This window comes from Thermobia domestica, chromosome 5, assembly GCF_964235325.1.
Source record: "Thermobia domestica chromosome 5, izTheDome1.hap1.1, whole genome shotgun sequence".
Classification (NCBI taxonomy): Eukaryota; Metazoa; Arthropoda; class Insecta; order Zygentoma; family Lepismatidae; genus Thermobia; species Thermobia domestica.
Genome location: NC_137458.1, coordinates 69,448,913 through 69,570,808, shown reverse-complemented (window position 1 = coordinate 69,570,808; position 121,896 = coordinate 69,448,913). Strand labels below are relative to the sequence as shown.

At 35.7% G+C, this 121,896-nt stretch overlaps 1 protein-coding gene across 1 annotated transcript; it reads right to left on the bottom strand.

Annotated features, from left to right (window-relative positions):
* Window positions 1–1,315: 1,315 nt before the first annotated feature.
* Window positions 1,316–95,178, bottom strand: LOC145685958 (uncharacterized). The gene is made up of 11 exons (XM_081758744.1): window positions 94,887–95,178; window positions 78,851–78,967; window positions 65,347–65,516; window positions 55,158–55,902; window positions 48,744–48,866; window positions 46,184–46,319; window positions 41,264–41,517; window positions 39,114–39,318; window positions 31,648–31,783; window positions 8,710–8,867; window positions 1,316–3,626 (listed from the first exon to the last, which is right to left on the bottom strand). The coding sequence occupies exons 1-11, from the start codon at window positions 94,986–94,988 to the stop codon at window positions 3,589–3,591; spliced, it is 2,184 nt and encodes a 727-aa protein (XP_081614870.1). The 5' UTR covers window positions 94,989–95,178; the 3' UTR covers window positions 1,316–3,588.
* Window positions 95,179–121,896: the final 26,718 nt, after the last annotated feature.

The window sequence follows — 121,896 nt, the reverse complement described above, 5'->3', positions numbered from 1 at the left end:
GGAATGAAGAAAGTGGGAGAAACGGGAGTACCCCGAGAAAAACCCACGAGCACGGTGTTTGTCCACCACAAAGTCCACACGGCGCGAGTTGGGATCGAACCAAGGACCCCAAGCACCGGAGGTGAACGCTCTACCACTGAGCCACCGCGCCCCCTCCAGCAGCGCTATTTGAGTTGCCTGTGGTTGACCGCGGTACTTGTATTCCTACTCCATATGGCACTTTTCTCTAGGGTTGTTAATGGTAACAGAACCGAAAATGTTTTGGACTCCGGGCCGAAATTTAAATAAACGTCTTAATTAGGTGTGTTTCGGGAAGAGAACCGAAATACATTTTGAATCATTTCCAAACAATGTTTGCTAAAGATCGTTACAATCTGCAAACCAAATTGAAAACTGTAAAATGATAATTCGAGGGAATTATCTCCGGTAGTTTTGTTCTCTCTTCAGTTTCGCTTCCACTTCAAGATCGGTAGCAAAACCAAAACCTGAGTTTTAAAGTAAATCAATTTTGGTTTCGTAAACGCAGGTTTCGGTACCAAATCCGAAAAAAATTTTATCAGAAAATTTCTTTCGGTCCCAGTTAGGTTTTTCGATAAAATTGGTTCCGAAATCAAAATCCAGCATACCTATTTACATCTATGGGTTTCGTTACGTTGACAATTTTGTTCTCTCAATTCACTGTGCAGAAAATGTCAAACATTCAACCAACAGAGTACGCAACTGGTTTCAGTTGATATTTCGTTACCTGATGGTCCTTGCATTTAGTGATTTATGCTTATGCTACGTCTACATAAGTGCGGCGGTAGTTCATTGGTACAGTACCCACCTTAGGCACATGGGATCCCGCGTTCCATCTCAGAACGCGTTAAGTAAACTTTGGGGTGGACAAACACCATGTCCTGTTCCTCGGGGGTTCTCCCGTTTTCTCCTACCTTCTTCATTCCACCATTACATTCATCATCATCACTGTCTACCTTAGCCTTGGCAATAATCGTGAGAAGTCAAACTACAATTCATTTCTACCGTTACGTTATGATGTGCTTGTAGCTCATTGGTTAGTGCGCATGATCTCGAAGTTCGATTCCCGATAAGGGCATAGAATGTTGACCCAGTCGAGGGTCGACTGGGGAGCTACTTGAATTAAACAGAACCAAACTCCGGTGAAAATAACTTGTAATAATGGTATAGAAGCCAAGATGTTGACCACATATGCAGTCCTTTGTAAACTGCCACGCCATAAAATTAAGTTTGAACAAAATACATAAAATTAAGTATTACACATCAGAAGTTATACAAAATAATCAACACACATTACTTCATTCATTAACACATTTATTCAGGAGTTTCACTTTTGGCCTCTCTGCATTTTTGAATTACTGGCCAACATTGGGAAATTAAATGGATCTTACACAAGTATTAGTAATTATCAGAGAATAAAATTTCGTTGGACGGGAAAATTTAAACAGTACATGTGAGCACTGAATTCCAAAAGTTCTTGACAAGATTTACTAGATTTAGTATTACATAATAACAATTTCCATAATTCGAATAGTAAACTCAAAGAGTGAGGTGGATGCGTAGCAAGACGAATATTAAGCGTACCGATTTGGGAAACCACTGTTGGTTGCTTTAATTTATCACAAAATGTGCATATGGGGTTAGAATTATAATGCATAGTTTACCTGACATCAAATCAAGTTATCCAGACCCAAAGACAGAAAAATCTTCCATTTGCAAACAATATACGTAAATAGTAATGGCCGTGCAACACCACAATGGCTCATTATAATACAAATGTAAAGCCTTTCTACATTTTAATTGATTTCATGAATGTTGTCTTTATTTCAATATATACATATTTGTTTAGTTTATTACATGCCAGTTACAAAAAATATTTTCCTCTTTTAGTCGAACATTAAGATACATATAAGAGAAACCGGAGATCTGGTCTGCTATTTTCAGTGGAGTTCGACTAGTTAGAGAATTGCTGCCTGTAGGTAAAAACACGTTTCTCTCCCCCAAACGGAAAAATGTTCTTGTACGGCGAAATTAAGACTATTCTTCTGTGAGTTATAAACAGCCAGCAAGAAAAAGATTCACTAAGATCTGCAGCATTCTTTAAAAAAATATCTAATATATAAATAAATAGTCAGGCATGATACTACAAGGAAGATATCAAAATAAATGTGTGTTCCATTTTATCAAAGACCACGCAAGTTCTTTGATCTACAACGTTAAATATACGTACACCAAACACTATAGATTGTCAGAAGCCGATTTCGACCTATTCGTATTAATAGTTTATGCATATATCTCAAAGTTGATGATAAATCGGAACAATTTAAGTTCGAGACGGACTTGTTATGATATGATTGAACAAAATCCGAGTTATTTAAAAGTTCTTCCCTTTCTTAAAAATAAGCCGACTTTTCATTTGCGCAAATGAGTGAACAATTATAAAGTACGGATAAAAAGGATCAAAACCACCACATGCGCCCTGTTATTACGCACGTAATGTTGGCAACTTTTGAATTAGCCTTTCAACAGTGTAGCAGATTTATTGTAACACACTAATTCGTACGCCCCTAGCTAATTCAACATCACGTGTTTGGTAATGTTTAATCCAGACATGTTAAGAGGGAGATTAAACTCCAAATTGTAGAATTCACTCAAAATTCTCACGATAAAGGTACAGAGTGTATATTACATTATATTACATTTGTAATGTAATATACAAATTTAATGCATTAAAATGTTATGCATCAATGACTGAATGCTTACGAAAAGACAAGACTGCACGTTACTTTAAAATGAATGTCCTGTGTCTTGCTGTAAGAAAAGTGTATTTATGAGTATTAGCTCAAATACTGCACAGAGCTAGGTAGATTCTAGGCAAAGTTGGGCATTTGTGGGTTGCATAAGGTAAATGGTTACATTTCACGATTTCATGTTTTCTTGTCTTTATCTGTAGTAAAGCTAAATAAATAAATAAAAATAATAACAAAATGAAAAAGTAAAGAATATAGTCTCCCCTAGAGTTTTAGATTCCTCTCCGAAATCGAGAAGATTGGGAAAACACTGCCTTTGGACAGTTTCCTGAAAGCAGGGTATAACGAATGAGTCATGTTACAATGACGGAAGAGTTGAAGCCAAGAATTACAGACACTATTAAAAAAAATGTTTGGGGGAAAACTGACTATACCTTGACATTCTGATTAACTGAAATAGTCGAGTAAAGTGTCAAGAAACTTTTGGAGAAGACGATTGCAATGAAAGAAACGGCAGTCTCTATTTTTATTAACCCCTACGTAATTATAGAACCCGTGGGGAATTTGACATACTTACGAATAAACAAATGAAACTAACTTCAACCAAAAGATTGTATATTAAAGTACAGGTATCAGTTGGGAATTGCGCAGGGCTGCAACTGCAGGGCTAAAAATAAGCATTTGCTGAGATATTTTGCAAATAACCCTTCCACTGAGACTGGCATTGTCTTGTAGTGATACTGGTCCCTTGACATTGTGGTATGATTCCCTGGAACACTTGAGTTTTCTTATCCTACTTCTAAGAATGCACGGAAGATGCTCAATTGGGACAGCCGTTTGCCCAATGCCCTCTTCTGCCTGAAAAATACAAGACGCAATTAGAAATTATTAGTAACTAGAAGAAATATAGTGTATTCAACACAATACAACATTTAAAGTATAACACCAAAATAAATTCAAAATTTGTTGACTTATTCAAATTTATTACGATTAACTCCAAATTTTCGAAATCAAATCACGACAATAATTAAGTAGGAGTACAACAAAATCATTCGGGAACATTCTGCGTATCAAAATTAATTTGACGAACATTCAAGTTATGAACTGCTATTTGCAAGTTTCAGAAATTTGAATGCAGCAAAGAGTAACAACACACACACAAATGCTTTTAATAAAGTTCAAAAAGGCCCCCAGTAAATAAGTAACCGGAAATTGTTTTTGCAGAATATTTATTACAAGTAGCAAAATAAGTATATTCGTATTTCGCAACAGTGTTCTCCTAGTTGACAAAGGCATTGATTCGACAGAAAAATTTCTTTCGGACGCGCGCATGATTATTCATGCAACGTTGACTGCGTGTACTTGTTATTCAAGAAATTCGATCCATTTACTGTATCTTTTAAATGGGTCAAAAGTGTGGAAATTTGAAATTGTGAGCTCAGGCGAATATTAGTAAGAAGAAATAATAGTGTAGCCAACGCAATGAATCATTTATGTGTAACACCCAAAACAAATTAAAAATTTGTTGACTTAATTGAAATATATCACATTTGGTAGGTTCTCGATGGTAGATATGTGGCACTGGCAGTGTGTGAGATTTTGCATTGTCATGGAGCAAAAGCACGCCACTGGATACTACGACCATATCTGTGCAGAACGGCTAGTTTCATTTTTCCGCTAGTGGGTCGTCGTATTTTAAAGTATAATCTCTGGGCATATAACATTCAAGAATTAGTCCCTTGGGCTCCCGAAACACAGGTAACACGATTTTACCAGCATTCTGTTGAATGCGCACCTTCTTCGGTCTAGAAGACAAAGGATGTCGACATTCCATTGTTATCCTGACTTTTCAGCCTACTGGTAAACTTGTGTTCGACTACTATGAATTTCAATCGGACCTACCGCTTCCTCTCGACTCAACAGAAATCTAACGACGCTTCGCTACTCCAGCTTGGAGCAATCCTCTAAGGATGCTGCCATCTTGTGTAACTGTTTCCAAGCATCCCGTGCACGAGGCACGTATGCCCTCTCCAGCTATGAATAGCTCTATAATGCCACCATAAAATAACAAACATATACCAACCACAATCGCATTTTAGATTTTTTCACAACTTTTGCGGTTATTTATTGAAAGATCCTTGTGCATTTATTATATCACTTTATATTAAGTACGTAACCGATTTTAATAAAAGCGTATAGCAACAGTATCTTTGACCATTAACTTCATTGTCTTCTCAAGACAAACGGAACATAACAAATTCATATCCACAATATCAAAAAGTAATTAGAAATCACGATACCTAAACATCATATCATCGAAATTTCAACAGCAGAAATGTATCACTTTTGATAGCCCTCTTATTGTGCTTTTGTGAACTAATCTATTATTAAAATGAAATTTTTAGGTTTCAAAATCTTGAAAACTGTATCAAAAACTATTTTGTGAGTCGGAAGCATTTTTCAGAATAGTGATAGATGTCAATTACTTAAGGTAGATTTATATGATCTCTAATTTTCGAAAATTAATCTCCGAAGGGAAGTGGAAAAATATTTACTATTATCGAATGTTTCTTTCCAACAGTTTGACCTCAACAGGAGAAGGAAAGGGATTTTTCAGTACCTTCTCTCGCCCCACATTCACGCAAAGATAACTTTATGGATTGGGATGATTTTGTGTATCATCACACATAACTGAGAATCATTTACATCATATTGGGCAAAAAATTGATACACGATTGAGGTAATTGTGGGGTAAAGACTTACAGTATTATTGTTTAAAATTAAAATAATTTTATACATTGAATAATAGAGAAAATGTCTCTAGTATATTATTGTTAATTTAAGGGGCAATCCAAATGAAATCGACCAATTTCCAGGTCAAAGGTTGCTGACAAAATTTATTTATTTTTTAAATTTTACCTAAGATCGTACCACATTCAGGGAGTTGAAAACGGGTATTCATTTATTTCTTAGCTGCGCAGGTTTGTTTGTAGTGGTCATTTTTTGTATAGGCACTTGAGCGTATTTTGAACTTTTCAGAAGGTTACGTTAAACCCTGTAACTTTTTAAGTTTTAAAGATAATGAGTTCAAACTAAAATCATATGAAAGTTAATAAAATTGACAACATTCTGTGTTCTGTGCACATTGGGACGTACTTCAGAACATCGAAAGAAAAAGCTCTGAGCATTGAGGTTGGAAACCTAGAAATGACAATTTTGGAATGTACATTTCGAAACGAAATAAATGAGACTCACCTTCAAGTTTTTTTTTTCTACATAGAGACTAGATAATAGACAACGTCCCAAACAAGTTTCAGATCTGAGAACCATATACTTGATTTCTCGGAAATTTTTAAACATTGCGGATTTTCGAAAATCGTGTATTTTCACCATCAAATATCTCAGGAAGGACAGAAGTAAAAATCTCAAATTTGCTTAAAATAAACGACAGTTGTTTAGTAACAAACGAGTAAAATTGCATCACTGAGACTTGAGTAGTTTCTGAGTTATAAGTTGTTGCAATGATGTGAAATTCACGATTTTAACAGCTGAACAGATGTACAGGTCTTGTGTTGATAGTATCTCAGGCATACAATTTATCTATGTTTCATTAGAAGAAGTGCAGTCAAACAGCAAGAAATTCGAGATTTGCTACTTGTAAAAGAATTATCAATGCCAGATCATATCATAGATTTATACCTCTGACGCAAACACAAATCAGATGTTGTGAATACTCACAATCAGATGAATTTACTAATTGCAGGGCTAAAGTACTTCCAGAACATAGCATGTTGTCATTTGCAGCTAATGATATAATAGCCTGTATTTACGACAAGAAATGGTGGATTGGGAGAATTAAAGACATCAGTCAAAAATAACGATCTCCATGGCCCAAGATCCTCTTTTAAACTATCTACGACTCACGAAGTGTGAGTGCCAATCACTAAGGTTCTCCGAAAACTCACACCCACAGAGTTCATTAACTCCTACAGGTCGTACTTTCAATATCAGTGCCAAACTCTGTACACAAATTAGTCAACTGTTTACCTCGCCGATGTCTTAACAGCAGCGATATATGCAGAAAACAAATAACAGAGGCGTTTCGTTTTTTGTATAAGATATGATTCACAAATTATGCATACTTTACCAATTAAATATTACTGTCGTGTTATTGTGACATTTGCTATGAAGTTTATATCCACGCCTCATGGCGCTTCATGATATTAAGTCCCAGTGAAGAAAAAAACTTAACTGAGAAACCACTCAAGTATCAGTGATGCACTTTTACTCACTTGTTACTGAACAACTATCGTCTACTTTGTGCAAATTTGAGATTTTTCACTTCTGTCCTTCCTGAGATATTTGATGGTGAAAATACACGATTTTCGAAAATTCGCAATGTTTAAATATTCCCCAAAAATCAAGTATATGTTCTCAGATCTGAAACTTGTTTGGGACGTATATTATCTAGTCTCTATGTAGACAAAAAAAATGAAGGTGAGTCTCATTTATTTTGTTTTGAAATGTACATTCCAAAATGGCCATTTCTAGGTTTCCAACCTCAATGTTCAGAGATTTTTCTCTCGACGTTCTGAAGTACGTCTCAATGTACACAGAACACAAAATGTTGCCTATTTCATTAACTTTCTTATGGTTTTGGTTTGAACTCATTATCTTTAAAACCTAAAAAGTTACAGCGCTTAACGGAATCCTCTATAAAGTTCAAAATACGTTCAAGTTCCTATACAAAATGGTCGCTAAAAACAAGCCTGCGCGGCTAAGAAATAAATTAATTCCTGTTTTCAACTCCCTGAATGTGGCACAAACTTAGGTAAAAAAAAAAAATAATAATAAAAAAAACTAAATTTTGTCAGCAAACATCATTGGTCGATTTCATTTGGATTGCCCCTTAATAATAAAACTGGTATTATTATTATTATATTGAGGAGCAGAAACGAAAACTTCATAACGAGGAACTACATAATTTATACCGTTTACTAAACATTGTTAGGGTCATCAAATCTAGGAGGTTTAGGTGTGCAGGTTATGTAGCCAGAATGGGAGAAAGTAGCAACGATTTCAAAGTTTTAACTGGAAGTCCAATCGGAAAATGACCATTAGGAAGACCTAGGCGCAGATCGGGGATCTCGCAGAAATAGAAATACAAAATAGAAACAGGAAGCAACTGGCTAAGGATAGAAGTCAATGGAGAGCTTTTGTGAAAGCGGCATTGAACCTCCTCCGGGTTCCATAGGCCATAGAGTTAGTTAGTTAGTTATAATGTATCGCTGGTATCATTATGCTTGTGTATTTACCCAGTGATCTACTGTTTATTTCACCTGTATACACTAAAAAAACCGCCAATTATCTAAAAAGTCAATGTTAAATGCACATCAACAGAAGAAAACGAAGTATAAACACTATCTAGGAGGAACCTGTAACTAATTTGTCCAAAACAGAAACACAAAACATATTTATACGTTTAAAGAACAACAATTAGTATTCGGTGACCAGCACACACTTACTTAAAAATTTATAATAATTTTGGGGGCTATATTTCATTAGCTATACTATTGTCTTGGTATTGTCTCAGTGAAAAGCTTTATGGAGATATACTTCACTATCAGTTTATCTTAATAGGCAGTGTGGTTATCACACAGCACCAATTTTTGGGTTTACAAAAAGTTATCTTTTATCAAAAAGTACGCACAGGGATTCCTACTCACCCATATCATTTTGTTCAGTTCAGCGAGATCTATCGTTTTGTATATGTTCCATCTTTGTCATGTTATGCGCTAGTAGTTTTGTAGTATTTCTTAACTTTTTAGCCTATTTTAATGATTATCATCAAACTTTGCTACAAAAGAAACATTTTTAGTCAAGTAAAATATTGATTGAGTTCAAAGTCAGAATATGAAATTCAGGAATCAATAATACATACCACAACGAAAACATCGTCCGTATCCTCCGTAATATTCTCCTGGTATACCTTCAACAGAGGAACCTGATTCATCACTTGATACTTCAATAGGAGAGTCGAACGTGTCTTCATCCTCCGAACTATCGCTCACGTCTGTGTCTGAATTCCACGTTGAGTTACTGAAAATAAATTATAAACACATACCTGAGCACTAAAACTAACGCTTACAAGTAAAAGAAATTACAACCGACCGCTGTGTTCAAGAACAGGACTGGTTGTTAGTAAATTCCCAAACCACTCCTTAGGTTTAGTAGTGTTTATTATCCTCATATCAGGGTTCACAAAACCAAAATCCAATAGAAATGAACCACAGTGTGATAAAATGATAACACTTTAGGGATACAGGGGATTTTAATCCCCTTTCCATTCATTTTCTCAGCACACTGATTGAATACATTCTGTAAAATATTACTGCGAGGAACATTTTAAACATAACTATTTTTTTCACTGTATCAATTAGCCTATATTTCCGTCAGAGTACACTAACTATTATTATTATTATTATTATTATTATTATTATTATTATTATTATTATTATTATTATTATTATTATTATTATTATTATTATTTACGTCAATTTATTAACGTGGAATGGCGCTGAATAGTTTTTCACGGAGCTTTTAGTTTTGGAAACACGCCAATCTCACAATAGCTCCTGTATGGTGAATAGGAAGGTACTTTCCATTCATACCCAAGTTACTCACACGGTTTCACTGTAGAATTAATGGTTAGTACGCGAAGTTCGAACTGATTTACTTGTTGCTTTCGTTATAAAGCGCGAACTTTAAATAAATAAAAAAAAAAGACAAGTTAACCAGTAAATGTACATGCGGCACGACTAGATTGAACAAACTGTTATGACATTGGACTAATCACATTCTTCTGCGGACAGTACCTTCGCAAAACCTTTGAAATAGTCGATAATCAACATAGATATCCATTAACACGAAAATCTGTTCAACGAAAAATAATCATTCTACAAAATTCCAGAACAAGACAAAAATTTTAATTCGTACATCTTAATTATTAAAGAAACTACAGTTCAGAAATATAAAACAAGAAAAATTGCTGGTGAGTGTATGAACAAAATAAACAGAAATACGATACCTTAATATTTAATTTGGTTTTCTGATTTGCCTTTATCGAAAAAACATCTATTTTCAACTATAATTCTCTCTCGCAGTATTTACAATTGTCAAGATACTTATTCCTTTCAGAGAATTTATGTTAAGTAGATAACTATTTTTAAACTGACCGCCTTGATTTTTAAAAACAATACAGTAAATACGTATGTAGAAGTGAAACATCGAAATTGGTGGAAAAAAGTAAATAAAAATAAGACAGAACAGATGAATAGACATTTCTTTTGTTTATATATATTACTTAAATGAGTTTCTTTTGTTTACTTAAATGGGTTACCTAGTGGCTACATGGTTGGCGTCTGCGCTGAAGAAATGGGTTCGATTCCCATTGAACCTCATGTAATTTTGTCTGTTCATGTCTCATATAGTCTCGGTACTAAAAGAGAAAAACTAGAACCTAACAACATATAATTAATCCGTAATCCGTTTTTGAGTTTCCAAGCTATGAGACATAAACCTACAATTTATTATGCGATCCGAATCACATGTACACTCATGTCCAAAATGATTGTCGCATATCTATAACTGTCTCCTTCTAAAAATATAATTTGATAACGATGTTGCAGGGCACTTTTAATACTGATACTAAGTGTATAATCGGGAAATGTATATTTGTGGTAAATTTCATAGGAAAAGAATTATAAATACGAAAATTAGAGTGAGTAAAACAAAATGTTGCTAAAAGGACAAGAAAGTTTTATTTTCGTTTTATTGTTCTTGTTTACTGCTCTTTTGACATGAAATTTGCCACATACATGTCTTTGCCGATTATACACACACTAACATTATAAGAAATACCAGGCGAATTCGTTATCAAATTATATGCCTAGAACAACATATTTATAGACATGCGACAATAATTTTGGATATGAATGTACATTTACCGGGAATCGAACACACATCTTTTGCAAACAATAAAGAAAAAAAAGCTAATTCCTATATTTAGTAACGAAAGAGCTTTAGAAACAGGATTTTATGGACATAATAATGTAAATCACTTGCAGGATTGCATATCTCTGATAATTTATTTCAATAGTAACGTCACAATAAAGCGCATTCCCAAAATAATCTTATAAGTGAAGGACCGTGCTCGGCTCTGCTTCTTGTGAATCGTTTTAAGTGTCGCGTACTCTACGTAACTATGGTCAGTTGCTAATCTTAAGACAGTAGTACACACAATTTTTCCAGTTTTAGTCTTCGGTACAACTATACATAATAATACGCTCTCTGCTATTTACAGAAACCTGAACTCACCCAAAAGTTCTTTTACGTTCCAAGATGTTGCGGACAAAACAACCATCAAATGAGTAATCGATCAGTGATTACATTTCCCTCTTCTTAACCCTCCCTTCTATTAGTACAACAGTCTCGGCACCAATGACTACGTCATGGAGTACTGACATGCTATAAATAATAATTAATAATAATCTATACTTATATATAAAATAATGTATATATCTGTGTGTCATCAGCTATTCGCTCAGGAAGAAGTCACCTTATTACAACCTCACCCACAGTTCATTTTGCTAAATTCTTAAATATTATACTTTTTAACTTAGTTAAAAGATTATACACTACACTGCCACATGGAAAAAGTTATATTTCTAATAATATTTACAGAAAACGTTCCAAATAAGCATTAAATACATTTATATTAATGAAAAGGCGTCTTCTGTTTCAAGACTTCAATAATTATATATCCTAGTAACTAAACACGTTACCTTAACAACCGTATTACTGATTTTTTCAACCAATCAGAAAATGTTTTACAACTCACAGCTGTAGAATAAACATTTATAAACTAAAATTATTTCTGACATATATCATTTTCTTCTTTTCCTATGCTGCGATTGTCAGATAAAATAACGTTCCTGTTCTAAATGTTAAAATGAAACCCATGGTAAAAATACAAATGATATCGTTATAACCTAGGACCTCCGATATTATACATCGATAAATAGATCTTCACCAGATCCAATGGCATACGAAGCTGGCCGTCTTTTCGATCTTCGTCTTGGGGGCCAGAATGTATGGATTAAAGGAAAGAATAAATATTCTGGACGTCGGACATTAGTGCTGGTGAATATTACGTTGCACTGGGGTATATATGTGAGAGTTTATGTAAGAAAAATAAAGGAAAAAAAAGAAAAACAAACGGTGCTTTCCACACAAACCAGACTAAAAACAAAGCATAACTCCAGGCAATCTTGCCTATTAATATCTATGACGATGTTTTATTTCCAATATTACAGCATTAGTGTTCCTAAATTGTAAAAATCTGCATTCAAAACTTTTTGAAATAATTCTGAACATACTAGTCCTAAAAATTAGCTAAAGAATATATTCTATACGAAGTCAAATGTTTTATTGGTCAATTCACTTTATCTTAACCTGGAGAAAAAACATTATTAAAAAAATACTTAATATGAGAAATGAAATGATTTTTAAAAATATTTCCAACCCCACACACAAATACATAACTTACAAAAATTAACTAAGTATTGCACATATTTTGCACACATCTGTACTACGTAGTGCTTCATCCAGTCTACTCGATTTGGAGGCTGGGGAATATAAAGTTCTAGGAGAAATTATATTCATCACCTACATGCTACGTATCTTCAAAAAATTGGAAGCGAAATTCTAGAACATTGGAAGCGAGATTCTAGAACAACTTTGGGGGGCGAGACCTTCCTCTCCCAACATGTGTGCTTACAACACTGGTGCCAAGTATATGAAGACCCACACTATAAACACTAATTATTATTTCTTCTTTTAGATTCACAAGTCCGATCTTTTAAGATTTTTTTTTTTTCTGTACAGAACAGTCCAAAGAACAGAAGCTGTGTATGTTAAATTGGTACATAGAATGACTTGAAGAAGCAGGCACTATTTTGTATTTCATCTTAAAAGTAAATCAAAACGTTTCTAATGTGAAAGAATGCTTGGGATACACACAATAAAACGAAATACTTCCGAACATACATTTAAGTTGTTATTTTCATCGGTTTTCACTCAATTCAGCCGGTACGGACTTAAAAGATGTCACTTTTGCTTATCTCTGCATATTTAACTGTCCAAACTCCAACAAATTAACGCTTTATACATTTTAATCGTCTTTTCTTCCTTAATTTGGGCTCGGAGTTCATTAAAAATCTTCGGAGCACTGTAGTATAGTATATTTTATATTGATTTGTACATTTTCTGGTTCCAATTACTTCCAATTCTTTGTGTTACATTGTTGGTTGTCTATAAATAGTTAATTTCACTCACTTATCTCTGTTCTTTTTAACATGTATTAATACATTTTGTATATACAACTTTGAAAGTGGTAACACTGAAAATTCCTCATAGAGTGTATCTAGTATACTACCATATCATTTTTTAAAACATATTCTTACAATATTATTTTGCTGTATCATCACCGATTTTATGTGAATAGGGTAAACTGCTCCCCAGATTAATATACTATATGTAAGTATACCATGTATAAGTGCATTGTATACTATACATAATATTTTTGTGTTAACAATATTTCTTAGCTGGGCAAATTTGTACGATAATTTTCTTAAAACTGTAGTGATATGGTTGATATGAGAAGTCTATTTTAAAGCTTATTAATAATTACACCTAAATATTTTACTTTATAAACAAGATAATTACATTTTTAATGTTTTGATAATAATGCAATTTTAAAGTCATGATTTCTGGTTGATCTGTTAAAGTTCGTGAAAATTATATACACATGGTTTTTCAACATTTACTGGTAATACTAATTGATGGTTATATTAAGCCATTATTTTTCTAATTCTGTTGCAGTTTTCATGAATACGTTTGTCCATGTTTTACCAATACAGATAGGTGAGGTCGGCAAATAATTGTATATGTCCGCGCTATTTTTAAACTGATTAAACTATTTATATAAATTAATAATATTGGACCCAATACAGTCTTTGTTTTACATATGTTACATTACTTTGTAAATTATCTACTCATACAGCTTGTTTTCTGTCTTTCACATAACTCTCAAACCGAAATAGCTATATACCCCATATTCCACAGCTTTCAAGCTTGTTTAAGATGATATCGTGTGATATCGTACCGAATGCTTTAGCTACATCTAGAAAAACTGCAATAACCTTTATCAACATTTTTCACAAACAATTTCTGCTAAATTGTATATTGTATTTGATTTACTTTTACCAGTTTGAATACTATATTGATTACGGCAAAAGAATTGGTCTTGTTCGAGGAAACTAACTAGTCTTCTCTTGATACATTTTTCCAGTAGTTTAGAGCAATTACTGAGAACTGATATTGGTCTATAGTTGTTAGGATCAGTTTTTGAATCCATTTTGTATATTGCTTTTATTACGGCAATCTTGAACTCCAGTCTTGAATCTTGAACGGCAATCAGGAAATACACCTATTTCTAACCACTATCTGATTCATACTAGCTTTGCTATATTCAATAACTTACGCTAAAATACAAATGCTGAGCAAACCAACGTTTTATTAAAATAATAAAAGTGACAGTTTCGGATATCTAACATATCCTTCTTCAGACGCTATCGAAAATAAATCTGTCTGTTAGAATTATATTGTTCAAACGTTAACAAACTCTTTTCATATAATAATTTGGTCAAGTCAACGTATACCATAATCTGGTCTATCTCTTTGATTATCTACACTCAAGAAAACTTTTTCTTCTGTAATATTTGAACGATTTCTTCTGTAGGAATTCATTTGATTTTTTTCTTTCAAAGTTTGAAGGTGTAACACCTTTAATGCTCCTCAAGCTTCTATATTCGAAAGATAATTTTCTTTCTTAAACTTTTTATTTATCATCATCTTTTTGAATGCTGTCTTGATTCTTTAAGATGTTCTTTCTATCATGTAGGGATATATATATATATATATATATATATATATATATATATATATATATATATATATAAAGTTCCCTGACTCTTCTGTGAAATACAACAGATTCAAGTTCCCCTTTTCGGTGTATTACAAAGCATTTCTCTGACTTATTTTACTGTCCTTGACCTTTAAGGTTAGTGTGAAACCTGTCCTACAAATTGGTAAAAAAAGTCTGTAGATCATTTCAAGTATATTATCACTCTTGTATTCCATCCGTTCAAAGTAATAGTACTGAACAGTGTTACTGCGGTTACATAAGTGAAGTAATAAACTGATTTCAATCTATACTGCTGTAGTTGCTCAATCATCTAACAGGAAACTCTCTCCAAATGATCATACACAAAGTACATCAGCTGAATGTATTGAGCCTTTTTCGTGCGAGATGGAAAAGTGTTCCAAATCTCAGGGTATATGAGATGCAGCGAGTCTGCCCTAACGTCATTTGACAGTTGACAGTTGAAGTTAGTAGATGTGCAAAACGTTTTGGAATTCTTAGAATGACGGAAGTTACTGAACTGTGAAGATGAGTGACTTTTCCGTAAAACCGAGCTACATTTTACAACTTTATATCATTAAAGACGCAAATACTGCACAGGCACGAAAAAGAATTTGTGCTGTTTATGAGCAAAGATATATTATCGAAAGAACAGTCAATATACAGTTCAGCTGCTTTTGTTCTGGAAATTTCAATGTCCAAGATACTCTTCGCAGTGGGCAACCAATCACAGCCAAAGCGGAGAGTATTCTGGCAAAAGCTGAGCGAGACATCACGTAAGCAATCATGACATGGCCAATGACCTTTATCACCAAATAGCAGGCCCATATTTAGGTAAGTGCTATTTTGTACTCGAGCACAGGGTGGCAGAATTTAGGGGGCGGCAAAATTTTGGATGTTTTAAAAGATTCGCAATAAAGTAATATTTAAAACTAGCAACCCGCAGAGTTCCGGTCAAGTGCGAGAAAATATGTTAATGTGTTTAATTCACTCTAATTACAGTAGTTACTAATTAGCTAGCTTATCTGATTATTTTTAAAAAGTCATCCTCTCCCACCTCAAGGGTGAGGATGAACTTGAACATCATGAAAACTGATACCGTCAAACTCAGCGACCTCGAAAACTATGAATTCAACACTAATATCTTCGATTTCTTTTAAAATCTCGCCACCTCCCTGGGGAGTGGAGTATGTCTTTGAAGTTGAATTGGATTACAAGTGTCACTATTCATCTCAGCAACCTCAAAAACTATGAATTCAACTCTAATATTGGTCCTTTTCGGGAGGGCGGCAATTTTTTTAGAGCACAGGGGTGCACAATATATAAATACGGACCTGCCAAACAGTGTTAAGCCACTTGGAGAAAGCTGACTATAGAAATAAGCTAGACTTTAGGTGCCACTGACCTGACTCAAAAACATTCATTTGATCGAATTCTCATCTACTGAAACATAAGGAACTCGAGCCATTTCTCAAGTTTTGATTACGAGTGATCAAAAGTAGATACCCTACGACAATAATGTGCGAGACAGATAATTGAAGATATGAGAAGCTTCACAGTTTGTGCCAAAGCCACACTGACGCCCAAGAAGGTTATAATGTGCGTTTCGTAAGACTGGGAGGCAGGGGCGTCATTTCAGACTTCGCTTGAGGGAAGCAAGAGCGCCATCGACATAAGATTTCACGTTTTGTACTAGTAAATTAGTAGACAATCGAATAAAGTGTATGTACTACTCAAACTCTTGCGGGAAGGGGGGGAATTGCTTGCCCCCCCTAAATGACGCCCCTGCTGGAAGGGCATCGTGCATCACGTGCCGTTACCGCCGGGCAGAACGATAGACTTGAACCCGTACTGTCGACAATTAGCGCGAATGCATCTAGCAATTCAAAAGAAACGACGAGAACTGTCAACAGAAAGGATATTGTATATTACGCGGACACCACCAGATTTCATACATCTTTAATGACCCGTCAGAAATTGAGAAAACTTAGCTGGAAAGTTTTAATGCATCTACCGTACAGCAGAACATCACCACGTAAGATTTGTTTTGGTCTCTACAGAATTCCTTGAATGGTGTTAATTTTAAATAAGGCCTGTGAGAACGTTTCAAAATTTTTTGACCACAAATCAGAGAAGTTCTATGGCAACGGGACTATGGCGTTGCCGAACAAATGGCAAAAGACCATCGAACAAAATTGTGCGTATGTGGCTTCGTAAATGTTATTTTCAAATTAACAATAAATGTACTGCCAATTCTGATCTCCAGGCTCAACACTTTTAAGACAAACTGGTACGTTCAAAACAATAATTCTTTAATTATTATTGATAAACAGCTAAAGCGAATAGCTGTGCATCTGGTTTGCAGTTTTGTATGCAAATGAACGCAACTACGGTATTTAGCAAACTTTCTCAAAATTGAATTTCTCAAGCGTGATAATGCAATAAATCAGATAATATATTTAAGAAGTAGAAGTCCAAAAGCCTATCGGAATTTCTGCAATAGGTCAGTAATAAACGGATCAACAAATTAATACTTAAATGGATTAATGATTAAATCAAACTCATAGTTTCCACTGTAAACAAGAATTTATTTAAAGTTTTTCATGAATACATGCATTTTGATTGGTATTACTGGGACAATGTAATGAAAGACTGTGACATCATCTAACAAAATTAAGAGTGCAATGGAGACACAATGTATAGTCACTTTCATATTTGCTGATTCTCTGGCAACAGGAGTGATAGAACATACAGTACACTGTTCAGCAAATATATCATTACGCAGAAGTTTAGTATTACTTCTGAATTTTCATTCTTTAAAAACACAATTTTCTTTTTTAAAAAGAAAAAACTAGAATTAATATGCTACTATTTTCACATTATTACATCAGTTTCAAAAAAATCTATAACTTACTGTGAAAAAATAAAGACGAATTAAAGTCACTGCAAGAAAATTTCGATTTATTATTACTACTAAGGTAAAAAGCAATGTTTTCTAGAGCATTCTTTATACAATAAATTAAGGACATGAAGTAAACACGAAACAGCATCATTTGATTCCTTAATCTTAAGTTTGTGATTGATGAAATGTCTAAATTGCTTGTAATAACCGACAAACATTTCAAGGTAGTCACAAAATCTCATGTTTCGTTTCTCATTTCCCTAACTCCTTAAACAAAATCTACTTAACACAGTACATGAACCAAATCAGTAAATACAAAAGTCATGCACAGATTTTGCTACAAATGAGCTGACTTAATTCAAGCGAACAAAATATCTATTTAAGGCTACGGTACTTTTAGAAACCACACTTGTTAATCAAAATATTTACAGTAATTTCTCCAAAAATTTACAGAACAGCCATTGAGAATTACAGTAACAAAGGTAACGATATTGTAACTGGAAGGAAAATTAGAGGTGTTACATTTCGTTAACTTTAGGTAATATATGGGTCGTTTCACGATTAGGGGCAAGTTTCATGTCCCGTGTTAAAATGTCCTTTTCTAAACAGAAATACGAGTTTGTGTTTGTGGACATAAGTAGCTAGTGTCACACTAATGTACTGTCAATACGTAACTTTGAATTATTTATTTATTTTTAAATTAATTATTTTCTTCGTAAATGTCACTACCATAACGTGTCCCCAGCAACAGGTACGTGAACATTCATGGTATTTTCTGGTATATACAAGTGCGAAAATGTATTTGTTTATTTGGCTGCCTAGAAAACTTGAGCCCATTTATATAAATACATAAAAGTACTTTTCTTTTCTTTTGTTTTACGGTTACATTTTGGTGATGAAAGGTGTGTATCTAGCTTTTAGTGTCAGTACCGTCAATACTTACGTTTTTGTTCTTAAATGCTTTCGATTTCGCAATATTGCATCCGAAACAAATGCGCAGCGTAATTCGTATCCCTTGCATGTGCGGAAAGCACATGAAATCCAACGCACGGCGGTCTGAAGATTTTTATCGTTGCTTTTGTCTGCAGGTGAGTTGAGTTATGTTTTTTCATTGTCATAACCGTAACACAATTTTATGCTATAAATATAATATATAATTGAATGATGTAACGTCTGTTTTGTAATCCTTGTCGATCAGGTTCTTGGTGAATTCATTTCCACTTTCCACCTATGCAGGGTTTTCTATAAATTTCTGTAATACGAAGAAACGTCATTTTCATAACGATCCTTACCGTTACGTCAAATTTCGTTACGGAAATGACTTGTTTTGGTAGTGACAATCAGAAGGCTATGCTATATTTAAAATATGCAAAAATATATATATATAAAACGTGCTGTACTGTTATTTTGCAAGTAAATTTAACGAATAGAAATATTTCAGTTATCAGCTTGAATCATCAGTATTCATATTCGATTTTGATGATGGTGACAAAAAAACTTTTTACAATCTTGATTTTGTATTCAATTTTGAACCAAGAAAATGATATGTCATGCATGCAATATTTTGAAAATCAAAATTCAACATCAATGACTAATGGCATACTTTTTCAAAATAAATTGCGAAAACACATAAACTGTTACGGTATGTGCTGTAGAATTTTCTTTTTAATTTTCAGTTAAAAGTGTTAAAGATTTTTGGTATGTATTTATCTTAAAAGATATTTATTTTTATTTGTATCATTCTATTTGTATTTTTATTTATCCTACAGGTTTCATGGCCCCTTTGTCTGCAAAACAGAGACAGGCTAGTTACCGTCAGAAAATTCAAGCCAATGCAGAAAAGTATAAAGAATATTTAGAAAAGGAGAAGCAAAGATACAAGGAAAGAAAAGCAAGCAGAAAAATAAAACTAGCTGGCGATTTAACTCCAAGAGAACAAAGACAAAAAAGAAGACAGTGGCGTGAGAACCAAAGAAGAAAGAGGCAAAGAGATAAACATGTATTGAACATTTGTAACAAGGAGACACCACCTGCTTCTCCTTTAACAGATCAAGCAAGGTAAGCTTTCCCTGAAAAAATCAAAGGAAAGTTAGAAACTGGATCTAGCTGGCTAAGGATAAAGTCAGTGGAGAGTTTTTGTGAACGCAGCATTGAACCTCCGGGTTCCATAAGCCATAGAGTTAGTATATAATGAAAAACAAACTGAATCGTACATCAGAAAGAAATTGAAGTGTAGTTAGTAATAAATAACAGACGCAATGACAATTTTTTTTTTTTATCAGACTTATTACCTTTAACAAGAAGGATGGAACTCAAGAACTAAAATGTGCTTGATTTGTTCACAGTACAAAAGTCTCTAGATTTGTTGTTGTTATTCTGGAAATCCAATCCTCTTAGCTTTAGTGACTTTTACCAGAAATTGGCAACACTCATTAAGGTCAGCCAACCGAAGCGTTAAGGCAATCTAGTGAAAATGTCCCAGGAAGCTACTGGCAGCTTGCGATCACTGTTCTAATATATATGTACAGGGTGTCTCAAAAGTCCCCTGACATAGGGTAACTGTTATTATTAGAGTAACAACAAAACGTGGAGGAAAAGCCATCTCTAAATATGATGTTTTCAATCTAAAGTGAAGGATTTTTTTTTTTTTTTAAATTGGACGAGCCGTTTGGGTTGTACACTCTTTATCCGATCAATGTTAAATGAAAATGCCACGTTGCCATTTACCTGGGCCTACAACATAAGTGAATGAAATTACTGTCTTTTACGCTAACGTGTCGATGGCCAGCCCTCATGCCAAACAGTAACTTCATTCAATTATGTTGTAGATCCAGGTAAAATGACAAGGTTGCATTTTAACATTGATCGGATAAAGCACGTACAACCCAAACGGCTCGTCCAATTTACAAAATTCCTTCACTTTAGACTGAAAACATCATATTTGGAGACGGTTTCTCCTCTTACGTTTTGTTGTAATTCTGATAATAACAGTTACCCTATGTCAGGGGACTTCTAAGACACCCTATACATATAAAGTGCAACATGGAAGAAAATGAGTGAATGAAACAAAAATTAACGAAAAATTGGAAAATATAGGAAACATTAGGGATAATTAAAAGAGGATAAGAAACTGGTTATTAGTGGATGACAGAAATGCACATAAACTAACTGCAGCACGCAACTTGTCAGTAATGGTTCTTTATTATTAATAGAGATAGTACTTTCTGTCCACTTTTTAACATTTTCAGTTTAATTCAACTCAACCATTTGAATAGTAACATTTCTTCACTATTCATCCATGGATCTTCACTATTCATCATGGATCCAAAGTATTTCCATTCTGACAATATCGAATTTGAAAACCATTAAAATACAACATTCTTTCCGCCGTTTTCGTTAATTATATAAACATGAATACAAGAAAAAGGATGTTACTTCTGAGCCAAGATTACTTGATTTATTAATTATACAACTGTTTCCAATTATAATTAACTGTTTACAATTATATTCAGAATGTTTCTGAGATATTCTTAAATTTTTTAGACACAATTTTAACTTCACTTGATTTCTCACTGGTTGGATTTTAACGTACCTTTAAGAGTATAAACGAACTTTTGTGAACTTCTTATACGATACATAGACACGGATTTAAAAGCTGTCAAGTTTGATTTTACAATTCCTCTCGACTGAGTAAGAAAGAAATTAAGATACTAAAGACAGCAAACAAAACAGAATTATCAGACTATATACGTATTATAAAATTTTATACAACTCTTGCGAGCTGTTCTGTTCTGCAGCTACCAAATAAATGGAGGCGTATAAAATATAATAAACAAAAGAAGAAGTATTATACACCAAAATTTCGAGTAAACAAGAACAGAAACATCTGTAGCTCAATTCATATAACATATTTCGAAAGGATACAGGGATTGGATAACAAAACCGAAATATTAGCGAATAGACTACATCACATTCTGCGACAATGCAAAGGTCACTTGAAGCAGTAGAGCTACAAAGAACTTGAGAGCGATGGAGTTATAAAGATGCAATAGAAGCACAGATATAGGGGGAAGGGGGGGGGGGATTCACAGCTGCAAGAAATTAGCGCATATTTAACTGTGTATAACGACAGCAAGTCTCTCTGGTACTGCAAACAATTACATCCAATAAGAGTAGGTGTTGATGAATAAACCGATCGGAAAAACGTTGCTTACAATGTATCGGAAAGGATGTTCATATACTAAGAGGGGCTGTGTTTAAAAGAAACAGTAGCCTATCTCAAGCAGAATCAAATATGCGCCTCGAATTTTCTATTTCTATCACTTATGAAGTAGAGCTTCACAGAAGCAAAAAAATGAAATCTTTGAATTTTACGTCCCGCGGTTATGCCGGTTAGGCTAAAGGAGACGGTGATGATGTGTAATGAATGAAATGGTGGAATGAAGAAAGTGGGAGGAAACGGGAGAACCCCCGAGAAAACCCACGCACACGGTGTTTGTCCACCACAAAGTTCACTTGGCGGGGGCTCGGATCGAACCCGGGACCCCAAGCACCAGAGGTGAACGCTCTACCACTGAGCCACCGCGGCCCCAGCTTCACAGAAGGATATTCACGATCGTATTGTTATAATTAAACCCATCCTGACGAACATCGATGCCAGATACAGGTTTCAATACTGCAAACAATACAGGTGCCCTCGAAACTGTGAATGTGTGCTGCTCTCGAAATCTTGCTTTCCTGTGTTTCCCTTGGGATGTAGGCTACTTAAACCAAAATTTTAGCAAAATTATTAAAGAATTTAGTCCTTACTTTCTAGATCAAGATGTTCAATAGTACTTTCTGAAAAGAACTCTGGAAGTCAACATGGAAAAACATGATATGAAGCGAAAGGTCTAAAATCGTAGCAACAGACGTATTTACAGGGTTCATAATGATCTGGTCTCATAAATAGTTGAAAAGTGACCAAAAGCACACGAAAAAGTGACCAAAATCTCATCATGCTCCTTTTTCCCATTGTCAATTTCTCCATTATCTCTCTCTTTGTTTGTTGTTTTGTTTCATCTTTTCTTCTTTTTGAGCTTCCTTTTTTCTTAGGTTTTCTAAGTATGCTATGTAGTTATGGTAAGCAGACTTAACAGATGTAAGAAGCTTCTGAGTAAGTGGAACCAGTTCTGGCCTATTTCTTTATCTCAGACACTATATTTAACTTAGCATTGAGTTCTCGAAGCCATGAAATATTCAAATTCTTCACCTACTCTTAAGAACATACAAGAAGCATAACACAAGACGAACATGATGAACCACCCAAACACACACACACAACGTTGTGCGGAGCGTTAACTATTACGAGAGAAAACTAAAAGACTATTATGACAGAAGAAAGAATAGACACAGAAGGGTTCTCAACCCCACCTTGAAAGCTTAAGTATCCACCAACCATCCACTGTACTAGAAAGAATAAAAGCTGAAGTGAGAATAAAGCTGACTGTTTCACATGTGGCAGCAAGTACTGAAGCTTTCAAAAGAGTAATGAGTAACAAGTTTCTGCCTTTTTCCATTTATTTTTATATTTTTCTTAGAAAATTGCCAATGCAAAACATAAATCACACGAAAAAGTCACTTTACCTCCCAAAAAAGTAACTTTTAGTTAAAAAAATGACTTGCTATGAGCCCTGTATTTATGTAATATCATAAAGTGCAACTAAAAATGGAAAAATAAAATAGGATTTTTTTTTTTTTTTTTTTTTTTTTTTTACAGCAAACAGAAATGTATTTACATAAAATGAAATATACATTTTGAAATATATACGAGGTGCACACCAAAAGTACGTGTCGTTATGTTCTAAAATCCAATTTTTGTCATTTCAGGAAAGCATCTGCGGCATGGGAGATCTTCATCTTTCTCTTTAAGTAGTACAGGTTTTGTTTGGTAGGTGGCAACAGTTGAGTCACAATGCCTAACGAGTAAGGCGTGTTTCTAATATTGCCGGGGACATGAAATTTTCGGTTGAAGAGCAAAGTAATTGTGAAATTCCTCACTGCAGCTGGACATTGTGCAGCCGATATTCATCGCCAATTGGAGGCTTTGCCAGGAAGATAGGCGTGTCACCATGCAGGAGATTTGTGATACACTGGGGCTAACAATGGTAACAACAGAACGAATAATTACAAACGAACGGGCCTAGGGAACGTTTCATCTCGCTGGGTTCCACGAATGCTTACTGACGATCCAAAAGAGGCAAGGATTCGATCAAGTGCTATAAATTTGACACGCTTCAGAAGAGAGGGACTCAATTTCTTGTAATGTGTTGTGACAATGGATGAATGACAGATTCCATTGTTCAACCCAGAAACAAGAAAACAGTCGATGCAGTGGAAACAGACAGATTCACTATCCCTCCAAAATTTCGTCCGTTGGAATCGAGTAAGAAGGTGCTGTACGCTACCTTCTGGGATTCACAGAGAGTGATATTGTCCAACCTGTTCCGAGAGGTCATACAATTACGGGCGAGTATTTTCGTACACTTTTGCATACAATTTGTTTGCTAAAATTGACTGAGAAATAACCACAAATGGCAAATGGCAATTTCATCCCCCACATGGGCAATGCACTGCCACATCGTGCTAATATTGTAACCTCGTTCTTGGCCGACCACGGTACTGAACTTCTGCCACTCCACCCTAGTTACCAGGCTTAGCCCCACGTGACATCTGGTGGTTCCCAAACCGCATGGATTCTCTTCGTGGACGCTACAGCCCAAAAGATGACTATGCTACATGCTACACAAAATGACGGGGTGATGGCAATTGTGTTAAGAGAGACAGTCTGCTGAGCAATAGCTCCCTGTATTTCCTTGTTCTTGGAAATTGCAACGATACGGTAGATACTTTTGATGTGCACCTTGTATGTGTTTCTTCGTCTCTCCACAAGATGGCACGTATGTGCACTTCGCTCACGCTGAAAAGCCGAAGTTTCAAAATGAATAATTTCAATAGTTTTGAAATGTTCAAACTGGTGGAGTTGCTGAGTGTGATCAGGTTTCTATCGTCAAACGGACACAAACCCCCTAAAATTTATTCAGAGATGTGTGCAACGTATAGTGGTAAGCGGATGATATTCACAGTGTGTGTGATATGGCAGTACATACAGCATCATCCATGAAGTGTTAGGGTATCACGATATGTCAGCAAGATGGGACTCCCACTACTGCTTATAGAGAAGCAGGTGGCATATGCTGTGTTCAGCATATACATCGATACGAAAGGGATGGAAACGCATTCCTCGACCACCATTGATGCCACCATTAATGAATTGTGGTGTTTCATTAAGACCCCGTAATGAAAGCAGCAGCGTAATGGAACACATAAAAGCGATCCTACCAAAAAAATTTACAACTGTATCTATTGAAAAGGTTTGTTCATCATTTTCTGGGACAGCCAGGGCATGATTCTTGCTGAGTTTGCAGTAAAAGAAAGGAAAAACTAATAAATAAATAAATAACGTCAATGTTGCTGCTTATTGTTCTACACTGGATGCTCTATGAACTGCTCTGCGTTGAAAACGTCCTACAAACTCTTTGGAGAAGGTAATCACTACATGACAATGTCCGTCCCATGCTGCTGCAAAACTAGTCTTGAAACTGAAAAATTCAGGTCCATACAATCCAGACTTGGTGCTGTTATATTTTCAGCTTTTCGGAACTGTAAAACAAAACCTTCCCAGCCAACGTTTCCAAACAGTGAGATTATCACAGCCATGAGTCGATGGATTAGCACCCAGCCAAATGCATTTTACCATATGGGTGTCGAAAAGTTGGTGTCACCTTGGGACATATGTCTCAACGTCAATGAATGCTATGCAGAAAAGCAAAGGGATGTTCACACCTCAAAAATGTATATTTCAGTTTCGTGAACGTACTTTCATTTTGCCCTCAAAAAAATTATTTATTAATTATTAACTTTTAACACTACACTGCTCGCGCGGATTACTATTGTAGTCCAGTGGGTTTCAGTTTTCTGGTATCTGAGGGTTGGCAACACTTGTGACCTTGAGCGTTCGTCTACCTTCCTCTCCCATTTCTAGAACACCATTAGTCGAGTGATAGCACCCAAAGTCAACGCACTGATGTTATACGGATTGTTATTTTCGCATGGACTACTATTGTAATCCGTGCGAGTACTGACGTGATAGTTTGTTTTCTGGCTAACGTTTTAACTGTTCTCGTTTTGAATGTATTATTTCACATTATTCGCTCAAATATATGTGATATATATGTTAGTTTAAAATGTCAGAGCAAGAACAGATACGACAGTGGCTAACAGAAACTGAAAGTGACGACGAAAGTGTTTTGACTATAGAACACTAAGATGAAATAGAGGACGATGTTGTCGAGTAGTGACTCTGAAGAAAGTGGTAGTGACGATTTGGAAGAAATAGAAGATGAAGAAAGGAACGGTGTTATCCAGGAAGACAGGTTTCACGAAGAATTTTACATTGGAAAGGGCAGAATTACCAGATGGTATATTGATCCAGTGCACCCAAGAAATACGCGAACACAGCGTCATAACATCATTCCTACACTGCATAGTTATTACTCCATAGAACAACACTAAATTTGGAGTTGACATATTGGACAAGTTGTGTCGCCAGTATGATACAGCCAGGAATTCGTAAAGATGGCCACTCACTCTCTTCTTCCACGAGTTAAACGTTGCTCTAGTAAACGCTCTTGTTTTCAAAGCAAATAACAATTATGCTATGATCAACCGTAGAGACTTCCTGCAATCTGTGGCTATGGAACTTATCGAACCTCTTTGTGGAAGATGAAGAAACAAGAGTACCCAAAAAGATGTTTCAGGTGCAGTAAGTGGATCTGCTCTGACCACAAGCACACTCTTTGCACTGACTCTTATGACTGAAACACCCAAAATTTTGCCTACTTCTGACCTTGTTTTCAAGTGTAAAAGTTAAACTTGCAAACAATTTAACAACTTCTTTTTATTTTTTATGACAGGTTTTAACACTTTAAATTGCAAAGATCCTTTAATTTTCAATTTTTAATCAAATAGTAAGAAAATAAACGAACATTTACAAAAATATAGTAAATCGCATACGCATTCTAAAGTTTTGGCTTCTAATTCTTTCTGTGCATTAAAAAACAAAAAGTTTGCACTGAAATGTGTTCTTTATTGCTTGTGAAAACCCACAAAAATAATGTAAAAAATACTAATTGAATAACCACTAAGATATATATATTTATCAAATGGACTAGAATCGTAATCCGCGCGAGCACTCATGTTTCAACAATTTCATGCGAGTACTGTAGTGTTAATCTGTCCTTGTATCAATACCCTACACTGGAAAACTAAGAATATCGATAATAGTTTCAGAGTCAACTACTATAACTGAAGAAAGAAGAAGAAATGATGCCATCATTAAAGATAAAACGCTACCTAGGAAACAGAGTGGACCACGATCCAACAACAAGCCTATACTCTCTGTGTTCACTTAGACATTTATGAAGATAGAATTATTTCTCAGTTGATGAATGTCATAAGCTTTGTGGTCTCACATCTCACCAACCAGACTTTCGTCGCATTTCGTTGGCTCTTTCTACTACTCACAGTGAAGCAGGAAGTACAGTCAACGACAGTTTGAGAGACAATGTCGTAGAATGTTTTCAAAGGTTATGCCACTTCCTAAAGACTACGTTACAATTTTCGAGAACTTCACCCCCCCCCCCCCTAACACACACACTATAGTTCTAACATTCTACAATCATCGACAAAAGAAAATAGCACTTCTCATACACAAACTGTACATAGCACACCATAAGTTGTCTAACAATGTGCTGTCACAAAACTTGTGACCTTTTGCCAGCAATTTTCGAACCCGAATACAGTTTTTGAGTTGGAAGAAAATAATACTTGATATTGAACTAGTCCATTTTCAAGGAACGTTGGTCAGAATTTGTTACTGGCTGCATAATTTATTCATAGCTTGCGAAATTCCGCTGGAAAATAAACGTATGCATAACCAAAATTAGTTTCAGATAAGCAAGTAAAGTAACAAAATTGACTTTCCCAGCAAAATGTTTCCCAAGACATCGCATGTGTTTCGTTCAATTATGCCCGAGAGCAGCACATAAGGAGATATTACTGGATACACTAAAGCCACGTGACCTGGTCCAACAAGTATGACTGTCAACTCCTGGACAGTTCAGAAGCATCTGCGCACTAAGATTTTTCTAAACCGTTCTCGAAATTCGCTGTCTATTCATTCCAAAATTGTGGACCTGGGTGCGTGCAATAGTGGTTTGACCCGGTGGTTCTTAACGTAGACATTAACATCCTCAGGGAATGTTCTCGTTTCCGAAGGGAGAACGGGGCGCTGGAACAAGAGGCAGCAATAGCCTATGTATAGGACATTTGACATATCATGACCTGTTAGACTTTTCTCTTATTAGACAAAAGCGATTATACATTTTACATTTTTTTTTAAATACAAATAATAATGTAGCTTCTTCAAAGCTGATTTTAAGAATAGAAGTCTTTTTCTGGTTCTTGCCTTGTCCAAGTCTTACGTTCAGGCTTATGCATGGGTGGATTAGATTAAGATGATGGGCGGTGCTCAGGACAATCGTATTCACTCAAGGGAGCGCTAGGCTCGAAAAGGTTGACAACCACGATCTAACCAACATCTTCACTTCTAGGTCCAACAACATATATAGAAAACAACTGCAAAATAATTTTCAACTTTTATTGTCTGCGCAACAAGAGCTTGCCTCTGGCAGATAGCAGCACGTGTCATAAACAAAACGAAATGGAGGATTATTAGCCGATCACTATAGTATTCCTTAACGCTGTTTCTAGGCAGCGACCTCGCTGTCGCCGGTAGTTGAGGGTTGAGTCTTCTGTTAAAAAGTGGTTTCAGTGCGCGGTAGTGTGTGCTGTGTTAAACGTTCTATCCAAATTAATAATAGTTGTTGGTTATGAACAGTTTCAGTGTGTGCTGTATCTATATTTACAAAATAAATATGACGACTGAAAATTCTAGAACAACAATGTAAAACAAAAGTCATTCAATATACAGAAATCAGTCATGGGAAATGATAAGCTCGATTCTATTTCGAAGACGAGAAAAAGAATAACCCTTTTATCCCCCTAAATATTCTCCTTGATTCGTTACGGAAAGATAATTTATTCACTGGTGGGAAGTCAACTCTACGGAAAGGGATGGGGTTTCGATACAAGAAATTTTCAGGAAGGAAGATTTTATTAGAAAAGGATATAGTTGTTATATTTTTCTAGAAGGAAATGGCAAATATCGAACCCGAGAAAATAGTATGGCTTGACGAAACATGGGTCAATGCTAACCACTCAAATAGTAAATGTTGGATTGACTCGACACTTAACCCTTTAATGGGCAAGCATTGATAGCATTACCATTAAAATATTTAGTTTGCTTTTATGGTTGAACCATGTCTTCCTGATTATAATTTCGTAATTTTTAAACTATTTTTGTACTTTGGTTACAAAATACAGGATGTTTATTTCAAAGCAGTATTGCTATAAAATAGGTCTTATGTGTAGCTACTTACCAGCATTGCCCTATTATGGTAAAATATCACAAGAATACTCTCAGTAATTAGCAACAGTTTCGTTGAAATATTTTCCTACAGAGCAAAAAACCACAAATAATAATTAAAAAAAAAAAAAAAAACCCTTCGCGGAACGTAGGAGATAAAGCTTCAACAATATTAAATTCAACGTCCTCTGTTGACGAAGATTAGAAGTCTCTAAAGAAGCGACCCGCAAATTATATAGATGAATATTGTATGAAAGCAATAATGACAATTAAATGATCACTGAAGTTATAATTCGTGCGGATAACGCAATAGAATGCGATGTTGCTTGAGACCAACACTGTCCAAAAGTACAATGCTTGTCCCAACTGGTAAATGAGGGCGATTGATTTTGTTGAATGAGGCACATATGAGGGCTTCATACCAAACTTTCTTCTTCTGTTTAGATCACGTGAGACAACAGATATTTACGGGATGAGACGAGAAGACTTTCTCTCGTCTCGTCGGCAACACTATTCGCCTTCAAACTTTAAGATTCTGATTAGCTATGGGTCTGTGCACGAAAGATAAACTATAACGAAAAGATTAGATAAAACAGTTAATTAAGTTTTTGCAAGTACAACAAGAAACCAAGCCCAGTAGATTATTTGTTGTTGATAATTTTCTGTTTTGATGTTTGTCTTCCAGTAATTCTAAAGAAAAAGGAGATCTTTTAGTTGCTTCTTAGCACAAGAATTTGTATTCTAAGTATATAGAAGCAGTAACTTGTTATATTTTGGGAAAACTATTGAGTAATTAGTGTAACTTAGTAAACGTTTAATGAAAATTTAATTAAAATATTTTTTGGTGTTCGATTCAGCATTAGAGGATTGCGAAGTCTCTACGTTAGGTGAATAAAAATACTGAAGCTGAATAAGTTTCGAAGTTGATGTGAACTCAAGGCGAAAACAGTTTATTAATATATTCTTTACATTTCTTGTAGAATATCAATATTCCAAGTATTATTATTGTTGTTACTTGGAAATCATACGTTCCTGTTATATTTTTACGATTATAAAATTATGACTTGTTAAATGTCCTAATTTGTCACCAGAGCTGGTGTCTATTGCAGAGTGATTGGCAACAGCGCCTCCACTACTCCACACGCTCTATCCAACTGTCAGAAGCCAGCTTTTGTTCTGCCGATAACTGTACAAATCTACTGTAAACCATACAAGTTAAGAGTTTCGTTGCACTAGCTGCCAAAAATAAAGTCTGTAAAATAATTTTCAGAAGGCAATGGATAACTTTAAACCTGTGTTTTTTCACTTTAAATTATTGTTGCTAAGACCACTATTGCATCCAGGTCCATAATTCTTGACAAATAAACGAATGGGTATAAATATTCACTTCTAGTTGGTTGGTTTTGCATATAATATTCGTTTCCAACAATGAGACTAAAGGAGACGTGGGCGACGTACAGGATAAGCTTTAACAGAAAATCAAACGTCTCGCGCCAACGATGAAACAATATACACTTTTGCTGGTGATTTTATCCTGAAGATGGTATCAAAGAGAAAACGCACCAGTATACACAAAATGATTTGTTTGATGAACATGAATGTGGAATTGAACAATCTGTTAGCTCCATGCACATGCAATTATCAGATTTGAACACTGTTGAGCACTCTTGAGAGTACCGAAGCAGCAATCGATGTTGTTTATCAGAATAACACACTGTGAACCACAATTCTCAAAACGGCTGACTCAGATCCCTATATCCACTATGAAGAACCAGTATAATCCCTTTCCCCGGTAATCACTAGTGTTTCAGTTTTATTGTCCTAGCCCTGTATAATAAAAGTTCTCAGTATACAGAAAATTTTATATATGAATAAACAATAACAATAAAAATAAAAAAAAGTTTAGAGAACGATGAAAAATAATACATTAAACAGCTTAGTGAAAATACAGACTTACTTCTGTGAACACTTTATTTTAAATTATTAAAAATATATGCTATAATAAATTATTAAACAGTTAAATAAATATTACAATCCACTTTATTGTGAATTATAATAAACTATAACACAAACAAATAAATGTAACAAACTTAAATACTTAACACAAATGAAAAACAAAAACAAAAACAAAAAAACAAACAAAAAAAAAAGTCACATAGACGGCATGAGAAGTAACTATGCCAAATGTTTATACGAATATAATATACGGGATGAACGACGTTAACTCTTAAATTACAAAAAAGTATTACAAAACGTGCGCATAATACGTATTTGAATTATTTTTTCTCCTCAACAATGAGGAGCTTTACTACTACTACGTAGAACAGAACAACTGACTGGAGCTTACCTACTCTCCCGCGACGTGCTTGGTTCCCCTATCCGCCTTCGAGTAGTACTACGCCGTCTTCTATTTGAAGTCGCTGTATTTGTACTTGTCGAAGTACTTGCTTCCGATTTCGTTTCGGATCTGAGTAGTTCTGCAACTGAGAATAAATCATTGATAAGATTTTCAATATTCTTTTCACTCTCAGACCATTCTGAATTCTTGGTCAGTCTGCGTCGATCCAATGTTTTGCTAACTAAAGATTTCTTTTATATCCTATTTTATATTTTTGTTTACTATGCCATCAACAGAGAAAATGAAATTTTTCAGATCAACATCCTACGGTTATGCCCTTTTTGATAAAGGAGGCGAATGATTAATGAAAGTGACTGCAAAATTATTATTTTTTTGTGTGGTCTCCCACCGGGAACCGAACCCAGGATCACATGCACCAAAGGTTCACGCGCTACTCAATAGACCAGCGATTAAGGCATCAACAGAAAATTGTCTTATAACCGCTACCAGGTTACAGAAGGATTTTTTGTGGACACTCTGTATATTTCGTAAAGACGGTGATCATTATTTTCGATTTATACTTTATTCTGCAACGCACATAAGTTCTTTCTTTGGTGGGAATTGTTTCTTTCCCACACAATTGGACAAAGAAGTCTTTCATCGTTTTTTCATATATATATTTAAAACATTGCTTCTGGTGAGAACATTTCAGTTAGTGACGAACCATTTCAGTGTTTCTCCCTGACTTATTATATGCACAGTATATATTCTATAGTTATTGGGAACTGAATTAAGTGCTTTCTTTAATCGCTTATGGAAACATTACAATAGATTAGAGAAATACGGGCTGACCAGATGTCCCAGTGGCCAAAGTGGCACCAGCCTTACAGTTTTTGCAGTTTGTTATCTGTACTTTCTCACGCCAGTGTTATCGCCGTGTCTAGTGCATTATAGGCAGTTGACTAAAATTAACATAAATTGTTTTCCGTATTCTGTTTGTATGTGCGTACAGGTGAGTTAACTGAGTGATTTTTGAAATGAACTGCCAACACTTTTAGTTGATCATTGCAACCCGTAGCTTGAGCTTGGATGCTCAGAGAGTTTGACTCCAGGTCTAGAAGCCGTAACCACGCATATCGCGTCGAGCTTCAAATGTAACTTTTTGTTAAGGGGCACAAGCTATTAGCCGGTGAAGGGCGTTTTATTACGGCTAGCCCCAACTAGTGAAGTCCCAGGTCCGCAGACCTTGTGCGTTTAAAATGTTATACACGCGCCCACCCACATCAGCATTCTACTTTGGAGAATTTTTTGTTTAATTTGCTGAAGAATCACCTCTACGTTTTAGGACGGTTCAGCGTAACAACTGGATTCATCGTGGGACGATCCAGACAACTTTTCCCCAGTGCTAATCTCCCAAGTGTGTCAATGGTGTGAGAGAAGCATTTGTAGTGATATCTGAATTATAATCATATATATATAAAGGGCTATATTGCCCGAAAAGGGCAAAGTGTGATTTCAGCGACGAAAATTATTATATTTATCTAGTGTTCAGTGTTGTGTCCATTCCTCTTCGCTATTTTTTTTTATACAATGGTGTTCTAATAAATAAGTATAGTGTTATTTAATCCAGTGTGTTTTCGTTGTTTGTATGAGTGATGTTTGAGTGCGTTATGGTCTGGATGACCGTCTGATCGTCCGTGAGATTTTCGAGACGAGACACCCGAACCTCTCGGCGCCTAATGCTCATCTCATTATTGAGACCGACGAGCGATTTGGAAACAGTTTGTAACCTTTCTTGGAGAGGTCCTTCATCGTCCTGTCCAGGTAAGTTAAAGTATCAGGAGTATACTTATTGGTAGTACCACGAGCCACGGACAGCGAACAAAATACGGAGTGGTTACAAATAAATGTTCGCCCGAACAGTGACCCGAACTCAATTGGTTACAAATAAATGGAAGCCCGAACAGCGACCGAACTCCGAACGGTTACACATAAATGGCCGCCCGAACAGCAACTTGACACCCAGGCGGTTACAAATAAATGTCTGCCCGAACAGTGACTCGAACTGAGATTGGTTACAGTCTCGCCCAAGTGGATATTTGTCTATATAAAAAAAGTCAAGAGGTAATCACACTCAGAACCAAAACTTCAGAAACGGATGGTCCAATATTATTTTACTTGAAATAAACCTTAAATATTGAATACCTAGTATTTAACTGTGTTCTATCTTTCTATTTAAAACCGGAAGGTCCGCTATATAACCATAGTGCCATGTTTATGTTTCACAATTTCCTTTCATAATGTAGTTTGCATTTCGTAAATAAAATCAAAAATCCAAATACTTTGTATAAAAATGTAGTGTATTTTGAGAAGTGTTCTGCATCGAAAATATTTTGAGGAGTAGCTTATCTACCATTACAATACGGTTAACAGTGACAAACGACCTAGTTTCTGTCTTGTATATTTTTGTCCTTCCTTTTCTTTCTACTCAACTACACATATACGAAATTTACCACCGGGAACAATCACACTATCCCTTTCTTGCCCATTTTCGCCTATGATTACTTCTGTGGTACCAAACAACACGTTAGATTTTTATTGTTGATTATTGAGAACAGTAGTCACGATAAGATATTTTGAAAATTTAATTTGCAAGTGGTCTTCATGTGAAGTTATCAACGGCACGTATGTCCTTTATTATTGTCGATGATTTATAAAAATGTATAAAGCTAACCAAGAAAGTTCTGTCGCTTTTTCACAAACCAACTTCGAACATCGATATATCACCTCAGACGTACCTGAAAGATCGAAAATAGTCTCCAGAAGCATCGACGACCTTCTGCCAACGTTCTGGAAGGCCATGGATTCCATCGCGGTAGAACTTGGTGGGCTGTGAAGAGAAGAAGGTACCAAGTGCATTTTGCACCTCTACTAGGGATTTGAACGGTGTCCTCCAAGGTGACTGTCCAAGGAATGTCCGGGGAATAAGGCAGATGCAATAGTGTTTCCCATCCAAGGCGTAGAATGGTGTCCCGAGTCATCCTAGCCACGTAGGACTTAAGAGTTGTCCTGTAATAGGAGGACCCCTTTGCGACTTAGAAATGCTGGCTCCAGAGTTTTGTATTTTTCTTGAACACGCCTCAACTGCTGACAGTCCAGCAAACACACAGGAAGAACTTCTGGTGCAGTGTTGGTTTCCGCTGTTTTGGAACCGGTTAATGGGACACTAACCAGTGATGATGGCGCCGTGGAGCTTCGTACAGCATCCACTTTTCATCACATGTCAACACCTTGTCCAGAAATGGCTCCTTCCTCAGACGAGACAGCAAAGAAACACAGGTGTCTGCTCGTGTTGCCTTCTGGCCCGGAGTTAAATCATGTGGGACCCATTGACCCAACTTGCAGTGTTTCCCAAGTTGATGGTGGTGTTGCCGAATGGTTTCTCCACTCACACTAAATTGTAGTCCCAGTTCCTCACATGTCTGGCCACTCTTCGCCTCAATTGCTGCCCGAATATCTTCATTTTGTACATGTGATGGTCTTCCGGTACCTGGTGCGTCTTCGATTGTTTCGTCACCATCCTTAAACTTATTGAACTACCGCTGCACTGTTCGCGTAGTCACGACACCCCTCCCCTCGCCATAAATCCAAATGGTAAATCAAAACATTATAGTAACTACCCGTTCTTCCCTTTAGAAACAGAATTTTCGAAACAGCTTGGGTACATTCAACTTATATTTGAGAAATTTATGTACCAAATTTCACCTGTCTCGCATGAAGGACTCGTGAAATACTCTATATTTGGCATCAAATTTCAACAACCCCATACCCCTAACGATTCCCATTTTGATTATGGTGACACGATAAATACAAGACCCACAAGAGTGATAACTATGTTCAAAAATTCATTTCAACCAGACATTGTATATTTGTACAAAGAACAAACATTCAGCCATATATATATATCCTGATTGAGATTTTCTTGATTTTCCTCTCTCACACAGACAAATGCTGGAATGGTACCTACCATACTGGTCTCAAACTGTTTCCTCTCTTCCTCATTCCCTGGACAGTGTGTTCGCCGAAGGATGTCATCCCTAATACATGATGGGTTTAACACAATAGATGCCGGTAATGCACAGAAATATGTATAAATAAATTTAAAATTATGGTCAAATGTTATTGTAATACAACTGTCTAAATATAGCTAAACTAGCTGGAATGTCCCTTTTATGCACGGGAAGAATAAGTTTATTGAAAATATTTGAACCCTCCTCCTCTTAGGAGATACATTTCAATGAAAATGTAATGACAAAAATCAGTAACGTCACCCCCTTCTTAGCCCTCTCCATGCCGATTGGGATCGAACTTGCACTTAAATGGCATTGGGAGTGCCATTATTATCTCAGCGATCTCCAAAACTATAGACTGGACACTAATATCGATCTTTTTTTTTTTTCACATCAACCCCATCCCCATCCCAACCCCCTCATGCCAATAGAGGATGAATTTGGACTTAAACAGCATCGATAGTGACATCTCATGCGAGTGAGGGTATTCACCTAGCGAAAACTATGGGCTGGACACTTAAGGAGGGATGTCCGTGTTTGGGGTCAAAATTTTCGATTTTTGAAAAGTATCTGCTGGAAGTTTCATGTTCCTACGACATCAAGTTCCGTTCAAGAACTGCAAATTATTGTGTACTTCCGTTGTATTTTCAGGCTTAAATATATATATATCTATTTTCAGTTTTCAGTTTGTTTGATCATCCTATTCTTCTGTAATTATGTAGTAAATATATTTCTGCTTTGTCGTTCCGAACAGAATACACACTTCTTTCTGCTTGCTGTTATTTCTGCGTTCACAGTACTTTGTTCTCCTTATTAGTCTGTGTTAGTAAACTTAGCCAATAGGAGGTAAATGTAGAATGAATTCTAACAAATTGATAACTTACAGGTATATTATGGGAAAGCAATCAGGGAAAACGTTGGCATTCTTCTGAAGATGAAGAATGCAATGTGGGCAACTTACTTTCATAAATATTCAACTGACGAGAAACCAACGCATATGCTTTGTCCCAAAGGAGAGTTTTCCTGGAGTAGGTATAACAGATCTCAAGCAACTGGAGAACATTACGAACATGAGCACTCGTTGCCTGCTGCAGTAATGGGTGCTATCAAACCTTACGGAGGTCTTGCGGATCCCCTTTTCCGGAAAAATGTTTGCGTAGGAAAACATCAGAACCCAATGAAAGTTGCAATGTACTGATATGGCAACGATGTGTAAAAAAAAAAAAAAAAAAAAAAAAAAAAAAAAAAACTAGTTCTAAAATCGTACAAATTGCAGTGTATGATGCTGTTTTGTGTTTTAGTAGCGTACGTGAATCAAGAAACGGTGTTCTGGAAAAGATGGAAATTTCAAGCGGTGAATACAGTTCGAAACTACTGCGAGACATGGGCAGAAAACATATAACAAAATCTGAGTTGGGAGTCCTGAAGCTTATCAAGGAATAAAGAATGAAGAAAAGAACGCATAGGAAGGGTGAAGAAAACATAGCCGAAGACGAAGAATATGGTTATGATCCTTTCTGAATGTTGTGATGCGTCTTATTGCTGAAAATCCATTGTAAGTTTTAAACTTTTAATTTTTCAAAATTGCATTTTTGGACATACATGTACCATTTTCTCACAAACTATGAACGATAAAGTAATCAAATTTTGCACAAATCTTACTTATATGTACCTCTATTTACTAAACTAGAATTATAACATAATTTCTTTATTTGTCACAATTAATGTTTAGTGAAGATAAAAAAAATCACATCATTAAAATTCTTCGAATTAAAAAAAAAAAAACTAATTATTGGCTTTGTATGTGACCTAGAAAAATAATCCCAGTTTGGTAGCATTGCCGGCTACTGTAGAGTGGCAAAAATTAAACTAATCTCTTCACTAGTTTCCAAGAAAAAGGTACAAACACTTTTAGAGCTGCGCTAAAAATCTGAGCCTATGCCATATGCGTAAAAGGCAAGATAGAGGGACATAGAGATGCTGAACTTCTGTACACATCTACCGACCACAAATTAAACTTCTGCAAGCAATAGCAAAGCGTGGGTTGGCAAATTTCTCGTAAGCAGTCAAAACACGGACATCCCTCCTTAACATCGGTCGTTTGCGATTATTTATACGTGTCACCTTTTACCCCACTCAATTGTCAATGTAATGTCGTAAGATCCTTGACAAGCTTAAGGTAAATCATGCAAGGCATCACTTTATTTGCTTCAATAGTTATCCCGTGATTCGATTACACAGGAACTTTCATTCATTTTTAAATTTCAAACCCTCCTTCCTATCCGTTGTTGGTATAGCTTTATTTCTATTGTCTGGTTTACTAATTATTACAATTCCGCTAATAATGAACTTGTCTTTAGATAAAATTCTATTATTAGAACTTAAATAAAGATTGAAGATAATGGACTGGCAACAAAACGAGGAAGGAAGATGTACAGTGGAAAGTCTCTTAAAGCCCTTCAACTTCAGTGGATAGGAATGCAGATGCACAGAAAGTAAATTGTTTTCGACCACGGCCGAACTAGTTTAACAAACTTTTCGTTTTACTGAACAAGTTTGTAAGAAAGAAAGGAAGAAAAATGTAGCAGTTTCAATAAAGACACTGTTCTATTTATCTATAAGGTTTATCCAATGTAGTAATTACCTTAACAGCATAGGTAGAAACTAAATCAGCAGACATTATTTCAAGATATTACCAAAGATGAATACTTCCTCTCAAGATACAGTAGTTTAACAACTCAACTCAAACTATTCAATAATTTCTAAGTCAATACTCTCTGGAATAACTTTATTTACTTCTTAATTAGGATATCTGTTTACCACTAATGAACAATCTGAGCTCTCTGGATAGTCCCATAAACTGTTTATAAACCTCAAATATAACAGTGCAGCATTTCCCTAACTGTCGTGCTTACATTATACGAAAACAAAGCACAAACGTACACTCATGTCCAAAATTGTCGCATGTCTATAAACATGTTGTTGTAGGAATATAATTTGATAACGAATTCGCCCGGTATTTTTTATAATGTTAGTATGTGTATAATCGGCAAAGACATGTATGTGGCAAATTTCATTTCAAAAGAGTATTAAATAAGAACAATAAAACGAAAATAAAACTTTCTTGTCCATTTAGCAACATTTTGTTTTACTCATTCTAATTTTCGTATTTATAATTCTTTTCCTATGAAACTTACCACAAATATACATTTCCCGATTATACACATAGTATCAGTATTAAAAGTACCCTGCAAAATTCATTATCAAATTATATTATTACAAGAAGACAATTACAGATATGCGACAATCATTTTGGACATGAGTGTATATATTGGCTGACCTAACACTAAAGAAGCTTTCTACCAATAACAAAACAGAAGAGAGAAAAAAAAAAACACTCCTTACCTTGTCTTTCTTCAACAATTTCTTGACGTCGTTGTTTTAAGTCATCCGATAGATTTTGCACCATTTTATCTATAAAATTGTCGAGTACAATTGACCTAGTTTCAGAAGTGATTATTGCTCTACATACTGGACACGTCTGTTTTTTACTCTTCCACGTAGTAATACAATGTTTACAAAACGTATGTGTACAATTAAGCGTAGTGGCCTGTGAAGACATAAATACATAAGTTACATAACAAGTATGTATATTTTATTGTAATCTACAGTGTTACCAACTACCTAATTACTTCTATTATTAGTGCTGGATTAACCAGAGAATTAGAAAAGGAAAATCAATTAAAATTTGGAAATGAACACGTAATACTTAAACACTTCGGGACGACTATCAGTCACTTTAAAAGACAGAAAAAGTAAAAATAAAATTGATACACTAAAAAATCATCCAAGTCAGTCCACATGTTGGGTTTATATGCCAAATCCGTACTCAATGGAAAGATCTTTGCGTGCTTATATGAATCGCCTACCTAGAAAGGGTTAATACAGTGTTGCAAGATTGACTTTTTATCGTTATTATTTCAAAGTTTGAAAAGAAATACTACACATAACCAATTTACAAAAGAACCTTTCAAAACACTATAATCAATAAATTAATGCATTAAATTTACAATAAAGAGGATGCTGAATTATTCCATGTCAATTCGACCGTTTATTATTATTATTATTATTATTATTATTATTATTATTATTATTATTGACACCCGCCATCTTAGATATTCTTCAAATTTGGTGCACAGGTTTTTTTACTCAAACTGTAAACATCACACAAATATTTCATGTATGTGTTGCACTGTTTTCTGTGTAGTACAGCGCAACACATACATGATACGGCAGTTATTTCATCCGTAATCTGGTTATGCTTCCGTCGATAAATGCTTCGCATTTTAGACGAATTCCTTACATCCCTGCTAACTTGCATCCTATTTTATTTTCATTTATTTATTTATTTACTTTAATTTTTTTATGATGAAACACCAGACATTTTAAGAATTTGCTATATGATTAAATGGAAGATTGGAGAACATAAAAAGTATGTTTCTATCATGTTTCTTTTAATTTTAGGCATCTTGAAAATAAGCCTGATTTCTAAAGTTGAGGCTTAGAAAAATTTGAAATTACAAATACAATCTGAGCGAAAGGAAGTTTATCTTATTTCAATACAGTGTGACAATTTGATCAATGAACCTTAATGTTGGAAACAGCAATCATTTTATACAGCCAGCGACACAAGTTCTTTCCATTTGATGAAATTCCTTTCGTAAATAATTTCAGAAGAAAGAACAAAATTTAAGTACAGTTTTCAGTAAATTAAAAACAATGTAATTTTACACCGATAATATACATTTCTTATGTACTTTTAAGTATCATTTTTATTTACGGGCAAAAGGAGCTATTTAAAAGGCACAAGTTATCAAGAAGAAGAAGAAGAAGAAGAAGAAATTACATAAAGAAATAATTTAAATATTTTGTATCATATTGAGATTTTTCTTGTTGTTGTTGCTATGACAACTTATTTATTTGGTGGCTATGGTAATGTAAAAAAATATAGAACGAAGAACCATATTGTTATAATTGGATGTATGTTATTTTAAGGTGACAAATAAGGTATATGTGAAAGAATATATATAATCTAAAAGTGCATAACTATGGTGCAATTCATTTATAATATCGTGGACTTTGTAAGTACTCCAAGTATATTTGAATCAGGGAAGGTAACGAAAAGTAAACTAACGTTACAATTTTCTGTACGTTCCAGCCTTATCACCGTTACTCCCAAAATAATTTTTACCAAACAGAAAGAACTTTTGTCGCTGAGTGTACAAGATACTAAATTAACACAATATAAACAACTAATTTTATTTAAGTATTTGTGGCAGTTTGTATACAGAAAGCAAGTGTCTTCTCTAAGAGACATGACGATAGCAAGGAAGGTCAAAAATAATACTAAGTCAAGAAATGACATATTTTTCTGAGGAAGCAGTGATAATGTGTCTACGTATGCATAGGACCTGTAAATGTATTAAGCGAGAAAAATAGCCAATTTTTCAATTTACTACACAAATGTTAAAATGCCGCAGGAAAAAACAACTTACACAAAAAAATAATTCACTACAGATACTGCACTGCAATTCCGTTTCCATAATTTCACCAAAATTAGCCAGGACATCTTGTTTCGCTTTCATACAAGACGCTGAAGCTTCCTCTTTTTCTTTACTTAACTGTTCTAATTCAGTTTCCAGAATGTGTTTCTTGCTTTCTACGCTGGACAAATCTCTTTTTACCTTATCCAGCTCATTTTCTAAATCCTTCACAGAGTGAGATTCTCCAGCATGACGCTCCAGCTCTTCTGCAAGAGATTTCAGTTTCCTTATCAGATCACAAAATATAATGATATAATAAGCTTCGCATTGTGTACATACTTGTATGAATGAAAATTACAAATTACTTACTTCAATATGTTTAAATTATTTATCAAAATATATTTCACCTTGCCCTGCTATAGCCTTCCGATGGTACACGTAGAGAAGTTTATTGATACCAAAAGTTTCTTTATATCCTGTTATTTTTTTTTTTTTTTTTAAATATATATAGCAGCAGTGTGGTCTATATTCTACTTCTGGATTCCATTTAAAGATGTAAGTTCGTATTTGCATCTTTGATAGTGTTGAGTTAAATCTGATTAGAATAACAAAAAGGGTAGGAAATGTTTGAGATTTTGGCATATACTACAAATACAGGTCGGTCAACTATTATTTCGCTAATCGTATGTTCTAAGTGGTGTAATAAGTTTGATGGTATAATAAGTTATTTAACAATTTTTGAAGCTGTGTCCAGTTAGCCTTATGACTCGATTGATGATTATACATGAGGGAGACATAGCATATGAAGTTTGATTGCATAAAGTGTATATCTTGGTTGAGAGGTACGTGATCATTTACATGAAATTGTATATATATATATATATATATATATATATATATATATATATATATTGTGTATGTTCAATCTTAGTATTATTGGTGGGAGCAGGTAAAAAATCCAGTGCCTAAAACCTGTCCTACATTTAAGTTAATACAACTTACTTGAATATCTAAGGATTTTAAGTTACGATTAAGTACAGATTTACAAGTGTATCATACAGCTATATGATCCTAATCCTCCGAAGTTAATCACAACAAATAGTCATAAGTATCTTAGAAAATTTTTGCATATAACGAAAATAACTAATAGTAAGTAACAACACTTATTGGAAATTACACAACCATAGTATGGGAACACTGGTGATTGCTTCAAAAAAGATGGCAGTTCAAATATTAGGAATAAGTTCATGTGCATTGTGCACTTTAGAATTTTTGTGCAGTTCAAGTTTGAGTGCTCCAATTTATTCTCCAGCCATCCGGGAACAAACTTTAGGGTGATTAGTTCTAACTATTCTGTTTAAAGGAAAAAATAATTACAGAATGTAGAAGAGGGTTTAGTATCAATCAACATCTGTACATTGACTAGCGTCAAGCTACAAGCTGAAATATATAAAGGTAACCAAGAAAGTTCTGTCAATTTTTGTGGAGGTCTATATTCCATTGGCCCTCACACCATGAGTTGAATGCGAGTGGAAGTAAGGCGGAAGTCAGTTGTTGGTGTGGGTATATCTAACATACTACCTGGTTGTGGTAGTTCAGTTACACCATGAACTTGCGTAAGGATAAAGAGAACAGGGAACCTCTATAGAGAGCCATAAGGGCGTGTATGCTGTGTGAATTGAAACTGGGATCAGACGCCGCTGCAGTGGGGCGAAAGATATACCAGACCTTTATGATGCTGTCGTGACTACGCGGATAGTGCATCGATGGTTTCACGATTTTAAGGACGGTGACGAAACACTCGAAGACGCACCACGTGACGGAAGAAGAACACATGTAGAAAATGAAGTTCTTCAAGCAGAATTGAGCCGTACAGTGGCCACGCTTATGAGGAAGTGGGACTACAATTCAGTGTGAGTGGAGAAACCATTCGGCAGCACCTCCGTCAACTTGGGAAGTACTACAAGTTGGATTGATGGGTTCCACCATGATTTGACTCCGGGCCAGAAGGCAACGCGAAAACACACCTGTGTTTCCTTGCTGTCTCGTCTGAGGAAGGGGCCATTTCTGGACAGAGTGTTGACATGAGATGAGAAGTGGGTCCTGTATGAAGCTCCACAATGCCGTTGTCATTGGTTAGCATCCCATGAACCGGTTCCAAAACAGCTGAAACCAGCACTGCACCAGAAGGAGGTCCTCCTGCGTGTTCGGTAAACTGATCGAGGCATCGTGCACCGTGAACTGCTACCAGCTGGTCACAGCATCCGCAACTGTGTACTGTCAGCACTTGAGCCGTGTTCAAAAAATACTCACTTTGGATCCAGCACCTCTGAATCGCAAAGGGATCCTCCTGCCACAGGACAATGCTAAGCTCCGCGTTGTTAGGATGACCCGGGACACCATTCTACGCCTTGGATGAGAGACACTATTGCATCCATCATACTTCCTGCACATTGCACCGTCCGATTATAATCTGTTCCAGTCCTTGGACAATCACCTTAGAGGACGCCAGTTCAAATCCCCCAGTAGAGATACAAAATGCACTTTATACCTCCTTCGCTTCACGGCCAAGTTCTAGCGCGATGGAATCCATGGCCTTCCAGAACGTTGGCAGAAGGTCGTCGATGCTGATAGGGAATATATTTTTTTTTTGTTTCACGTACGTCTTAGGAGACATATCGATGTTTGAAGGTGGTAAATGAAAAAGCGACAGAACTTTTCTGGTTACCTTTACAGTTTGGAAAACAATTTAGGTGCATCATGTATGTAAGTAGAATGCGTATTGAATAAAAGTTGCTGAATAAAGAAAAGTATGAATACGGTAAAGTATGTTATCAATATGGCAAAAACGTTTACGAGCCCGTTATTTTGTAACGCTGAATACAGGATTAAATATGTTTGAAAGAAAGTTTACAACATATTGTAATAATGATATTAAATATAGTTTACCCTCAAACAAAGCCAACATTTTCTCTGAAGATCAAGATCTACGTTAACATTATTCAAGGGACAATGGGAAGCGGCTAACTTGTAGTAGTAATTTTTCTTCTTAGTGTGACAGATGGCTCTCGATGATAAAGTGAATTTTTTTTATTGTCTTCTTTAAATTAGTACGATTTTTCAATAGCCTGTCCCTCCTTACAGGCTTTTCACGTCCGTCCCCAGAAAAAGTTTGTAAAGTACTGACATACAGGTATATATTGTGGCTCAAAGTTAGTTTCCTTACAAAATTTCGTTTGTTGGACTTACTCGTACATACCTTTTCTTTCTTTCTCTACGCTTCACATGCTTAGGTGATTTTGCGCCTATTTTAACATACACCAATATATCATTAAAACAGTTGTTTTTCTGGAAACATGAAGAGGGAAGTCTTTTGTCACTGCAATAGACTGTATGTAGGCGAGATAAAAATAATGTAAATACTTACAATTTAGAGCAATATTTTCAGCGAATTAAATAATTTTATGTTAAAGGACGCATAATATTAAACACTGCTCTTGTATTCATTATTTACTGTGGGGAAAAAGATTCACACCTTGGTAAAGCTTTCAGAACATGTGTGAAGACATAAATCCTACACACCCATCAATACCAGGTATATAATATCTGCTTCACAGTTGTGATTCACAAAACACGAATACCAGAGACAATATACGTACATTACCAGAAACGAATTTTAACACACGCTTCACACCTGGTCCAAAGTTGGTGCACAAGAGAATGTAAAAGTGGTCCTAGAATGATGCCCACTGGGATATGGTATTTTTCTCTCGCTGTAGATCTTCACGTTGATGGGTTGTGGCTGCAACAGTCCAGCTGGCGATCAAGAGCAATTCCATATGTCTTATCGCAGTGGCGTTCATTCAACTCAAGCAAGTAAAGCAGTGCTTCAGTAAGCAAGCTTACACGTAGTTTAGTTGAGTGTTTTAATTTTTTTCTCTCAAAACTTTAAGATGAAGCACGATTCCGTTTTTTTCCCCTCCCGGTATGCATGAAATCCATATTATGTGAACAGACCGTAAGGGGTGGGGTGATAGGATTGCAGCAGAATAGGTTGTGTATGGATTCGAGCTTACTTCAGTATTTTTGCCTTTCTCTAAGAGAGAGACATTGCTTCAGACTATATAATGTAGGATAAACAGCCACTGGGGCGTGCTGTATAAAATGCGTGCTTATAAGAAGCAAGTGAATCGCAAAATTTTCAATCGGCTCTTTGCAGCAATTATTACAATTTAGTAATTCGTACAGTTAATAGTATATTATCCAACATAAAATTCGACTACTTTTAGTAAGTTTGAGAACCACTGCACGCCATTGCCTATATGTACTCAAAAGTTTGGGTTCGGAGTCCTAGCAGGTCAAGACAGAAGGCATACTCCAAATAGAGTATGGTAAGTTGACCTGGCGTTATGAGTTTTCTCGATATAGGGCCTCACACAATGTCCAGATAGAATCGGAGAACAGGATTGAGTGCATAACAAATGCACAAACCGTAATCATATTCTCTTGAATATACACATCCATATCCAAGCGAATGTCTAGCTTATTGCTCCCTCCCCTCCAATGTAAGACAGCAGGTATGGATCCTGTATCGCGTGTGAAAAATAAACACTAGATTTGCTCATTCATTTGCACATTTACAGACATGCATATAGCCGTTAGTGTCCAAGATTCTGAAACGTGAGTCTGTAGGTAGAGAAAGTTATAAGTTATAATGGACACATATTTTGGCAATATTCAGATTGAAAGTCCATTATTCCACGATTTCGGAAGTCTGTAACTCCTAAACTACTCATTACCGGACATGGGTTAATAGAGAATTTTTGTCTTGGTTTCACCTGAAGAATCACTTCCTACAGTTTGTCTCCATAAGTCAGGGATACCCTGTATTGCGTATAACCTTTGCAAAAATAACACTGAAGTGTCACAAACCTTTTATGCTCTGTTCAAGATATGACTTTTCCTTTTGTAGATCACGAATGGAAGCTTCCAGCTGCTGCCTCACAAGTAATTCTCTCTGAAGAACTTCCTGCTGTAACCTTGCTTCTTGCTCTTCCTGTAGTTTTTTCTATAAAGATAATTGGACATTATATAAAATCCCACGTTGATATATCTAACAGTACGCACGATTTTATGGCGTTTGATTAGCTCTAGTGTTCTTCCTTTTTGTCTATACCCTACCCCGTCTTTCGTAGTTCTGCGGTTAAGTGTATTTGTTTAGCGTCTTTAGTGTATTTGTATTTTAAACAATCACCTCAATACCCTCGATCTTTGACTGTTTAGAATACAAGCTCATTTACGACACTAAACAGATACTTAGTTTCCACAATACTTCGATGACAGAGCGCAGAAACGAAAGAAAATAATATGAACATTCAGTCATGTGTCACTGTCAACGATTTGGAGGCTATGCACAGCGTCACGCATCTCTACTACGAACTTAACTTAGGTTGTATTAAAAATAAATAAAATAAATAAATAAATAAATAAATAACTTAAAAACTTATCTTTAGCACCACTTACTTCTACTGAGGAATTAATTTTTTACACGCTTTAAAACATAGTGAATTTTAAATTCCTATACTCTCTCTTTATTTCAAGGCATGTACTCTTGAGAAAAGAATAAATAAGACTACCCTTTAAGTACACAGTGGAATTCTTGATTCTCAATCTAACCTTTAATGTGCAGGAAATTTATATCTAATCAAGCCGTGAACCGAGCTCAAAAGCTCCAGGCGTACAAAACTGTAGAACATAGGCTTTGTTGTTGAGCAAAACCTGTTCCTGACCGAGTTCGGTCACCAAATGTAACGAGCTTAATTTCTTAGCCTTTGGGCTATTTGTACACCAAATTTTGTTCAGATCCGTCCAATAATCACCGAGAAATAAAGTAGCACATAAAAAGCGAGCCGAGCTTGTTCCTGGCCAAGCCCGTGACCAAATATAGCAATTTTTGAAGAAGTCGACAAATATAGAATATACCAAGAAATGAAGTACCACGTTATATATATATATATATATATATATATATATATAAACACCTGGAATGAAACTATAAGCTTCAGTATGTTTACGCCGAGAGCTAAAAATTACAACTCAGATACACTGTTACATAATGAGAGAATGGGCAGGAGTATTTGTAGTGATTTATTTTTACTGTTGTAATAAAACTCAATTCTCTTTCTCATGCTAACACAAACTGCGAGTAGACATTCCCGCTGATCTAGTGTGGTCCCGTCTATAATTGTAGATCGATGTCCCATATAGCCTCGCTGCTGAAGTGAAACGCTGACCTTCAACAATCAACAAAAAATTCTGAACACTTAAGAAAAAGCAATGGATTTTTACCAGAAACATGCTCATTTGTATTTGACACATTCCTTGAAATATAGTATCAGCTGAATTCTGTAATGACACATTTATATTCTCAATATCCCGTAAATTAAGAATTATCCATAATGAATCAAGAATGCGCTACCCATTTATTTGGCGAGCATGAATTTTCTGACTTTTTTAGGTTTTCCAGATCACGATTTGCAAATTTCAAGGTGTATATATAAAGAAAAAAAAATATATATATTTTTTTCCGACCAGGGGTTCCTCATCTACTATGTACTATCTACCATAGTTAAGGTGCTACTAAATTTTCAAAATGAAATTTCGTGACCCTTTCTTTACCAAACCATAAAATTTCGTAACTTCTCAAGAGTGAATTTGGGTGCGAATTAGGCCGAATTTCCGTGCATGCGATAAAAGCGTGATTTGCTTCCGATTTGGTAGCGTCTAAAGCCGACCACAGGTGGTGAATTTTGAAGTTTTATGGAACAAAATTTTTCAGTCTGTACTTATATTTGTTCAGATAGAAAAAATCGTGACCCAAAAGCTAAATTTCTTGATTTTCATGACAGTTTTCTGATTTCGTAACTTTTTGTGACTTTCGTGACCGATAGACAACCTGATAATGTATCTATGTAGGCAAAGAAATATTGCAGAACAAACTTATTTATTTTATAAGATATTTCCTACCAAATAGCCGGGTAAGGCAAAATGGGTTCAGAGAAGTAAAAATCCATACTTAAAATTTAATCACTTTTTACGAGTAAGCTGAATTCCCTGATTTTTCCATGTTTTCCAAGACAGTGGAAACCCTGCAACTCCATATTTATACTACTTATAGATACAAACATTAACCATACAGAACTATAACATTTATTCTAATTGAATACTGCTCTTCTTAGTTTTGGAACTACGCATAACTTAAATGTGTGTCAAGAGAATGTATCTGATGAAGGCAATGATAAGGCTAAACTGTAAAACAAGTTATTAAGATATAAGTGTCTCCTTTGGTCAGACTTTATTATATTTAAGCTATTCCAACTGTATTTTAACCTAACAAGAGCCATGTTATTCGGAGACACTCACTGGGCTTTCTCGAATTAATAAATAAACAACACAGAAGTAGAAAATCAATAAGAAAATAAACAATACTTACTAAATCCCTCTGTCTCTCTTCTTCCTTTTGTTGTAATTTCAAATTAATATTTTGATACTCCTTGCGTCCTTCTATTAACATATGATGCATATTTGCTATCTGTTCTTCAAGGGCACGTTTTTCCTGTAAAGTAAATACATATATGATCGCTAGCAGAGCATTAAACGCTGTATGTCACATCTTGTTCAGTACAGCTGTTGTAAACAACTTCTTTAAATACTGATGTCTACTGTTCTCTCCCCCATTTTCACTATATATATATATATATATATATAAAAGCAAATATTGTTACGTATGCGGTGCGTCGTGCAGTTACACTTTGCTGCGATATTTCACAAACCTCACTGCTTTTTCCAGCAAGCTCTTTCTCGGGTTTACTTCGTGAACTGCTACGTGTTTCCCATTCATCTTGTATAGGAGAAAAAGGATAAGGCATGTTGGGAAACGCAAAAGTGAAGCTTGTGGAATAACGCGGGAAAACATAACTCCAAGAGGCACTACACAGCTAAAAGTATTTGCTCTATTACATAAATTAGTGCATAAAATACATACGTTAATGCATCTTCACTGATTATTCATTCCATGCAGCTCATTTTCTTCATCCTGATTCATATCCATATTTCTATTTCGTAAAATACCACACTCTGTATAACATCTTTTGTGCGTTATTTCTGTAACTTTTTATTTAGTGAACTCCTCGATAGATACTACCTTTACGTACACACTTGTATCAGGTAGAAATGATTGTGTTTCAGAGGAATTCAGAGCTTTGTTGGTGGAAATTGCTACCAGCAGGGTCCAAAATGCCGAAATGGTCTAAATGAAGTAATCAGACAAAGGGTGTCCGTTAAGAGGTGAACTTCCATTAATCAAGTCTATGGTCTTTCATAGACATAAGTCCAACTACAAGAGAAATATTATTGGACAAGGCAGTTACAATGTAGGGGGAAGATAGGTAGGTTGAGTTGATTTTGAATTTAACGTCCCTTTCAGCAGCGAGGCTATATGAGATGGGACCTACTGATTAACGTGAAATCCGAACCACATGAGCTCCCGCCGGGAATCGAACCCGGGTCGGAAGGTAGGCAGAGAAAATGGTACGCAACAGTAGGAATATCGATTGGTTGGTTGAGCTTAGCATTCCTTTCGGGCACCGAGGTTGTATGAGAAGTAATTCTGCAGTTTAAGGTGGAATCCGAGTCACCGTAATACGTTCAAATTTCGAACCGACATTAGTGATAGCGATCGTCCCAGTTGCCCAAGAAACTTTCACGATGACGCTACCCAGAGGATAGTTGGAGATATGATCCGGGTCAATCTATGAGTACTGATGAAATGACTTTCCAGTTGGCGAGCTTCAGTTGCTCACTGGAACAGCGTACAGTATTGTGCGTGACAAACTGAAATTTCGCAAAATGTGTGCACGATGGATTCCCTGCATACTTACTGGCCAACACAAAGAAATCAGAATGGCTTTGTCATTGTACCATCTTATGAGGTATGCAAGAGAGAGAAAGGGTGGTATATGTCTGAACAGCATCGTCACTGGTAACGAAATCATCATTTACCAGTTTGAACCGGGAACAAATGGAATGGAAACATCTCAGCACGGAAGATGATGATTACCGTCTTTTTGGACAGTCAAGACATCATGCTCATGGAATTTCTGGCCCCGGATCATATTGGGTGATATCAATAAAACGGAGAAGTTACTCATTACGCCCAATTTTGAAGTAGTTACTCGCATTGGTATCAATAAAAAGAGAACTGAGCACTAGTCGTCTCGGCTGACCTCGGAGAAGCCCCGCCCTTTTGAAGTAACCACACCACCAGCCGAGTAACTACTACGCGTTTGATATCAATAAAAATCAAAGACTCCTCTGTGATGCTAGTAACTTCTCCAAATTTGTGGAGCAAGCTAAATAGGTGACTCCGTGCGAAATATGGCAGAGTATATGATTGTTTTACTACGTAGAAAAATTTATAAACTGCATAGAAATGTTGGAAATGGAGATTACAAAAAGCATTATAAGTTTATGAAAGAAAATGTGGTGATTAGCACAACATTTTTTAAGGAGAATCAACCGAAATTCGGGGTGGTGGACTACGTAATGATGAAAAGAGTTTTCTTCAAGGGCGCCGATCCTGTGAGGGCCCGGGCCCCCCAAAGCTCATGTGGGCCCCTATTGTATTTATGAATATACAATATTTGGCATAATTAGAGTGCAATTTGTCTTAAAATCCCGATATATATACCTTCTGCATCTGAATGCCCTCTCCCCCCAAATTTACAGAGAAATCGGTGCCCTTGGTTTTCTTGCGTTACGTGAGCGATCCGGGATTCCAGGTCGGAATGTCAGGGGATTCTGGTGTGGCTCAAAGTACTATCTATGACTACCTGAAAATGGATTGTTTTCGGAAGTGTGCGTAATATACAAACAGCAAAGGCAGAGTGGCAAGAACAATATACATTTCCGGGTGCTATCGGAGCACTTGACTATATACAAGTGGGATTAAAGAAACCTAGTATTTTGGAGAGTAATACGTTAATAGGAAGAGCTATTTCGTGGCTAAGCGGTTAGCGTACATGCCTTTGGCATACGAGACCCGCGTTCGATTCCCGGCAGGAGCTCATGTGGTTTGGATTCCACGTTAATCAGTGGGTTCTGTCTCATATAGGCACGCTACTGAAAAGGACGTTAAACTAATAATCAACTCAACTCAACGTTGATAGAAAGGGTGTATACATAAGAATGTATTTTGTTTATGTCAAGGCGAAAGGGGACACGTATGGTGTGGAAAATGCAATCAGATGGACGTGATTTATGACGTGGGTGGCTGGACTTTTTTAAAAAAGAAAACAAAGGAGCCAAGTGTCTGATTTCGTTCTTAAAGCCAAACAATCTACAAAGACCTTGGACAACACGTGATATGTGCTTGTCGTGTTAATCTTGATATTGCTGGATTCCAATCAACATCCATCAGCTCAAATAGGTTCATTCCCATGGTTTCAGTATTACTTTCTTCTTTCCTTTTTTTTATTTTTTATTTTTTCTTCTTTTTTATTTTTGTTTTATTCTCGCTCGAATATTAAGGATTCTCTTTTGAATTTGTGTCTCAGTCGTAGATGTATTTGATATTTCGTTGCATTTCACTGTAATTACCTTCAAAGTTTCGGCTTTCCTTCGTTTACTTTCTGGTAGCTGTGACTTTGAATGTACCATTGGAAACTCTTTTAAAATATCCGCAAATGCACTTTGGTTGAAGCTATCGTTGCTACTTGCCCGTTTCATGGCTTTTAAGATACTACGCCATAGGTTAAAAACAACGAAATGACTGCGCGATGAATGGGAGAAATGAATAATCACTTCTTTTATTGATACGACTCAGTGCTACGTGCAGAGGAAGCGCGAGTAAACGTTCATAAATCTGGAGGAGACTAGACCTGAGTAGTGGCTTGTTTTATTGATACGAAATTGAGGGAGGAGATTACTCCAGGCGTAGTTACTCCGATTCTCGAGCAGGACTTCTCAGGAGTAGTTACTTATTTTTATTGATATCACCCATTGTCACTGTACCCACGTACTGTATTGCAGCCATTCGCAGGAAACTTCCAGGTGCTTTGACAGCTGGAGTTGTTCTGTTGGATGACAATGCTCGTCCACACAGTGGTTCACATGCGGTCCTTAAGTTGGGAGCAACTACAACATCCACCATACAGCCTTGATTTTGGTCCACCCGACTTCCATCTCTTCGGACCACTGAAGAATTACCTGATTGGTCACCGATTACAGGATATGGCAGAGATCCATAGGAAGGTTTTACCAGCTGCCTACTACACCCATAGCGAACATTCTTCATTGCTGGCTTTAAGGAACTTGTAAAACGCTGAGACAAGTCCCTAAAAGTACGTGGCTCTTGCATGTTGAGATGCCGTTTCAATGCAGTTGGAGATCAAAGGAAGAATTTTTTATCCAGACGTAATAAAATGTCAAGTGCACATGGTATTTTTTATAGCATGATATTCTGTATAATTTACAGTGGACAGATCTGAATTGTTGAGGAACTAGAAGGCTCCTAAAGATATTGTGTCAGATTTTTCGAGAGGACACTTAACTGGGTGTAGAACTGTTTCTCATGGCTTCGAATCCGTTCAAGACTTGGGCTATATTGTCTTTTCACTCTTCATCTATTAAAAAAGGGAAAAAAAGTGATCTTGTTTGTGATCGCATTACAAGAAAACGGTTGAACCATCTGAAATGAATTTTTGAGTGAAGTTAAGACCTACCTCAAGCTTAGTTTTTGTTATATCACTTTGTTTAAAATACGTATCCTCAAAGGAAAGGGGGGGAGTCAAAATTTCTACCAAAATAAGACTTCCACGAACTCATCTCTATAGGAAGATAAAACTCGATATATAAAATTGTCACTAAAAATAACGGACATGGGTCCCAGCGTTTATGAAAATTACGCTTTTACGGGAGAAGAGGAACATTGTTTTTTTTTTTTTTTTTTTTTTTTTTTCACATTGCTTGTACTTGCATTCACGGGAATACAGCTGAACCGTTTGAAATTAGTATTGGAGCATACTTAGCGCCTACTCGAACTTGATTTCAATTAAGTGTAGATCCTACAGGGGAAAGACAAGAAAGAGATTCGAAATTTTTGCCAAAATAGTCTCTCATGAGTCATCCACGTTAGGAAGATGACAATCGGCATGCAAACTCTCCATTAATAATAAGCGGACATGTTTCCTAGTGATTTTGAAAATTTCACTTTTCAGTGATACGGAGGAAAGGGCGGAATGGAAATTGAAAATTTTCTATAATACTTTAATATTTTACTTTGTATTCATAAAATGGCGAAAGTGAAGAAACGATTGAACAATTTCAAAGGAATTGTTGAACACAACACTTGGCTTGATCTGGGTTTTTATCATTATATTTTGATTAAACTGCGTACCCTAAGGGGGGGAAGGGGTTAAAATATTTTCCATAAACCTAGTCTTCCCATGCGAAAAACGTACATTGCAGCAAGTCTCACTTTAATAATTAATTCCCATCGCCTTCTTTAATCTAATAAACAGAGCTTTTGGACGAAAAACTCAAAAAATTAGTAAGATTTAACTATATATATAAGTTCAAAAGACAACTCTGTCGTAATGGAAAGAAAATGCTACACAATCCTTTATCGCAAAAACAGTTCATTTCGGTAACAAACTACGATTAAAGATTCATCATATTTTGCTACTAATTTTTCGTGTGTTTTATTTGCGACATATTTCTATGATTTTCTATAGCAAACTGCGATGTGATACCAGTCAAAATGTTTACAGATATGCATATTGAATCTTCAGTTTTCTGTTGCTCGATTACGTTTTGTACTCTAAGAGAATGAATGACAGGTGCAAACAGACAATGCTCAGGCAATGTGTGAAATGAATATGACGGGAGAAAACTAAAAAAAGACATTACCACATTGTGTTGTTCATAAGCTCACATGAAGTGGGACTGAACTATTGAAGGTAAAAGCGTTTGAGATATAACATGTTAAGTGGTCCATAATTATGTTGGGAAACTAACAGAACTTGTAACCTAAAAGTAAGAATTTGATTATCGTTAGAAGGTGTTTCATATGGATAACAGAATTTAAGAACTGAGGTGTAATTACGGTACCTGGAATAACTGACGGTCTAAATGTTTCTATGTGAATATAGAGATTTTGATACAATAGTTGTATAGTAGAAATGTATTCGTGATTTGGTGGAGTAATAAAATAAAGATGGAATCAAAAGTGCGGGTTTTCTTGACAATATATATGAGGCCAGTAAGTTTTGTGTGTCTTTCTCAAGTCCTGAGTGATCATTTGGTATGTTACTAGTTTATCAGGCTTAGTGCTGGGTTAGAGGACATTGGGTGGATTATTCTGCATAGTAATTTATCCTACTTTAACCAACTGAGTGGAATATCCTACATAGAAAATAAAATGAAATCTATAAGTTTTACGTTCCACTGTTATGCCGGCTAGACTAAAGGACACGGTGATGATGAGAAACGAATGAATTGGTGGAATGAAGAAAGTAGGTGAAAACGGAAGAACCCCGAAAAACCCACGCACATGGTGTTTATCCACCACAAAGTTCACTTGGCGCGAGCTGGGATCGACCAAGGACCCCATGCACCAGAGGTGAACGCTCCACCACTGCGTCACCGCGGCCCACTGTTACATAATAATTTTATTCTATTTTAATTATTATTTAGGATATGTATTAACCCTTACCAGGGACCTTATGTGTGAATGATAAGAACTCTAGCATTGAACCACCGTGCTTCTAGAACTACATAACCGTGCTTCTAGAACCACCGTGTTTGAAATCATTACGTAACATAAAACTGATAAAACGACTCTTCTTACCATGAGTAGTTTCCGTTCTATGCTTTCCTTATCTTCTTTAAACTTTCTTTCTAGTTCGTATCTTTCTTGAACTATCTTTTGTTGCTCCATATTACCTTGTTGTAACCTCTCTATTAAACGCATTTTCTCCTCTTCATGCTTCTTCTCTAAACTTTCAACCATGTCTTTCAGTCTCTCTTCGGCAGCAACTTTTTCCTCGCGAAACTTCTCTTGTAACTGTTCACTCGAGCGCAACTTTTCTTCCAGTTCTTTTCTGCCTTCACTAAGCGCACGTTCAAACTTTTCCCGCTCCGCTTCTAATTTCGACATTAACTGCTTATTTTCTAGAATTAACTGTTCCTCTACTTTTTTCCGTTCAGCTATTTTTTCACGCAACTCACTAATTTCACTGTTCATCTTCTGTTTCAGTTCTTCTTTTTCCGCACAGTGACGAAGTTCAAGTTCAATTTTATCACTTTCCATCTGTTTTCGTTCCAGTTCACTTGTTACCACTCTTTCTTGCAACAACTGTCGTTCACTTTCGAACCTTTTCTCTAAATCTTTAAACTGTTCACTGTACATCTTTTTAAGGCTGAGTTCTTCTTCTCTCATATTTGACTGCTCTCGCTGCGTAGCTAGGATTTTCTTCCGCAGAACACATTTTTCTTCCTTCATTTTATTTTCCATCACCTCTTTCTTCATATTAAATGAGTGTTCTAGTTTCTGTAACTCTTCTGAAGCACACATGTTTTTATTAATATAATATCTAGAAAGAAAAATAAATAAAATAAATAAAAAGAACATGCATACATATTAAACAGTATATATATACGTTGAAAAAAAAATCACAATGCATCAAATTCAAAGTGAAAATATGCAACCAGGCCGGAAATCAAAGCTGGATCTGCAGCTTACTGCGCCAGTAGCATAGCAGTTAGCGCAATTAGTTCTTCACTAGACTAATCAGACATTTTCACTCTTACACATTATGTTTACTGGTGGAAAAACTTTCGCGGACGGAATCTAGTGACAAATATGACAATTAGTGTGCTAATTTCCTACTACATATCTCAATTTTTTCTTAGCATCATTTTTAAAAACGAATCTCACTGCTAACATGTGATGTTTTAGTGCGTAGTAATACTTGGCAATTGGAATAAGTTCTCTTACACATAATGCGAGAATGTACTCCGTACAATACACGAAACTGTATATACACAGGGTGTTCTAATTATATGTAGTTCCATTTTCATGCAGTTTACGTATTATAGCTGAAAAAAAAAAAATACATGCCATTGTCACTGACCCCAAGGTCATTAAAAGAGATTGGAAAAGACATTGTTAATTTTGAACTTTATTAACCGAGCCTCGTATATGGAGGAATAATCTCAAAGCTTCTTTCATCAGTTTAGTATGTTTTTTGTATATGTGTTAGTAAGCCTAGCTTCGACTCTACGGCCGTATATGGTTAAACGGCAGAGGAACTGATCACGTGATCGAAGCATTTCTGGTGACTGATTTTCGGGACTCTCACCCATCACCCACGCACTGTTATAGTTGAGAGTTGATTGGTCAATGATCTTCTCTATATTTGATTTTCGGGATTCTCACCTTCCACCCACATTGGACTGTGTCTAAAAAATCCATAGTTAGTTAAGGGAATCTCCAGTGGTGTTTCTGCTCGTGTCGACGCATGATCCGTGTTGATAGTTGCTCTGTAGGCCGCCCTTGATCATAAGCCGGGCGTGCCATCCTAAGGTGATTCGCGCGCCTGCCTCACTGAGAGCTGGACTGCTTGTGTCCGTGCTTTATTAAGAGAGCTCCCCTTTGTTCGGGTAGAGTACAAACATTAATTTGAGTTAATCAAAGATTAAAATATAATCTTTAAATGTGAAAAGAAACTCAAGAGTCAATTTCGTCTGTTGACAATATACGTTATGTGAAGTTACTCGCATATCCCAGAACACCAGTTTATGTTTTCATGTGCTGAGTTGTTACGCATCATTTGAGCTTCCCACGAGTGAAATCCTAAAGTGATTATCAGGCAGTTGGCATTGGATTAGTGCAAACCAGTTTAAATTTTCGTCTGTAGAACCTGTTACGGACCCTTGTATCCAGTTGAGATTCGACACCTTCAACTTAATTCATCGCGCTTTTCTTGTTTTTATAGATTGCACAATGACTGACCGAGGAAGAGTTGTAGCAAGCACGGTGGAAGCGCAAGGTTCACAGACTGTAGTCCGTCGAATAGGTCGGCAGCGATTTGCACACAACTCGCCAAGCCGTTTAACAGTTCGCTGCATTCATCAAGTGTCTGTGGTAACTGGATCGGTAGCGATCTATTATCGAGGAACTGTAAGGCTAGAACGCCCAAGATCTTAGGACGTGAGTTGAACGTTGCTGTTATGCAACAAAGCCTATTACAGAGTACTTCGAGGTACCACACGCTGCAATCTAGAATCCCAAAAAACAATATCTTGAAACACACGGCCTTTGAATGCGACCGTACCACATCCCAGCTTTAACAATGGCGAAAAATCGTGTTAGAGAGAAATGATGTCATATTTTACGTAAAATGCAAAATATTCAGGAAGACATTTTGACTCTAATGGCATTCAGTGATGAAGTAACTTTTCACCAAGGTTGTTGGAATTTCCCCAGATCAAAAATTCCCATTAGGTTTTTTGGGGTAAAACCCACAATAGAAACCCATGAAAAAACACTCACCTCCAAAAAATATATTTGAAAACATGGATTGAAATAATAACCTTGATGTGACTATAATTACTTTCTTCAACTGTGTTTCCTAGCACATGTCTAGTTTCCAACTTGCCAAGAGATCTTCACCAGAACAAAATGCCCTTACAAAAAAAGTTTGGGAATCATTCATACCGAATTTTATTTGTGCTCGATTAAATCAGCTGCAACAGTGTTCAACTATAATCTGTTATATAATAAAAATGAAAAGGATTTTGTAATCGTAACACGCAAATACAGCTAAACCGTCTGAAATGAATTTTTGGATGTAATTATCACGTACCTCGAACTCGGTTTTATCTTGTTACTTTGATTAGAGCTGGTATTCTTCAGGAGCGGAGCGAGGGACACGGGTCAAAAATCTATACGAAAAATTTAGTATCTCACGATCCTCTCACTTTAGGAAGATGAAACTTGGTATATAGACTCCTCATAAAAAATAAGTGCTCTTGTTCCAGCGTTTTAGAAAATTCCCGTTTTAAAGGGGGTAGAGCATTTTCTATAATTTCGTATTTTACATTCAAAGCGATACTGTCTGTTGTTTGTGATCGCATCACGGAGATAACAGTTTGAAATGAATTTTTGAACATAATTAGTATCTATCATAGTTGAGCTGGAATTTTATCATATTATTTTTATTCCAAGGTGCATTCCAGGGACGGGGTGGAGGGGGTTCAAAATTTATGTGAAAAGTACAGTAAGTCGCGAAATCGCCAAGTTAGGAAGATGAAACTCGGTATTTAAACTCATCATACTGGGCATTTTTGAAAATTTTCGTTTCAAGTGGAGGGAGGATTTCAATAATACATTTCTTCACTTTGAAACCAATGTTCCCTGTGTTTGTTTTCACATCGCGGGAAACGGCTCAACGTGTTCGAATGAATTTTGCAATACGGTATGCACCTACCTTGAGTTTATTATTATTATTATTATTCAAGATGGCGCCAACTGACGACACGTGTGGTCTGTGTCGTAAGCCATTTTTTGGAAAACAACTAATTTTAGCATGTCTATGCAACAATAGATATCATGTAAAGAACTGTCTGAAGTTTGGACGTGTTGAATACGAAATGTATTCGGAAAAAGGCATTTCAACATATAAATGTTAAAACTGCATAAGGCAACGAGACAACAACACAGCAGTTACTTCTACATTAAGGAAGCACGTAAGTTCCATAGGCACTGATCAAATAGACAATTATGGTGGTGATTCTAGTGATAGTGAAGTTTTGGAACATAAAGAAAACAAATCCTCAGATACTAATTGTTCAAATAACAACTCAAAAGGTGTTTCATGCTGTAGTGTAGTGAATGAAAAGTTAGACCATGTAATATCTATATTACAGGAAATAAGTGACAAGTATGAGGCATTGAAAGCAGAATTAATATCTGTAAAGGAAAAAACATCAAATTAAACGAATTAGTGACAGCAAGTAGTAAGAACAGAGTAAAGACATTTGCAGAAGTTGTAAATAATCACCCAGACCTGACCATGTTATAGTGCAAGGATGCTCGAATGAAAACAATGTCAAGGTTAATGAAGTGAACCACATATCATCGGAGCGAGTTACAAAAAATGTAAACAATAGTGAATGGAAGGTTGTAAGCCAACGCTCCAAGCGTATTAATCCAGCAAAACAGCCAGGAATCGTAACAAACCATGAATCACGCGAACCTATACGAAGCTCAAATCTAATGCAGCGAAGAAGTGCTAGTGATAAATTAAAGGTAAACAAAAAACCACCTCGTGTATCCGCAGTGATTGTGACTCGACTTCACCCTAGTGTTTCGTGTGATGAACTTAGTGTATTTATTAAAGATAGTGCAAACATTGAGGTTGTAAAGTGTGCCAAATTAAAAACAAAAACACAACAGTTATTCATCCTTTTATGTTAGTGTATATGAAAAACATTTTGTTACTTTGTGCAACTCAGACATGTGGCTCGAAGGAGTACTGTTTACAAGGTTCATGGGACGTTTGAAGGATGAAACAGTGGTAACCCACGTCGGCAAGCGATCGGAATGGAAGAGAGCAACAATAGGTAACTAATGCATAATCAATGGATACGAGATATTTACAACTATACTATCAAAATTCTAATGGTTTGAACACAAAAGAGAAAGAATTTACACACAAAATAAACTGTGAGAACTACGATTTTTATTGTATAACAGAAACGTGGTATAAAAAGGAAAACCGTTATCTTTCTCAAATCTCCAGAAACTACAGTGTGATACGAAAAGATAGAAATCTAACCCTCACAAACAATTCTAAAGGTGGGGGGTGTTTACTTTTAATAAAAAAAATGAATATTCTTATGAAATCCTTAATCCCCCTGACGAATCCTTAGACATTATTATAGCAAAAATTTTAATTCCTGACAGTACCCCATTGATTTTATGTTTAGCTTATTTCCCTCCCGACATGTTACTTCAAGATTTTAGTAACTACTGTGATTGGCTATGTTCTTTTATATTGACGAAATATTTTAATGTAATTATATTAGGAGATTTCAACGCAGGAGGTATAGATTGGATTTCAGGTAACTTAACAACTAAAAATTATTATTCGAAGAAAAAAGTAGAAAAAAATATTTGATTTAAGCAATATTTTAAATTTAAGTCAGAAGAACAAGTCATATGATCATAGTAATCCGGAAAGAGTACTAGATTTGTTGCTGACAAATATAGATACCGGTAACAGTTTTATGCATTTTGACATCCCGCTACTGACTAAAGTCTATTGCTTCCATCCCCCATTTATGTTGAGTGGAAAATTATAAACAGTGGTAAATATAGTCCAGTTCCTCAGTACGATACATATAATTTCAAACAAGCAAATTTCCTAGGCATTTACAAAGGCATTAGAGAAATTAACTTAATAAATAATTGCAGTAACAGTGTCAATGAAGCCACTGACCTTTTATATAATTTAATTTATTCTGTATTTAACGAGCATGTACCTAAGAAGTCAATTGGTTGTAAACAAAAATATAAGGATCCATGGATGACGCGAGAATTGAAAGCACTAATAAATAAATAAAAAAAAAAAAAAAAAAAAAAAACTAAATATTTTGTGAAAGCCAAAAGAACAAACGATGACATATCAGAGATATTTAGACCTAAGGAAACTTGTAAAAAAGAGATACATTGAAGCAAGAAAATCTTATTATTCAGGCTCAGAAAATAGTATTTATAAGAACAGCTCAAGTTTTTGGAACATTTTTTAAAAAGTCTGACTGTAAACAAGTACCAAAGCACATAAACTGTAATGGTATACTAATTCAAGACACTGTCGAAATTGCTGAAGCATTTAAGAGTGTGTATGAAGCTTTTAACTTAGAAGTTGGTCAAGAGGTATTGCCTGAGAATATCGTTAGTAATAGTGCCCTAATCGAAATTCCTACCGTTACTGAATTAGATGTAATGGAAGCAATTAAACTAATTAAACCGACCACTACTCCAGATCCAGATAATATTCCTTATTATGTAATAAAAGCTTGTGCAACGGAACTTTCAACTAATTTAGCAAATATATTTAACGTTTCATTACGTACAGGTGTATATCCTTCAACGTGGAAGCAAGTACTTGTTGTTCCGACATATAAATCAGGTGATACAATACTACTAAAGTGAGTTTGCTACCCTTGTGAGTATGTGACTGTAAATGTGCTCCAGTTTAAATAATGTGATTCAGTAGTTTTTCTGTAAGTGAGAGGCAGCTGATGTATCTGCATTGACAAGTAAGTACCAGTGCCATCGACAAATATGGTATACATTCATTTTATTTCACTGGTCATTATAAAATCCACTTATCGGTTTGCGTGATACTCTAGCATCGAATGTAAACAAACTGTTCAGCATTGCTAACTCACTCTTGGTAATTTTCACAAGTGCGTAGTACCAGGTGCGTGCAAGCAAACACTTTGAATTCAAGTAGTGACATCAAAAACTGGTGAAAAATACGTGTTACATAATTGGCATATTTACAAATATTAAAAAGTTAGTTTCTTACCTGTCAGAAAACCAATCATTTAAATAAAAGAAGAATTTGGGAGCATATTATTAGGGTGCACATAGTTTTTGTTTTTCTTCTTTTTCTTCTTTTTTCTCTTGAGTGGTACATCATGGGACTCTGCGTTAAATGTTCGAAATCAGTGTCTAGACTAGATGTAAATTCAAAAATTCAGTGTAAGGAGTGCAGCAATATTTATCACAGTGCTTGTGTTGACTTGAAGGAAGAAGATGTGAAATTTCTTAAATCCTCAGATAATGTATGGCGATGTAAAGACTGTGAGAAGGCCCGACCGAAATCAATGTCTGGTGACAGTTCTGTGGATAAGGCTGCAAAACTCCCCACTTTGTCTGAAGTACACAATTTGTTACTATCAATCGAAAAGGAAGTCGACGAAATTAAAGGCTCTAATAAAAGACTGGAGGATGAGTTAGGTGCTTCCTTAAACACCATCCATGAAAAACTTCATGAGAATTGTAACCTCATCAAATATCAAACTGAGGAACTGAATAAATGCATGAATACAATTGACGAATTAAAGAATCAAAATCTATCGTTAAAAAAACAAATTGACAAATTAAAAGTTCAAGTAGATGAATTGGACCAGTATAGTAGAAGGAACACAATTGAGATACAAGGTATTCCTGTCTTACCAAATGAAGATGTTAATAATATAATTAAGAGAGTAGGTACAGCATTGGACATAAGTGTTACTAATGATATGATAGATGTATGTCATAGGTTGAAGAAATCTCCCAGCCAACCAGGATCAGGTATTATTGTTAGATTTGTTAGGAGATCAGATAAGGATAAATTCATTGCAAAAAGAAAAGTGAAAAGAAATCTCAGTTGTAAAGATCTGGGTCTGTCAGTAGGTGGGACTATTTATGTCAACCAGAGTTTGACATTACACCGTAGAATAATCTTTAGTGAGGCCAGGAAGGTTAAGAGAGAGAAAAACTTTGCTTTCCTCTGGGTTGACTATGCGGGTAATATCAAATTAAGGAAAAAGGCTGATGACTCCTTTATATATACTCTCACTACTATTGATGAGGTCAGAAGTTTAACGTAAAATATGAACAGCAATGATCAGACGTTATTATTAAATTATCAAAATGTTAGGGGTATTAGAACCAAATTACATAAACTGTACACAGGTATTGCAGCCACTAATATAGACATAATACTTTTGACCGAAACTTGGCTGTGTGACGGTATATATAATAATGAATTTATTGATGAAAGGTATAATGTATTTAGATATGATAGAATTCACAAGGATGGAGGAGATGCACTTATAGCAATTTTAAAGAACTATAGTGTTACTGAAATTCCGATTGCTATAAATTATGTTGAAGCATTATGTATAAAAGTTATATATTTATGTCATTGTTGTATACTTTCCACCGAATACTAAAGTGGAAAAATATCTTGAATTCTTTGAAAAAATTCAACAAATAGATTATATACAATTTCATAATATTGTTATAGTTGGTGATTTTAATATTCCTTCAATTATAGACTGCTCTTTTGATTTGTTAGATGGTGACGTTATCTGTTAAGTCCTTGGCAAACTTTATCTCATTTCATAATTTAAGATCAACGAACTCAGTAAAGAATGCGCATGGTAAAACTCTTGACTTAGTTCTCTCTAGTGTTGAGTTGGAAGTTAACATATCTAGAAATATGTATCCCTTATTAGAAGAAGATAAACATCATCCCTCATTACATTTTCAACTGTACCTTAATAACACTATTTCGCGTATCAAACATACTACTAGTATTGTATATAATTTTAGTAAAGCTAATTTCCTTAATTTATATAGTTCTTTAAGGCAACAAAACTGGTCAGAGTTACTTACTATAAAAGATGTTAATCTAGCAGTGAATTACTTTTATAATATTGTAAATGTTATTATCGATAGTAATGTGCCCAAGAAGAAAATATTCAAAAGGCACCGTCACCCCTGCTGGTTTACGCAGGAAATTGTTAGTATACTTAAAGAAAAAAAAATACTATAGAAAACATATGCATGTTTCGGTTTATAATTTGAATAAATTTAAGGAGTTACGAAAACAAGCTAAAACTCTTATTAATAGAGCTTATGAACTTTATATAAGGAAATCAGAAAATTACTTAAGGAGAAACCCTAAATGCTTTTGGAATTACCTTAAGAGCAAAAAGAGTAATAATTTAGAAGTCAGTCATATGGTATATAACAATCAAATACTTACTTCTGATTCTGCCATTGCCAATAATTTTGCTCAATATTTCAAAAGCGTTTACTCTTCATGTCATCCAAATTATAATGGGTATTATTCTCCCATCCTAAATGTTAATAACTGTCTTGTGATCAATTCCATTACTGAACAAGATTATGTGAATGCCATTAAAAAGCTAAAATCGTCTAAATCCTCTGGTCCTGACTTAATTCCTTCGTACATTGTTAAGGGATGTGGGGAAGTTCTGAAGATACCTCTATGTCACATCTATAATCTCATATTAAAAACTTCTCTCTATCCTGATGTTTGGAAAATTAGCAAAGTCCGTCCTATATTAAAGAAGGGCAATCCTACAGCAATAGAAAATTTTCGAAAAAATAGAAAATCTTTGATTCATTCCGGGACATGAACGTAACTCCTTTAAGGTTTAGTATGCTGTGACCGCCACTGAAGTAATTGGCCCCGCTTTCTTGATTATCCCATAGTGATGTCAGACATGTACTTAAAGATGTTGCAGCAGCACCCTACTGATGAACTATTATTACAAATCCGACTTGCAGGCACAAGATGGTGCCACTTCATTATGCTCCTACTGCTCATATCTATCTCGACCATGCATTTCCCGGTCGATTGATTGGTCGTAGTGGAACACTGCCACAATCCCCAGATGATTCCTGATTATGGAAAATAGTAAAGGAGTGTGTTCATAGTAGGAAAGTTCGCGACATCAATGACCTAAAGGACGGATACGGGTGAGATGAGGTGATTCTGAATTTAACGTCCCGTTCAGCAGCGAGGCTATATGAGACGTTGACCTAGTGATTATCGTGGAATCCAAATCACATGAGCTCCCGTCGGGAATCGAACCCGGGTCTCCACGCCAAAGGCGCGTACGCTAACCACTTAGCCACGATGAACTCAGGACTTGATACGAAATGAATATCATCCATTCCCCATGAAGTGTGTACAGGATCTAAATGGTGCTGCTGCTAATCGCTTTTTTTTTTTTTTTTTTTTTTTTTTTTTTTTTTTTTTTTTTTTTTTTTTTTTTTATGTGTTCAACATGATAACGAACAGATTAAGGCTAACATGTAAATTCTTTATTACATTTGATGAATGGTAAGCTGCTACCATCTGAGTAGTAATATAATTTTGACTCACCCGTTTTTCACTCTAAATTCTTAATATATATTTTTTAAGTCTAACAAAACTTACCCACTGTCGTCCTTTCTCATCTTTTTACTCTGAGGTTCACACGTAGTTGGATAGTGGAATATAAAAGCAAAATCCTTCAAAGGTCCAAACTGCACAACATCACCATCATTTAATTTCAAAGAAACATCCTTTTGTACTCTCTCCCAGTTTAAGAATGTTCCGGATGAACTCTGAAATGAAAGAGGTTGAATGTAGAAAGTATTGTCTTATTCAAGGTCTAATTATAATGAAATCTGTCTGTGTTGACCATTGTTGATTCCAATGGAAGTCGCCAACTTGCGGAAAATAAATATATTTTGAGTCCAATACTCACACACATAATTACATACTTAACACAAAAACGTAGTAACTGAAATTATCTATTATTTTATATTTTATAGATATCTATTATTTTATTTTTTATAGATAAAAAATTAATGTATAAGGAAGAAAAAAACTTATAACGGTGTTCTCAAGCAATCTGCTGACAAGTAATCAGGTTTAAAACTTTTTTTTTTTTACAAATATTTTAGTAACACTAGGGTATGCGTTTTATAACAGATAGCCTAAAAAGTATTGAGGTTTTTGTGCACGAGATGGAAAAGTGTTTCAAATCTCAGGATATACGAGATGCAGCGAGTCTGGGCTAAAGTCATTTGACAGCTGACAGTTGAAGTTAGTAGATGTGCAAAACGTGTTGGAATTCTTAGAATAACGGAAGTTATTGCACTGTGAAGATGAATGACCTTTCCGTAAAACTAAGCTGCATTTTACAATTTTGTCATTTACGGTGCAAATACTGCGTACGCACGTAAAAAGAATTTGTGCTGTTTGTGAGCAAAATACGTTATCGAAAGCAAAATTCAAAAACACGGTTCAGTCGCTTTCGTTTTGGAAATTTAGATGTTCGAGATGCTCCTTGTAGTGGACGACTGATCGTAGGGAAAGCGGAGGATATTCTGGCAAAAATCGAGGAAGACCGGCATGTAAGCAGCCATGATATCGCCAACGACCTAAACATCCATCATCTAACAATGCTGAACCATTTGGCGAAAAATGGCTGTAAAAAACAAACTCGACTTTTGGGTGCCACATGGTCTGACTTACGGAGCAGGACGTTTGGGCACAGACGTTTAGGCACGGCCGTCTGGGCGCAAAGCCGTATATTTGAAAGGTTAATATACTTAAATGGATTATAATGTATTTCATAACTAGAACCCCGATGTCTACGCAATAAAGGCCTTGAAAATAGGCACTAATATCAAAAAGCTGTCATAAAGAAAAACTGAACAACTTAAAATTAAAAAAAAAAAAAGAAAAAGAAAAAAAAGAAAGAAAGGAAAGGTGAAGTCTGGTCCCAATTTTATTAAGAAAGCTATCTTCAAAAACTAAATTTTCGTTGTTATAGCATGACCTATGGTAAAGAGTCACTGAAAGTCTCAGTTGCATGAAATGCTGGGTTTAGTTGTAGTAATTTTTTGTATAACGCGGAAAGAAAAAAAAAATATATGGGTCTAATTATTTTGTTTCTAGAATGATATATCCTAATTTCAAGAAAATCGGAGAGCCATGACCTGTGGATTTTTTTCAGCATGAATCTGTATTGGGCTAAAATAAAATAAAAATAAATCCTATGACACTCCAAAATAAACTTCTGTGAAGTTACCTTTATATCATCTTTAGCGTAAAGGAATAGGCACTTTGGGTATTTATAACTTCATAGCTATTCATAGCAATGTATTACTGCTTATTACAATGTATATGCAACAGAGATAACTGCAGTAGTGAAATCTAATATAGATATTGAATAATTTATTTTTGTCTTATGTTACATTTATCAATACATTAACATTCCATGGCGGAATTATGGGGAAAACCCCGCAAGTATTCTACAATGTCCACAGTTTCAAAATTATATACAATACGGCGAATTCTTTCATTGCCTGAATATATAATTTCTTTTCTTGGGCGGCTCTTCTTCTCGAAGCATTGCCTCGTACACTAAATCCTACTTTTTTGTGTCCTCCAAAGTGCATCAATAAAGCGCCAAATCGACGGATGGTCCATTTGAAGCTCCGGCTGCATTCCACGATGAGCTGCTTCGGCGTGGTTGTTCGTTCTTGACTGTGGTTATTGAGAGCTCTGTCATACAGATTTCACACCCTTATTGGAAATAATGTTGTTCTTCTTGTACCATACGTTTTAATAATTTATTATAGAAAAAGTGAAAAAATTTGTATTGCAAGTATTTTAAGTGCAAGTATTGTACACATTTTAAGATACATTTTATAATGTCTGACTCAAAAAATCAAGTACACAGTGCAGTATGAATATACAGTCACATCTTTAAAGTAACTAAACATTAACGAAAAATGTGCTTTTTTTTTTTAAAACACAAATTACATATCTTTATTACGTATGTCTTGTTTTATTAAACAGAAATATACTTTTAAAACTAAGCAGCATAGTACGGAGACCGGATACACACACCCGAATAGTAGACAGTCTGCTGCAATTCCTTCTCATTTCTTTTCAACTGCTAGAAACAAGTAGTGTACGATGTGCAGAAACTTTGCTGAAGTTATTCTTAGTTTCTGCTAATATATTTGCGAAAGTTTTTATTTTATTTCCAGTGCCTATTTTCATATTTTAGTGCTTAAACATCTGGGCTCTAGTTATGACATACACTGTAACATAATGTAGGTAGGTAAACCTATTTGGATACAAGGTTTTGCGCTCAAACGTCTTGCGCCTAAACGCCATGGACCCTTAACTCAAAAGTATTTTCAGTGGTAGAGCATTCACCTCTGGTGCTTGGGGTCCTGGGTTCAATCCAAGCCCCCGCCAAGTAAACTTTGTGGTGAACGAACACCATGCTCGTGGGTTTTCTCGGGGTTCTCCCGTTTCCTCCCACTTTCTTCATTCCACCATTTCACTCATCTCTCATCATCACCGTCTCCTTTAGCCTAACCGGCATAAGCGTGGGACGTAAAACTCAAACATTTCATTTTTTTTTTTTTCAAAAGTATTTCCTCTATCTGCGAATCTCCACTGAAAATTAACGAATTCGAGCCATTTCTGCAGCGGTTGATCACGAGTAATGGAAAGGGGATAACCAACAACAACCACTTGCGAAGAGATCGGGGCCAAATCTCCACAGTATGTGTCAAAACCAACACTGATATCCACTTAGGTTACGCTGTGCATTTAGTGGAATTGGAAGGACATCGTGCATCAGGAGCTGTTGCCGAAGGACAGAATGATAGACTAGGATCTGTACTGTCGACAGTTGGTGTGAGTGCACCAAGCACGTTAAAAGAAACAGTCGGAACTGGTTAACAGAAAGGGTGTATATACAACGCTTACTACGCCTGACCTCATACAATTTTAACGACCCGTCAGAAGTCGAAAGAATTTGACAAAAAGGTTTCAATACATCCATCGTATAGCTAGGACCTGGTACCCTCAGGCTATCATTTACTTTGGTCTCTGCAGAATTCCCTAAATGATGTTAAGTTAGTTTTAAAAGAGGCCTGTAAAAGAAAAACAAGTTGCACAATTTTCTGACCAGAAACCAAAGTTCTATAGCGACAGCATTATGGTGTTGCCGGAAAAATAGTAGGTCATCGACCAAAATCGTGTATATGTGATTTCACTAAGTGCATTTTCAAATCACAATAAATACAGTCACAATTTTAACCTCCAAAGCCTCTATACTTTTTAGACAATGTGATATTATGAGTGCTAATGTTATATCTAACTGTTCAGTTCATTTAGAAGTTGTCAATGAAATATTTTATAAGAGGTAGTTTTCACTTTTGAGAGACATTACAGTTACTAGCCAAGGACTAATATACAACTCGTGCATAGTTCATTCTTGGCTATATGGTTAGTGTTCGCTCCTTTGACGCGGGAGATCCGGATTCGATTCTCAGTGGAAGATCATGTAATTCGGATCCCACGTTAAGCTGTAGTGCCACGTCTCATATAGCCTCGCTGCTGAAAGGGACGCTAAATTCCAATTTAACCAACAAACACTTAGTGCATACTCTTTCGTTAGCAACTTAAAAACAAACATATAAAATTGTACATGTACGGTTTAGGACACACACAAAAAAAAAAGCACCTATACCTCAGATATGTCTCACGTTCCTAGACAAACCCAACGTACTAACATTTATAATACCTACCTCCATGTCACTTGAGGATTGATATTAATAATCATCTACAATATTTCGAAGCCTAATCAGATTTTATCTTCTGGCATCATCAACAGATTTCGAACTTTGCATACTTTTAACTTACCATCTTTGAAGATCCTAACGAAAAAGATATCAACTTGAGAAAAAAACAAAGTAAAATCTGTATAGAATAGATTTTCAGGTTTGATATTCCATTAATTCATATACAACTTACAAAAGTCACTAAATAAGAAAAACTTTACTTACGAATTACAAATCATGATATATAAATGACTAACCAGAGAAAATAACACTGATGGGATATAAGTATGCAGCATAACAGAGTTGGCAAAAAACCATAGTTTTTACTAAAAACAGAAAAAAAAAGTTTTTTTTTTTTTTTTTTTTTTGTTTAAATAATTTCCTCTATATATTTATGCCACATATGATAGAAATAAGTTTGTTTCGCCTTGGTGTTACTATGCAACAACCGGGTTATGCTGGAAGGGGTCAAGTAAGCTTAAAGCGGAATCCAAACTGCTTCTCGGCTTACATTCGAGAGAAACTGTCCTCCATTTGAACTCGAAACCGGGACTAATTGTTCACAAATGTGATACGTCTGCCGACTCACTCACGAACGACTCCTGATAAAAATACGTTGTACTGATCTTTACGTACTTGTTATTAAAATTGTCACGAGTCATTTCAGGACAAAAAGATGAATAGTTGCAGAAGTGAAGCCACTATACAGAATTACATATGAATAATTTCACAATACCACAGAGTACAGAAGAATCCCATAGCAGAACATGCCGCGATCTGCGATGTGATCGCAGATAATTTGCCGCGCCTGTGCAGAAAAATTGCCAGAGGAAAAAGAAAATAGCCAACAGAAAAGTATAAAAACATGCCTGCTATGTGTAGATGTCTTAAATGCACGGACGAGGCATAAATGTAATTTGAACCGTTTTTTATGTCACGTAAAGCATATTTTTACAATCAGAAGTATTTCTTCTGCAGAAAATTTTTGACTTACAAAAGTTCATCGCAGAAAGACAAAGAAAGTTCTGCCATCGGGCAGAAGAACTAATTTAGTCCAAGTTGAAGAAATACAACGACTTAATTTGCATATCAGTAAGAAAAGTGAACAAAGATACGAATTATTTGAGTCCACTTTGGCTCTGACCCATTTATACATAAATAGATACCAAAGATACTTCTGATTTCGATAAATGTCTCTCATGGGATTTGTATGAGTCCCCCACCCCTACAAAAGTACGGAATTTCGATGTATTTTATCAATAGTAAACATTATTAAAAAATCACATAAGAAACATTCATAAACTTCTATAAAAAAAAAAAAAAAAAAAAAAACTTGCTTTCGTAGTATAATCTCTTTGAGTAATGAATGGAGAATTTAGGTCTGAATATAATACGAAAATTATACGCGAGTGAAACGTGATAACCGACAAATGTGTGCTCATGAAGATTTTACAAACACTTACACTTTTACGAACATTTTTCTTTTTTTGGTTTAAACCAGTTGGTTTTATTGAAAAAAACAGCTGGTTTAAACCAGCCAACCCTGCTGCACAACTTCGGTCTTTGTAATTTAAATTGTGTGGACTTATATCAACGAAACTATACACTAGTTTAAATTATGGGTTTGGTACGTAATAAGTTGTTCGGGTTGTGCTTACTTAGATGAATCTTTAAATAAAAAAAGTGTTTATGCTAGTTAACTGGGAGCACCGAAACAATAAGTTTATTCTATAGGAATTCTCTTAAGGATTCTGAGCACGAAATCTAAGAGTTTTCAAGGAATATAAAATGTAAGAAAAAATAAAAGTATGTAAAATAAGTAATAATACGTTGCTATGAGAAGATTAAATTCGACTAGACTCTGATATATTGCAGAAAATCATTCATAATATCTATTCTCAGGTAAAATGGAAATAAGCGATACAAATATAGGGTGACGTGGGGCAAATATGGCAAGAATATATCATTTCCATGTATTTCAGTTTTATAGCTCGATACAGTGTAATATGTATTATTTAGCACAACACCTCACATGATAAGCATGCATATATATATATATATAAAGTTGGTTTTAGTAGCTGTTGCAAGCAGTTAAAAAAACTGCTTCTATTCGTCACACTGAAATTTCATAACATATTCACTGCCTAGCGTTAATTTTATATTAAAACAATTAACAAATATAGGTTTATAATTCATATTTTATGAAGTAAATGTTTCAAAATGTCTTAAATGAAATTAAATATCTTCCAGCGTAAAATAAATAATTTTATTGTTGAAGTATTCACTTTCGATGCTTCGTGGGTTCAGTTGCGGGAATTTCCCGAACACATCTTTCACGACGGGTTTTCCCTGAAAATGCAGATTGTTTTACTGTACATCGAAACTTCCATTAATATTGAAGTTTGAATGCAGCGCTTGAAATAGTAAGCGTACGTAGTCTTCGGCGCTCCGAGCATTAAGCTTCTTAATTTTGACAAGAATTTTTACGCTATTGCTGGTGTTGATTCTACAAAATGCCTATTTGGAGAGTAGCAACAAATGACTGAACTAAACTGTAGTTGGAAAACCAAATTTTACTTAATACTTTTGTTACCATCAAAGTTAAGAACCAAGACTAATAGTTTTACTAATGTATTTACATATTTACTGTTAGTACCGGCACCTATTACCTTAAACCCGTCAACGTATGAGGAAGAACGTCCCTCGGCAGCGCCGAGTCAGGGAGCACACTATTTACGGACAGTATTTTCTAAAATATAAAATTGCCTATATTACTTCAAATAGGCTATAACCATAATCCACACGTTAATTTGTTCCATAATTATCTCAAGCTAAGGTGAGTTTTTTTTTTTTTTTAATTCATTCATTCAGTGCATTCAGAACTTTATAAAGATCTTATGTTGAATGTTGTTGTCTACCTTAATGTGAAAGCATCTAATTCGCCCAAAAGAAGTTCAAAATCTGATAAAAATAACTTTTAATGTGAGCACCTTAGTTGTACCAATAATACACTAACAAAAAGGTCAAAAACACAGGTGGGTTTTAAGATGTTTTTTTTTTTTTTTTTTCAGGTGGGTCCAACCTTGATTTGGATGACTTCATAAACATCTGTGACATAGATACGTACATTACAGGTAAAGAACTTTTTCGATGTTGATGAAGTAAAGTGCATTTTTTCTTCAATGGACGTAGCCCATTTATAGTAGAAGACAGCGAAATAGCAGAAAAAATTTAAAATGAATTTCTAGTATAAAAATGACTATTTCCCAATAGCTTTGGACTCAAATTTTGATTGAGAAGTCGGTAGTTACGTTGTGCCAATACCCAGTCTCTTTAGGTAGCTGACAATATAGGCTACTTACATTTTCCAAAATAAGCAGAGGCTGTAAATGTTTTAAGTAAACTGAGATCTAATACCTTTAAAGTCTATTTGTGAGTTTTTCATAGTTGTGTTGCTTTTATTTTTGTTTCTGTACGGTACGAAAGAAAGAAAAAAAAAAAAAAAAAAAAAAAAGATGACAGTCGTTTCTACTGTCCGGCGTTTTTATTCACAACTTCCTTATAAATGAGATAGAAAGCATTTAAAAACATAGTACATTGTAAGTACAATAGAAACTAGAAGATTTTGCCATATTTCCCTCAGGTTAAGACAGTTGTGGCAGTTGGGAGTTTAGGAAAAAGATCTCAACTATTTCTTACATAGGTTTAAGATTTCTCTTTATAATTCATGCAAATAATACAGCCATAACACAGAATTAGTGTGGTACTTGTCAAAATTAAAACAGAAGATATTATTTTGGAACATAAGCAGTTCAAGTTAAGTAATATTCAGAGTGAAAAAGTACATGACTGAACCGGGACTTGTGCCTGGGATCTTCGGCGTACCGGGCTGATGCGTTAACCACTACGTCCTCCAGTCCGCTCCCAGAACATCAATGCACTCTCTCACTCTTCGGTGTTCTTTCACTCATGGCTATTCTGGGAACGTACTAGGTAACGTAGAGGTTACCACATCGGGACGGTACGCCAAAGATCACACGTTCGAGTCCCGGTTCAGTCATGCACTTTTTCAATCTTTGTGTATTATTGAAATCGCACCTATAGGAGCGTAAAAATGAGTTTACATCGGTTGTTTCCTCTCTGGTTTATGTTTACCTGCTATAATTGCCCCACGTCAAGTACATAAGTGTTCGGTAATAGTATACATGAGAACCCCCTGATCTGCGTTTCTTCTGTGTTCTATTACCAATTCTACATGAAATAGCATAAATTTTCTACGTAGTGCAATAGTAAGAAGTATCCACGTGCACAAGACATGCGATATGCGTTAAATTCCCCCCCTCCCTCACACACACACACAGTCATAGATAAAGTACAAGGGCACTACACATGCAGATATAAAGTACAGGTACGTTCATTTTTATTTTCGTATCAGTCGATAACTAAATAAAAGTCGCTTTGTTACCCCCTTTGTAAACGACGATCGGGTGGAAAATGACACAGTAAAGGGAAAGTGTTTTAGTTGCGTTCGGACAGAACATGAGGTTTCGTCTTTGAAAGAAATAGTACATATTTTGCTTAGTGATGTGAATACATTAAAAAGTACGATTCATGATATCAAGGAACAACAGGAAGGAAGTGTGATTAAAAGTGATGAAGTGCAAGTGCAAGGAGAAAACATGAGTTCAAGTACGGTAAAAGCGAACCATTGTGATAGCAATGTAGATGTTGATAGCTTGGTACAAATAATAAACGTATTACAGGATGACATAAAGTCCCTAAAATCAGAAAACGAGGCATTGCAGCAAAAAGTAAAGTCAGTAGAATCAGATGTTGAAACTCAAAGGAACCCCAACCAGTGGCAGAAAGTAAACTACAGTAGACCTAGAAAATATTCAGATGTGGTTTCAAATAGTTCAGTTGTATGTGTAAACAGATATAGTGTGCTAGAAAACGTCGAAAGTGAAGTGGATATGAGGTCAAATGTAAATCAGGCAGGAAACTCACAAAAGAAGACAAGTGTAAGAATGCCCACAAACAAAGGACAAACGATAAAGCAATCCCAAGTGCGCAAAGCTTCAATCAATAAGATTGGTACAAGAAGAAAGCTCCAGACAGAGTCGCAAGTGTACATATACGGTGATAGTCATGGTCGAGGACTGTCTATGAAAGTGAGCGACAATTCTAAACACAAGTTGGCAGTACAAGGGAACATCAGGCCTGGAGCGAAAAGTGTTGATGTGTTATCTGGCATCAATACGAACAATGTAAATAAAGAAGGTAATTGTGTAGTAATATTAAGTGGAACAAATGATGTGGCTAGGAATGAAGGTTGTGAGGCTGTGAGTAGGATTAGAAATAAACTAGCTGTTTTGAATAAATGTAAGTTAATAGTAGTAAACATTCCTTACCGGTACGACCTTATTAAAGAATCGTGTGTTAATGAAGCTGTACAAGCCACTAACTTAAAACTAAAAGCAGTATGTAATCAATTCACGAATGTTGATATGGTTGATATCAGTAAGTTAGGTAGGGAAATGTATACTCAACACGGTATGCATCTGAATCAAGCAGGGAAGGATCTATTAAGTATAAAGATCTGTGAAATAATTGATAAGAGCATAGCCACTACATTAGAAAGTAAAAAGGCAATAGCGATGCCTTGGTCTGTACAGGAAAACCCAAATCACCCGACTCCATGAATGAATTGAAAATTTCGTGGGGCCGGGTGGAAACTTCAAACCTAACAAAGTCGCTAAAAATTAATGATATAAGTAGAAATGTAACTGTTAATAAACGATCAAATGTACAAGGTAATATGAGTCAGGGAGTAGAACCGATTTCAGTCAATGCTGTCCAATTAGCCCAACTATCTAATAAAGCTGATGATACACACTCAGTGACCAGCAATGCTCTTAAACTATGCTTTCTTAATGTACAAGGGTTGAAGGACAAATCATTCCTTATTTCAGATTTTGCCTACGAAAATGATTTACATATTTTCTGTGTGAGTGAACATTGGAGTGCGGACAGTGAACTCCAATACAACAATATAGATGGTTTTTCTATGGCAAATAGTTACAGTAGGAGTATATACATACATGGTGGGGTCGCTATCTATGTTAATAATCAAATAGAATATCGTCAATTAGATATAACTTTTCTTAATACTGAACGTGAATTTGAATCAACTGCAATTTTTCTGGATCAGTACAAGTTAATAATTGTATCTGTTTATAGAACTCCTGATAGTAATCCAAATATTTTTTTAGAAAAATTGGAGAAGTTATTGGCATTTCTCAGCAACTGGCATAATTATGAGATAGTAATAGGGGGCGATGTAAATGCACATTTTGATGTGACTACTGACAAACGAACTGTCCATGAGTTACTTAATCTACTCAGACAACATAATCTTCAAGTGATTAATCGTAAACCGACTAGAGGCACAGCGTGCTTAGATAATGCATTTACCAATGTAAAAACGGAATATTTAACCAGTAATGTATGTCAATTTCCTTTCTCAGATCATGATGCCCTGCTAGTCAATCTAAGTACAACAAAAGTAGAATCCTGCAACTTTAGTTTTCCCACCACCGAACTTATAGCAACTAGGCCCATCACAGAAACTAATTTGCAAAATTTCATTCAACAATTATCGTGTATAAACTGGGAAGTTAACATTAGGTATGATAATTTAAATGCCAGCGATACATTTGATCTTTTTTTAACAAAGTTTCTAAATATTTTTGATATGTGTGTGCCTAAAAGGGTGGTTCGATATAATTCATCAAAGAAAACAAAGTTAGGTAAAAGAACGTGGTATACCCCAGAACTCTCTGCCATGAAAGATAAAGTAATGCAGTATTATAATATATATAAGAATAAAATGACTAGTGAATCCAGTGATATTTATAAGTCTCAAAGGAGTAAATATAAATCTGCAATAAAGGTAGCGAAAGCAACATACAATGAAAATTGCATTGAATTATCATCAAATAAATGCAAAACTGCATGGAAGATAATCAACAAGGTAAGCAATAGAAATAATAATAACAATAATAATGTTACGCTGTCGCCTGATACTCTTAACACGTATTTTGTTACTTCCGTAGAGGAAATCAAGAAAAACAATGCAGATACTAATGTAAATATGTATCAGTATTTAAGTCAACATACTCCATTTAATAGTTCTTTTGTTATTAACCATGTTAGCCCTGATGATGTCATAAAAGTAGTTAAAAAAATGAAAACTTCGGACAGTAAGGATATATTTGACATATCGAGCAACCTTATAAAAGCTATAATTAATCAAATTGCGCAACCCCTTGCAATATGCTTCAACAAATGTTTCTCTCAAGGTATTTTTCCCAAAGCACTTAAAATAGCAAAAGTTATTCCTATACACAAAACGGGAGATCGATCGTGTTCATCTAATTACCGTCCAATATCCCTTATTCCAGTTTTTTCTAAAATTATGGAAACTATTGTTAAAGATCAGCTATATAAATATATGACTGAGCAAAACATAATTCTAGAAGCTCAATTTGGATTCAGATCTGGGAAATCCACAATTGATGCAGTAGAATCACTAACGAAAAAAATATATGAAGTTTTTGAAAATAAGGGTTTTGCTCTAGCTACATTCTGCGATTTAAGTAAAGCATTTGACTGTGTTGATCATAAAATTCTATGTGATAAGTTAGCGTATTACGGATTCCACAGTAGCAGTTTAAACTTTGTAAAATCCTATTTAAAGGAACGTAAACAGATAGTCAGTGTTAACAACATGTATTCAAACATCTTAGAAGTGAAATATGGGGTACCGCAGGGTTCTGTTCTGGGTCCGGTACTATTTTTAATAATGATAAATGATTTGCCTCTAAATACTAATACCACATCAATTCTATACGCGGATGACACTACGCTACTTAACATAAATACAAGCTTTGAAGAAGTGTATATAGAAGCTCAAGGCGCATTAAGAGAGGCAGCGACCTGGTTTAAAAGAAATGGTTTTGTGCTAAATCAAGATAAAACAAAAAAAGTAACCTTTAGTCTCAATCACTGCAATGATAGAGGAAACTATGATGTATCTGAGGTTAAATTTCTTGGTATACATATAGACAGCCAACTAACCTGGGAACAACATGTCAAATATGTATGTACAAAGCTCTCCCGAGTGCTCTTTCTGTTAAGAAAATTGAAAGATACAGTTCCTTATGAGTATCTGAGGAATTCATATTTTGCATTTTTTCACAGCATAATTGGATATGGGATTTTGCTTTGGGGTAACAGTAGCCAAGCACATGATGTTCTAGTTTTGCAAAAGAAAGCCATCAGGATTATTGTTGGAACACATGATAAAGAACACTGCAAACCACTATTTATCAGGCTTAAGATAATGACAGTAGTTAATGTATATATTTATCAAGTGCTACTTTACACTAAGAAAAACCTGGCAAATATGACACTCAGAGATGAAGTACATACATATAATACTAGATTGTGTAAGAAAATTGATATACCCTTCACTAGATTATCGAAGATCAAAAATAGTTATTTAGTTATAGGACCAAAGCTATTTAATAAACTAACATCCTCCATACAACAGCTGCCATTTAAGGTTTTTAAGAAAAAGTTATATGACTGGTTAATAACGAATCCATTTTACTCAATTCAAGAGTTTAGTGAATGTCAAGACATTGTGTCCTAGTTTGCAGTATCACTTTATTTCAAATATTATTAGGTTGTTCATAATAATATTAACCAATAACTGATTGTCTGTATGTAATGATTATTTTATATATATATTTAATATTAACCAATACTGATTGTCTGTATGTAATGATTATTTTATATATATATGTAATATTAACGAATAACTGATTGTATGTAATGATTATTTTATATATATCTGTATCTGTATTTTATATATCTGTATCTATATGTATATTTCATTCGGACGTTGTCTATTGCTTGTAAAGCTCAATGACAATAAAATATTCTATTCTATTCTATTCTATTCTATTCGTACATACTCAATGAATAATCCCTAAAGGTATGAGCACCCTGCTCCTGCGGGAACTGATGCAGCTTCATGTATACTATATCCAAGTGTTCCTTACGTTCTTTAGTTTAATACTTATTCCATTTATTATTCAATGCCAAAAATTTTATCCAACCCTATTATTTCAATTACAACTCTTTGATTTTATTATCTACTCCTGCTGGTAACTATCAGTCATTTTTCTATGAAATCCACACTAAACAGGTAACATAAGCAGTTGAAAAGTACCTACCTTATCAGTGAGGCTCCATGTTTTACCTTCTTGTCGCAAGATACAATGCGTTCGTGAAATATACGGGTTAGAAATTGTGAAGACAGACAACGAGCTTTTCTGTCGCCCAATCACAAACTGCAACAAAGAGATGAAAAGATGGTAGAAATAAACATTATATGCCCAAATGTAAGTTTCAATAATAATAATAATAATAATAATAATAATAATAATAATAATAATAATAATAATAATAATAATAATAATAATAATAATAATACACAATTAAGAACTTTTAGATATTAAGTTTGTTCCCAATACCGCTTTTATAAATATGTTACCTATTTCAAAATGACGTTTGGTGTTTGTGAGCTCCTTCGTTGTTAAGCGGTTAGCGTACGCGCCTTTGGCGTGGGAGGCCCGACTTCGACCCAGCGGGAGCTCATGTGGTTCCTATTCTACGTTGAAAGGGACGTTAAACTCAAAATCAACTCAACTCAACCCAGCTGGTGTTCGTTTTTCACACACCTATCTATTTTTAAAATAGTTTTGTATCACATGCTATCAACTTTTAATATTTATAAGAGATACAACAGTTAAAAGTATGCTTTTAGGGACTAAGTGCTGCGGATTGCAGTAGTGCTTGTGTGCGTAGAAGAACGAATAGTCGACTTAGAATAAAGGTGTAAACTGAATTTCAATATATACTTTCAATAATATGTAAAATCTATAAGTTACTAAACAGTCAACAGTTTTCCACACATCAATTCGATTTTTCACAGATGCCAACGTTTCATAAGCAGTGAGAACAGTAACATATATGCTATTCAGGACTAAAGTGTATTGAAAGATTTGTATTCATTTCAAAGGTTTTTGTACACAGACTCATCATATGACAATGATTATTCAATTAACGTCCAGAGACAGGTGATGGGAAGATAAGACAAATTATAGAGCAAAGAAACTTACGAACTTGCTTTTATAACCCGAACAATGTAATGAAAGTTTTCAACAAAATATGCACTGATGATGATGACAGTATCTCACTGAAACGTCTGTGATTAAACTGTTACTCGGATGCTTTGGTGATTATTGAAATTCAGTTTTTACTATAAACATAGGCTATATCGTTTGCGTGGGAAATATGTGTGTGCTGCAATAAGTTCTTATTGGTAAGCGGTAAGGAAGATGTATTTTGGTAGAGTACGAGGTATGATTACAAATGTAAAGAATCTTACTTGTTAGGGATAACAAAATTCCAAATGGATCAGTTTCTGATAGAACAGGATACGAAATTTCATATATATATCGCGCACCCATGGTTTGAATCTAGGAACTTGGCTCCAGAAGCAGCCCAGAAAGAACTAAGCCACAGAATTTATGTTCAAGTTAATATCAACATGCACGATATTTCTAACCCGCAATCTGAAATATGATCCGACTGCTTGGATTAGTTTCCTTCAATCAATGTAACACATGATACTGAACTTTCAACAAGAAGGAAACTGTTCACTTCTCTACTTCAAAAACCCAAGAATCTTGGTGTTCCGGCGACAATCCCTTGATAAATATATATTTTAAGCAATCTCTGAAACGAGACGTATACTAAAAAATATGATTGAAGAAAGTAATTATAATAACATTAAAGTTCTTTTTTAAATCCAAGTTTTGAATTATATTTTAGGATTTGGAAAAAAAAAAAAAAAAAAAAAAAAAAAAAGCTGGGCAAAATTCCAACAACCCTGCTTCTAATACAAATGATTGACATACAGACTGTTGAAACTGAATTTCTTTGCAGAAATAGTATTCTTATGCCTTCTACACTCTTCTCGGTGCATGCCGATACGCCACTTTAAACAGGCGAAGTTGACGACTAGTACAAGAAATAATTGTTAAGAAATCATAAATCTTTCACTAATTATCTCTAATGTCTTTTAAACTCTTATTTTCTTGGTGTTCCTCAACAATGGTGTACAGATTTGTAATATGACTACAAAAGCTATATGAAGCGAAGGATTTATTTTACATGACACGCTCCAGTTCGTAAGTATGCGCATCGAAAAGGGTGGGCGTTGCAAAGTTCACCCGCCATAAATAATATACCTGCAAGCTTACGTGCCGTTAAAACACAAGAGTGTTATAAAATAGAGGATGTGCCCGTACTACACGATCATGAAGCTATACGTCACAGCTTCACCACGCCTACTCCTCCATCTTTGTTGGCTCAACTTATAATTAATATTCCATAAGTTAAAAACTGCGACATTTTATGAGCTATTTCTTGAATATTAAGCAAACAATCGGGAGTGAGTCTGATCGCGAACCCAACTGAGGTTAGTAACCCCAAGCTCGAGTAAGCATGAGTTTCACTGGAAGTATTAAGTTTGAGCTCAAGTGAAAAGTAAGTCTATCTCAGGCGGTACGTGACGTTTGGGCCCCGCTCTTTCGGCACTGGACGTTTTTGGCGGGAAGCCATTTGGGCGCCAGACGTTCGGGCGCGAGTTAAATTAAAAAGTTATTATGATGGGCGCTAAATACTAAGTTCGAAGCAAAATATCGCAACGTGTCCACACTAGTGGAAGTCCTTGAATTACACTGGATTTTGTTTTACACACTAGAATTTCAAAATTCTAAAAACTTAATTAACAATTAAATTTTGTAAATTTAAGTTTCAATTAAAGTTTAGTGTGTTTTTTATTTGATAACTTTTCAAGCAAAAGTTAAGTAGACCTGACTAGATATGACAAACTACATTACTACATAGTGAGCCTATTCCATTAAAGAGCTTAAAGCAGGCCTACTACTGTAGCTATGCAATCAGTGTGAATGTCAAACACATTTTTGGTGGCTAAATGATCAATATATGCACACTTAACTATTATTATTCACTTTGAAATAATTCTTTTTTTCCTTTCGCCACTTTCTTTAATGCAGATTAAATGCTTATCATGCGACGAAATAAAAAGTGTGTTAAGTTCTGATTTTTATATTGGAATGTTAAAAAAAAAGAAGAAAAAAAAAAGAAAAGTGATACCAGATATACGGCACACTGCAGTTCTTAAACTCAATGTCTTAGACATCCTGTATTAACATCTTTCCCTCAACTTGAGTGCGCGGAAATCTTTTATTGGCAGTTCTTTATTGGACTTAAGGAAGAGAAAAATTTGGCAAACATAATACGAAAGAAAACAAATTTTAATATTCGTAAGTATGTAACTATTAACTTAAAAAAAAAAATACAAAAATTAAATCAATAAGTTCTAATTAAAATTATTAACAGTTCGTCTGATTCCTTCATTTCCTAACTTTCTTAATACAAAAGTTAAATCAACATGTTGAAGTACAAGAATCGTGAACAAGTGAAAAATCAATCCATAACGAGGTTAGGCAACAAATGCCACAAACGCATTAAAGTATGTAATTTAGATGAATAAATAAGATAGAGATAGATAAATGAGGTGAGATAAAGATAGAAGTGTAGGAAATGTATATATATATATATATATATATCTTGATTCGTGCTTAGTTTTCAGTGCCTAGCTTACTTTATACGTCGTAAATTGTGATTTTTACTATGTACCTCGCGCCCAAACGTCCTGTCCCGATCTCAGGGTATTAGTGAGCCTAAGCCCAGATGAGGGAAGTGAGACAAACCGCAAACCCATTTAAGGATAGGGAGGCCGAGCTTGAGTAAGAGCGAGAACAAATGAAATTGATGCGCTAAATCCAGAGGTCCACTGAAACTAATAAACCAGAGCTCTATTGAAGGCAAATGACCTCAAGTCCAAGCAAAATAGAGAGTGAACCTGAGTGGGTCAGTCCATTTCAAATCATCCAGCTAAAACATCAAATGAAACCCATAGTCTCAGAATGGCATGAAGATTTTTCTGTTTACTCTACTTGCCATCCTTATTTATCACACCAAATTTTAATTTGATATCTTATATACTTTTTTAGTTTGGTAAAATATACGTTTTTGTTGTTGCCGAGGGTTAAAGAGATTACGACATTGATATACTAAAGAGATCATAACTTTGTTAATTCTCATCATATCACAATGATTTTTTCACTAAAATGATCATAATAAGATACAGAATAAGGTAAAAATACATTCAGTTACTTGTACCTGAATTGTTGTAGTAAATATTACCTCAAACCTGGATATTACGATTTTTTTAAAGAAAAAACATAAAATTTTAAAATACAGTAAAAAATTAAAGGCACTACATAAACCAAAGTATTTTATATGTATTTATAAGCCTAAAGGCATGCGCTAATGTGTTCTGAAAGAAAAACTGTGGGTTTTTAACTGCAAATATTTTTAAACCATTTATCTTTAGAGTACAGCTAGGTATTTCAAGAAAATCGTAGACCTTCAACGTTGGCAGCCCTGGCGTTGTCCCTAATTGTCACAGGGACATGAACCATATTTCGTTACAAAGCTTATGGAACACATATTCCAACAAGGTAACTTTTGTGCCCCCTTGTTTCCAACCCACAGAAGAAGAAGAAGAAAAATAGCTTTTTTCAAAAAAAAAAAAATTTTGTCGGACTCTGGCAACACTGTTCATTGTCATACGCAGGAAAAAAAAATCTCGCATACACACCAGACATTGAGTGGAATTACATAAAAAAATAAAGGGCCTAGGTGCAATAGCTTGCGAGATAAAAATTCGAAATCTCGTATATACTATGGTCAACCTGTATATATTTTACGAAGGAACTGTGGTCTACCCTCAGGTTGGCAACCTTGGCGACTTCCCTAATTGTCACAGAGACGCGAATGATACCTCGTTGCAAAGCTTATGGAACATTGGTTCCAATGAGGTAACTTTTGTGCCCCCCCGGTTCCCAACTAGTGATGGGTAAATTCCCGGGAAGATATTTTTCGGGAATATTCCCGGGAAGATTCCCAAAATGGGAATTTATGTCCAATCAGAAAGAAAATTGCATTCTATTACTATATTATGATTTCAAAGTTGAATTAATTTTTATATCACAGCGTATTATTACTGTTGTCCACAGGGGATTCTTTATAATGTATATTCTGAACGGTACTATGTTACTTTATTAACACTTTATTATATTTAGAAAGTACGCATAAATGTATGTATATTTACAATATGTTCTATCAATTAAATATGTGTGAAAAAATTATATAGTAACAGTTTAAATTTATATGTAAGTGGATTTGCTCAACTTGACTCTATTACTGATATTATAAACACATTGGTTTATAACATTTATAAATTTAATTACATCGGGTAAATGCTAGAAGATACATGTCTCACTAATTTATCAACATTTGTGCATACATATTTATGTTCACAAAATTTGCAAGATACTTACTTATCCTTATATTTTAGCACGTACCATTGCCATACACGACCTTTCATTCTACCTATATCTCGAAATTTCATACGTTAATTCACATGTAAAAGAAGCCCGAGTACTTCTTAAGAAATTCGAGTAAAGGCCAATCTACACCATAAAAGATCTTGTACAAGATCTTGTAGCTGTCATAAAAAAAATCTTGAAACCCTACCATATTTCCCCGTGTAAACATAGTCTTGATAGGGTCATAAAACATTTCTTCCATCTTGCAAGAAGTTCAACAGTGTCCAACTTTTTGGGCCGTCTTGCTTGCTACCTGCTATCGTCCTCCCGCTGACATAAAAGAAAATCCAGTTGCGCCGCTTCCGAAACAACGGTTTCTTTTGGACTGGAGGGGGAAGAGCCAAAATACACATTTTTACGACTGCCAGGGAAAACAAGTGTCTCTTCTTTTGTTAACAGCTCGGTTCCATGAATGTAGGCATCGAAATAATTTAGCTTCCTCACAGATATGAAAATAGCATTCTGAATTCAGGATGGTACTGCAAGCTAAATTCTGTAATCATAGCAGCTTTAATCGAAGTTATTATCTTTCAGAATTACTAATTTTAATAATAATAATAATAATAATAATAATAATAATAATAATAATAATAATAATAATAATAATAATAATAATAATAATAATAATAATAATAATAATGTTTTTTCCGATAAACTAATTGTCACCAAATATTATATATATATATATATATATATATATATATATATATATATATATATATATAATATGATAGATTAAATGGAAATTTGAACCGATGTACATAGTTTTCAGGGTTGTACTTGAGCAGAAATCCTTAGGTTTTGCAGTTATTCTAATTATGCCTATATTTTGATTGTAGATAGAAGCTGCGGTGGCTCAGTGGTAGAGCGTTCACCTCCGTTGCTTGGGGTATCTGGTTCGACCCCAGCTCGCGCCGTGTGGACTTTGTGGTGGACAAACACGTGGGGTGGGTTTTCTCGAGGTTCTCCCGTTTCCTCCCACTTTTTCATTCCACCATTTCATTCATATCTCATCACCGTCTCCTTTAGCCTAACCGGCATAAACGTGGGACGTAAAACTTTCATTTCAATTTTTCGCAATAATTCTGTAAGAAGAATAACTCTTTCTTTTAGTTTTATCATAAATTTTAGAAGTTATTCTACTTGTACTTCTTGGAAAAATAACTAGATACTATTCTCTTATTAGCAGCGTTATTCACATCTATATCAGTAAAAATGAATGTGATTAAAGAAAAAGAAAAAAAAGAAAGAAAGCTAACTGCATAGAAATTGAAAATTGACTGACTCAGTTGCAAGTAAACCGTTTGACATTATAGCTGAAACAAAGATAAAACAAACTTACTTCGGTCTAGTATAAAGTCATTTCAATTGTATTGTTTTCCAGTAGTTCACCTCCAACATGCTAAAGCTCGCAGTCATGGGCGGCTTTAGGATTTTAATTTTGGGTAGGTCCGCTCCTCGCGTATTCGATTGATTAATGACAATAGGAAATTACTTTTACAGTAGTTGTTGATGCTGTTTATTAAATAATTATTTACCATTAATAGAAAAAGTGAAAATATATTTACTTTTTATTATATCTTTTAGTATTTATATATTTTCAGTTTTATATATTTTGGGGTAGCCCCGTGTCTACCCGCTAAAACCGCCACTGCTCGCAGTACGTAAAAGGTTCCACAGTTCACAGCCTCAAGACATGTTTGGCCATATATTAAGCAAACAACGCAAAAGAATGCGTAAGACGGCCCTGATCCCCCATTATCTGACCCTATGATTTGATTGAAACTACAAAAAGACATACAAGTATTTTAATATTCATATTGATATTTTGTATTGCTGCTATTTACATTGACAATATAAATATGAAAATCAAAGTATATATGATACTATTGCATATAGTATAGAATTATGTGTACACTGAGAAAAATCCGTTATTCGGACAGAGGTATGTTGTACAAATATATGGAATCCTTACGATTAGTACGGAAATCTGTACGGAGCATACGTTATCCATATACTACATAGTTACTGCCTTTTTCTCATTTAGACATTATATCATGTCGCTGCAGGGTGTCAGACATCTAACAAACTTCCGTATACTACACATGTATACGTATATTATATACGTCAGCTATATATTTCATACATACATCTGTATGTGAGATTCTGACCGCCTATGGACAGTTGTTTCTTTCATCATGAGTGACGTCATTGAACAAAGAACAACTGTCGTTTTCTTGCGAGTCGGTTTATGCATATCGTATCATGGTATGTCTTGACATGCACTTCCAAAAACCTTTCAAAACCCAGAGAGGCAACATCCCCTTTGCCCCTTCCCCGCTGCGGGCAGCCATGCTTCCTAGTGTTCTGTGTCTATATTTATATGCTGCTTCAAAGATTCAGGAGAGAGAAAATGCATCTTGGTAATCTATCAGAAGTCCATGCCATTTCATTTTCAATCTCCCGCTCTTCGGTTTGTTTCTTAATTTGTTAGCTCGAGGTTTTCTATAAACTTTTTAGTCTGTTAGTTGGCAACATTTACACACTGTCATCTGCGTTGTTTACAAGAGCTGCAAAGCTTCGTGAAAAAACGAATAGTTATGTTACTGCATGTAAAGTATTGCTTAAATTGGAGCTTTTGTACAGGGCAACTGTAGTTGCTTCCTCTAAAACTGTAGTTGCTTCCTCTATTATTAAATAATGAGTTACATAGCCCTATTTTAGATATCGTATTTGAGACAAGAGATTAAATTTCCAGTAATTCTTTCACAGAAATATTATCATATAGGAAATTTTGTCACGGTTATTTTTCACCTTTGTTGAACTAAATAGAGGCAAAGCATAAGCGTCTTTAAATATAGCCATATGGAGCTATTGAGAAGTGAAACATGGATGGTGGACGGCATTTTTTCAATGGTTCCTTAAAAAAAAAAATCACGTATATGTTATTTGAGGTAAGACTTCCTTCACTAGGTGTAGGCCTACGCCTTAATGCACTGCAACACACAAAATTCATATGAAGAACTGTTTCGTGTGGTGGTGCATCAGTGCAATGAATTTAGTAAATATCCAGACCTGTAACTGTGGTTATGGATTTCAAGATAGAGGAAATGCGGCTGTAAAAGCAACTTTTGGAAATTCAAGTCGTATACACCGTTGGGTTTTTCATCTGACTCAGTCAACATGAAGGAAGGTCCAAGAGCTTGGACTCACAGAACGGTACAAGAGCAATGAAAATATTCGTCTATTTTGCGATAAAACGAATGGATTGGCATTTCTTCTCATAGCAGATGTGCATCAATTAATACAAGATAATTCAGAGGAAGAGCTGGAACTTCTGGACTATTTTGATAGTACTACGTGTCCGGCGCGTATTGCCGTGTTAAAGCTTGGTCTGGGAATATTCGCTTACGTAATGTGCCCCTTCTATATTCCCCAGACACTTGGAATGTTCACCAAGCCACCCTGAACAGCAATATGTGTGTCAAAAGAATATAATTTCTGCTGTCATCGAAATAGCATATTGAATTCATCACGGTACTTCAAGCTAAATTCTGTAATCGCAATAAATTTTAATCGAAGTTATCATTTCTCATAAGTCATTGTTCAACATTCATCAAAATAGGAAATAAGTAGCAAATAGGAAGTTCAGCTGTTAGTATTTCAAAACTAATAATAATAATAATAATAATAATAATAATAATAATAATAATAATAATAATGGACTTCTAAGAATGGAGTCAACAGATTTTGGTGAATTGGCCTCCGAACCTATGTGGTCAATAATAATAGTAATAATATAATAGTTGTAGTAGTAGTAGTTCATATTTCTAAAGCTTATATTTCATCTACAAGTGTTTTTCTTTTAGGTATAGTGTACGTATAACGAATAACCTATCTCCTTTTGCTTTCCTGGTGGAAATTGACCCCTTTTCATTTTCTGTTGCGAATTATCCGTGACCCGGTTATATATATATATTGCCCACTAGCCCGGTCAATGAAGGGAAAATGTCAGAACAAATTTGTAGCAAGATGAATTATCTACCAATCGTTAGCACACATGTAAAGGTATAATTTCTCAAAATTCTCCTAAATTCTCCCCGATGCTTATCCCGCTATTCCCCTAAACCCCCCTGTGAAGCGTTTATGGCATCACTCATATCTTCGTTACTATATACCCTAGCGCGTTCACTCTTCCCCCCCCCCCCTAAGATTACGTAGTACAAATACGATTCAGTACAATTTATAGCTGGAAGTAACTGGTTAGGGGATATTTGTAAAAATCGAGACCCCCTCCCTCTGGAAGCGTTTACGGTATCACTCATATCTTCGTTATCGTACAGTCTGGCTTGTTTGTTCGTTTTTCATTTTATTTCTAAGACTACTTCTACAAAGAAGGTTCACTAAGATTTTTAACAGGGAGTAACGGTTTGGGAGATATTCGTAAGATGAATCGTGAAAACACCTGCTCGCATCGTGAAACACGGGCCAACAGAGCTGGCATGGCGTAACAACTGACTCGTTATTCCATCCCCCTTCTCTGATATTACACTTGTCTCACTTTTCGATGTGATTTAATTAATGGATAGAATAGAAACGTTCGTAATATAATATCATCTTTTGATGTTAAAATATACTTTCAAAAATAATCAAACACAAGCAGGTTTCTAATCCTGAGAGAAATCCATATTCCATGAGGAGTAAAATATATAAATTAGTCCCTAACGGAGCGCTTGTTTAAAGGCTGTAGGAAAAAATATATATAAAACTTCTTTCAAAAGGAAGATTCTGGGTGCGTTCGCCACTCCTCAGTGCCGCCTCTAGAAGGGTGGAGATAAATACGAATTATGAAGCACTGCAGTCCATACTTTTAGTTAGCGAACCAAATATCGAAAAATGTTTCAAGTTTATTTTTCAAACCTGCCCGCCCCCTCAATAATTCTTGGATCCGCCTCCGGTATCGGCTGTTGCCAATTAATTGCTAATAGTCATAGCGTACCTTTTGAAATGATTTCAAACGTTCTTTGCATAAAGTCCGTTCGCACATGCACCCTTTTACTGTGCGCCCTGGAGCAACTGTTCCACTCGCTCCATTGTAGTTACACCACTGGCCCAGGTCATACTAATATACTAAAAAATGTGATATTTGGAAGAAAAATCATTTTAATATGATAGCAAGGAATCAGAAAGGATTTTAAATTAAAATACGAACTCAAATGGGGAAGCGGTAATGGGTGTTCAAATGTTTTACCGAGAGTATTTTAGAAATCCCTTAAGTAAGGGACGTGAAACTCGGCATATCAACTCCTTGTTATAAATAACTGAACACATGCTGCAGCGTTGTCAAAATTTCGATGTTGAAGAGGGAATGAAGGCCAATTTCTTTAATATTTCAAATTTTGCGATTCTTTGTTTAGACAAAGGTCAAATGTAAGGATTTTTTTTAATTGGAGGTGTGTAATTCTGTATTTGAACTCTTAATTAAAAATAGTGAATATCTGAAAGCCACATAAATGTGAAGAAAAATACAATATATAGATAGACTTCATTCAGGTGATTCAGGTAAACCCATTTGTCATCCAGGCAGAACCCTGTAATGAGAAGGTTCACTATTTGTCCACTAGAGCGCAGTGCTGCATGGGTGGAAATGTCTTTCTTGCTTTCAAGAAGTTGATATGTGTAGACAGTAAATAGAAAGATTGGGTTTCAAGGTTTTTTTATGACAGCTACAAGATCTTGTACAAGATCTTTTATGGTGTAGATTGGCCTTAAGAGAGAGGAGACAGACCGACGTCTATCAGTAACGGTGATTCAGGGTTTATTAATACTACTTCGTCTCTATTTCTACATAATTCTAAATTACTTAACAAAATGGCTCTTTTTCATCATTTGTAAATTAGTACTTTGCTAATTTTGGCTGTTCTTTAGCATTCGGGGGCAGCTTTTGCACCTACTTTTTTGCGGTATTCTATTCCGATGCGTTTGTTTTATGGTTTCATGTGTTAAATTACGTTACCACCATTAAATTCAGACAGCGTTGCAGAGCGAGCGTTAGCGAATGAAGGCGGGTTAGAGCCCCGCATGGCACGTTGCTTTCTATCTTCGCTACCAACAATTCACTTTCTTTTCTCACATAAATCACTTCCACTTACCTTTCCGTTTTGTATAAATCCCCTACTGCCCTAAAAAAAATGTGTTCTATACTTTCTTGACTACTTGAACATCACTATCAACTCATTTCTTCCATAAATCATCCTACTTTTTGCTAGTTTTGGCCCCCCCAATTCTAAACAATTATCTTACTTTTTAGTGGGAATGGAAATGGAACTTTAAAAAATCATATATTAGTTATATAAAGTACCGTCGAATAATTTTAAATTTTTTAACCTCCAAATTCTTTAAAACCTGGAAGTAAATCATAATATATTAAAATAAAGTAATTAGTCACATGGTTCTTATAATTTGGAAGATAAAGTAAATAAATTCCTTTCCGGGAATTTATAGGCCAGGGAAAAAACCCGGGAATATTCCCATTTTTAAATTCCTTCCCACCGGGAATATTCCCACTGCCCATCACTATTCCCAACCCAAAAGAAGATGAAAATCATCTTTGACTTTTGTGGGACTTTGGCAACACTGTTCTTTGTCATAAAAGAAAAATCACTTTCTCCTACGGATTCGGTATGGGGAGGCACAGCCTAGGTTCATTAGGAGCCGAGCAACAGAGGTTTGAAGTACTGGCACTAAGAGAAAGGAATGAGTCAGGCATTTTCTAAGCGTTAAACTAGTGTACATTTTACTTTCTGAAAAACTCATTGAATGATTTACATGTAAGGCGTAATGAAATTATGACATTTTAATCAAGCTGAAGATGTTAAATTATTTAAGCTGCAGTAAATTTATCAATGTTCTAGAACTAATACAACTGCGCATAAGCTTTTACTGTAAACTTTAAAATCAAATAACCAAAATATAATTTTATTATTTTTACTCATAAGCGCTTTCGATAACTGTCTTAGTTTTTAATAAATTAAAAATATATTTAATGTATTTAGAAAGTAAGATTGTTTCACAAAGTATTTCACAAATCAAAACAGTTCGTTGGAATCTTATATCAGTTTAGGTAGCAATTTCGTTCGGTATCTTGAGGAGTGCGAATCCTACAGCCCTCAGGTTCATGAAAAAGAGTTGAGTTGAGTTGATTTCAGTTTAGCGTCCCTTTCAGCAGCGAGGCTATATGAGACGTGGACCTACTGATTAACGTGGAATCCGAACCACATGAGTTCATGAAAAAGACTTTGGATTAAAAGCTACATGGTGTTTTTTTGCCACCAGCCATGGGAAGTCTCCTTGTGACGGTATAGGTGGCACTGTCAAGAGCATCGTGACAAAAGCAAGTCTCCAACGTAGTCCTGGTAATGCCATTGATAATTCCGATTTTTTTTTTTTTTTTTTTTTTTTTTTTTTTTTTTTTTCAACGAAAATATAAAGTTCACAATGATTAGAAAAGAAACCTTGATAGAGGCACGAAAAAACTTAGAAGGGCGTTTCACTCAAGCCAGGACAGTACCTGGAACACGTAGTCTTCATCACTTTGAGCCCAAATCTGAAGACTCCACTGGAACAAAACGAGTAAGTTTAGATGACAACTTTTGCACAATATTCAACTTTTCTGGAGAAAATCATTCGGTGAAAATGCCTGTTGTGGGTGTGCACAATTACATTGCATGCCTTTATGATGACCGGTGGTATTTTGGATTAGTTTTGTCAAAACATGAAGATGAAGGAGACGTTAAAATTAAATTTATGCATCCCCATGAGCCTGCTCCATCTTTTCATTGGCCCCCAAAAGAAGATGTTTGCTGGATTCCTATGAGCAACAATTTCATGTGTAACCTAACCCCTCCCCCTCCCAGTCACAGAAGCATCCGGAAGAATGTATTATTTTTTCGAAAAGGAAATAGTTTCAATCAATCTTCAGTGCAACAAGATGTTCAAACAAATGCAAGCCCAGAAATAAAATGTTGTTAGTGTTTTATTTAAACATTTTCTGTAATTCCCCTTCAGGACCTCTATGGTGTAAATAGTAAATGAACCACTTCAGGACTTTAAGATGATTTGGTAATTTCTTTTTTGTTCACTGATTATATTCAATCTGTTGTATGTGATGAATATGTATAATTCATTAAACTCATAGTGAATAGCTATTTTCTTCTTCTTTTGTGGGTTGGGAACCAGGGGGGGGGGGGGGCACAAAAGTTACCTCATTGGAAGCAATGTTCCGTAAGCTTTGCAACGAGGTATCATTCGCGTCTCTGTGACAATTAGGGAAGTCGCCAGGGTTGGCAACCTGAGGGTAGACCAAAGTTCTTTCGTAAAATATATACAGGTTGACCATAGTATATACGAGATTTCGAATTTTTATCTCGCAAGCTATTGCACCTAGGCCCTTTATTTTTTATATGACTCCACTCAATGTCTGATGTGTATGCGAGAATTGTTTTCCTGCGTACGACAATGAACAGTGTTGCCAGAGTCCGACAAAATATTTTTTTTTGAAAAAAGCCATTTTCTTCTTTTTCTTCTTCTGTGGGTTGGAAACAAGGGGGCACAAAAGTTACTTTGTTGGAATCTGTGTTCCATAAGCTTTGTAACGAGATATGGTTCATGTCCCTGTGACAATTAGGGACAACGCCAGGGCTGCCAACGTGAAGGTCTACGATTTTCTTGAAATACTTGGCCGTACCCTAAAGATAAATGGTTTAAAAATATTTGCAGTTAAAAACCCACAGTTTTTCTTTCGGAACACATTAGCGCATGCCTTTAGGCTTATAAATACATATAAAATACTTTGGTTTATGTAGTGCCTTTAAGTTTTTACTGTATTTTAAAATTTTATGTTTTTTCTTTAAAAAAATCGTAATATCCAGGTTTGAGGTAATATTTACTACAACAATTCAGGTACAAGTAACTGAATGTATTTTTACCTTATTCTGTATCTTATTATGATCATTTTAGTGAAAAAATCATTGTGATATGATGAGAATTAACAAAGTTATGATCTCTTTAGTATATCAATGTCGTAATCTCTTTAACCCTCGGCAACAACAAAAACGTATATTTTACCAAACTAAAAAAAAATTAACTAAAAAAGTATATAAGATATCATATTAAAATTTGGTGTGATAAATAAGGATGGCAAGTAGAGTAAACAGAAAAATCTTCATGCCATTCTGAGACTATGGGTTTCATGACCTGGATGAATTGACATGGACTGACCCGAGTGCAAATCCTATGAGAATAATGAGCACGAGGCCAGTTGAGGAAAGTGAACCAAAATGTGAGCCCATTTGAAGTAAGGACAAAAGGAATTAGTAAGCGTGATCAGAATGAGCCCGAGCCCCATTGAAGGGTCGTATGGCTGAGTCCAAGCGAGCACGTGCCCGAACGAAATTAGTGAGCGCGAGCCTCACTGATGGTTTTGAGCTCGAGTCCAGTTACGGGAAGTGAGACTGAATTCGAATGAACACGTGTCCAATTGAGGTTAGTGAACTCGAGCCAACTAAGTGTTTGCCCGAAAGAGATTAGTGAGCACGATGTTCCATGAGCTTACTGAGTATGCGCCTCATTAAAGAATGAATACTAGCCTGAGTAAGCACAAGCCTCAACGACAACAGTGAGCAAGAGCCCCACTGAAGGTAATGAACCTGAGCCCACATGAAGCTCCATCGAGTGTACTGAGCCCGTGTCCAAGTAAGCGCGAACTTCAACGACAATAATGAGCTCTTGCACCACTGAAAGTAATGAATCCGAGCACAAGTAAGTGCATGCTCCACTGAGTGTAGTGATCCCGAGTTGAAGTGAGCAGATGCCGTAACAAAATTAGTGAGCACGAGCTTTAAAGAGGCTAGTGAGTGTTGTCATTAAAAGATGTGAAGCCGGGTAACCGCGAAACTCAACGAGAATAGGGGTACGACGTTCATTGAAGTAACGAACACTAGTCTGTAAACTGTACTTGTAACCATTTTGAACGTTAGGGCGAAAATTTATACGAAAATAAACGCAATAAATACTACACGTTCACAAACCGGAAACCTTGTTTTGCGCGAACATTAATAGCGGAGAAGAGAGAAGCTAAGTACGTTTAATTACCACGTTCGCTTGTTTTCCGACTTGACCGAGTTACAGGGACAAAGATGGCTATCGGCAAATTCTTTATACTATAACACATTGATTAAAACGATTAGACGAGAGAAAAACACTAACGACCCTATGACAGGTGGTCACTACAAAATACCATTGCAACTATTCCGAATCAAGGGACGGAAACCATAGGGACCCACGAAAAATGCGTTCTTTGGGTACAGGCGTGTCAGCGACGATGGGTATGAACATAAAAGACGTGAAAAACGCACCAACCTGTGGTCGGTAGTAATTCATAGCATTAAGCCACATTTTTCTTAACGGTGTTTGTATGTTCATAGATAATATAGCCTACATTTTTAAACCGCAAAACTATCAACCCTAATCTCGATTCGCTATATTGTCTGATGTAACTACTGGAAATATTCCAAAACTGTGAATAATTTTAACACATGTTGCTCGTGGAATCGTAAATTTGAGATATAAGTTTTTATTCACTAAAGTTTATATAACTCACCTCAGGTGTGCGAATCCGGATTTGTGAATGGTCCTTATTAGAATCACTGGTATTTACGAATACTGGCTGTTCATCAAGCGGGAGTTCACTCTGAGTTTCCATTTCTCTTAAAATGACATTTTCTTACCTCCCTTTGACTATATAGCATTTCACTTTAACGTACTTTTCCCATTAAAAATTTCAACACAAATATCACTTTTAATTTAGAGTAAGTACAAGAAAAATATTAACCTAATGTACATCTACAAAGACTAACTTTCAAACTGTTGAAACAGTGGTACCAAGATATAATAAAAATTTCCACTCAATTCAGACCGCAGGACCAATGTTGCCAACACTCAACAAGAAAAAGTAGCTCAAATCAATACCTAAAAATGGCCAGATATAGCTAGAAAAAATCAAGCTTCCGCGCTGAGACAAACCTAAACAAATTCGATTCTCGTAATAAGATAAGATAATATATGCTTTATTGTCATTAAATAACATTTGTTGCAATAGACATTGTGAAAGATAACACACACACACACACACACACACACACACACACATATATATATATATATATATATATATATATATATATATATATATATATATATATATATATATATATATATATATATATATAAATATATGGGTGGTCCAAATTTATGTGGGGAAAAATAAATTTAGGAATTTTTTTGGACTCACCCCCTAAAATGGCTCCATATGGAACCAAATTAAGCCAGGAGAAAAATTAGATCTATTGTATAATTTTAAATGGTGCCCCAAACGACCTAAAATTTTGAATGCGTTTACAATACATAGTGTATGGGGAAAAACTGGAATAAACCAGTGGCGGCCGGTGGATTGTGGTTTCGGGTGTTGCAGTACGAACGATCGGAGACAGAAGATATAAAGTGGACTCATGACTAATCAGCATAACTTTAGATGCAAATGCTATGTGACATGTTAAATTAAATAAAATTCTGTTTTATAAAAATAAAAAATGCAGAACATTTTATTCGATTAATCACCTTATTTAATTAGTAAGTTCATTCTTCTCTCTTTGATTGGAACAAATCTGTCTAATACACGCTGGTTGAACTCTAGTATTCTTATTGTCACGTCTTTTTTGATGGAAAGCATAGCCAATGGTGATAACCTTTCTTTTGACATTCTATTTCTTGAAAGTGTCAATTCTTTTTGATGTGAAAAATAACTTTTCTTCTTTTACTGACGCCATAGGTACAGTTAATATTAATTGCAGAAGCTTTGTAGATTCACTAAATATTTTTTCTAGATTTTTGTGAACAATTCATTCTAGCAAACTCAGTCCCTGACAGTGATCCGAATTCCTCTTCAGAGTAGACTGAAGAGAGTTCGTAGCAGTGATTAATGTTATAAAAAATGTACATTGAACACGCTTTATTCACAATTTATCTAGGAAAATTTCAAATAAATTGCGGAAATGTACCTAGTGCATACAACATTACTGCCATAAGGTGTCCTGTAAACTTAAACCGTTTTTTTTTTTTCGAACACTCTCCTGAATTGCACTTTGCTTGTTTTGTCTAAGCCTTAATTGTAAGTTTTTTTCTCAGTTGAAAGCTGGGCATTTTTTTTTTTTGTAAGTTATTTACAGAAGTCATGATATGCAATTCATTCAGAATTTGTAGGTTATGTACAGAATTAAAGCACACACAATAAAATTAATAACTAATAACCAAAACAGCTTATACAAAAGAGATACTAGTATACGAATTGCGAATGCCACATATTCATCATAGGGCTGTAAACTGGCCTTCTTTTCATTGGCCTGGCCGGAAAAATTGCTGTTATTTTGATTAAATCCGGTGACGGGTATAAACTTCTCACCAGCCCCTTTATAACCGTTTTCTTTTAAATTTGTATTTAGTTCGAAGTATAGATATTGAAAAGTAGCTGTCATTCTGTAAACTCAAAACTGTTACCTTTCACCATGTATCAACGATTAATATATTTTGTTCATCTGTTTAGAAAATTTTAGAGAGATGACAGGGACTGTATCAGGGAAAATTTGAAATTTACTTTCAAGGAATTTTATACATTTATTAAGAGCTTATTATTAGTATCTATTAAGCTTATTAGTGAATGTTCTAAGGACATACAGAATATATGTGTTAATACACTTTCGTTCACGATAGTACATTTCCTTTCCATGGATAGGTCCGAACAGAGATACTTCACGCTGAGACCTATATCACAGAGAATTTTGAGGAAGTGTCGGTTTTTTTTATTTTACAGAGTTGGCAACCCTATTCATATATCAACACACACACGCACACACTTGCAAAGAAAAAAGAACTACATTCCAAATCATCCGTCTTGGCTGTTATGCAATGCACGATGAACACAATATACTTCCACATGAGGCAAAACAATGTTTATCAACGTTCTGGAAAGCAACCTTGAAACCCGCCAGATATAGGAACAACATGTTAGCTGGGAGGGGTCCTAAGTATTTGAGGAAGGTCCAATACGTCTACGTAATAACGAACCTGTCTTTTACTGTACTCGAAAAGATAAGTAATTCTTAATTACTGTCACCTATATTTTTAGAAAAAATGATAGAACGATTGTTTCTATAAGAAAAGAAAAAGTACATGATGAGGCGTAAAATAAAATACTTAGCTTACAGCAATCATTTCTCTGTTAAACAAGTATAGTTCGTTAAGAAAGTCTACAAATGCTAGTCGAGTTTCGAAACTTTGGGGAGGTCCGGACCCGGTGGACCCCCCTCATGGCTACGCCTCTGAGCATTGCTAACTAGTCCCAAATTCAATGTGGCGTTCCCCACCATACAGTTCCATCAAGAGTATAAAATATACTTATTTTATAAAAGAAATATGTATATACTAAAATACTATCCACAGAGGGGGGGGGGGAGGATTCTGCATATTGACTTATTACTGGTTCACAAATTACTGTAGAAGAAATTTTCATTATCTATATAAGCTACGAATTAACTTGTAAATGCGGATCTATTTTCATTTGATTTCTGCTCTACTATATATTTTCTTTTTTATTTTGTAATTCTGCTATCACTTTTTTAAATTGTCATTATATTGATTTGCTTCAGAATAAGTACCGTAATATAAAAATATGAATGCATAAAAACAAATTCCATTTGTTAATTGCTAGTGAAGTAAAATTCAGAAAGCTTATTTAGCGCGAAGAACCTTCTCATTCACTGGAAACCGTGCTGGGTTGCAGAAGCACTGCAACGACCAGTCCCTTTAGCTTCTGAGATAGGGGAAAGGAGACTTAACATTTGCTCCAATTCCCGCGCTGAAAGAATCTGGTCGTTGCATGCTCGCTGCAACACAATATAAATTAGAGACTCTGTGACGGATTATTTTTCGCTTTTTAAAACGGATTAACGAAACGGACAGTTAGAGAAGTAAAAAAAAATATGTTATTTAAAGTGTATATGGGAATATTAGAAAGTATTTTTTCTGTTCTTACTAATATTGCTAATAATATTTTTTCTTGAAATACTTTGGTCGTTGCGCAACGCTGCAACACTAACATTAGCCGCCACTGGAATAAACTCTCGTAATTTAGAAACGGCTCAAGGGAATGAAAAGATATCTTGGATAATAGAACTAGAGGAAGAGACCAACCTAATCTTGTATACGTTATCATGGCGGCCGTCTTGAAGTCCGCCATCTTGAATACAGGTCAAAATTTTTAAATAGGAAGAGGGTCATGTGACATATCTTTTTGAGGTAGCATTTCACCAGATGCACAGATCTGGTATTATTTTCAAGTTACCTATATTTATGTAAGAGTTATTACGTGTGGAAAACCAAATGCTTCATTGAATATTATTTTATTGCAGTTATGGAACACAGATATGTAAAAATTTTGGAAGTCTTTTACATATACTGAAACAAACTGCTTGTTTCGCTTTGAACTACAGATAAGATTTTTTTTTCATCAAGATGATTCATAGACCATTATGAGGAAAAAGAAAAATTATAACTTGGAAGAAATTGAATTATCTCTTATTTATGTAGTATCTTTTTGGTAAGTTATGAACTTATTTGCTACATAGTTCACTTTGTCGCATATAGGAAAAGATTGTCTGTGGATCTTTATTATCTGCAAAAGGAACTGTTTGTGCTCCTCATTTTTCGTAAGAACGTGGTTGTAATCTTCTATTAGTTACACTCCTATTTCTGCACATCGTTTGTTACGTGGATGAATTAAACTATTGTCTTTCCTTGAAGATAGTCGTTGTTATTTGGCCATGAAGTCGGATCACACTCAAGAAACCCTTTGGGTATTTTAAATCTCTCGAGGAAAATTTATTTGTTGTAACAAAATCACTGATTTCTCTTTTCACAAGAATTTTTATGGTATCATCTTTTACGTCAAGCCTCTTTGCAGCTTCACGGTTTCCCCTTATAGTTTTAATTTTTTCAACCATGTTTTGCTTTTCCATTATGGTAACTCCATCATCAAAAAAACCCAAAGTTACGTGTTCCTCCGTCAAGTACCAGAGTCGGCGTGAAAATTTAGAAAGAGCTACTTCAGATAATTCAGTATCTATTTGTCTTTAACTGTAAAAATCTTTCAAAAATTGTAGATCTTGTAATGATGAATGGGATGTTTTGATCACATTTAAGCCAACTGTGAACATATAGTCGGATCAGAAAGTGCATACTGTCAGAAGACCCGTTTCTATTTGCTTCGTTAAACGAAATTGTTGACGAAAGAGAAATATTTTAAATAGTAGCTTGCTTTTCCCATCCACCTTACATGGTGAATTGCTCTAGGCAAACGAAAGAAAACTCCTCAAGGAGGTATATCACCCAAGAATATGATGGTCAGTTCTAAAAATTCCCTGTAATCTTCTCTGCAGTGTCCTGCTTCTACAAGTTTGATAGCAAAATTCAACACTTCATTTCTTAAATCGGAAATATTGTTTGTTACATCATCATCATCAATTCCTGGAATAAAGTTAGTACAATCTATTCTAGACCACTCGTTCTGAAAACACTTCAATAGGAGAACGTCCGGTCCAGATGCAAATGAAACACAACAGTTATGAAATACACATTTTAAAACTAATTCATAAATGTGGTGTCTACAAGGAAGGTATAGAAGGTTATTTTAGAGCTACTGCTCTAGCAGAATGCAAGCACCGTTGACAAGATCCATATTGCAAGGAGTAGTATCACAATAAACTGCCTGCATGAACTTTACCAAATTCCATTCTTCAAGCGAATGTACTATAGTAGAATCAATATGTTCTTCTCTTGATGACGACAAAATGGGAACACCAATTAACCTCTCATGACCATCTCCTGTAATAATTATTGATAACCTGCCGGCAGTCTCTCTGCCAGTCAAATTCAGCAGTAGTTTTCCGTTCCAATGCACAACTAACGCACTTGATGCACTCTGAAATTGTTTCTTGCAGTTCTGTGCAACTTTACTACAGGTTTTCTCTCAGCATCGGTGAATTGAAGACCCATTTATTGCTAGTTCCTCTACATTATGGCCTAATGCCTCTGCCGTCGCTGTCAGAATATGTATTGCTGCTCTATGAGTGATCTTTTATCGATTAAGAGCAACACCAGTCTTTGAGTAATAAAATTAGTTTTTCCCCCTTTTACATCTCTTGGACGGTCCGGGCACACACGCATTCGTATTTACATTTTCTCTAACATTCTCAACTGAGTTTTCCTCTTCATTACTTGAACTGCTCCATGTCTTTTGGCGTATAAAGTTCAAACAAATCATTTTCAGAAGTGCATTTTCTTTCGCGTTCCTCTTTCGTTTGAAGCCGTGTATATCCCTTTCGTTCTTTTCACGCCAAACTCATGTCTTTACTTTTAGTCGTGTAAGAATTATTAATCTGAAAAGGAGAAATCTTTTCACAGGTAATAATTCTTACATGACTAAAGCTATCTTTAAAATAGTGCCAGATTTGTGCTTCTGGTAAAACGATACATCAAAACGATGTCACATGACCCTCTTTCTATTTAAAAATTTTGACCTGAATCCAAGATGGCGGATTTCAAGATGGCCGCAATGGGAGTACTATAAAAAATTAGATAGGTTTCCTCCTTTATTTCTATTATGCATGGTACCTTTGCATTGCCTTTAGCCGTTTCTAAATTACATGAGTTTATTCCAGATTTTTCCCATATACTATGCCCTGTAATCGGATTCAAAATTTTAGGTCTCTTGGGGCACCATTTAATATTATTCAATGAAGCTAATTTTTCTCCTGGCTTAATTTAGTTCCATATGAAACCATTTTAGAGGGTGAGACCAGCCCGATCTGAAAATTGATATTTATGGACCACCCTAATATATATATATATAGTAGTGTAGGGGCTAGCTCATGTCTCGTGTGCCTGAAAGATCCCCTCGATTTGACTTCAGATTCGATTGATGGATGGTTGGGACATTTAAAAAAAGTTGGTCACATGGTGTGGTGAGTGCTCGTTCTGTCCGCCATATTGGATTTTGAACATGGATAATGACGTTTTGAGTAAACTGTTAGGTTACTAATTAAACAATTCTAGCATAGGTTGTAATTATGAAACGAGTTATACCTCGTTCGAATTGCAAAATCCATGCTTTAAAACAGTGTACGGTACCGTATATGATATGCGTGTGTGTCGCAGGAGGGAGGTGTTACGGTGGGGAATTTCCGGAAATTTACACAAAAAATTAGCTGTTATCTAGTTTGATCACTCATAAGCTGGCAACCGTGAAAGCAAGAAACAACATAAAATTTGCAGGAAAGTAACAATATATCTGCAACATTTCTAGAAAGTTTGAGGGAAATAGTTGATGTACAAACAGAGAAAAAAAAAATTCATGAATGTGTTACTTATACGCATGGGTGATCAGGACATAATTTATCGGATTTTTCTAAGGTAAGACATCTAAGAAGTCTAGTGTTGAAATAGAGACTACTTTAATTTGATAAAAATATGTAGTGTTAAAAATTGTACACTCATGTCCAAAATTATTGTCGCATGTCTATAAATATGTTGTTGTAGGAATATAATTTGATAAGGAATTCGCCCAATATTTCTTATAATGTTAGTATGTATATAATCGACAGACATGTTTGTGGCAAATTTCATGTCAAAAGAGCAGTAAATAAGAACAATAAAACGAAAATAAAACTTTCGTGTCGATTTAGCAACATTTTGTTTTACTCATTCTAATTTTCGTTTTTATAATTATTTTCCTATGAAATTTACCACAAATATACATTTCCTGATTACACACATAGTATCAGTATTAAAAGTACCCTGCAAAATCATTATCAAATTATATTCTTACAAGAAGACAGTTATAGATATGGGACAATCATTTTGGACATGAGTGTACATAGTGATTAGTAATCGTGAGATACAAGGAGAAACAACTGGTCCATTAATGTGGATTTACGCAGCCTCTGGAACCGGAACATTTACAATAAGTTCAACATTTGAAGGAGGCTTGCTTGGTACAGGCACCTTTTCTGGCACACTTCTACAAGGATTAATGAAATCACTAGGTAACATAGATGTAGAGGATATATCTGGAATATAGTATTCACCATCACAGACATGACCAAAATGGATAGAGTCTGATTGTTCGACACGTCTAAGAGCGTTCATCCACCGGTAGCACTGAAAATATGACCGGTTTATATGGAGCACCATCGTACTTGAGGGGAGAACAAGATTTCTGAAATTTCCTTTCCGCAATTTCTGATGAAATTTTGTGAATCGCAATTCGCCATATGAATACATGTTTGACCCCAAACATTGCAAGATTAATTTCTCTTCATCGCGCACATCATTTTCGTTTATCGCTAAAGTTCTCAAGGCGTGAAATTCCAGACAAATCGACAATCTTCATTGCTGTTGCTTTGCTTCCAACTTTGCTAGTTGGATCACAATCAGTTCGTGTGGACTCAAGGCAAAACAAGAATTGAAGTTTCTTTCATTTCTTTTGATAGTTTATGAATTTTAATTGCCCGCGATGTTCTACCAACACCAGCAGCATCCACAATTCCTGAAGCTGCTGAGATTCCCATGTATTTTTGTAGTGGAACAAAACTTTTACCAACACATCTGTATTTGTACACGACACCTACATCTGATGTTATTCCTGTTTCTACAACATGGTTGATGTGAAGCAACATTTAGTCGTCAGCTTCTTCATGTTCGGAATGAAGATTTTTCCACAGATTTGTTGCGGATCACTACACACTTGAATCTGTCACTAGTATGTGCACCACCAAGGTAGAGTTAATGTTTTGTAGAGATGTCCTCTTTCTCCAATATCCATGATATGAAAAACTCTTGGAATTTCACTTTATTGTCAGAAGAGGCTCAGTAACATTCCATCTGAACTGGAAGTGGTGTGAGTGGTGACGGAATATCATACTGTACCGAACTTGTTTTACTTCTTCAATTCGTTCTGAGCGATTCTTGTTTTCGCATAAATATCAAAAACAACATCCAAACGGTTCACTTGATACGAAATTGTCACCAAGTAATCAGCAAACTCATCAAATATTTTCAGCTTCAATCGTTTAATTGGAATCTTTCTAGTTTGCACCATAAAGTCCACAATAACACTATAAACTATGTCATCGTGTGGCACCTGCGAAGGAGGTGAGGTAGTAAGATGCTTCTCTAGTTCACACATGAGGTCTGATTTTACTGCTTTACTTAGGAACAATCCTTTTGTCATAAGGAATGACGTGGGTGTGAGCTTATACTTCAGTAACGTCTCAACACTGTAGCCTCTTGCTTTTGCAACGTCAATGACTTGCAATGTCTTTGAACTTTCCTTTTGAATATCCAGCCGTTCAATTCGGACTACAGGTTTGTGTAGAACACTTCGCTTAATTGGACCATCAATTTTTGATTTTGTCAGCAAAGCGTTCTTGGATAAAGTCTTCGTGAAGTCGTTTACCGTGTTTTATGCAGTTCAGCAGGGAAGTTTGCTCATCAGAGTCCAATACTTTGTTTGTGGCAATATTGTATAATGTCGTGGTATGATCACCAGAATAAACTATGAAAGAATATTTTCTTGCTAGGATGAAATCAACAAAACGTCTGACACAGTCTTCATACCGAATAGTGTGGGGAGAAGAAAATTCGTGGTGGAGGGAACACTCATCTTCATCATTCATGTCATAGAAAGTACGTAAAACCTGCCCTGTAAGACTTTTCGTGTTTGAAGATATCATACTGGGCCAAGCTTCCTTCCTACGGGTGATACCACCAGTGTTCTTTGCTGTCTTGTTGTAGTTCTGCTCTAATCTTTGATCCATCGGCACACAACTAAATTTTCGAGTGGTATTTTTTACTATAAAGTATCCAGCTTTAAAAGAGAGGTACACATTAAGTATAGATAGTAAGCTTAGACAGTCTTCTAGGAATACAGAAGCCGAACGAGAATAATTTGTGCAATCGAAAGCTAACATAAGACGAACTGATCGGGAAACAGCACTCACAAGCATCTCCCATTTCGCTTCACGATGGGCACATAACAGGTCACGGATAATGGGAAATAATACATGGACAAACTGACTCCAGAAGAGAAAATTATGACTTTTCTGCTCTCCATCAACTACAAAAACCTGAATATTTAATTGTAACTGGCCATAATGTTCACATGCACAGTAGAGTGGGGTCACTTGGTGCTGTTTTTTTTCCTACTGCGCATGCGCAAACCCTGGACGCTGATTGGCTGGCGCAGGTCACGTGACCCCGCCCCCTTGGCCACGCCCCCTGACGCTGATTGGCTGGCCACGCCCCCGGCCACGCCCCTTCACGCTGATTGGTCGGTGCAGGCCACGCCCCCAGCCACGCCCCTTGACGCTGATTGGTCGGTGCCGGCCACGCCCCCTGACGCTGATTGGTCACACTCTTTTACGACCTCCTATCTACTGCGCTGACTGGCTGACAGCGGACCCCGCCCCGTTCACGCCGATTGGCTGGCGCGGGACCTCGCCCCCTTGACGCTGATTGGCCGGCTACGCGCACTGTCTGCGCAGATCGGTCGACGCCGGATCACCGCACCTGCCACATGCCACATAAGATTCGTTCCCTTTTATGAGCACTTTACGAACACAGAGCAGAGCAGATAGCACATTCTCCATCCACCTATTTAACATAGCACGTATAGCATAGCAGGAGTGTATTCGTTCCCTTTTATGACCACTTTGAACATAGCAGATATTACACAGAGACTACGAACACATAGCAGATCGATAACACATTCTCCATCCCCTATTTAACACAGCATATATAGTATAGCAGGGGTGTATTCGTTCCCTTTTATGAGCACTTTTTTCAACATAGCAGAGAATAATGGGGGAGTATTCGCCCTCCATTTTGAGAGCAATTTTTTGACCTACTGCGCATATGCGCAAAACTGTTCCAATTCCGCCGTTAAAAAAATAACAACACACACACACACACAGCAGACCGCAGACTGTTCCAGTTTAGGAGCAGATTACTGCTATGCGCAGAAACATAAAATAAGACATAACACCCCCGTTCCCTTTTATGAGCACTTTACAACCACATAGCAGAGCAGATATCACATTCTTCATCCTAGCGCATAGCAGAGTATGGCTTATTTTCTTTTACGGGGTAGCAGCACCCCCAACCCCCCTCCTTTCTCATCCAGGGCTTGGGACCGGCAATGGCGGAGTTTAAAAAAATAATACCATCATACTCTCATCTATATATATAAAAGAGAACGTACAAATCCTTTGTTAGCTCATCACGCTAATACGGCTGAACCAATTTCTTTCATTTTTGGGGGGTTATTAAGATTTGGACCCTAGATGGTTTTTATCATATCACTTTAATTTTCAATTACCAGTGTCTTGAGATAATTGACCATTCAAGTGTCCATAACGTACAAATCCTTTGTTAGCTCATCATAGCTAAATCTAACCGTATTTATATGCAACCCACATGACCGTGTCACTCGGCGGGTTAACATAAATGACAGGCGATATAATGTTAACATTTACTCCAATCTTCTATGGTTTTTATCATATCACTTGAAAGCGAAAAAGTAAAAATTATCTAAGTAACAAAGTTTATTGCGTTCCGGGGTGACCCCAGCGAAGCGGGGTGAACGCTGCTAGTAAATGAATAAAGCATAATATCATTAGCATCAATATTGGTGAGTGAGAATTTGTTTAAGAAATCGTGCAGTGAATAACCAGATGCACGACATGCTAAATATAGGAAACAGTAATGTCCACAAAATCGAGATAAATCACCTTGAATACGTCTATTATTCCATGTATAATACAGACAGTTTCGTTTTAAAAACCTTATATGATGTTGTATATAGGGAGGTATACCATAGCTATCGAAATACTCTCCCACACGCATATTAGATATATAAACAGCAACCCAATGTTCACCAGACTTATCACTAGAATCAGTATTTATAATTATGGCGGCTGGAAATGTATGAATAAACAGAGGTAACTCATCGGCGGCATACACTCCAATAAAATGATCTTTAGGCAAATTTTGTTGTAATGCTTCATAAAGCTCAATTGTATTTAACATCTTTAATTAATATATACTTTTCTCTGGAAATCAATTTCTAATTCTGAAGAGAATTCAGCATAAATAATTGCTGTTACAGGAGATGGCAGTGCTTCTTTAAAATGAACCTCTAAACGTACACTTCCTTGCCGTTGTGGGCTAGTATGAAATCCAGCACTAGCACTAGAATCGGGAGTTAAATCAAACACCAGTAGAGTATAACCATTAGGATATTCGGCTAGTGAAATATTATTACCTTGATTAGAATAATAAATACCTGAACCTGTAAATAACGTGGAATATGCTTGTATATATAGCTTATTATCAAAATCAGGTTGTAGTGGTTTGGAAGGCACAGGCGTTCCATCAACATACAGTGTAAAAAATGACATATTAAAATGCTGAAAATTGAACGGATTTGTCTGATAAGTACCATTAAAAGCAGTATTAGTAACAAAACCAATAATAATACGTTTAGGCACTAGGCCTGAAAATAGATCTGGAAGTGTACTATCCATAATTCCTTGTGGCAGCGTTTCAGTCTTCACTTGCACTTTTGTTATAGGATATTTTACTCTAAATTTAGGATTTTGTAATACTTTATTTTGCGCTATTTTAACGGTCGGTGATACATCAACCTTTTTCACAAGCAATGTTGCATCTGTAATTACAACTTTTCCATCAGCATCTGCGTCACCCATTAGACAGAATGTAGGTTTAGCTGGAATTAGTTTAATGCGCAGTTGTACACCATTCAGTAAAAATTTCTCCTGATTAAATATATCAGCATGAATATAACCCAATAATTCAAATGACTGACTTAAAGTAGTGAGAAGAAAACGTTGTTTAAATCCTACATTAGCTTCGGCCACACTGTCCATATGCCCTGCAGTATCTTTAAACCACATTGATGTTTGAAGATGCGTTGATTTAGCTTCAGCATTATAATTTAGTAGTTTTTCAATATACGATCGATATGGATATGTGTGTGAAGAGTAGGAAATAAGTTGATTATTTAAATATAATTGCAATTCACTGAACATTGCATTGAGAAAATCATTTACAGGGCCGATTTTCTTATCGGCAGAAGTTAAATTAGAACCATCTGATTTAGTAATTTTACCTTTAATATAAAACATTGTGTGCGATAAGTCAATATAGTCATCCCCATGACCGGGGACGACAAATTCTATTGGTGCATTATCAGCTATCGAAGCCACAGGCTTATATGGAACTATTTTATTACCTATAATACTGGTTTGAGTGGGTAAACCAGCAAATAAATCTAATTCTGATTTCATACACTCACACTTCATTTTTCTTCTCTCTATTATATTCACACATGGTAAAATTTATAATACCGTATTACGTTTGCGAAAATGTAATTTTACACATACACTGCCATGTTGGAAAGGAAGTGGATTACCTGTACTATCTCTTAAATCAATAATAATTTGATCAAATTGTTTACGTTGCACGGAGACATAGTGAGGATTGTCAAAAATATGTACATTATTAATACCATACTCTGTAATATTTGTAATTATAATACGTAACAATGGAGCTACTGTGTCACCCACCATTTGCGGTTCTACAATATCACTGTAAATATACATAAGTGTAGGTAGCGATTTTTGTAAATCAGGTGGATAACGAGCATGATGCACAACGGCGATATCTTCTTGTTGTATGTGATCAAAACCTAGTATTCTGGCTAGTTCAGGAGATAGACGTACTTCTATACGCCTCTCTTGATCTTTTATTACTCTACTGACTTCAATTCGTTTTACTGATGCTTTAACTTTTAATTGTAAATTTAATATATCACTTTTATGATTAATTTGAGATAGAATATCATCAACATTATAATAGTGTCCTGGTAAGATTTTAGTTATGTTCCAGCTTTTTGTATTCATGAGACGGTAATAAATATTATTAGTATATTTGGAAACATTCTGAAATGAATTTGTATAATGTACTTCAACAACTGCCGTCTCCCACTCACCTTTCTCTAGCACCAATGGATGATATAATTTGGTAGTATAACATGACAAAGTATTTTGTGGAAAATACTCCATAGAACTGTTACTCGGCAGTGTAAGATAAAAGCTAGTCTGTTCCATATTAATCAAAAATATCACTCTTCCTTCTCTTTTTACCACCAGTCGTCTTTGCAAAATGAACTTTTCTCCGTTTTCTTCCAGATCCTTCCAACACTTGATTTATTTTATTTTGAGGTTTAGTTTTTAAATTATTTTTAGCTTCTTGCCAACGTGATGTTAAAGCTTCGTCAATAGGTCTATTATCACCTAATACATCTCCAGCTACATTAATTCCTGTACGTAACAATTCTTTACCAACAGTTTTTGCTCCTTGTTTAATTAACGGAAATACACTTCGAAATAAACCACCTAAAAAACTTCCAATACCATAACCTTCTTGATATGGTGCACCTCTATACACGTTGTAACCACCTCCTGCTTGGTGAGTATAGTATTTAAAGTATGGATCATTCATTATTATTATTATTTTTTCCTATATACACAGATAGAACAGTCGTTTATAATATTGTATTGTGGCTAAATGTTTTTTAAATGTGACACAGGAATCCATGAATTAAACGAAGGGGGATATCCCCGCCAACGAACAAGTACACGTTTACCTTTAACTTCTAAAATATCGTCTATTTCATAAACTTTAGGCAGAGGCACTCCTTGTAATTCCTCCTCGTAAAATGTACCATCAATTACTTCACCATTTAAGTCCTCCAACACATAAACCACTTTCTTTTCCTTATGTATCACCTGTTTTATTTTAAATATTTCTACAGTCCACTTTTCCTTGTACCCTTTTTCAAAATGCCGTTTTGCTTTAGTAATGCGCACAGTATCACCTTTTTTATATTTTGCAATGTTAGTATGTGGCATTGGTTTTATTAATTTATTCCAAACTTGTTGAAAAGTGTCCTGGTTCACACTGGCGGGTGGTAATTGATGAGCTCTATGTGGTCTAGAATTATATGCCTGAACAAGTTTCGATAGCACATCTATGTATCGGTAAGTCTTCTTGGCTGTAAAATATTTCCACATTCGTTCTTTAAGAGTTCGATTAAAACGTTCCACCACACTTGCTTTAATATCGGCGTTTTGTGTTGTGAAGAATTTAATATTCTGCTTTTTTAAGTATAACTGAAATGGTCTATTAACAAACTCTGTATCTTTATCTGTTTGTAGACGTAAGGGTCTACGACGTGTAGATGCAAATATTTGCTTAAATGCTTTTATAATGTTTTCACCAGTTTTTGTACGTACAGGCACAGCCCAGGCATAACGACTAAACAAATCAATCACTGTTAAAATATACCTATTACCATCATTATACTTCTGCAGACTGTGCATATCGTTTAAATCAGCTTGCCACTGATCGTCAATATTGAACACTAAATAGGGATTACGTGGAAACTTTTTACGTACTGGCTTATGCAGAGTATAAGCCGACTGTTCTTTTACCCACTGTTGCACTTTGTGTAAAGGAATAGATTTCTTCACAGCTCTCCATAATGACATTGCGGTTGAAAACGAGGCAGGGTGTGAAGGGTTATAATAAATATCGGCCAGCTTCTTCATATTTTATAATCACACCATCTGTTGACAACTTTACGTTTACGTGGTGGCTCCTCCTCCTCCTCTTCTTCTTCTTCTTCCTGTTTTGGATCAGCAGCAGCAACAGCAGATGATGTCAGCTTACGAATATATTCTATACGCTGTGGGTTGCCTATATACTCTAAAGGTATATTGGATTTTGCTAACAGTTCAGCGAAGGGTTCCCAACCTGTAGGGGGAATATTTTTCTTGCGATACCTGACAAAATCTGCTATTAGATCTACTATATTAGCTCCAGGAATTAATTTATTATAAATATTAACATTACCATTGTCATCCCAATGAATGTTGGAATTTTGTTTTAATCTACGTAATAAAGGTCTTGCTTTACGCAGACAATTTTCGGGGAGAGTAGATAGCATTTCATCGTCCTCATCCTCCTCCTCCTCCTCCTTCTTAGTACCAACACTAGTTGATGTTGTTGCAGTAGGTTTTTGCACAATGTGTAAATATTTTTGTAACACCTCTTTATAGCGTATCCATTTTTCTTCAACACTCATATTTTTATTATTTAAAATATTTTTCATCTCATCGTCTAAATTAGATATAGTTTGATATTGGTGCAATTTTTCTGGTGCAATTAAAACAAGCTTTTGTGCATGCTGCATAATTATTTAATTAAAGTAGATAGTATACCTCCAATAATAGGTGCAAGCAAAGCAGTAAGAAACCCACCTTTTTGTACAATTATTCGTTTTTTCTTTTGTTTTAATGATGGCCCCTTTTTCGCCAAATACCTCAATTCCTTTCTATACCTTTTTAATCTATTTTTCTCTTTTTTATTTAACGGAACATTTCCTTGTAATACGTTATAGGAACATTCACAAATAGAACGAATTAATTCGGGATCGGCATTTTGTAAAATCGCTTGGCGTACTTTTGGTTTTGCCTTTGCTAAAAGTTTTAGTAAATGTGCACTCTCTTTGCTAATCATTTTTTTCTTTTTGTAGCTATTATATTAAAATTGAGTATTAAAATATATCAGTTATTGAGATTATTTTTTTACCGGTACATAAACATAATTGTAAGAATCTGAGGGGAAAATTTTTGTTCGAACACGATGTTCGTCGGGAGTGCCCTGTTTTAAATCAAAAACCAAATAACTATGAGGATCTTGTGTTGCGTCCTGATAGGCTTCCTGTACAAATTTTGTGTTACCAGGATATAATTGGCGTGCTAGATAATTAATTTGAGCCTGGTCTCTGGGGTTTTTAAAACATATTATATAATGGCAATTTAATGATATGTCTCGCATACCTTTAGCTTGATGAAACATATTTTGTGTTATAAAAATAACACTTAAATCTCGGTGGTGGCTACCTTTAGTAAAAAAGTCAACAATTCGTGTATCACATTCTCGCATTAAATCGTCAATAATTACCAGATGGGGGCCAGCTTGTGCTGGAAAATCATCTATTTTGGGGAGCCCTTCTTTAAATGTACAACCTGAGGATAGAGTTTCATACAGAGGTTGCCACTCACCATAACACCATACTATATTTTTCCATTTTTCGGCATAATGTTTTAAAAACTCTTTTACAAAATATGATTTACCACACCCAGTGGGGCCAGCTATAATACAAGTAAATGGGTGTTGAAACTCCATATTCTGTTACACCACAAAATAATTATGAATATAATAACATATTATTATTATTACTTTTCAGGCATGTTTACAACTTTACATAATTGAGAACAAGTAATTATGGTTCGCTGAATGCACGGCAAATGAAGCTGGAGTTTTCGCCATGTACAAACACTGAAATTTACCTGACCATTACTATCGTCATCTGACGATTGAATAAAACACTGACGAATACCGTTAAGAGTATCTGACAATGATATTTTATAATTTTCACTAATGAAAAATTGTGTAGGCAATGAAGAATTTGTATCAGCATTAAAGTAGTTTTCAATATATGAATAATATGAAAGAAAAGTATACCACTCATCAGGTGAAAGACGAATACGATCATAGTAATTATGTAAAATGATAATAACAGAAAATTCTCCCTCACCATCGTATGCTAGACCAACACATACCTCGATTTCATCGAAATAATAATAATAACGATTTAAAATTTGATTATCCATTTTTTTTACTCTCTACTTAATTAAAAACTATCGTTTCTACTAATACTGTATTTACCCTATTCGATTTCTTTTATAACCGTAGGGAAGTGTATCAAAATTTTCTATTCGTTTCCTTTTACTAGCAGTAACCTGATAGATTTTATGCGCCTCCGGCTTAGTAATCAATTTATAATCTTTAGTACGTACAATTTGTCGGCCGAGAGGAACGCTAATAGAAGGTGAATTATTTAAAATCATATCTTTCATCTGTTCAAAGTTAACATATTTTAATGTTTTATTATTCAGTGTGATTCCCTTGATTTTACATATTGTCTTTGTTTTACCATTAAGAGTGTTAACAACAGAATAGCCGTAACATTTGGGACCACCAGCACAAAATTCTTCGATATATGCATCCGGACCATATTCTGCCAACTCATTCTTCCATTCTCCTAAATGCACTCCTATTTTTAACTGTGGCTCGCCAGGCAATTGAGTGTAAATAATACTATCGGTATCATAATATAACACACGCTCGCCAAGTAAATCCAAATAACGAAATAACTCGAGGCGAGCATGTGTCGTGGTGTATGCTGCGATTATCACGTTAATGTTTTTAGCAGGAGCAATAACGCTCTCATTAACACTCCAGTTGAGCACACGGAATTTGTCGCCGATTGGAATACACGAATTAACCTCAATATTTGGATTTGTTAATTTATCGAAATACTCCTCGGGAGTTTTAATGATAGCGATTTGCTCCATGTTTTCTCTTTGTGCGAACTTACCCCACAGGCTGTTTACTCCTAGCTTTGAAATTCGTTTCTTAGGTTTGTTGCGCATAATCTTTTCCCGGTCTAATCGGATACCCTCTTTCTCATAATACTCCTGTATGAACTGGTCTTTTTGTTGTTCGGTGACGCATCCTGCAGGCCAACCGTTACACTCAGTCTTGATCTTCATAAACAGGTTAATGTATTCCGTGAAAAGACCGCCCTCTTTCTTTTCAGCGTCATACATTACAACCTCATAGCTCCATACCTCATGTTTTTCTAGCACTCTATATCCTTTCTCGACAGCTACCCGCACTTCGTCTACGACCCACACTCCAGTCAAAGCTCTTTCCCATTCCGAATGGGTGCATTCTTCTTCTCCATTCAGAGTGTCCGCGCACGTTCGGCATAAGGGGAACAATAATTTTCCACCACTCCGATAGGGCAGCACCGGGTGGTAGAGATTGGTCGGGGGTAAAACCGAACACTTTATTATTCCCTCAAACGCTGAAATATCGGGACACTCGTCATCACCTACATACACTTTCGGATGACCCACAGGATATTTCTTCACCTTACAACAGTAAGGATAGAGGGAGATTATATCTGTATACATGATACGTTCTCCCTCTTTCGCCTTTCTGTAGAGTTTCACGTTGTCGACTCTACCGCCATACAGGGCATCCCGCGGGTGAATTGGGGCCTTTTTAGTCATGATGTGGTTTTTTACAAATATACTCACCGGTGGGTGTTCTTTTAAAAACTCGCTCCACCGGCATTCCCATATTTCATGGACTATATACCCCAGCTCTTTTAAACGATTAATTTTGTTTACACTACTTTCATAACGCATATTGAAAGTAGTGTACGCGTCATTATATATGGGGTTGTCACGGCCTGTGGGGTAACACTCCCTGCACCCGTGAAATAGACACCCTTGGTACTCCCAAACGTGTTCTTCTCCGTTATAGTGTGCATATCCATCCACTTTATAACCTCCTCTCACCACAACCTCTCGCCCGTTACCAGAATGCTGGATTCGTGTTTTCAATCTGTCGGCCTCGTACACGAGCCATTGAACGGCGCCGACAGATTGATTATCACGCCACCGGTAGCCACTATGTGGGATAATACCAATGGTGTCTGGGTGCAGGAACTTTTTTCGATACATTAAGTTGCACGCGCTGGCAATGCTTATAGTCTCCACGAACGGGTTGACGCCAGAAATAGCCTCAAACTCGTTCATGAATTTTACGCAAGCATTGCGCAGCACGTCCACATCGTTCGTACAGTATTTTATAAGTTGTTCTTTTAAAACGAAACCCGTCTCTCCGAGTGTTTCCTTTTCCTCATTGTACCAACGCAAAAACTTCTCTTTCTGTTTCTTTTTCAAACCCTCCACATCGTAATACTCGATAGCCGGTAAAGCACCCCTATACTCCTGATTAGCTTTTGCATTGAACAAATGAGGGAAATAACCCTTCGAGACGGGCAAATCGAACGCGTCGCCTAATTTGGCCAAAGGCATCGGCAGGAAATTTAGACTATCGATAAATTTTAAGTATAAATACTCCATCGATAAAATTTTGCACCCCCGCATAATAATTCGCGGCGTCCACTCCTTATGAAGCATCATTGCACGTAAAATAAAATGGGCGTCGTAGCCCTTTGCGTTATGGGCCACGACGACTATTTTATTTATTTCAGAACGCCTTTGTGCTAAATAGTCTAAAAATTCACCGATGCATTTGTCCCCGTAAAATACATGTGTTCTATCGCCGCATACGCCACACCGTTCAGTCTCACTGTTTTTACAACGGTAGCACACCTGTTGGCTGACTAACAAGTTGGGCTCATGCTCAAAAATACCTCCGGCTATCTCTTTGTCTTGGCGGCACTCAATATCGTAAAACACTAATAGCCATTTCTGTGGGGTACGCATTCGGCATGGTTGTATATAACATAAATGGCCTGACGGCATCATATTATTACACCCCGTGCAGAATACCTCCCCACAGACATGTGGATTCCGCCCTTTTTTCACGACGTAGGCTTTACGACATTGAGGACACACCTTCAGAATAGCGCACAATGAAGCCTTATGGTTTTTAAGGCACTGAGGCCCATAAAAACATCTATTGCATTCCCGGCAGTATACTACACGCTCCGTAATTGTGCATGGTGGTCTGTTCTGGCATTTATTGCATAAAGCTTTACACTTCCCTACGTGCCTGTCTTTGGTTTGAAATTTTTTGTGACATTCTTCGCAGTAGTAAACACATGAAAAGGCTGCTGTTAGGCTAGTGATCACGTTATAATGGTTGTTAATAAATAACAAATTAATCTGTTTGCCATGACCGTGACCCTCAAAAAATATTTTTTCTCCCGATAACCCATCATACACCGTGATTTTATAGTCCACTAAATATGCCTGAAATTTTTTTAATTCCGGTATCCCCCCGCCGTTCTCTAGGCTAACACCAGCCTTTTCACTTAGTTCGGATACCTTTTGAAACATATGTTTTGCGTATTGATGGCAATATCTATATCTTTCTTTTTTATCATTTTTATGTTCAATAAGCCCTATAGCTACCACCAGAGCTTGACCCAAACAATAGTATTCAGGGTTTTTAATGACTATAATACCTCTGTTATGTTTTATGTACTCGTTTATGTCAGAAAAATTCTGTTTCACTCGTCCCATTCCAATAGGTAATTCGACGTGGTGAAAATAGAGAATAAAGCGATCTTGATATAAGAATGAAGTATTGGATTGAATTACTTTTTCTAACGCACTCCACACATTTTCAGCAGTCATATTTTCAGCAGTTCGAAACGACAAATAGAATGGTTTATCTGGGTGATTTTGGTTTATAAAAGTCAACCCTACACGATGATGAGGGAGCACACCTCTCATTACATACCGTACCAAATCATTAATACCATTTTCTACCCATTCAAGGGGGTTTTCTCCCTCGGGGGGAGGAGTTAATTCAATTGTCAGTAAATTCCCGTTATCTTTAAACTGTCTATAATATTGCTGAGATTCAGATATTATATTAAATCGCTCCATTTTTTTTGCTGTTTATCTAACTTTTAGAATATTGTAAAATCGTTAATGCTTGCTGTTTTATCTTAATTGTAGTCTTCCAACTATAGAACACCAATTAGTGTTTTTTCTAATAACCTATTATTCTTAACGTTCAACGATTATTCACTGTAACGCTATATTTTTTTGCAAAATTCTTCTCGAAAAAATCAGGTATTTGCAAGAAAAAAGTAATTGGGACTGTTCCAACTATAGAATACCAATTAGTGTTTTTTCTAATAGCCTATTATTCTTAACGTTCAACGATTATTCACTGTAAAGCAATATATTTTTTTTGCAAAATTCTTCTCGGAAAAATCAGGTATTTGCAAGAAAAAAGTAATTGGGACTGTTCCAACTATAGAACACCAATTAATGTTTTTCCCAATAACGTATTCTTTCTAAACCTGTAAATAGAAAAAAACGGAATTTTACTTTGCAGATCCACCACCGAAAATTTTGACAAAGTTAAAAAATGCTTATTTTAAAAAAATCTATATTCGGCTTATTTTTGGACGCTGTGACGCGTGGTTTTCACGATCGTATTCAGTACAGCGTATTCTTCAAAAAATAATCGGTCTTGGGTGAGGTTATGAGGAACACTTAAAATCCACCACCGAAAATTTTGACAAAGTTAAAAAATGCTTATTTTAAAAAAATCTATATTCGGCTTATTTTTGATCGTTGTGACACCGGGTTTTCACGATCGTATTCAGCACAGCGTATTCTTCAAAAAATAATCTATCTTGGGTAAGGTTATGAGGAACACTTAAAATCCACCACCGAAAATTTTGAGTTAAAAAATGCTTATTTTTAAAAAAATCTATATTCTGCTTATTTTTTGCCGCTGTGACACCGGGTTTTCACGATCGTATTCAACACAACGTATATTTCAAAAAATAATCTATCTTGGGTGAGGTTATGAGGAACACTTAAAATCCACCACCGAAAATTTGGACAAAGTTCAAAATATACCCAAAAAGGCACATAAATTCTGAGGTAGATGAAATTGCATTTCTCGTTGATAGAAAATTGAGTAGGTCCCCTCGGTTTCTTTAAATTCTCAGCTAGCTAAAATGGCATATCTCTGCTAAGTATGTTGACCTTTGACATCGATGATCATTATTTTGGAACATGTAGTACCTGATGACTAATTACCAGACTTGAAACACCATCTCAATATGTGGCTCAGTTTTCGTGTTATTAGGTTTTAAGTATGTTGATCTTTGACCTCGATGATCAATGTTTTGGATCTTGTAGTACCTGATGACCAATTACTAAATGTGGAAACACCATCTCAATATATGGATCCATTTTCGAGTTATTAGGTTTTAAGTATGTTGACCTTTGACCTCGATGATCAATGTTTTGGATCTTGTAGTACCTGATGGCCTATTACTAGATTTGGAAACACCATCTCAATATATGGATCCGTTTTCGAGTGATTAGGTTTTAAGTATGTTGACCTTTGACCTCGATGATCATTATTTTGGAACATGTAGTACCTGATGACCAATTACTAAATGTGGAAACACCATCTCAATATATGGCTCCGTTTTCGAGTGATTAGGTTTTAAGTATGTTGACCTTTGACCTCGATGGTCATTATTTTGGAACTTGTAGTACTTGATGACCTATTACTAAATGTGGAAACACCATCTCAATATATGGATCCGTTTTCGAGTGATTAGGTTTTAAGTAGGTTGACCTTTGACCTCGATGGTCAATGTTTTGGATCTTGTAGTACCTGATGACCAATTACTAGATTTGGAAACAGCACCTCAATATATGGCTCAGTTTTCGTGTTATTAGGTTTTAAGTATGTTGACCTTTGACCTCGATGGTCATTATTTTGGAACTTGTAGTACTTGATGACCTATTACTAGATTTGGAAACACCATCTCAATATGTGGCTCCGTTTTCGAGTGATTAGGTTTTAAGTATGTTGACCTTTGACTTCGATGGTCATTATTTTGGAACTTGTAGTAGTTGATGACCAATTACTAAATGTGGAGACACGACCTCGATATGCGGCTCCGTTTACGAGTGATTGGGTTTTTAAGTGTCATACAAAGGGCGTATCCCACATAAACTATAAGACCCAGGTAGAAATAAGTGTGGTATTCTTTACCAGCACGGTCGAATCGGAAATGTAAATGTTTCTGCGCATGCGTGTTATTTTTTTCTTCTCTGCTCTATTATGTTGCTATAAAGTGCTCGTAAAAGAGAACGGGGGTGTTATGTCCTATTTTATGTTTCTGCGCATATGCTCATAAAAGTGCTCATAAAAGGGGACGGATACACTCCTGCTATGTTGTATGTGCTATGTTATGTGTTCGTATTCTACACAGCAATGTGGCATGTGCGCGGTACGTGAGTCCAGTGGGTGGGGGGTCGGCGCCGACCAATCAGCGCGGTACTCCTAAAAGACCGTGCGCGTGGGCGACCAATCAACGTCAAGGGGGCGAGGTCCTGCGCCAACCAGTCGGCGGGGGTCCGCTGCCAGCCAATCAGCGGGGGTCCGGCGCCAGCCAGTCGGCGCAGTAGATAGGAGGTCGTAAAAGAGCGTTACCAATCGCCGTTAAGGGGCGGGGTCCGGTGCCAGCCAATCAGTGGGTGTCCGCTGCCAGCCAATCAGCGTGAACGGGGCGGGGTCCGCTGTCAGCCAGTCAGCGCAGTAGATAGGAGGTCGTAAAAGAGTGTGACCAATCAGCGTCAGGGGGCGTGGCCGGCACCGACCAATCAGCGTCAAGGGGCGTGGCTGGGGGCGTGGCCTGCACCGACCAATCAGCGTGAAGGGGCGTGGCCGGGGGCGTGGCCAGCCAATCAGCGTCAGGGGGCGTGGCCAAGGGGGCGGGGTCACGTGACCTGCGCCAGCCAATCAGCGTCTAGGGTTTGCGCATGCGCAGTAGGAAAAAAACAGCACCAAGTGACCCCACTCTACTTGCACTCTTCCTACCTTCAAGAACACATTCTTCATCTTTCACCTGGCATGCTGTTTGTATTCTGTGCAGGTTACTGATACATTGTCAATCTTTATTCACATCATACTTGCATGTGAAAGCCAACCAGCACAAGCGTTCCATTGCCTTTGCCAGTATAGAAAGTCCCCTCATTCCCCTAGCATAGTTGAAAACCATTGAAAACGTTTTTGCAAGCTTGTTTCCCAAAAAAACCTCTGTTGCTATAAGTATGTAATCTGCTAAACTGTCTCACAGGCATTTCCCAAAACACGAAATGACCTCCTTTATGAAATGAAATTCATCCAAGCCGATGAAAATGTTGAAATGTATTTCTTTCGCAATCTGGTACACACCTTGATCACAATTTAAGGATCCACTTTCCACCTCTACAGGGTATTCTTGGCATGACAAAGTATGGGATAAACTCCGATTGGAAGTCTCAATATCTCCATATTCAACAGACATTCTTTAATCACTAGTTTTAAATGCCTCGGACTCCACGTCCAGAATCACTTTGTCCTGGAAGATTATCATGACAGTATCATGCGTCCAGTCTATCCCTGATGGGGTGTGCTCTTCATAGTCAAAATTGTCCACAGTTGTTTCATTGTATCTCAGGATTACTAATCACTATGTATAATTTTTAACACTGCATATTTTTTTCAAAATTAAAGTACTCTCTACTTCAACGATAGACTTCTTAGATGTCTTAGGAAAACCCGATAAATTATGTCCTGGTCACTCATGCGTATAAGTAACACATTCATGAATTATTTTTTTTTCTGTTTGTGCATCAACTATTTCCCTCAAACTTTCTAGAAGTGTTGCAGATATATTGTTATTTTCCTGCAAAATTTATGTTGTTTCTTGCTCTCACGGTTGCCAGCTTATAAGCGATCAAACTAATTAAAAGCGATTTTTTTGGTAAATTTCCGAGAATTCTCCACCGTAACACCTCCCTACTGCGACACACAAGCATATCATATACACCGTTTTAAAGCATGGATATTTGCAATTCGAACAAGGTATAACTCATTTCTGTGTTGTAATTACAACCTACGCTAGAACTGTTCAATTAGTAACCTAACAGTTTTCTCAAAACGTCATTATCCATGTTCAAAATCCAATGTCCCTACCATCCATCAATCGAATCTGAAGTCAAATCGAGGGGATCTTTCAGGCACACGAGACATGAGCTAGCCCCATGATTATATATATATATATATATATATATATATATATATATATATATATATATATATATAAGTTTTTGAATCTGTCGTAAGGCATTGTGGGTACATTTTGTGGTAATACATTAAATAATTTCATACCTGTATACTTATAACTCTTGAGTAGTGGTTAATCTAACTTGTAACATATTAAGGTCGTCTTTACGCCTAGTATTGTAGGAATGCACATCACTTCGGTGATTAAAATTATCTAAATTTTCTTTAATATACATGATACATCGATAAATGCATTTGAAGACATTCTGTGCACCAGAAGAATTATCCCAGAATAATATTTAATACTCCAAATGTGAATGGAAAAAGCATTGTACGATGTTATAAGAGATTTCCCACTAATTACAGTCTTTAATTTACGCAATAAAAACAATACTCTGGATAATTTTCTGTATGTTCATTCCAATTTAACTTTGAATTGACGTACATTCCAAACAGTTTTACAGATTTGCGTGTATCTGAATGACTCATAGAATTACTAAAATTAATGTACATAGTTTCTGTTTTATCCTGATTTATTGTAAGCCAGTTACATTTAAACCATATAGAAGACAAGTCTAACATTTCGCTATTCCTACTTTGAACATCAATTATATTTTTGTCTGAATTTACAACAATGATATCGCCAACATATAAAACACAACTATTGGGCAAAAAACTTGGAAAATCATTTATATATACAAGAAAAAGAAAGTGGCCCAATACACTACCTTGTGGAACGCAATTTGTTACACACATGAAACTTAACTTTTCGCTTCCAGTGCGAACAGCTTGTTTTCTATTACTAAGATACGATGCAATTAAAGATAATTGCAAGCCAGTAATAATATAATAGTGTAAATTCGCAATTAATATATTATGCGACACGGTATCGAACGCCTTACTCAAATCTAATAATGTAAACCCAACATGAAGATTGTTCTCCAAATTATCTAACACTTCTGATACTAAAGCCGTGGAACACCCAGGTCTAAATCCAAATTGCATATTATGAAATAATTTACTTTCCTCTAAAGAACTAAAGAATCACGCAGTAAAATGTGTCTAAGCTGCTTGGGCACGCCAGATTAACATATCAAGTCAGCCTACCCACCAACTTTACTTATACTCTAATTTGTATAAAATAGCGAAATTGACGGAACTTTTTGTAAGAACTAACGCGAACTAATGAGGAACTAACGACTCATGTTGAGAAATTTGGGAAAACTTGTTGACCCAAACTTCACATGTGAAGTTTGCCTATCCATAAATTATATTTATGCTCTACTTTGTATAAAATCGCGGAACTAACGGAACTTTAATAAGAACTAACGGGAACTAACTATTCATGTCGAAAAATATTGGAAAGCTTGTAGCGTACGACAACTTCACATGTGAAGTTAACTACCCACACATTTTTATTTATGCTCTAATTTGTATGAAATCGCGGAACTAACGGAACTTTTGTAAGAACTAATGGGAACTAACAAGGAACTAACGATTCATGTCAAAAAATGCGGGTAAGCTGGTTGTCTACGCCAACTTCACATGTGAAGTTAACCTACCACACATTTTTATTTATGCTTTAATTCGTATAAAATCGAGGAACGAACGGAACTTCAGTAAGAACTAACGTGAACTAACGAGGAACTAAC

What these genes read in the sequence shown, in the direction of transcription:
- LOC145685958 (XM_081758744.1), bottom strand. Translation starts at nt 94,988, where the DNA reads ATGGAAACTCAGAGTGAACTCCCGCTTGATGAACAGCCAGTATTCGTA. An exon ending in TAGAACGGAAACTACTCATG is followed by an intron (nt 48,867 to 55,157) that starts GTAAGAAGAGTC and finishes TTTACTTTACAG; the next exon opens with GAAAAACGTGCCCTTGAAGA. An exon ending in TCTTGAACAGAGCATAAAAG is followed by an intron (nt 41,518 to 46,183) that starts GTTTGTGACACT and finishes AATCTCTTGCAG; the next exon opens with AAGAGCTGGAGCGTCATGCT.